Source organism: Orcinus orca, chromosome 17, assembly GCF_937001465.1.
Source record: "Orcinus orca chromosome 17, mOrcOrc1.1, whole genome shotgun sequence".
Taxonomy (NCBI): domain Eukaryota; kingdom Metazoa; phylum Chordata; class Mammalia; order Artiodactyla; family Delphinidae; genus Orcinus; species Orcinus orca.
This window is the reverse complement of record NC_064575.1, coordinates 38,479,418-38,623,596: the sequence shown is the minus strand read 5'-3', so window position 1 is coordinate 38,623,596 and position 144,179 is coordinate 38,479,418. Positions and strand designations below refer to the sequence as shown.

General features: G+C 40.1%; 1 long non-coding RNA gene across 4 annotated transcripts; it reads right to left on the bottom strand.

The window, feature by feature from the left end:
* Nucleotides 1-41,817: 41,817 nt before the first annotated feature.
* Nucleotides 41,818-131,259, bottom strand: LOC125961835 (uncharacterized). Of its 4 annotated transcripts, XR_007472905.1 has the most exons (7): nt 130,991-131,259; nt 82,760-82,886; nt 72,644-72,697; nt 69,746-69,851; nt 59,627-60,099; nt 55,090-55,190; nt 41,818-43,123 (listed from the first exon to the last, which is right to left on the bottom strand). It is a non-coding gene; the product is annotated as an uncharacterized LOC125961835 (long non-coding RNA). The 4 variants fall into 4 exon arrangements; XR_007472902.1 differs by lacking the exon at nt 55,090-55,190 and having other exon boundaries at nt 41,818-43,207; nt 130,991-131,247; XR_007472904.1 differs by lacking the exon at nt 55,090-55,190 and having other exon boundaries at nt 130,991-131,247.
* Between the last annotated feature and the right edge of the window lie 12,920 nt (nt 131,260-144,179).

Sequence of the window (144,179 nt, the reverse complement as noted above, 5' to 3'; positions counted from 1 at the left end):
GGAAGTTACCCAGAGCAGAGGCCACTGCCTCACGGAAACTGCTGCACGTCTCCGCTTCTGCACGGCAGGTCAGGGCCTTACTTCCAGGCATCTGTTCATGCTGGGTGTGCCGTTAGCGACACCGCATGGTGAGATGCTGACTTTCTCCTCAGGCAGAGTGACTTCGGGTACGGGGTCCTCGAAGTATTCAAAGCACACTCTTTTCTCATGGCAGCTCACACAAGGGCCATGACAAAGTCGGACTCACCGGAAATGTTGTCCTGAGGCTGTTCCAGGACTCTGGATATGTAGCTCTCCTCAAGGAACGTACAGTGTGTTGCCCATCTCTCGACCGGCACAGAGGGCCTCCGAGGCATCAGCCAACGGGTCTCGAAGTGGCTCAGCCGGCCCACGGGGGCTGGAGGTACTCAGTGAACTTGGAGGGAAAGTGATGCATACCCGAGAGGCCTAGGAGTCCTCCAAAGTGTACTTGCTTTCTCATCAATCATATAAGCGACTAAGAACTCATGGAAACAGCTGCCCGCTTCCCTTTCTGCACGGCTACGAGGGGCCTAACCTGGAGGCCAGTTTTCACGTTGAGATTCCCTATAGCGCTAGAGCTTGTCAGGCGGACCGCAACCGCGGCCGCAGAAGCACCTGGTTTAGACAGAACAGACTCATAATTTTCCCCGAAGCATTCTTACAGGGTTTTCAGGCCTGTCAAGAACAGGGAATGTCAGGTAGCTTCAAGGCAGCATGAATGCAGCCTTCAAAATGGGAAAGCAAGGCTAGTTCTAGCAGGCCCCCGTTTCCATGGGCACCCTCAGCATACAACCCTGTGGTTTCTACCAAGTCTAAAGACACACAGGTTACCCTGTGTTTCCTCCCCTGAATCAACTTCTCGAAGTAGGGTGTTCTGCATCAAGCGAACTGCCTCAACCAAGGAACGCCGCAGCTGCTCCTCTGGGCCTGTGGCTATCCAAAAGCCTGCAGTGTCACAGGAAGAGCAGGACTTACTTAAATGGCAGTAAGAACGCACGCACACTATCTCTGGGAGGCATGGTGATTTCAGGCAGGAGCCCCTAGATGGAATGCGAAGCCGAGAGTTACTCTGAGTTCAGCTCAGACACGGGCAATGCGTCAGACTTCGACGCCATGAGGGACGTGCCACAATGGTGTTCGAGAACGTTTGCGAGTGCTGAGGAAATTAAGCTGCTCCCAAATGGAGTGCAGTGCGTTTCCCTACGCTCGGCATACACAGAGGGGCTCTAAAGGGCTACGGGCCTGGATGTTGCTTAGCAGACTCAGGTGGGCCTGGGGGTATTCAGGGTTCCTGCCGGGAGCAGGGTGCCCACGCTAGCCTCCTAGGTGTCCAGGAAACAGAGCTGCCGTGGAAGTTACCCAGAGCAGAGGCCACCGCCTCACGGAAACTGCTGCACGTCTCCGCTTCTGCACGGCAGGTCAGGGCCTTACTTCCAGGCATCTGTTCATGCTGGGTGTGCCGTTAGCGACACCGCATGGTGAGATGCTGACTTTCTCCTCAGGCAGAGTGACTTCGGGTACGGGGTCCTCGAAGTATTCAAAGCACACTCTTTTCTCATGGCAGCTCACACAAGGGCCATGACAAAGTCGGACTCACCGGAAATGTTGTCCTGAGGCTGTTCCAGGACTCTGGATATGTAGCTCTCCTCAAGGAACGTACAGTGTGTTGCCCATCTCTCGACCGGCACAGAGGGCCTCCGAGGCATCAGCCAACGGGTCTCGAAGTGGCTCAGCCGGCCCACGGGGGCTGGAGGTACTCAGTGAACTTGGAGGGAAAGTGATGCATACCCGAGAGGCCTAGGAGTCCTCCAAAGTGTACTTGCTTTCTCATCAAGCATATAAGCGACTAAGAACTCATGGAAACAGCTGCCCGCTTCCCTTTCTGCACGGCTACGAGGGGCCTAACCTGGAGGCCAGTTTCCACGTTGAGATTCCTTTTAGCTCTAGAGCTTGTCAGGCGGACCACAACTGCAGCCACGGAAGCATCTGGTTCAGACAGAACAGACTCATACTTTTCCGTTCAACATTCTTACAGGGTTGACAGGCCTGTCAAGAGCAGGGAATGTCAGGTAGCTTCAAGGCAGCATGAATGCAGCCTTCAAAATGGGAAAGCAAGGCTAGTTCCAGCAGGCCCCTGTTTCCATGGGCACACGCAGCATACACCCCTGTGGTTTCTACCAAGTCTAAAGACACACAGGTTACCCTATGTTTCCTCCCCTGAATCAACTTCTCGAAGTAGGGTGTTCTGCATCAAGCGAACTGCCTCAACCAAGGAACGCCGCAGCTGCTCCTCTGGGCCTGTGGCTATTCCAAAGCCTGCAGTGTCACAGGAAGAGCTGGACTTACTTAAATGGCAGTAAGAACGCACGCACACTATCTCTGGGAGGAACGGTGATTTCAGGCAGGAGCTGCTAGATGGAATGCGAAGCCGAGAGTTACTCTGAGTTCAGCTCAGACTCGGGCAATGCGTCAGACTTCGACGCCATGAGGGACGTGCCACAATGGTGTTCGAGAACGTTTGCGAGTGCTGAGGAAATTAAGCTGCTCCCAAATGGAGTGCAGTGCGTTTCCCTACGCTCGGCATACACAGAGGGGCTCTAAAGGGCTACGGGCCTGGATGTTGCTTAGCAGACTCAGGTGGGCCTGGGGGTATTCAGGGTTCCTGCCGGGAGCAGGGTGCCCACGCTAGCCTCCTAGGTGTCCAGGAAACAGAGCTGCCGTGGAAGTTACCCAGAGCAGAGGCCACCGCCTCACGGAAACTGCTGCACGTCTCCGCTTCTGCACGGCAGGTCAGGGCCTTACTTCCAGGCATCTGTTCATGCTGGGTGTGCCGTTAGCGACACCGCATGGTGAGATGCTGACTTTCTCCTCAGGCAGAGTGACTTCGGGTACGGGGTCCTCGAAGTATTCAAAGCACACTCTTTTCTCATGGCAGCTCACACAAGGGCCATGACAAAGTCGGACTCACCGGAAATGTTGTCCTGAGGCTGTTCCAGGACTCTGGATATGTAGCTCTCCTCAAGGAACGTACAGTGTGTTGCCCATCTCTCGACCGGCACAGAGGGCCTCCGAGGCATCAGCCAACGGGTCTCGAAGTGGCTCAGCCGGCCCACGGGGGCTGGAGGTACTCAGTGAACTTGGAGGGAAAGTGATGCATACCCGAGAGGCCTAGGAGTCCTCCAAAGTGTACTTGCTTTCACATCAAGCATATAAGCGACTAAGAACTCATGGAAACAGCTGCCCGCTTCCCTTTCTGCACGGCTACGAGGGGCCTAACCTGGAGGCCAGTTTCCACGTTGAGATTCCCTTTAGCTCTAGAGCTTGTCAGGCGGACCACAACTGCAGCCACGGAAGCATCTGGTTCAGACAGAACAGACTCATACTTTTCCGTTCAACATTCTTACAGGGTTGACAGGCCTGTCAAGAGCAGGGAATGTCAGGTAGCTTCAAGGCAGCATGAATGCAGCCTTCAAAATGGGAAAGCAAGGCTAGTTCCAGCAGGCCCCTGTTTCCATGGGCACACGCAGCATACACCCCTGTGGTTTCTACCAAGTCTAAAGACACACAGGTTACCCTATGTTTCCTCCCCTGAATCAACTTCTCGAAGTAGGGTGTTCTGCATCAAGCGAACTGCCTCAACCAAGGAACGCCGCAGCTGCTCCTCTGGGCCTGTGGCTATTCCAAAGCCTGCAGTGTCACAGGAAGAGCTGGACTCACTTAAATGGCAGTAAGAACGCACGCACACTATCTCTGGGAGGAACGGTGATTTCAGGCAGGAGCTGCTAGATGGAATGCGAAGCCGAGAGTTACTCTGAGTTCAGCTCAGACTCGGGCAATGCGTCAGACTTCGACGCCATGAGGGACGTGCCACAATGGTGTTCGTGAACGTGTGCGAGTGCTGAGGAAATTAAGCTGCTCCCAAATGGAGTGCAGTGCGTTTCTCTACGCTCGGCATACACAGAGGGGCTCTAAAGGTCTACTGGCCGGATGTTGCTTAGCAGACCAGGTGGGCCTGGGGGTACTCAGGGTTCCTGCCGGGAGCAGGGTGCCCACGCTAGCCTCCTAGGTGTCCAGGAAACTGTGCTGCCGTGGAAGTTACCCAGAGCAGAGGCCACCGCCTTATGGAAACTGCTGCACGCCTCCGCTTCTGCACGGCAGGTCAGGGCCTTACTTCCAGGCATCTGTTCATGCTGGGTGTGCCGTTAGCGACACCGCATGGTGAGATGCTGACTTTCTCCTCAGGCAGAGTGACTTCGGGTACGAGGTCCTCGAAGTATTCAAAGCACACTCTTTTCTCATGGCAGCTCACACAGGGCCATGACAAAGTCGGACTCACCGGAAATGTTGTCCTGAGGCTGTTCCAGGACTCTGGACATGTAGCTCTCCTCAAGGAACGTACAGTGTGTTGCCCATCATTCGGCCGGCACAGAGGGACTCCGAGGCATCAGCCAACGGGTCTCGAAGTGGCTCAGCCGACCCACGGGGGTCTGGAGGTACTCAGTGAACTTGGAGGGAAAGTGATGCATACCCGAGAGGCCTAGGAGTCCTCCAAAGTGTACTTGCTTTCACATCAAGCATATAAGCGACTAAGAACTCATGGAAACAGCTGCCCGCTTCCCTTTCTGCACGGCTACGAGGGGCCTAACCTGGAGGCCAGTTTTCACGTTGAGATTCCCTATAGCGCTAGAGCTTGTCAGGCGGACCGCAACCGCGGCCGCAGAAGCACCTGGTTTAGACAGAACAGACTCATAATTTTCCCCGAAGCATTCTTACAGGGTTTTCAGGCCTGTCAAGAACAGGGAATGTCAGGTAGCTTCAAGGCAGCATGAATGCAGCCTTCAAAATGGGAAAGCAAGGCTAGTTCTAGCAGGCCCCCGTTTCCATGGGCACACTCAGCATACAACCCTGTGGTTTCTACCAAGTCTAAAGACACACAGGTTACCCTGTGTTTCCTCCCCTGAATCAACTTCTCGAAGTAGGGTGTTCTGCATCAAGCGAACTGCCTCAACCAAGGAACGCCGCAGCTGCTCCTCTGGGCCTGTGGCTATCCAAAAGCCTGCAGTGTCACAGGAAGAGCAGGACTTACTTAAATGGCAGTAAGAACGCACGCACACTATCTCTGGGAGGCACGGTGATTTCAGGCAGGAGCCCCTAGATGGAATGCGAAGCCGAGAGTTACTCTGAGTTCAGCTCAGACACGGGCAATGCGTCAGACTTCGACGCCATGAGGGACGTGCCACAATGGTGTTCGAGAACGTTTGCGAGTGCTGAGGAAATTAAGCTGCTCCCAAATGGAGTGCAGTGCGTTTCCCTACGCTCGGCATACACAGAGGGGCTCTAAAGGGCTACGGGCCTGGATGTTGCTTAGCAGACTCAGGTGGGCCTGGGGGTATTCAGGGTTCCTGCCGGGAGCAGGGTGCCCACGCTAGCCTCCTAGGTGTCCAGGAAACAGAGCTGCCGTGGAAGTTACCCAGAGCAGAGGCCACCGCCTCACGGAAACTGCTGCACGTCTCCGCTTCTGCACGGCAGGTCAGGGCCTTACTTCCAGGCATCTGTTCATGCTGGGTGTGCCGTTAGCGACACCGCATGGTGAGATGCTGACTTTCTCCTCAGGCAGAGTGACTTCGGGTACGGGGTCCTCGAAGTATTCAAAGCACACTCTTTTCTCATGGCAGCTCACACAAGGGCCATGACAAAGTCGGACTCACCGGAAATGTTGTCCTGAGGCTGTTCCAGGACTCTGGATATGTAGCTCTCCTCAAGGAACGTACAGTGTGTTGCCCATCTCTCGACCGGCACAGAGGGCCTCCGAGGCATCAGCCAACGGGTCTCGAAGTGGCTCAGCCGGCCCACGGGGGCTGGAGGTACTCAGTGAACTTGGAGGGAAAGTGATGCATACCCGAGAGGCCTAGGAGTCCTCCAAAGTGTACTTGCTTTCACATCAAGCATATAAGCGACTAAGAACTCATGGAAACAGCTGCCCGCTTCCCTTTCTGCACGGCTACGAGGGGCCTAACCTGGAGGCCAGTTTCCACGTTGAGATTCCCTTTAGCTCTAGAGCTTGTCAGGCGGACCACAACTGCAGCCACGGAAGCATCTGGTTCAGACAGAACAGACTCATACTTTTCCGTTCAACATTCTTACAGGGTTGACAGGCCTGTCAAGAGCAGGGAATGTCAGGTAGCTTCAAGGCAGCATGAATGCAGCCTTCAAAATGGGAAAGCAAGGCTAGTTCCAGCAGGCCCCTGTTTCCATGGGCACACGCAGCATACACCCCTGTGGTTTCTACCAAGTCTAAAGACACACAGGTTACCCTATGTTTCCTCCCCTGAATCAACTTCTCGAAGTAGGGTGTTCTGCATCAAGCGAACTGCCTCAACCAAGGAACGCCGCAGCTGCTCCTCTGGGCCTGTGGCTATTCCAAAGCCTGCAGTGTCACAGGAAGAGCTGGACTCACTTAAATGGCAGTAAGAACGCACGCACACTATCTCTGGGAGGAACGGTGATTTCAGGCAGGAGCTGCTAGATGGAATGCGAAGCCGAGAGTTACTCTGAGTTCAGCTCAGACTCGGGCAATGCGTCAGACTTCGACGCCATGAGGGACGTGCCACAATGGTGTTCGTGAACGTGTGCGAGTGCTGAGGAAATTAAGCTGCTCCCAAATGGAGTGCAGTGCGTTTCTCTACGCTCGGCATACACAGAGGGGCTCTAAAGGTCTACTGGCCGGATGTTGCTTAGCAGACCAGGTGGGCCTGGGGGTACTCAGGGTTCCTGCCGGGAGCAGGGTGCCCACGCTAGCCTCCTAGGTGTCCAGGAAACTGTGCTGCCGTGGAAGTTACCCAGAGCAGAGGCCACCGCCTTATGGAAACTGCTGCACGCCTCCGCTTCTGCACGGCAGGTCAGGGCCTTACTTCCAGGCATCTGTTCATGCTGGGTGTGCCGTTAGCGACACCGCATGGTGAGATGCTGACTTTCTCCTCAGGCAGAGTGACTTCGGGTACGAGGTCCTCGAAGTATTCAAAGCACACTCTTTTCTCATGGCAGCTCACACAGGGCCATGACAAAGTCGGACTCACCGGAAATGTTGTCCTGAGGCTGTTCCAGGACTCTGGACATGTAGCTCTCCTCAAGGAACGTACAGTGTGTTGCCCATCATTCGGCCGGCACAGAGGGACTCCGAGGGATCAAACAACGGGTCTCGAAGTGGCTCAGCCGACCCACGGGGGTCTGGAGGTACTCAGTGAACTTGGAGGGAAAGTGATGCATACCCGAGAGGCCTAGGAGTCCTCCAAAGTGTACTTGCTTTCACATCAAGCATATAAGCGACTAAGAACTCATGGAAACAGCTGCCCGCTTCCCTTTCTGCACGGCTACGAGGGGCCTAACCTGGAGGCCAGTTTTCACGTTGAGATTCCCTATAGCGCTAGAGCTTGTCAGGCGGACCGCAACCGCGGCCGCAGAAGCACCTGGTTTAGACAGAACAGACTCATAATTTTCCCCGAAGCATTCTTACAGGGTTTTCAGGCCTGTCAAGAACAGGGAATGTCAGGTAGCTTCAAGGCAGCATGAATGCAGCCTTCAAAATGGGAAAGCAAGGCTAGTTCTAGCAGGCCCCCGTTTCCATGGGCACACTCAGCATACAACCCTGTGGTTTCTACCAAGTCTAAAGACACACAGGTTACCCTGTGTTTCCTCCCCTGAATCAACTTCTCGAAGTAGGGTGTTCTGCATCAAGCGAACTGCCTCAACCAAGGAACGCCGCAGCTGCTCCTCTGGGCCTGTGGCTATCCAAAAGCCTGCAGTGTCACAGGAAGAGCAGGACTTACTTAAATGGCAGTAAGAACGCACGCACACTATCTCTGGGAGGCACGGTGATTTCAGGCAGGAGCCCCTAGATGGAATGCGAAGCCGAGAGTTACTCTGAGTTCAGCTCAGACACGGGCAATGCGTCAGACTTCGACGCCATGAGGGACGTGCCACAATGGTGTTCGAGAACGTTTGCGAGTGCTGAGGAAATTAAGCTGCTCCCAAATGGAGTGCAGTGCGTTTCCCTACGCTCGGCATACACAGAGGGGCTCTAAAGGGCTACGGGCCTGGATGTTGCTTAGCAGACTCAGGTGGGCCTGGGGGTATTCAGGGTTCCTGCCGGGAGCAGGGTGCCCACGCTAGCCTCCTAGGTGTCCAGGAAACAGAGCTGCCGTGGAAGTTACCCAGAGCAGAGGCCACCGCCTCACGGAAACTGCTGCACGTCTCCGCTTCTGCACGGCAGGTCAGGGCCTTACTTCCAGGCATCTGTTCATGCTGGGTGTGCCGTTAGCGACACCGCATGGTGAGATGCTGACTTTCTCCTCAGGCAGAGTGACTTCGGGTACGGGGTCCTCGAAGTATTCAAAGCACACTCTTTTCTCATGGCAGCTCACACAAGGGCCATGACAAAGTCGGACTCACCGGAAATGTTGTCCTGAGGCTGTTCCAGGACTCTGGATATGTAGCTCTCCTCAAGGAACGTACAGTGTGTTGCCCATCTCTCGACCGGCACAGAGGGCCTCCGAGGCATCAGCCAACGGGTCTCGAAGTGGCTCAGCCGGCCCACGGGGGCTGGAGGTACTCAGTGAACTTGGAGGGAAAGTGATGCATACCCGAGAGGCCTAGGAGTCCTCCAAAGTGTACTTGCTTTCACATCAAGCATATAAGCGACTAAGAACTCATGGAAACAGCTGCCCGCTTCCCTTTCTGCACGGCTACGAGGGGCCTAACCTGGAGGCCAGTTTCCACGTTGAGATTCCCTTTAGCTCTAGAGCTTGTCAGGCGGACCACAACTGCAGCCACGGAAGCATCTGGTTCAGACAGAACAGACTCATACTTTTCCGTTCAACATTCTTACAGGGTTGACAGGCCTGTCAAGAGCAGGGAATGTCAGGTAGCTTCAAGGCAGCATGAATGCAGCCTTCAAAATGGGAAAGCAAGGCTAGTTCCAGCAGGCCCCTGTTTCCATGGGCACACGCAGCATACACCCCTGTGGTTTCTACCAAGTCTAAAGACACACAGGTTACCCTATGTTTCCTCCCCTGAATCAACTTCTCGAAGTAGGGTGTTCTGCATCAAGCGAACTGCCTCAACCAAGGAACGCCGCAGCTGCTCCTCTGGGCCTGTGGCTATTCCAAAGCCTGCAGTGTCACAGGAAGAGCTGGACTCACTTAAATGGCAGTAAGAACGCACGCACACTATCTCTGGGAGGAACGGTGATTTCAGGCAGGAGCTGCTAGATGGAATGCGAAGCCGAGAGTTACTCTGAGTTCAGCTCAGACTCGGGCAATGCGTCAGACTTCGACGCCATGAGGGACGTGCCACAATGGTGTTCGTGAACGTGTGCGAGTGCTGAGGAAATTAAGCTGCTCCCAAATGGAGTGCAGTGCGTTTCTCTACGCTCGGCATACACAGAGGGGCTCTAAAGGTCTACTGGCCGGATGTTGCTTAGCAGACCAGGTGGGCCTGGGGGTACTCAGGGTTCCTGCCGGGAGCAGGGTGCCCACGCTAGCCTCCTAGGTGTCCAGGAAACTGTGCTGCCGTGGAAGTTACCCAGAGCAGAGGCCACCGCCTTATGGAAACTGCTGCACGCCTCCGCTTCTGCACGGCAGGTCAGGGCCTTACTTCCAGGCATCTGTTCATGCTGGGTGTGCCGTTAGCGACACCGCATGGTGAGATGCTGACTTTCTCCTCAGGCAGAGTGACTTCGGGTACGAGGTCCTCGAAGTATTCAAAGCACACTCTTTTCTCATGGCAGCTCACGCAGGGCCATGACAAAGTCGGACTCACCGGAAATGTTGTCCTGAGGCTGTTCCAGGACTCTGGACATGTAGCTCTCCTCAAGGAACGTACAGTGTGTTGCCCATCATTCGGCCGGCACAGAGGGACTCCGAGGGATCAAACAACGGGTCTCGAAGTGGCTCAGCCGACCCACGGGGGTCTGGAGGTACTCAGTGAACTTGGAGGGAAAGTGATGCATACCCGAGAGGCCTAGGAGTCCTCCAAAGTGTACTTGCTTTCACATCAAGCATATAAGCGACTAAGAACTCATGGAAACAGCTGCCCGCTTCCCTTTCTGCACGGCTACGAGGGGCCTAACCTGGAGGCCAGTTTTCACGTTGAGATTCCCTATAGCGCTAGAGCTTGTCAGGCGGACCGCAACCGCGGCCGCAGAAGCACCTGGTTTAGACAGAACAGACTCATAATTTTCCCCGAAGCATTCTTACAGGGTTTTCAGGCCTGTCAAGAACAGGGAATGTCAGGTAGCTTCAAGGCAGCATGAATGCAGCCTTCAAAATGGGAAAGCAAGGCTAGTTCTAGCAGGCCCCCGTTTCCATGGGCACACTCAGCATACAACCCTGTGGTTTCTACCAAGTCTAAAGACACACAGGTTACCCTGTGTTTCCTCCCCTGAATCAACTTCTCGAAGTAGGGTGTTCTGCATCAAGCGAACTGCCTCAACCAAGGAACGCCGCAGCTGCTCCTCTGGGCCTGTGGCTATCCAAAAGCCTGCAGTGTCACAGGAAGAGCAGGACTTACTTAAATGGCAGTAAGAACGCACGCACACTATCTCTGGGAGGCACGGTGATTTCAGGCAGGAGCCCCTAGATGGAATGCGAAGCCGAGAGTTACTCTGAGTTCAGCTCAGACACGGGCAATGCGTCAGACTTCGACGCCATGAGGGACGTGCCACAATGGTGTTCGAGAACGTTTGCGAGTGCTGAGGAAATTAAGCTGCTCCCAAATGGAGTGCAGTGCGTTTCCCTACGCTCGGCATACACAGAGGGGCTCTAAAGGGCTACGGGCCTGGATGTTGCTTAGCAGACTCAGGTGGGCCTGGGGGTATTCAGGGTTCCTGCCGGGAGCAGGGTGCCCACGCTAGCCTCCTAGGTGTCCAGGAAACAGAGCTGCCGTGGAAGTTACCCAGAGCAGAGGCCACCGCCTCACGGAAACTGCTGCACGTCTCCGCTTCTGCACGGCAGGTCAGGGCCTTACTTCCAGGCATCTGTTCATGCTGGGTGTGCCGTTAGCGACACCGCATGGTGAGATGCTGACTTTCTCCTCAGGCAGAGTGACTTCGGGTACGGGGTCCTCGAAGTATTCAAAGCACACTCTTTTCTCATGGCAGCTCACACAAGGGCCATGACAAAGTCGGACTCACCGGAAATGTTGTCCTGAGGCTGTTCCAGGACTCTGGATATGTAGCTCTCCTCAAGGAACGTACAGTGTGTTGCCCATCTCTCGACCGGCACAGAGGGCCTCCGAGGCATCAGCCAACGGGTCTCGAAGTGGCTCAGCCGGCCCACGGGGGCTGGAGGTACTCAGTGAACTTGGAGGGAAAGTGATGCATACCCGAGAGGCCTAGGAGTCCTCCAAAGTGTACTTGCTTTCACATCAAGCATATAAGCGACTAAGAACTCATGGAAACAGCTGCCCGCTTCCCTTTCTGCACGGCTACGAGGGGCCTAACCTGGAGGCCAGTTTCCACGTTGAGATTCCCTTTAGCTCTAGAGCTTGTCAGGCGGACCACAACTGCAGCCACGGAAGCATCTGGTTCAGACAGAACAGACTCATACTTTTCCGTTCAACATTCTTACAGGGTTGACAGGCCTGTCAAGAGCAGGGAATGTCAGGTAGCTTCAAGGCAGCATGAATGCAGCCTTCAAAATGGGAAAGCAAGGCTAGTTCCAGCAGGCCCCTGTTTCCATGGGCACACGCAGCATACACCCCTGTGGTTTCTACCAAGTCTAAAGACACACAGGTTACCCTATGTTTCCTCCCCTGAATCAACTTCTCGAAGTAGGGTGTTCTGCATCAAGCGAACTGCCTCAACCAAGGAACGCCGCAGCTGCTCCTCTGGGCCTGTGGCTATTCCAAAGCCTGCAGTGTCACAGGAAGAGCTGGACTCACTTAAATGGCAGTAAGAACGCACGCACACTATCTCTGGGAGGAACGGTGATTTCAGGCAGGAGCTGCTAGATGGAATGCGAAGCCGAGAGTTACTCTGAGTTCAGCTCAGACTCGGGCAATGCGTCAGACTTCGACGCCATGAGGGACGTGCCACAATGGTGTTCGTGAACGTGTGCGAGTGCTGAGGAAATTAAGCTGCTCCCAAATGGAGTGCAGTGCGTTTCTCTACGCTCGGCATACACAGAGGGGCTCTAAAGGTCTACTGGCCGGATGTTGCTTAGCAGACCAGGTGGGCCTGGGGGTACTCAGGGTTCCTGCCGGGAGCAGGGTGCCCACGCTAGCCTCCTAGGTGTCCAGGAAACTGTGCTGCCGTGGAAGTTACCCAGAGCAGAGGCCACCGCCTTATGGAAACTGCTGCACGCCTCCGCTTCTGCACGGCAGGTCAGGGCCTTACTTCCAGGCATCTGTTCATGCTGGGTGTGCCGTTAGCGACACCGCATGGTGAGATGCTGACTTTCTCCTCAGGCAGAGTGACTTCGGGTACGAGGTCCTCGAAGTATTCAAAGCACACTCTTTTCTCATGGCAGCTCACACAGGGCCATGACAAAGTCGGACTCACCGGAAATGTTGTCCTGAGGCTGTTCCAGGACTCTGGACATGTAGCTCTCCTCAAGGAACGTACAGTGTGTTGCCCATCATTCGGCCGGCACAGAGGGACTCCGAGGGATCAAACAACGGGTCTCGAAGTGGCTCAGCCGACCCACGGGGGTCTGGAGGTACTCAGTGAACTTGGAGGGAAAGTGATGCATACCCGAGAGGCCTAGGAGTCCTCCAAAGTGTACTTGCTTTCACATCAAGCATATAAGCGACTAAGAACTCATGGAAACAGCTGCCCGCTTCCCTTTCTGCACGGCTACGAGGGGCCTAACCTGGAGGCCAGTTTTCACGTTGAGATTCCCTATAGCGCTAGAGCTTGTCAGGCGGACCGCAACCGCGGCCGCAGAAGCACCTGGTTTAGACAGAACAGACTCATAATTTTCCCCGAAGCATTCTTACAGGGTTTTCAGGCCTGTCAAGAACAGGGAATGTCAGGTAGCTTCAAGGCAGCATGAATGCAGCCTTCAAAATGGGAAAGCAAGGCTAGTTCTAGCAGGCCCCCGTTTCCATGGGCACACTCAGCATACAACCCTGTGGTTTCTACCAAGTCTAAAGACACACAGGTTACCCTGTGTTTCCTCCCCTGAATCAACTTCTCGAAGTAGGGTGTTCTGCATCAAGCGAACTGCCTCAACCAAGGAACGCCGCAGCTGCTCCTCTGGGCCTGTGGCTATCCAAAAGCCTGCAGTGTCACAGGAAGAGCAGGACTTACTTAAATGGCAGTAAGAACGCACGCACACTATCTCTGGGAGGCACGGTGATTTCAGGCAGGAGCCCCTAGATGGAATGCGAAGCCGAGAGTTACTCTGAGTTCAGCTCAGACACGGGCAATGCGTCAGACTTCGACGCCATGAGGGACGTGCCACAATGGTGTTCGAGAACGTTTGCGAGTGCTGAGGAAATTAAGCTGCTCCCAAATGGAGTGCAGTGCGTTTCCCTACGCTCGGCATACACAGAGGGGCTCTAAAGGGCTACGGGCCTGGATGTTGCTTAGCAGACTCAGGTGGGCCTGGGGGTATTCAGGGTTCCTGCCGGGAGCAGGGTGCCCACGCTAGCCTCCTAGGTGTCCAGGAAACAGAGCTGCCGTGGAAGTTACCCAGAGCAGAGGCCACCGCCTCACGGAAACTGCTGCACGTCTCCGCTTCTGCACGGCAGGTCAGGGCCTTACTTCCAGGCATCTGTTCATGCTGGGTGTGCCGTTAGCGACACCGCATGGTGAGATGCTGACTTTCTCCTCAGGCAGAGTGACTTCGGGTACGGGGTCCTCGAAGTATTCAAAGCACACTCTTTTCTCATGGCAGCTCACACAAGGGCCATGACAAAGTCGGACTCACCGGAAATGTTGTCCTGAGGCTGTTCCAGGACTCTGGATATGTAGCTCTCCTCAAGGAACGTACAGTGTGTTGCCCATCTCTCGACCGGCACAGAGGGCCTCCGAGGCATCAGCCAACGGGTCTCGAAGTGGCTCAGCCGGCCCACGGGGGCTGGAGGTACTCAGTGAACTTGGAGGGAAAGTGATGCATACCCGAGAGGCCTAGGAGTCCTCCAAAGTGTACTTGCTTTCTCATCAAGCATATAAGCGACTAAGAACTCATGGAAACAGCTGCCCGCTTCCCTTTCTGCACGGCTACGAGGGGCCTAACCTGGAGGCCAGTTTCCACGTTGAGATTCCCTTTAGCTCTAGAGCTTGTCAGGCGGACCACAACTGCAGCCACGGAAGCATCTGGTTCAGACAGAACAGACTCATACTTTTCCGTTCAACATTCTTACAGGGTTGACAGGCCTGTCAAGAGCAGGGAATGTCAGGTAGCTTCAAGGCAGCATGAATGCAGCCTTCAAAATGGGAAAGCAAGGCTAGTTCCAGCAGGCCCCTGTTTCCATGGGCACACGCAGCATACACCCCTGTGGTTTCTACCAAGTCTAAAGACACACAGGTTACCCTATGTTTCCTCCCCTGAATCAACTTCTCGAAGTAGGGTGTTCTGCATCAAGCGAACTGCCTCAACCAAGGAACGCCGCAGCTGCTCCTCTGGGCCTGTGGCTATTCCAAAGCCTGCAGTGTCACAGGAAGAGCTGGACTCACTTAAATGGCAGTAAGAACGCACGCACACTATCTCTGGGAGGAACGGTGATTTCAGGCAGGAGCTGCTAGATGGAATGCGAAGCCGAGAGTTACTCTGAGTTCAGCTCAGACTCGGGCAATGCGTCAGACTTCGACGCCATGAGGGACGTGCCACAATGGTGTTCGTGAACGTGTGCGAGTGCTGAGGAAATTAAGCTGCTCCCAAATGGAGTGCAGTGCGTTTCTCTACGCTCGGCATACACAGAGGGGCTCTAAAGGTCTACTGGCCGGATGTTGCTTAGCAGACCAGGTGGGCCTGGGGGTACTCAGGGTTCCTGCCGGGAGCAGGGTGCCCACGCTAGCCTCCTAGGTGTCCAGGAAACTGTGCTGCCGTGGAAGTTACCCAGAGCAGAGGCCACCGCCTTATGGAAACTGCTGCACGCCTCCACTTCTGCACGGCAGGTCAGGGCCTTACTTCCAGGCATCTGTTCATGCTGGGTGTGCCGTTAGCGACACCGCATGGTGAGATGCTGACTTTCTCCTCAGGCAGAGTGACTTCGGGTACGAGGTCCTCGAAGTATTCAAAGCACACTCTTTTCTCATGGCAGCTCACACAGGGCCATGACAAAGTCGGACTCACCGGAAATGTTGTCCTGAGGCTGTTCCAGGACTCTGGACATGTAGCTCTCCTCAAGGAACGTACAGTGTGTTGCCCATCATTCGGCCGGCACAGAGGGACTCCGAGGGATCAAACAACGGGTCTCGAAGTGGCTCAGCCGACCCACGGGGGTCTGGAGGTACTCAGTGAACTTGGAGGGAAAGTGATGCATACCCGAGAGGCCTAGGAGTCCTCCAAAGTGTACTTGCTTTCACATCAAGCATATAAGCGACTAAGAACTCATGGAAACAGCTGCCCGCTTCCCTTTCTGCACGGCTACGAGGGGCCTAACCTGGAGGCCAGTTTTCACGTTGAGATTCCCTATAGCGCTAGAGCTTGTCAGGCAGACCGCAACCGCGGCCGCAGAAGCACCTGGTTTAGACAGAACAGACTCATAATTTTCCCCGAAGCATTCTTACAGGGTTTTCAGGCCTGTCAAGAACAGGGAATGTCAGGTAGCTTCAAGGCAGCATGAATGCAGCCTTCAAAATGGGAAAGCAAGGCTAGTTCTAGCAGGCCCCCGTTTCCATGGGCACACTCAGCATACAACCCTGTGGTTTCTACCAAGTCTAAAGACACACAGGTTACCCTGTGTTTCCTCCCCTGAATCAACTTCTCGAAGTAGGGTGTTCTGCATCAAGCGAACTGCCTCAACCAAGGAACGCCGCAGCTGCTCCTCTGGGCCTGTGGCTATCCAAAAGCCTGCAGTGTCACAGGAAGAGCAGGACTTACTTAAATGGCAGTAAGAACGCACGCACACTATCTCTGGGAGGCACGGTGATTTCAGGCAGGAGCCCCTAGATGGAATGCGAAGCCGAGAGTTACTCTGAGTTCAGCTCAGACACGGGCAATGCGTCAGACTTCGACGCCATGAGGGACGTGCCACAATGGTGTTCGAGAACGTTTGCGAGTGCTGAGGAAATTAAGCTGCTCCCAAATGGAGTGCAGTGCGTTTCCCTACGCTCGGCATACACAGAGGGGCTCTAAAGGGCTACGGGCCTGGATGTTGCTTAGCAGACTCAGGTGGGCCTGGGGGTATTCAGGGTTCCTGCCGGGAGCAGGGTGCCCACGCTAGCCTCCTAGGTGTCCAGGAAACAGAGCTGCCGTGGAAGTTACCCAGAGCAGAGGCCACCGCCTCACGGAAACTGCTGCACGTCTCCGCTTCTGCACGGCAGGTCAGGGCCTTACTTCCAGGCATCTGTTCATGCTGGGTGTGCCGTTAGCGACACCGCATGGTGAGATGCTGACTTTCTCCTCAGGCAGAGTGACTTCGGGTACGAGGTCCTCGAAGTTTTCAAAGCACACTCTTTTCTCATGGCAGCTCACACAGGGCCATGACAAAGTCGGACACACCAGAAATGTTGTCCTGAGGCTGTTCGAGGTCTCTGGAAATGTAGCTCTCCTCAAGGAACGTACAGTGTGTTGCCCATCACTCGGCACGCACAGGGCCTCCAAGGGATCAACCAACGGGTCTCGAAGTGGCTCAGACGGCCCACGGGTGTCTGGAGGTACTCAGTGAACTTGGAGGGAAAATGATGCATACCCGAGAGGCCTAGGAGTCCTCTAAAGTGTACTTGCTTTCTCATCAAGCATATAAGAGACTAAGAACTCATGGAAACAGCTGCCCGCTTCCCTTTCTGCACGGCTACGAGGGGCCTAACCTGGAGGCATGTTTTCAGGTTGAGATTCCCTTTAGCTCTAGAGCTTATCAGGCGGACCACAACCGCGGCCACGGAAGCACCTGGTTTAGACAGAACAGACTCATAATTTTCCCCGAAGCATTCTTACAGGGTTTTCAGGCCTGTCAAGAACAGGGAATGTCAGGTAGCTTCAAGGCAGCATGAATGCATCCTTCAAAATAGGAAAGCAAGGCTAGTTCTAGCAGGCCCCCGTTTCCATGGGCACACTCAGCATACACCCCTGTGGTTTCTAACAAGTCTATAGACACACAGGTTACCCTGTGTTTCCTCCCCTGAATCAACTTCTCGAAGTAGGGTGTTCTGCATCAAGCGAACTGCCTCAACCAAGGAACGCCGCAGCTGCTCCTCTGGGCCTGTGGCTATCCAAAGCCTGCAGTGTCACAGGAAGAGCAGGACTTACTTAAATGGCAGTAAGAACGCACGCACACTATCTCTGGGAGGCACGGTGATTTCAGGCAGGAGCTCCTAGATGGAATGCGAAGCCGAGAGTTACTCTGAGTTCAGCTCAGACACGGCAATGCGTCAGACTTCGACGCCATGAGGGACGTGCCACAATGGTGTTCGTGAACGTGTGCGAGTGCTGAGGAAATTAAGCTGCTCCCAAATGGAGTGCAGTGCGTTTCCCTACGCTCGGAATACACAGAGGGGCTCTAAAGGGCTACTGGCCGGATGTTGCTTAGCAGAACAGGTGGGCCTGGGGGTACTCAGTGTTCCTGCCGTGAGCAGGGTGCCCACGCTAGCCTCCTAGGTGTCAGGAAAAGTATGCTGCCGTGGAAGTTACCCAGAGCAGAGACCACCGCCTCATGGAAACTGCTGCACGCCTCCGCTTCTGCACGGCAAATCAGGTCCTTACTTCCAGGCATCTGTTCACGCTGGGTGTGCCGTTAGCGACACCGCATGGTGAGATGCTGACTTTCTCCTCAGGCAGAGTCACTTCGGGTATGAGGTCCTCGAAGTATTCAAAGCACACTGTTTTCTCACGGAAGCTCACACAAGGGCCATGACAAAGTCGGACTCACCAGAAATGTTGTCCTGAGGCTGTTCGAGGACTCTGGAAATGTAGCTCTCCTCAAGGAACGTACAGGGTGTTGCCCAGCCCTCGGCACGCACAGAGGGCCTCCGAGGGATCAACCAACGTGTCTCGAAGTGGCTCAGCCGGCCCACGGATGTCTGGTGGTACTCAGTGAACTTGGAGGGAAAGTGATGCATACCCGAGAGGCCTAGGAGTCCTCCAAAGTGTACTTGCTTTCACATAAAGCATATAAGCGACTAAGAACTCATGGAAACAGCTGCCTGCCTCCCTTTCTGCACGGCTACTAGGGTCCTAACCTGGAGGCAAGTTTTCACGTTGAGATTCCCTTTAGCTCTAGAGCTTGTCAGGCGGACCACAACTGCAGCCACGGAAGCATCTGGTTCAGACAGAACAGACATACTTTTCCATGAAGCATTCTTACAAGGTTGACATGCCTGTCAAGAGCAGGGAATGTCAGGTAGCTTCAAGGCAGCATGAATGCAGCCTTCAAAATGGGAAAGCAAGGCTAGTTCCAGCAGGCCCCCGTTTCCATGGGCACACTCAGCATACAACCCTGTGGTTTCTACCAAGTCTAAAGACACACAGGTTACCCTATGTTTCCTCCCCTGAATCAACTTCTCGAAGTAGGGTGTTCTGCATCAAGCGAACTGCCTCAACCAAGGAACGCCGCAGCTGCTCCTCTGGGCCTGTGGCTATCCAAAGCCTGCAGTGTCACAGGAAGAGCAGGACTTACTTAAATGGCAGTAAGAACGCACGCACACTATCTCTGGGAGGCACGGTGATTTCAGGCAGGAGCTCCTAGATGGAATGCGAAGCCGAGAGTTACTCTGAGTTCAGCTCAGACACGGCAATGCGTCAGACTTCGACGCCATGAGGGACGTGCCACAATGGTGTTCGTGAACGTGTGCGAGTGCTGAGGAAATTAAGCTGCTCCCAAATGGAGTGCAGTGCGTTTCCCTACGCTCGGAATACACAGAGGGGCTCTAAAGGGCTACTGGCCGGATGTTGCTTAGCAGAACAGGTGGGCCTGGGGGTACTCAGTGTTCCTGCCGGGAGCAGGGTGCCCACGCTAGCCTCCTAGGTGTCAGGAAAAGTATGCTGCCGTGGAAGTTACCCAGAGCAGAGACCACCGCCTCATGGAAACTGCTGCACGCCTCCGCTTCTGCACGGCAAATCAGGTCCTTACTTCCAGGCATCTGTTCACGCTGGGTGTGCCGTTAGCGACACCGCATGGTGAGATGCTGACTTTCTCCTCAGGCAGAGTCACTTCGGGTATGAGGTCCTCGAAGTATTCAAAGCACACTGTTTTCTCACGGAAGCTCACACAAGGGCCATGACAAAGTCGGACTCACCAGAAATGTTGTCCTGAGGCTGTTCGAGGACTCTGGAAATGTAGCTCTCCTCAAGGAACGTACAGGGTGTTGCCCAGCCCTCGGCACGCACAGAGGGCCTCCGAGGGATCAACCAACGTGTCTCGAAGTGGCTCAGCCGGCCCACGGATGTCTGGTGGTACTCAGTGAACTTGGAGGGAAAGTGATGCATACCCGAGAGGCCTAGGAGTCCTCCAAAGTGTACTTGCTTTCACATAAAGCATATAAGCGACTAAGAACTCATGGAAACAGCTGCCTGCCTCCCTTTCTGCACGGCTACTAGGGTCCTAACCTGGAGGCAAGTTTTCACGTTGAGATTCCCTTTAGCTCTAGAGCTTGTCAGGCGGACCACAACTGCAGCCACGGAAGCATCTGGTTCAGACAGAACAGACATACTTTTCCATGAAGCATTCTTACAAGGTTGACATGCCTGTCAAGAGCAGGGAATGTCAGGTAGCTTCAAGGCAGCATGAATGCAGCCTTCAAAATGGGAAAGCAAGGCTAGTTCCAGCAGGCCCCCGTTTCCATGGGCACACTCAGCATACAACCCTGTGGTTTCTACCAAGTCTAAAGACACACAGGTTACCCTATGTTTCCTCCCCTGAATCAACTTCTCGAAGTAGGGTGTTCTGCATCAAGCGAACTGCCTCAACCAAGGAACGCCGCAGCTGCTCCTCTGGGCCTGTGGCTATCCAAAAGCCTGCAGTGTCACAGGAAGAGCAGGACTTACTTAAATGGCAGTAAGAACGCACGCACACTATCTCTGGGAGGCACGGTGATTTCAGGCAGGAGCTCCTAGATGGAATGCGAAGCCGAGAATTACTCTGAGTTCAGCTCAGACTCGGGCAATGCGTCAGACTTCGACGCCATGAGGGACGTGCCACAATGGTGTTCGTGAACGTTTGCGAGTGCTGAGGAAATTAAGCTGCTCCCAAATGGAGTGCAGTGCGTTTCCCTACGCTCGGCATACACAGAGGGGCTCTAAAGGTCTACGGGCCTGGATGTTGCTTAGCAGACTCAGGTGGGCCTGGGGGTATTCAGTGTTCCTGCCGGAAGCAGGGTGCCCACGCTAGCCTCCTAGGTGTCCAGGAAACAGTGCTGCCGTGGAAGTTACCAAGAGCAGAGGCCACCGCCTCACGGAAACTGCTGCACGTCTCCGCTTCTGCACGGCAGGTCAGGGCCTTACTTCCAGGCATCTGTTCATGCTGGGTGTGCCGTTAGCGACACCGCACGGTAAGATGCTGACTTTCTCCTCGAGCAGAGGGACTTCGGGTACGAGGTCCTCGAAGTATTCAAAGCACACTGTTTTCTCATGGCAGCTCACACAAGGGCCATGACAAAGTCGGACTCAACAGAAATGTTGTCCTGAGGCTGTTCGAGGACTCTGGAAATGTAGCTCTCCTCAAGGAACGTACAGCGTGTTGCCCAGCACTCGTAACGCACAGAGGGCCTCCGAGGGATCAACCAAAGTGTCTCGAAGTGGCTCAGCCGGCCCACGGATGTCTGGTGGTACTCAGTGAACTTGGAGGGAAAGTGATGCATACCCGAGAGGCCTAGGAGTCCTCCAAAGTGTACTTGCTTTCACATCAAGCATATAAGCGACTAAGAACTCATGGAAACAGCTGCCCACTTCCCTTTCTGCACGGCTACGAGGGGCCTAACCTGGAGGCCAGTTTTCACGTTGAGATTCCATTTAGCTCTAGAGCTTATCAGGCGGACCACAACCGCGGCCACGGAAGCACCTGGTTTAGACAGAACAGACTCATAATTTTCCCCGAAGCATTCTTATAGGGTTGACAGACCTGTCAAGAGCAGGGAATGTCAGGTAGCTTCAAGGCAGCATGAAAGAAAGCATCCTTCAAATGGGAAAGCAAGGCTAGTTCCAGCAGGCCCCCGTTTCCATGGGCACACTCAGCATAAACCCCTGTGGTTTCTACCAAGTCTAAAGACACACAGGTTACCCTGTGTTTCCTCCCCTGAATCAACTTCTCGAAGTAGGGTGTTCTGCATCAAGTGAACTGCCTCAACCAAGGAACGCCGCAGCTGCTCCTCTGGGCCTGTGGCTATCCAAAAGCCTGCAGTGTCACAGGAAGAGCAGGACTTACTTAAATGGCAGTAAGAACGCATGCCGACTATCTCTGGGAGGAACGGTGATTTCAGGCAGGAGCTCCTAGATGGAATGCGAAGCCGAGAGTTACTCTGAGTTCAGCTCAGACTCGGGCAATGCGTCAGACTTCGAAGCCATGAGGGACGTGCCACAATGGTGTTCGTGAACGTTTGCGAGTGCTGAGGAAATTAAGCTGTTCCCAAATGGAGTGCAGTGCGTTTCCCTACGCTCGGCATACACAGAGGGGCTCTAAAGGGCTACGGGCCTGGATGTTGCTTAGCAGACTCAGGTTGGCCTGGGGGTACTCAGGGTTCCTGCCGGGAGCAGGGTGCCCACGCTAGCCTCCTAGGTGTCCAGGAAACAGTGCTGCCGTGGAAGTTACCAAGAGCAGAGGCCACCGCCTCACGGAAACTGCTGCACGTCTCCGCTTCTGCACGGCAGGTCAGGGCCTTACTTCCAGGCATCTGTTCATGCTGGGTGTGCCGTTAGCGACACCGCATGGTGAGATGCTGACTTTCTCCTCAGGCAGAGTCACTTCGGGTAAGGGGTCCTCTAAGTATTCAAAGCACACTCTTTTCTCTTGGCAGCTCACACAAGGGCCATGACAAAGTCGGACTCACCGGAAATGTTGTCCTGAGGCTGTTCCAGGACTCTGGACATGTAGCTCTCCTCAAGGAACGTACAGTGTGTTGCCCATCTCTCGACCGGCACAGAGGGCCTCCGAGGCATCAGCCAACGGGTCTCGAAGTGGCTCAGCCGGCCCACGGGTGTCTGGAGGTACTCAGTGAACTTGGAGGGAAAGTGATGCATACCCGAGAGGCCTAGGAGTCCTCAAAAGTGTACTTGCTTTCACATCAAGCATATAAGCGACTAACAACTCACGGAAACAGCTGCCCACTTCCCTTTCTGCATGGCTACGAGGGGCCTAACCTGGAGGCAAGTTTTCACGTTGAGATTCCCTTTAGCTCTAGAGCTTGTCAGGCGGACCGCAACCGCGGCCACGGAAGCACCTGGTTTAGACAGAACAGACTCATAATTTTCCCCGAAGCATTCTTACAGGGTTGACAGACCTGTCAAGAGCAGGGAATGTCAGGTAGCTTCAACGCAGCATGAAAGCATCCTTCAAATAGGAAAGAAAGGCTAGTTCCAGCAGGCCCCCGTTTCCATGGGGACACTCAGCATACACCCCTGTGGATTCTACCAAGTCTAAAGACACACAGGTTACCCTGTGTTTCCTCCCCTGAATCAACTTCTCAAAGTAGGGTGTTCTGCATCAAGCGAACTGCCTCAACCAAGGAGGGCCGCAGCTGTTCCTCTGGGCCTGTGGCTATTCCAAATCCTGCAGTGTCACATGAAGAGCAGGACTTACTTAAATGGCAGTAAGAACGCACGCACACTATCTCTGGGAGGCACGGTGATTTCAGGCAGGAGCTCCTAGATGGAATGCGAAGCCGAGAATTACTCTGAGTTCAGGTCAGACTCGGGCAATGCGTCAGACTTCGACGCCATGAGGGACGTGCCACAATGGTGTTCGTGAACGTGTGCGAGTGCTGAGGAAATTAAGCTGCTCCCAAATGGAGTGCAGTGCGTTTCCCTACGCTCGGCATACGCAGAGGGGCTCTAAAGGGCTACGGGCCCGGATGTTGCTTAGCAGACTCAGGTGGGCCTGGGGGTACTCAGAGTTCCTGCCGGGAGCAGGGTGCCCACGCTAGCCTCCTAGGTGTCCAGGAAACAGTGCTGCCGTGGAAGTTACCCAGAGCAGAGACCACCGCCTCACGGAAACTGCTGCACGTCTCCGCTTCTGCACGGCAAATCAGGGCCTTACTTCCAGGCATCTGTTCATGCTGGGTGTGCCGTTAGCGACACCGCATGGTGAGATGCTGACTTTCTCCTCGAGCAGAGTGACTTCGGGTACGAGGTCCTCGAAGTATTCAAAGCACACTCTTTTCTCATGGCAGCTCACACAAGGGCCATGACAAAGTCGGACTCACCGGAAATGTTGTCCTGAGGCTGTTCGAGGACTCTGGAAATGTAGCTCTCCTCAAGGAAGGTACAGTGTGTTGCCCATCTCTCGACCGGCACAGAGGGCCTCCGAGGCATCAGCCATTGGGTCTCGAAGTGGCTCAGCCGGCCCACGGGTGTCTGGAGGTACTCAGTGAACTTGGAGGGAAAGTGATGTATACCCGAGAGGCCTAGGAGTCCTCAAAAGTGTACTTGCTTTCACAGCAAGCATATACGCGACTAAGAACTCACGGAAACAGCTGCCCGCTTCCCTTTCTGCACGGCTACTAGGGGCCTAACCTGGAGGCAAGTTTTCACGTTGAGATTCCCTTTAGCTCTAGAGCTTGTCAGGTGGACTACAACCGCGGCCACGGAAGCACCTGGTTTAGACAGAACAGACTCATAATTTTCCACGAAGCATTCTTATAGGGTTGACAGACCTGTCAAGAGCAGGGAATGTCAGGTAGCTTCAAGGCAGCATGAATGCATCCTTCAAATTGGAAAGCAAGGCTAGTTCCAGCAGGCCCCTGTTTCCATGGGCACACTCAGCATACACCCATGTGGTTTCTACCATGTCTAAAGACACACAGGTTACCCTGTGTTTCCTCCCCTGAATCAACTTCTCGAAGTAGGGTGTTCTGCATCAAGCGAACTGCCTCAACCAAGGAAGGCCGCAGCTGCTCCTCTGGGCCTGTGGCTATCCAAAAGCCTGCAGTGTCACAGGAAGAGCAGGACTTACTTAAATGGCAGTAAGAACGCACGCCCACTATCTCTGGGAGGAACGGTGATTTTAGGCAGGAGCTCCTAGATGGAATGCGAAGCCGAGAGTTACTCTGATTCAGCTCAGACTCGGGCAATGCGTCAGACTTCGACGCCATGAGGGACGTGCCACAATGGTGTTCGTGAACGTGTGCGAGTGCTGAGGAAATTAAGCTGCTCCCAAATGGAGTGCAGTGCGTTTCTCTACGCTCGGCATACACAGAGGGGCTCTAAAGGGCTACTGGCCGGATGTTGCTTAGCAGACCAGGTGGTCCTGGGGGTACTCAGTGTTCCTGCCAGGAGCAGGGTGCCCACGCTAGCCTCCTAGGTGTCCAGAAAACTGTGTTGCCGTGGAAGTTACCCAGAGCAGAGACCACCGCCTCACGGAAACTGCTGCACGTCTCCGCTTCTGCACGGCAAATCAGGGCCTTACTTCCAGGCATCTATTCATGCTGGGTGTGCCGTTAGCGACACCGCATGGTGAGATGCTGACTTTCTCCTCGAGCAGAGTGACTTCGGGTACGAGGTCCTCGAAGTATTCAAAGCACACTCTTTTCTCATGGCAGCTCACACAAGGGCCATGACAAAGTCGGACTCACCGGAAATGTTGTCCTGAGGCTGTTCGAGGACTCTGGAAATGTAGCTCTCCTCAAGGAAGGTACAGTGTGTTGCCCATCTCTCGACCGGCACAGAGGGCCTCCGAGGCATCAGCCAACGGGTCTCGAAGTGGCTCAGCCGGCCCACGGGTGTCTGGAGGTACTCAGTGAACTTGGAGGGAAAGTGATGCATACCCGAGAGGCCTAGGAGGCCTCAAAAGTGTACTTGCTTTCACATCAAGCATATAAGCGACTAACAACTCACGGAAACAGCTGCCCGCTTCCCTTTCTGCACGGCTACGAGGGGCCTAACCTGGAGGCAAGTTTTCACGTTGAGATTCCCTTTATCTCTAGAGCTTGTCAGGTGGACTACAACCGCGGCCACGGAAGCACCTGGTTTAGACAGAACAGACTCATAATTTTCCCCAAAGCATTCTTACAGGGTTGACAGGCCTGTCAAGAGCAGGGAATGTCAGGTAGCTTCAAGGCAGCATGAATGCAGCCTTCAAAATGGGAAAGCAAGGCTAGTTCCAGCAGGCCCCTGTTTCAATGAGCACACGCAGCATACACCCTGTGGTTTCTAACAAGTCTAAAGACACACAGGTTACCCTGTGTTTCCTCCCCTGAATCAACTTCTCGAAGTAGGGTGTTCTGCATCAAGCGAACTGCCTCAACCAAGGAACGGCGCAGCTGCTCCTCTGGGCCTGTGGCTATCCAAAAGCCTGCAGTGTCACAGGAAGAGCAGGACTTACTTAAATGGCAGTAAGAACGCACGCACACTATCTCTGGGAGGAACGGTGATTTTAGGCAGGAGCTCCTAGATGGAATGCGAAGCCGAGAGTTACTCTGGGTTCAGCTCAGACTCGGGCAATGCGTTAGACTTCGACGCCATGAGGGACGTGCCACAATGGTGTTCGTGAACGTGTGCGAGTGCTGAGGAAATTAAGCTGCTCCCAAATGGAGTGCAGTGCGTTTCTCTACGCTCGGCATACACAGAGGGGCTCTAAAGGGCTACTGGCCGGATGTTGCTTAGCAGACCAGGTGGGCCTGGGGGTACTCAGTGTTCCTGCCAGGAGCAGGGTGCCCACGCTAGCCTCCTAGGTGTCCAGAAAACTGTGTTGCCGTGGAAGTTACCCAGAGCAGAGACCACCGCCTCACGGAAACTGCTGCACGTCTCCGCTTCTGCACGGCAAATCAGGGCCTTACTTCCAGGCATCTATTCATGCTGGGTGTGCCGTTAGCGACACCGCATGGTGAGATGCTGACTTTCTCCTCGAGCAGAGTGACTTCGGGTACGAGGTCCTCGAAGTATTCAAAGCACAATCTTTTCTCATGGCAGCTCACACAAGGGCCATGACAAAGTCGGACTAACCGGAAATGTTGTCCTGAGGCTGTTCGAGGACTCTGGAAATGTAGCTCTCCTCAAGGAAGGTACAGTGTGTTGCCCATCTCTCGACCGGCACAGAGGGCCTCCGAGGCATCAGCCAACGGGTCTCGAAGTGGCTCAGCCGGCCCACGGGTGTCTGGAGGTACTCAGTGAACTTGGAGGGAAAGTGATGCATACCCGAGAGGCCTAGGAGTCCTCAAAAGTGTACTTGCTTTCACATCAAGCATATAAGCGACTAACAACTCACGGAAACAGCTGCCCACTTCCCTTTCTGCATGGCTACGAGGGGCCTATCCTGGAGGCAAGTTTTCACGTTGAGATTCCCTTTAGCTCTAGAGCTTGTCAGGCGGACCACAACCGCGGCCACGGAAGCACCTGGTTTAGACAGAACAGACTCATAATTTTCCCCAAAGCATTCTTACAGGGTTTTCAGGCCTGTCAAGAACAGGGAATGTCAGGTAGCTTCAAGGCAGCATGAAAGAAAGCATCCTTCAAAATGGGAAAGCAAGGCTAGTTCTAGCAGGCCCCTGTATCCATGGGCACACTCAGCATACACCCCTGTGGTATCTAACAAGTCTAAAGACACACAGGTTACCCTGTGTTTCCTCCCCTGAATCAACTTCTCGAAGTAGGGTGTTCTGCATCAAGCGAACTGCCTCAACCAAGGAACGCCGCAGCTGCTCCTCTGGGCCTGTGGCTATCCAAAAGCCTGCAGTGTCACAGGAAGAGCAGGACTTACTTAAATGGCAGTAAGAACGCACGCACACTATCTCTGGGAGGCACGGTGATTTCAGGCAGGAGCTCCTAGATGGAATGCGAAGCCGAGAGTTACTCTGAGTTCAGCTCAGACTCGGGCAATGCGTCAGACTTCGACGCCATGAGGGACGTGCCACAATGATGTTCGTGAACGTTTGCGAGTGCTGAGGATATTAAGCTGCTCCCAAATGGAGTGCAGTGCGTTTCCCTACGCTCGGCATACACAGAGGGGCTCTAAAGGGCTACGGGCCTGGATGTTGCTTAGCAGACTCAGGTAGGCCTGGGGGTATTCAGTGTTCCTGCCGGGAGCAGGGTGCCCACGCTAGCCTCCTAGGTGTCCAGGAAACAGTGCTGCCGTGGAAGTTACCCAGAGCAGAGGCCACCGCCTCACGGAAACTGCTGCACGTCTCCGCTTCTGCACGGCAGGTCAGGGCCTTACTTCCAGGCATCTGTTCATGCTGGGTGTGCCGTTAGCGACACCGCACGGTAAGATGCTGACTTTCTCCTCGAGCAGAGGGACTTCGGGTACGAGGTCCTCGAAGTATTCAAAGCACAGTTTTCTCATGGCAGCTCACACAGGGCCATGACAAAGTCGGACTCACCGGAAATGTTGTCCTGAGGCTGTTGCAGGACTCTGGACATGTAGCTCTCCTCAAGGAACGTACAGTGTGTTGCCCATCACTCGGCCGGCACAGAGGGACTCCGAGGGATCAAGCAACGGGTCTCGAAGTGGCTCAGCCGGCCCACGGGGGTCTGGAGGTACTCAGTGAACTTGGAGGGAAAGTGATGCATACCCGAGAGGCCTAGGTGTCCTCAAAAGTGTACTTGCTTTCACATCAAGCATATAAGCGACTAAGAACTCACGGAAACAGTTGCCCGCTTCCCTTTCTGCACGGCTACAAGGGGCCTAAACTGGAGTTAAGTTTTCACGTTGAGATTCCCTTTAGCTCTAGAGCTTGTCAGGCGGACCACAACCGCGGCCAGGGAAGCACCTGGTTTAGACAGAACAGACTCATAATTTTCCCCGTAGCATTCTTACAGGGTTGACAGACCTGTCAAGAGCAGGGAATGTCAGGTAGCTTCAAGGCAGCATGAAAGAAAGCATCCTTCAAATGGGAAAGCAAGACTAGTTCCAGCAGGCCCCCGTTTCCATGGGCACACTCAGCATACAACCCTGTGGTTTCTACCAAGTCTAAAGACACACAGGTTACCCTGTCTTTCCTCCCCTGAATCAACTTCTCAAAGTAGGGTGTTCTGCATCAAGCGAACTGCCTCAACCAAGGAAGGCCGCAGCTGCTCCTCTGGGCCTGTGCTATTCCAAAGCCTGCAGTGTCACAGGAAGAGCAGGACTGTCTTAAATGGCAGGAAGGACGCACGCCGACTATCTCTGGGAGGCACGGTGACTTCAGGCAGGAGCTCCTAGATGGAATGCGAAGTCGAGGGTTACTCTGAGTTCAGCTCAGACCAGGGCAATGCGTCTGACTTCAACACCATGAGGGACGTGCCACAGCGGTGTTCGTGAACGTGTGCGAGTGCTGAGGAAATTAAGCTGCTCCCAAAGAGAGTGCAGTGCGTTACCCTACGCTCGGCATACACAGAGGGCCTCTAAAGGGCTACGGGCCCGGATGTTGCTTAGCAGACCCAGGTGGGCCTGGGGGTACTCAGGGTTCCTGCCGGGAGCAGGGTGCCCACGCTAGCCTCCTAGGTGTCCAGGAAACTGTGCTGTCGTGGAAGTTACCCAGAGCAGAGGCCACCGCCTCATGGAAAATGCTGCACGCCTCCGCTTCTGCACGGCAGGTCAGGGCTTTACTTCCAGGCATCTGTTCATGCTGGGTGTGCCGTTAGCAACACCGCACGGTAAGATGCTGACTTTCTCCTCGAGCAGAGGGACTTCGGGTACGAGGTCCTCGAAGTATTCAAAGCACAGTTTTCTCATGGCAGCTCACACAGGGCCATGACAAAGTCGGACTCACCGGAAATGTTGTCCTGAGGCTGTTGCAGGACTCTGGACATGTAGCTCTCCTCAAGGAACGTACAGTGTGTTGCCCATCACTCGGCCGGCACAGAGGGCCTCCGAGGGATAAGCAACGGGTCTCGAAGTGGCTCAGCCGGCCCACGGGTGTCTGGAGGTACTCAGTGAACTTGGAGGGAAAGTGTTGCATACCCGAGAGGCCTAGGAGTCCTCAAAAGTGTACTTGCTTTCACATCAAGCATATAAGCGACTAAGAACTCATGGAAACAGCTGCCCGCTTCCCTTTCTGCACGGCTACTAGGGGCCTAACCTGGAGGCAAGTTTTCACGTTGAGATTCCCTTTAGCTCTAGAGCTTGTCAGGCGGACCACAACCGCGGCCACGGAAGCACCTGGTTTAGACAGAACAGACTCATAATTTTCCCCGAAGCATTCTTACAGGGTTGACAGGCCTGTCAAGAGCAGGGAATGTCAGGTAGCTTCAAGGCAGCATGAATGCAGCCTTCAAAATGGGAAAGCAAGGCTAGTTCTAGCAGGCCCCCTTTTCCATGGGCACACTCAGGATACACCCCTGTGGTTTCTAACAAGTCTAAAGACACTCAGGTTACCCTGTGTTTGCTCCCCTGAATCAACTTCTCGAAGTAGGGTGTTCTGCATCAAGCGAACTGCCTCAACCAAGGAAGGCCGCAGCTGCTCCTGTGGGCCTGTGGCTATCCAAAGCCTGCAGTGTCACAGGAAGAGCAGGACTTACTTAAATGGCAGTAAGAACGCACGCCGACTATCTCTGGGAGGCACGGTGACTTCAGGCAGGAGCTCCTAGATGGAATTCGAAGCCGATGGTTACTCTGAGTTCAGGTCAGACTCGGGCAATGGGTAACACTTCGACGCCATGAGGGAGGTGCCACAACGGTGTTCGTGAACGTGTGCGAGTGCTGAGGAAATTAACCTGCTCCCAAATGGAGTGCAGTGCTTTTCCCTACGCTCGACATACACAGAGGGGCTCTAAAGGGCTACGGGCCCGGATGTTGCTTAGCAGACCCAGGTGGGCCTGGGGGTACTCAAGGTTCCTGCCGGGAACAGGGTGCCCACTCTAGCCTCCTAGGTGTCCAGAAAACTGTGCTGCCGTGGAGTTACCCAGAGCAGAGGCCACCGCCTCATGGAAACTGCTGCACGCCTCCGCTTCTGCACGGCAGGTCAGGGCCTTACTTCCAGGCATCTGTTCATGCTGGGTGTGCCGATAGCGACACCGCACGGTAAGATGCTGACTTTCTCCTCGAGCAGAGGGACTTCGGGTACGAGGTCCTCGAAGTATTCAAAGCACACTGTTTCTCATGGAAGCTCACACAAGGGAGATGACAAAGTCGGACTCACCGGAAATGTTGTCTTGAGGCTGTTCGAGGACTCTGGAAATGTAGCTCTCCTCAAGGAACGTACAGTGTGCTGCCCATCACTCGGCACGCACAGAGGGCCTCCGAGGGTTCAACCAATGGGTCTCGAAGTGTCTCAGCCGGCCCACGGGGTCTGGAGGTACTCAGTGAACTTGCAGGGAAAGTGATGCATACCCGAGAGTCCTAGGAGTCCTCCAAAATGTACTTCCGTTCAAATCAAGCACATAAGCGACTAAGAACTCATGGAAACAGCTGCCCACTTCCCTTTCTGCACGGCTACTAGGGGCCTAACCTGGAGCCAAGTTTTCACGTTGAGATTCCCTTTAGCTCTAGAGCTTGTCAGGCAGACCACAACCGCGGCCACGGAAGCACCTGGTAAGAAAAAGAATTTCATTATTTTACATGTACCTGTCCAGTTTTCCCAGCAGCACATATTGAAGAGGCTGTCTTATCTCCATTGTATATTCTCACCTCCTTTATCAAAAATAAGTTGACCATATGTATGTGCGTTTATCTCTGGGCTTTCTATGCTGTTCCATTGATCTATATTTCTGTTTTTGTGCCAGTACCACACTCTCTTGATTATGGTAGCTTTGTAGTATGATCTGAAGTCCGGGAGCCTGATTCCTCCATCTTCATTTTTCTTTATCAAGATTGCTTTGGCTCTTCGGGGTCTTTTGTGTTTCTGTACATACTGTGAATTTTTTTGTTCTAGTTCAGTGGAAAATGCCATTGACAGTTTCATAGGGATTGCATTGAATTGTATATTGCTTTGGGCAGTATCGTCATTTTCACAATGTTCATTCTTCCACTCCAAGAACGTGGTATATCTCTCCATCACTCAGCTTTAATTTCTTTCACCAGTGTCTTATAGTTTTCTGCATACAGGTCTTTTGTCTCCTTAGGTAAGTTTATTCCTAGGTATTTTATTCTTTTTGTTGCAATGGTAAATGGGAGTGTTTCCTTAATTTCTCTTTCAGATTTTTCATCATTAGAGGCTAGGAATGCAAGAGATTTCTGTGCATTAAGTTTGTAACCTGCTAATTTACCAAATTCATTGATTAGCTCTAGTAGTTTTCTGGTAGCATCTTTAGGATTCTCTATGTATAATATCATGTCATCTGCAAACAGTGCAAGCTTTACTTCTTCTTTTCCTATTTGGATTCCTTTCATTTATTTTTCCTCTCTGATTGCTGTGGCTAAAACTTCCAAAAGTATGTTGAATAATAGTGGTAATAGTGGACAATCTTGTCTTGTGTCTGATCTTAGTGGAAATGGTTTCACTTTTTCACCATTGAGAATGATGTTGGCTGTGGGTTTGTCATATGTGGCCTTTATTATGTTCAGGTAAGGTCCCTCTATGCCTACTTTCTGGAGGGTTTTTATCATAAATAGGTTTTGAATTTTTTCAAAAGTTTTTTTTGCATCTATTAAGATGATCATATGGCTTTTCTCCTTCAATTTGTTAACGTGGTTTATCACTGGTTGATTTGTATATATTGAAGAATCCTTGCATTCCTGGGATAAACCCTACTTGATCATAGTGTATGATCCTTTTGATGGGCTGTTGGATTCTGTTTGCTAATATTTTGTTATGTTTTTTGCATCTATGTTCATCAGTGATATTGGCCTTTAGTTTTCTTTGTGACATCTTTATCTGGTTTTCATATCAGTGTGATGGTGACATTCTAGAATGGGTTTGGGAGTGTTCCTCCCTCTGCTATATTTTGGAAGAGTTTGAGAAGGATAGGTGTTAGCTCTTCTCTAAATGTTTGATAGTATTTGCCTAGGAAGCCATCTGGCCCTGGGCTTTTGTTTGTTGGAAGATTTTTAATCACAGTCTCCAATTCAGTGCTTGTGATTGGTCTGTTTATATTTCCTATTTCTTTGTGGTTCAGTCTCGGAAGGTGGTGCTTTTCCAAGAATTTCGAAGTCCATTTCTTCCAGGTTGTCTAATTTATTGTCATATAGTTGCTTGTAGCAATCTCTCATGATCCTTTGTATTTCTGCAGTGTCAGTTGTTACTTCTTCATTTTCATTTCTAATTCTATTGATTTGAGTCTTCTTTTTTTTCTTGTTGAGTCTGGCTAATGGTTTATCAATTTTGTTTATCTTCTCAAAGAAGCAACTTTTAGTTTTATTGATCTTTGCTACTGTTTCCTTCATTTCTTTAACATTTATTTCTGATCTGATCTTTATGATTTCTTTCTTCCTGCTAACTTTGGGACTTTTTTGTTCCTCTTTCTCTAATTGCTTTAGGTGTAAGGTTAGGTTGTTTATTTGAGATGTTTCTTGTTCTTTGAGATAGCACTGTATTGCTATAAACTTCCCTCTTAAAACTGCTCTTGCGGCATCCCATAGGTTTTGGGTCTTCATGTTTTCATTGTCATTTGTTTCTAGGTATTTTTTTATTTCCTGTTTGGTTTCTTCAGTGATCTCTTGGTTATTAAGTAGTGTACTGTTTAGCCTCCATGTTTTTGCATTTTTTACAAATTTTTTCCTGAAATTGATATCTAGTCTCATAGTGTTGTGGTCGGAAAAGATACTTGATACGATTTCAATTTTCTTAAATTTATCAAGGCTTGATTTGTGACCCAAGATATGATCTGTCCTGGAGAATGTTCCATGAGGCTTGAGAAAAATATGTATTCTGTTGTTTTTGGATGGAATGTCCTATAAATATCAATTAAGTCCATCTTGTTTAATGTATCATTTAAAGCTTGTGTTTCCTTACTTATTTTCATTTTGGAATATCTGTCCATTGGTGAAAGTGGGGTGTTAAATTCCCCTACTCTGATTGTGTTACTGTTGATTTCCCCTTTTATGACTGTTAGTGTTTGCCTTATGTATTGAGGTGCTCCTATGTTGGGTGCAAAAATATTTACAGTTGTTATATTTTCTTTTTGGATTGATCCCTTGATCATTATGTAATGTCCTTCTTTATCTCTTGTAATTGTCTTTATTTTAAAGTCTATTTTGTCTGATACAAGAATTGCTACTCCTGCTTTCTTTTGATTTCCATTTGCATGGAATATCTTTTTCCATGCCCTCACTTTCAGTCTTTATGTGTCCCTAGGCCTGAAGTGGGTCTCTTGTAGACAGCATATATATGGGTCTTGTTTTTGTATCCATTCAGCCAGTCCATGTCTTTTGGTTGGAGCATTTAATCTATTTACATTTAAGGTAATTATAGATATGTATATTCGTATTCCCATTTTCTAAATTGTTTTGGGTTTGTCATTGTAGGTCTTTCCTTCTCTTGTGTTTCCTACATAGAGAAGTTCCTTTAGCATTCATTGCAAAGCTGGTTTTGTGGTGCTGTGTTCTCTTAGCTTTTACTTGTCTGTAAAGATTTTAGTTTCTCCATTGAATCTGAATGAGATCCGTGCTGGGTAGACTAAACTTGGTTGTAGTTTTTTCCATTTCATCACTTTAAGTATGTCCTGCCACTCCATTCTGGCTTGTAGAGTTTCTGCTGAAAGATCAGCTGTTAACCTTATGGGGATTCCCTTGTATGTTATTTGTTGTTTTTCCCTTGATGCTTTTTTTTTTTTAACATCTTTATTGGGGTATAATTGCTTTACAATGGTGTGTTACTTTCTGCTTTATAAAAAAGTGAATCAGTTATACATATACATATGTTCCCATATCTCTTCCCTCTTGCATCTCCCTCCCTCCCACCCTCCCTATCACACCCCTCCAGGCAGTCACAAAGCACCGAGCCGATATCCCTGTGCCATGCGGCTGCTTCCCACTAGCTATCTACCTTACGTTTGTTAGTGTGTATATGTCCATGACTCTCTTTCGCCCTGTCACAGCTCACCCTTCCCCTCCCCATATCCTCAAGTTCGTTCTCCAGTAGGTCTGTGTCTTTATTCCTGTCTTACCCCTGGGTTCTTCATGACATTTTTTTTTCTTCTTAAATTCCATATATATATGTGTTAGCATACAGTATTTGTCTTTCTCTTTCTGACTTACTTCACTCTGTATGACAGACTCTAGGTCTATCCACCTCATTACAAATAGCTCAATTTCGTTTCTTTTTATGGCTGAGTAATATTCCATTGTATATATGTGCCACATCTTCTTTATCCATTCATCCAATGATGGGCACTTAGGTTGTTTCCATCTCTGGGCTATTGTAAATAGAGCTGCAATGAACATTTTGGTACATGACTCTTTTTGAATTTTGGTTTTCTCAGGGTATATGCCCAGTAGTGGGATTGCTGAGTCATATGGTAGTTCTATTTGTAGTTTTTTAAGGAACCTCCATACTGTTCTCCATAGTGGCTGTACCAATTCACATTCCCACCAGCAGTGCAAGAGTGTTCCCTTTTCTCCACACCCTCTCCAGCATTTATTGTTTCTAGATTTTTTGATGATGGCCATTCTGACTGGTGTGAGATGATATCTCATTGCAGTTTTGATTTGCATTTCTCTAATGATTAATGATGTTGAGCATTCTTTCATGTGTTTATTGGCAGTTTTCCCTTGATGCTTTTAATATTTTCTCTTTGCATTTAATTTTTGATAGTTTGAATCATATGTGTCTTGTATTTCTCCTTGGATTTATCTTGTATGGGACTCTCTGCACTTCCTGGACTTGATTAACTATTTCCTTTCCCATATTAGGGAAATTTTCAGCTATAATCTCTTCAAATATTTTCTCAGTCCCTTTCTTTTTCTCTACTTCTTCTGGAACCCCTATAATTCGAATGTTGGTGCCTTTAATGTTGTCCCAGAGGTCTCTGAGACTGTCCTCAGTTCTTTTCATTCTTTTTTCTTTATTCTTCTCTGCGGTTGTTATTTCCACTATTTTATCTCCCAGGTCACTTATCCATTCTTCTGCCTCATTTATTTCACTATTGATTCCTTCTAGAGCATTTTTAATTTCATTTATTGTGTTGTTCATCATTGTTTGTTCTTCTTTAGTTCTTCTAGGTCCTTGTTGAACATTTTTTGAATTTTCTCCATTGTATTTCCAAGATTTTGGATCATCTTTACTATCATTACTCTGAATTCTTTTTCAAGTAGACTGCCTATTTCCTCTTCATTTGTTTGGTCTGATGGGTTTTTACCTTGCTCCTTCATCTGCTGTGTGTTTCTCTGTCTTCTCAGTTTGCTTAACTTATTGTGTTCGGGGTCTCTTTTTTGCAGGCTGCAGGTTTGGAGTTCCCATGGGTTTTGGTGTCTGCCCCCAGTGACCAAGGTTGGTTTAGTGAGTTTTGTAGGCTTCCTGGTGGAGGGGACTGGTGCCTGTGTTCTGTTGGATGAGGCTGGATCTTGTCTTTCTGGTGGGTAGGTCTGTGCCTGGTGGTGTGTTTTGGGGTGTCTGTAACATTATTATAATTTTAGGCTGCCTTTCTCTAATGGGTGGGGTTGTGTTCCTCTATTGCTAGTTGTTTGCATAGGGTGTCCAGCACTGTAGCTTGCTGGTCGTTGAGTGGAGCTGGGTCATAGCATTGAGATGGAGATGTCTGGGAAAGCTTTCGCCATTTGTTATTATGTGGAGCTGGGAGGTCTCTGGTGGCCCAATGTCCTGAAATTGGCTCCCCTACCTCAGAGGCACAGGCCTGACACGCTGCCAGAGCATGATGACCCTGTCAGCCACACAGCTCAGAAGGGAGAAAAAAGGAAGAAGGAAAGAAAGAAAGAAAAATAGAAAAACAAGAAAGAAAGAGAGAAAGATAAAATAAAAAATAAAATAAAATAAAATAATTAAAAAGTAATAAGAAAAAGAATGAAAGAAGAGAGCAACCAAACCAGCAATGATAACAAGTGCTAAAAATTAAATTAAAAGAAAAAAAACAAGAAATGGTCAGACAGAACCCTAGGACAAATCATAAAAGCAAAGCTATACAGACAAAATCACAGAAAGAAGCATACACATACAAACTCACAGACAAAACACACAAAGCAGCATACACATATACACTCAGAAAAACAGATACAGAAATACACACACACACATACAGACACACACACACACACACACACACACACACACACACACACACACATATATATATATAATAAAGGCAGAGAGCAGCCTAATCAATAATCAAATCTACATACTATAATAAATTTTAAATACTAAACTAAGATGAACATAATACCAGAAACAAATTAGATGCAGAAAATAAACCCCAATTCTACAGTGGCTCTCCAAGTCCACCTCCTCAATTTGGAATTGTTTGTTTATTCATGTATTCCACAGATGCAGGGTACATCAAGTTGATTGTGGAGATTTAATCCACTGCTCCTGAGGCTGCTGGGAGAGATTTCCCTTTCTCTTCTTTGTTCACACAGCTCCTTGTGTTCAGCTTTGGATTTGGCCCCGCCTCTGTGTGTAGGTCGCCTGAGGGTGTCTTTCGGGAAGTCTGAGGTCTTATGCCAGCATTCAGTAGGTGTTCTGTAGGAGCTGTTCCACATGTAGATGTATTTCTGATGTATTTGTAGGGAGGAAGGTGATCTCCACGTCTTACTCCTCCACCATCTTGGAAGTCCTCTTCTATCTTATTTTTTTGTCTAGTTGAATGGTTGCAAGTAAAAAAAGTATTAATTTCTGACAAAAGGGTTATTTATATAAATCTGTCTTTTTTTCTAATTGACTCTTTATGTAAAACATGGAGTCATTACTATTATGCATTTATTAGTACCTACAACTTTTTATTATGAAGTTATTCACTTAATTTTATCTAATAAATTGTGCTTTGTATTTTTACATTTTAGACAACATTTTTGTCACTCATTCCTAATTTTGTAGTTGTTCCTTTTATCTTTCTCAAGAAAAATTCCTGAATTTCTCTCAAACAAAAGATGTATACTAGTCAGTGTTCTCCAGAGAAACAGGACCAATATATGTCACTTCTCTCTATATTAATCTAAAGGTGGAAGACGGAAAAAAACCTTTACAGATACACCCATAAATAGTATTTAATTAGCTATGTGTGCATCCCTTGGCCCAGACAAGTTGACACAAAATTAACCATCATAGACATACTGTGAGCATATATGTGCATTGAAATCCAAAATGGAAATCCTTTACAGCAGAGGTTCACAGGGGTTTTCTGTAAAACTACAAAAAAAAAAAAAACCCAAAACAAACCACTTTTTTTTCTGTTCAGTATTTAAGGTTTTGCAGAAAGAATTCAAAATTGAAGATGATATTTATGTATTTATGTAAGAGAGAAAATAAATTTCCTCAAAATTTAATAAAAGTTGAATAAAATTGTGTAATACAAGTTTACTAATGAGAAGAGTTCTTTTCTGAGGGGATAGCATTCCTTGAATTTGGACTCAGAGTTAACGATCCCTATCATCAAAATCATTTGCAAACTGCAAAATTTAATGATGATCTTTTATAAGATTTTACACCTTTCATCTTCGAATATATGTGTCCTGTCACACATCATGCCTAAAAACACTAAGTTTTAACTGCACCTCATCAATTTGCAGTGCACCAAGCATCAGTGCAAAGCGATGCAATCAACACACACACACACAAACACACACAAAGTCTCTGAGGCAAATATTCAACCAATGTAGCATAGAAACAACCATAGACAATCCATAAACAAATGGGTATGCCTATGTTCTAATAACTTCATTTATGGACACTGAAATTGGAATTTTATATATTTTAATTATGACTAAATATTATTATTTTGATTTTTAAATTATTAAAACTGCAAAAAAATTACTTATTTGTGAGTAGTACAAAAAAAGGGGGATGGCTGTATGTGGCCAGTGGGCTGTAGGTTACTGACCCCTGCTTTAGAAATAGAGGAATTTCTAATGAATGCCTAATTTTTAAAATCTCTTGTGGGTCATTTGCTATTTTTCTCATATCTCTGCTTCTCTCTGATTTTCATTTCCTGATTCTGTCTACTTATCCAACTCCTCATCCCCTCCTCAAAATATCTTTTCCCTTTCCCTCCACTTCCTTCTTAATTTCCTGATTTCCTGTCCTTCATGTTACCTATGCAGTGTACGTTTCATTATGACCTTGCCCCTACTCTTCTTCATAGAACCTTTTTAGCTTTATTGCCCCATTAACTCATTTTTTTCTAGGTCAATATACCAAGAGAGAGAATTTGATTGATCTCATTCATGATTTCATCATACCCATGTCATTCATAAGCCACACATTTGCCTGAGAACTGATTGCCCTTGGATCTAGAATACATCCTCAATTCAACCAGACATGCGGAAATGGTGATGGGGGTCCTGCACCCCTAAATATGTCCATTTCTTGAACATGGACATGTGCTGGACATGTCTGCTTAGAAGGAACCTCATAGTGAGACACACATTTTGAAGCTTGATTTGTCCTAAGAGCCTTTTTGTTTCTTTATACTTGCATGTTAAATCTGAGTATGTACTTTCATTTTAAATGATCTACATCACTTTGATTTTAAGTGGGATTTTTCAAATATTTGATGGCTTAATTCAATCTTAGTATCTTTGTCTTTTAATGGATTTTCTGACTTGAGTCTTAGGTCTATTATTTACTCTTGCAGACGAATTTTATAATCATTTTGTTAACTCTCATGAAATTTCATACTGTGATTTTAATTGTAATTGTTTTTAATGTTTTTAGAGTAATTTAGAGAGAAGTGAAATTTCTTACGAAATTTTATCTTCTCATCCGGAAACATAATAGAACTTTTTATTAAAGGCTTTTAAAATACATTTCACCAAAACTTTGTATTTTTTTATATTGGGTACGATTCTGTGGTTTATTTTGATTGTTATTTCTATTTTAAACATGAGGTTTTAACTATAATTTTCAAAATTATTTACAAATTATATATATGAATTGCCATATACATATATGTATGGATTTATATTTTTTCTAGTCATAATAGTCTAAGACCTCCAGAGTAACATGTAATAATAGTAGTGTAACATGCCTCTTATATTTTTTTCACTTTAATAGGAATGCTTTTTATGTTCATTCATTTTTTTTATTATTATTCAACAAAAACTTTTGATGTTTGCTATATACTAGAAAATGTCCAAGATTCTTGGGATATATCAGTGAACAATACAGACAAACAGTTTTGAGCTTTTTTTTTTTTTTTTTTTTTTGCTGTACGCGGGCCTCTCACTGTTGTGGCCTCTCCCGTTGCAGAGCACAGGCTCTGGACGTGCAGGCTCAGCGGCCATGGCTCACGGGCCCAGCCGCTCCATGGCACGTGGGATCCTCTCGGACAGGAGCACGAACCCACGTCTCCCGCATCAGCAGGTGGACTCTCAACCACTGTGCCACCAGGGAAGCCCTAGCTTTGAGCTTTTGATACTACACTCTAGTGAGGGAGACAGTCAACAACAAGCATAATAAATAGGTAAGCAGTATAGTATCTTAGACATTGATAAATACTGCTGAAGAGAATTAAAAGTAGGGCAAGGTCTAGGGGTTTGAGAAAGAGGAAATGAGTAGAGGGGCTACAGTTTTAAATAGTGGTCACAGTAGATCTGGTGGAGAAGGAGAGATTTTAGTAGAGGCATAAAGTACAATTTCTAACATATTTTCTATAGTCATTGGTCTATTCTGGTTTCTCAATTTGACCTAATTTGATTTCAGCATTTATGTGTGTCTGAAATTTTTTTCATATAATATTATCTTTCAAATTTATTCACAGCAGATTATAATTAGTAGCCGCATGGTTTCTCAGTCTCTTTCAAATCGCAAAACTAATAGCCTTTATAAAAACCTGGTTTACATAGAATGTATCTTTGGTCCCTTTAAAGCACTGGATTTAGTTTTCTTATATTGTTTCTTATATATATCATTCTCAATTATAAATATTTTATATTTGGTTAATTGTTATCTTTATTATTAATTACTTTAAACAATTTTCATGCCTGTCATTTTTTTCCAGCTACTTGAATGGTTTACGTAGTTTACTTTTTCTAAAATATTTATTTAAATATAGAGTAGAAGCTCTTAATAATCAATATGAGAACAAAACTAATATGATAGCATTGGATTTTACCCTTTAGAATAAAATATATATCCATGAGTCCATACTGATATAAATTATCAAATAAGAAATTCACACATATTTTCCAAGAAGTATCATTTGGCCACATCTCTCAGGTTTACATATAAAAATATCTCTTATTGTTCTTTAGTTTTGTTTTTCTTTTTTTTTGAAACTGAAACTCTGAAAATATTGCTAGATTTATTTGGCTAAAATGTTTTTCTGTAGCTATTTTCATTTTAGTTTAACTGAAAGTTTGTCTTCTTAGAGTTCTCTTCCCTTATAACCAGGCTTTATTTTCAGGCTCTATAAGTCTTTGGGAAAAGTCCAGATCTTTTCTGACCACTTTATGCAAGGCATATTACCGAATTCATAATCATTTTTTTATGGTCCCAATCCCCTGCTGCAACCAGTGACATAAGTTTAAACTGATATTTCTCTCACATCACTGAAGAACAGAATTGGCTCTAAATGCTGACATATCCTGTATAAGAAAAAAAGAAGTAAGCAAGTAGAATCCCAGAAGGAAGAAATAATTAAAACCCATAGACCTACATAGTAAGTTACTTCAGTCACAACAACAATTTACTGTGTTTCTTTCCGTTTTTTTGTTCACATGTTCGCGTGTGAACAGAGTAGAAGGCCACCCATTTCTGCTGCACCACATTTACTCACAGCTTAACTGAAGACAAGGTTAATTCTGTAGCAAGGTGGTGATATCACCATTAACAGAAGGTACAAAAATTCTTTAAACACTATAACAAAAATATCAATAAATACTAGTGTCTGAGGCATGTAGGACTGAATAGATTTGTCAAAAAAACAGAAAAAAATGATAAATAATTTTTCTCAATTTTTACAGACTATTTTCATCAACAACTATGAGGCCAAAGTGGCCAGAAAATTCACTAAAATAAACTGAAAATTAACTGGGAATCAAATGTGTTGTTAGAATACGTGTAAACAATAGAAAGATTAGTTAAATAACTCTGTGAGACATTTTGTAAACGTGTGAGACAGTTTGTAAATTTAGTCTTAATATTCACAGGGGTCTTCAATAAACATTTTTTGTTGTTATTAAATTAGGGCAAATAACCAAGTCATCAAGAAAGTAGAGAAGGCATTATACTAAGTGAAATAAATCAGAGAAAGACAAACAGTGTATGGCCTCAATTAAATGGAATCTGAAAAGAAAAAACTCATAAAAAGGCATCAAATCAGTGGTTGCCACATGTGGGAGCTGGGGTGTAGGGGAAATAGTTGAAGGTGGTCAAAGGGCACAAACTTTTAATTATAAAATAAAAAGTCTTAGGGATGTAATGCACAGCATAATGATTAAAGTTAACAATACTGTTTTGTATATTTGAAAATTGCTAAGAGAGTAAATCTTAAAAGTTCTCTTCACAAAAAAAATGTTGCAACTATGTGAGGTGACAGATGTTAACTAAATTTATTGTGGTAATCATTTCACATTATATGCATGTATCAAATCATTATGTTGTACTCTTTAAACTTATACGATGTTATAGTCAACCACAACTCAGTAAAATTGGGGAGGGAGGGAGTAAAGAAAATACAGAAGCTATCACACTATACCCCCCCAAGAATCAGTGATACAATTAAAAAAGGATTGAGACATTCATTCCCTCTATTCTCTTTTTGGGTGGCTTTTTTTTCCTTTAAATTATATGCAGGAAATGTAAGAAAACATAAGATATCCACTTAACAGAGTTGTATATGAAACAGAAAAAAGATGATCCTTCTCCCATGAATGCATGTTAAATGTGCTTGAGACAAATGCAGATTTTTAGGTCCAAAAATTATCTTATGATCAATTTTCCTTAAGAAATAGTGATATCTAATTTGTCAGAGTTTTACATTGTTAGGGATAGTAATGATTCTGCATTTGTACAAGCTGGGGGTTAATCCATGCATTTTAATTGTTAGGACAAATAAAAATTTGTATTTATTACACTCATTTCAGAAAACAAATTAACAGTTGAAACAAAATGAAATATTTTAAGCAAAGGATTTACTTACATCAACTAGAGAAACGCAATTATATTTAAACAATAATAGAATTAATGTGAAAATAGTGCTAAAGAAGTATCTTTGCAACTAATCTAGGTAGGTTTGAGTACTGTAATCACTGCAACTGTGTGTCCTTGTGTCTTTGGAGCCCTTCTAGAATGTAGACTTCCACCAGTGCGGGCTTGGCTTCATTCTGACTGGCCCACACGCTTGAGATCTTTCTGTATACACAGGATAGATTCAAAAGAAGTTGTACCAAGAGGAAAACACACTGTGGAAAACCTCTACTTGCAATTGTTAATGTACTAAAGTGACAGAAGTACAAAGGAGAAACAGTTCATAGATTGACACGTAATTCGGTAGGAATGGAGAACATGATGTGAAAAGAAGTAAGCATCTAATATATGCAAATGGAGCCCTTGAAATGTTTCAAGGAGAATGTAGAATACAATGGCACATTTTGAGATGAAAAACAATCTCCGCGTATACCTCCCTCTTTTCAACCCCACTTCTTTGCTCTCTGCTTCATGATCCTCTGTCGGATGCCTTCTCTGCACCATCAGGTCTCTTTCAGGGGTTCATCCGCATTCCTATGATTCTCCCAGGAGCACCCTGAGATCCCAGAGCTGGCAGGTGGCAGGGGACTGAAGCCAGAACTGTTCCACATGCAGCTAGCTGGAAAAGGGGTTAGCATTCATCTCCTGTGTTAAGGGAAACAGAAGGCCAACAGCTAAATACGGTCTGGGTTTGCCTAAGCCTGTGATCACCTGTGGCAAGGAAACAGTCTGAAAAGGCAAAAAACAGTGAGGTTCATCACTACTTGGCCTAACAATGTACATATTCATAATAAAATCAATTTAAAATTCAATGCTCCTTGATAAAGTTTCACGCATACTAAAATTTAACCAGTGCTGGATAGCACTTTACAGTTTTACAAACACATTCACTTATTTTATGGGTCATCATTATTAACCTACTTAAAGATGTAAGTGAAGTTCAGCCCCAGGCAGTAAACCACAATGTACTTGAGAAGCAGTCATTCAGCTTCCTTGTCACCTCACTTCTCGTGTGATTTGTTACCTGCTTACCATGTAATGGTCCTCTGCCACATGCAAGGAATTCAGGGACAGATAAAACACAGCCCCTTTTCCTTGAAGAGTTTACAGTGCCCCAGGGAAAAGAAGAGACGTTGACAGTACTTTAGAATACTGTGTAATATGAAGCTGGCCCAGACAGAGGGAAAGGAAGCTCAGGCACTATCAGAGGACAGATGTTACTCATAGCAGAGTGCATGTGTCTCCAGGGGCAAGGCTTCAATGAAGAAGTGTTACTTGACCTGAATCTTAAAAGGCGATTAAAAATTAATAGGTGTGGGCTTCCCTGGTGGTGCAGTGTTTGAGAGTCCGTCTGCCGATGCAGGGGACACGGGTTCGTGCGCCGGTCTGGGAAGATCCCACATGCCACGGAGTGGCTAGGCCTGTGATCCATGGCCGCTGAGCCTGTGCGTCCGGAGCCTGTGCTCCGCAACGGGAGAGACCACAACAGTGAGAGGCCCACGTACCGCAAAAAAAAAAAAAAAAAAGAATTAATAGGTGAATGAGAAGGATTGACAGGACAGGGAGATGATGAACCTATAAACATATGCACTGGTGTGTGCTGTAAGACACCCAATTCCTGGTCACAAGAGCACAATAGCAATTGTAGGTTTGGGATGAAGTTGGAAGGAAGGAACAGGTAAGATCAAAGAGGGTCCTATCACAGCTAGCAAGGATTTCAGGTTCGAATCAATATGAACAGACTACTTCTCATTTTAGAAAGACACCTTATATTTTATTTATTTATTTTTTTAGTACTCAGTACTTAATTTTTTTATTTTTCAAAATTTTTATTGAAGCTGATTTGCCATGTTGTGTTAGTTCCAGGTATACAGTAAAGTGATTCAGTGATAAATATTTATACATATATTCTTTTCCATTATAGGTTATTACAAGATATTGAGGATGGTTCCCTGTGCTATACAGTAGGTCCTTGTTGTTTATATATTTTATATACAGTAATGTGTATCTGTTAATCCCAAACTCCTAATTTATTCCAACTCTCTCATTTTCCTTTGGTAACCATAAATTGGTTTTATGTCTGTGAGTCTATTCCTGTTTTGTAAATGAGTTCATTTGTAGCATTTTTTTAGATTCCACATATAAGCTATATCATATAATATTTCTCTTTGTCTGACTTGCTTCACTTAGTATGATAATATCTAGGTCCATCTGTGTTGCTGCAAATGACATTATTTCACTCTGTTTTTACGGCTGAGTAATATTCCACTGTATATATGTACCACATCTCCTTATAATTTAAAAGAAGGATGGCTTTTAGTGAGATAAGACTCCTCATAGTCTTACAATGAAAGTTAGCATTAAAAGGACTACAGGGGTTAAAAGAAGACATATCCTTTGGTCCCAAGCAATTTACATTTGATTTAAAAAGCAATTTATGTATTTGTACATGCAAGCACACAATCTAGAACAAGAGCAAAAGTAGTATTAAATCTATTAAGTGCTATTAAACTTGTCTGAAATCATTAAAGAAAGCTTCAGAGAGGAGTTCAGCTATAAATATTGCTAGGATTGTCACTGAAGAGACGAGAGAAAGAATATTTCAGAGGGCAGTATAGACTATAAAAAGCATAGAGTGGAAAATAGAAATTAGATACTTGTAACAAAAGCCCAGGACCAGATGGCTTCACAGGAGAATTCTATCAAACATTTAGAGAAGAGCTAACACCTATCCTTCTCAAACTCTTCCAAAATAGAGCAGAGGGCGGACCATTCCCAAACTCATTCTATGAGTCCACCATCACCCTGATACCAAAATCAGACAAAGATATCACAAAAAAAGAAAACTACAGGCCAATATCACTGATGAATATAGGTGCAAAACTCATCAACAAAATACTAGCAATCAGAATCCAACAGCACATTAAAAGGATCATACAACATGATCAAGTAGGGTTTATCCCAGGAATGCAAGGATTCTTCAATATATGCAAATCAATCAATGTGATAAACCATATTAACAAATTGAAGGAGAAAAACCATATGTTCATCTGGATAGATGCAGAAAAAGCTTTTGACAAAATTCAACACCGATTTATGATAAAAACCCTCCAGGAATCCAAATCGGAAAAGAAGTAAAGCTGTCACTGTTTGCAGAGGACATGATACTATACATAGAGAATTCTAAAGATGCTACCAGAAAACTACTAGAGCTAATCAATGAATTTGGTAAAGTTGCAGGATACAAAATTAATGCACAGAAATCTCTGGCATTCCTATACACTAATGATGAAACATCTGAAAGTGAAATCAAGAAAACACTCCCATTGACCATTGCAACAAAAAGAATAAAATATCTAGGAATAATCCTACCTAAGGAGACAAAAGACCTGTATGCAGAAAATTATAAGACACTGATGAAAGAAATTAAAGACGATACAAATAGATGGAGAGATATACCATGTTCTTGGATTGGAAGAATCAACATTGTGAAAATGACTCTACTATCTAAAGCAATCTACAGATTCAATGCAATCCCTATCAAACTACCACTGGCATTTTTCACAGAACTAGAACTAAAAATTTCACAATTTGTATGGAAACACAAAAGACCCCGAATACCCAAAGCAATCTTGAGAACGAAAAACGGAGCTGGAGGAATCAGGCTCCCTGACTTCAGACTATACTACAAAGCTACAGTAATCAAGACAGTATGGTACTGGCACAAAAACAGAAAGATAGATCAATGGAACAGGATAGAAAACCCAGAAACAAACCCATTTCCATAGGGTCACCTTATCTTTGATAAAGGAGGCAGGAATGTACAGTGGAGAAAGGACAGCCTCTTCAATAAGTGGTGCCGGGAAAACTGGACAGGTACATGTCAAAGTATGAGACTAGATCACTCCCTAACACCATGCACAAAAATAAGCTCAAAATGGATTAAAGACCTAAATGTAAGGCCAGAAACTATCAAACTCTTGAGGAAAACATAGGAAGAACACTCTATGACATAAATCACAGCAAGATCCTTTTTGACCTACCTCCTAGAGAAATGGAAATAAAAACAAAAATAAACAAATGGGACCTAATGAAACTTCAAAGCTTTTGCACAGCAAAGGAAACCATAAACAAGACCAAAAGACAACCGTCAGAATGGGAGAAAATATTTGCAAATGAAGCAACTGACAAAGAATTAACCTCCAAAATTTACAAGCAGCTCATGCAGCTCAATAACAAAAAAACAAAACAACCCAATCTGAAAATGGTCAGAAGACCTAAATAGACATTTCTCCAAAGAAGATATACAGAGTGCCAACAAAAACATGAAAGAATGCTCAACATCATTAATCATTAGAGAAATGCAAATCAAAACTACAATGAGATATCATCTCACACCAGTCAGAATGGCCATCATCAAAAAATCTGCAAACAATAAATGCTGGAGAGGGTGTGGAGAAAAGGGAACACTCTTGCACTGCTGGTGGGAATGTGAATTGGTTCAGCCACTATGGAGAACAGTATGGAGGTTCCTTAAAAAACTACAAATAAAACTACCATATGACCCAGCAATCCCACTACTGGGCATATACCCTGAGAAAACCATAATTCAGAAAGAGTCATGTACCAAAATGTTCATTGCAGCTCTATTTACAGTAGCCAGGAGATGGAAACAACCTAAGTGTCCATCATAGGATGAATGGATAAAGAAGATGTGGCACATATATACAATGGAATATTAGCCATAAAAAGAAATGAAATTGAGTTATTTGTAGTGAGGTGGATGGACCTAGAGTCTGTCATGGAGAGTGTCATAGAGAGAGTGAAGTCAGAAAGACAAAGACAAATACCGTATACTAACACATATATATGGAATCTAAGAAAAAAAAATGTCATGAGGAACCTAAGGGTAAGACGGGAATAAAGTCACAGACCTACTAGAGAATGGACTTGAGGATATGGGGAGGGGGAAGGGTAAGCTGTGACAAAGTGAGAGAGTGGCATGGATATATATACACTACCAAATGTAAAATAGATAGCTAGTGGGAAGCAGCCGCATAGCACATGTAGATCAGCTTGGTGCTTTGGGAGCACCTGGATGGGTGGGATAGGGAGGGTGGGAGGGAGGGAAATGCAAGAGGGAGGAGATATGGGCACATATGTATATGTATAACTGATTCACTTTGTCATAAAGCAGAAACTAACACACCATTGTAAAGCAATTATACTCCAATAAAGATGTAAAAAATAAAAAACAAAAAAACCCTCCAGGAAGTAGGCATAGAGGGAAATTACCTCAACATAATAAAGACCATGTATGACAAACCCATATGCAACATCGTTCTCAACGGTGAAAAATTGAAACCATTTCCATTAAGATCAGACACAAGACAAAATTGCCCACTCTCACCACTATTATTCAACGTAGTTTTGGAATTTTAGCCACAGCAATCAGAGAAGAAAAAGAAATCAAAGGAAACCAAATCAGAAAAGAAGAAGTAAAACTGTCACTGTTTGCAGATGACATGATACTATACAAAGAGATTCCTAAGGATGCTACCAAAAAACTACTAGAGCTAATCAATGAATTTGGTAAATTAGCAGGATACAAAATTAACACACAGAAATCTCTTGCATTCCTATACCATAATGATGAAAAATCTGAAAGAGAAATTAAGGAAACACTCCCATTTACCATTGCAACAAAAAGAGTAAAATACCTAGGAATAAACCTACCTAGGGATACAAAAGACCTGTATGCAGAAAACTAGAAGACACTGCTGAAAGAAATTAAAGATGATACATGAAGATGGAGAGATATACTATGTTCTTGGATTGGAAGAATCAACATTGTGAAAATGACTCTACTACCTCAAGCAATCTACAGATTCAATGAAATCCCCATCAAACTACCAATGGCATTTTTCACAGAATTAGAACAAAAAAATTCACAATTTGTATAGAAACCCAAAAGACCCCGAATAGCCAAAGCAATTTTTCAGAAAGGAAAACAAAGCTGGAGGAATCAGGCTGGCTGACTTCAGACTATGCTACAAAGCTAGAGTAATCAAGACAGTATGGTACTGGCACAAAAACGGAAATATAGATCAATGGGACAGCATAGAAAGCTCAGACATAAACCCACGTACATATGGTCACCTTATCTTTGATAAAGGAGGTGAGAATATACAATGGAGAAGAGATAGCCTCTTCAATAAGTGGTGCTGGGAAAACTGGACAGCTACATGTAAAAGAATGAAATTAGAACAATACCTAATGCCATACAACATAATAAACTCAAAATGGATTAAAGACTTAATAACTGTAAGGCCAGATACTATACAACTCTTATAGGAAAACATAGGCAGAACACTCTATGACATAAATCACAGCAAGATCCTTTTTGACCCACCTCCTAGAGAAATGGAAATAAAAACAAAAATAAACAAATGGGACCTAATGAAACTTTAAAGCTTAGGCACAGCAAAGGAAACCATAAACAAGACGAAAAGCCAATGCTCAGGATGGGAGAAAATATTTGAAAACGAAGCAACCGACAAAGGATTAATCTCCAAAATTTACAAGCAGCTCATGCAGCTCAGTATCAAAAAAACAAACAACCCAATCAAAAAATGGGCAGAAGACCTAAAGAGACACTTATCCAAAGAAGATATACAGATTGCCAACAAATAAATGAAAAGATACTCAACATCACTAATCATTAGAGAAATGCAAATCAAAACTACAATGAGGTATCATCTCACACCAGTCAGAATGGCCATCATGAAAAAATCTAGAAACAATAAATGCTGGAGAGGGTGTGGAGAAAAGGGAACACTCTTGCACTGCTGGTGGGAGTGTAAATTGATACAGCCACTATGGAGAACAGTATGGAGGGTCCTTCAAAAAACTAAAAATAGTACTACCATATGACCCAGCAATCCCACTACTGGGCATATACCCTGAGAAAACCATAATTCAAAAAGAGTCATGTACCACAATGTTCATTGCAGCTCTATTTACAGTAGCCAGGACATGGAAGCAAACTAAGTGTCCATTGACAGATGAATGGATAAAGAAGATGTGGCACATGTATACAATGGAATATTACTGGGCCATAAAAAGAAATGAAATTGAGTTATTTGTAGTGAGGTAGATGGACCTAGAGTCTGTCATACAGAGTGAAGCAAGTCAGAAGGAGAATAACAAATAGCGTATGCTAACACATATATATGGAATCTAAAAAAAAAAAATGGTTTTGACGAACTTAGGGGCAGGACAGGAATAAAGTCGCAGATGTAGAGAATGGACTTGAGGACACGGGGAGGGGGAAGAGTAAGCTGGGATGAAGTGAGAGAGTGGCATGGACATATATACACTACCAAATGTAAAATAGATAACTAGTGGGAAACAGCCACATAGCACAGGGAGATAGTTCAGTTCGGTGCTTTTTGTCTACCTACAGGGTGGGATAGGGAGTGTGGGAGGGAGATGCAAGAGGGAGGAGATATGCGGATATATGTATATGTATAGCTGCTTCACTTTGTTGTAAAGCAGAAATTAACACACCATTGTAAAACAATTGTACTCCAATAAAGATGTTTAAAAAAATACATTGTTGTGCTTGCAACCATGAGAAAATCATTGCAGCTGGAAAGATAAGCGACAGATAGGTGCAAACCCTGCTTGGTTGTCATAATAGGACCCCAAATTTCTCACCAACAGGAACTGCAATGTTAGCCTGTCTGTGAGAAAGACATGTATTTCTTCAATATTTCATGAAAATATTATCGATATTTTTAGGCATGATCATTACAGTCAAAATTAAATTCAAAAAAAAGAGAGAAAGATAAGGATAAAGATTAAAAAAATTACGAACGCTTTTTATTTTAGAGTGGACGTGACGTACAAAGCAGGTACTATAGCAGTTAACTGATACTTATAACTCTAAGACCATTCAGGATATATGAGGAATGATGGGAAATAGGCATAGGCAAATGTTTGGCAAAGATGTTTCCTCAAATTCTCTGCCTCCAAACTGATGATTCCTCCCCTGTGAAGACATTGTTTACATGCAAAGCCAGAGGTCATAACAAAGGTCAACCGTGTGCCGTGCAGTTATTCAGATTTTATATTCTTTCTCGCTCAGTAGCAATACCACTGGCTGGATATAGGGATAGAAATGTGCCTGAGGTTTTGATTGACAGGTTTGGAGCTTGGTTTCCCTTGAGGAATTCTCTTCCTATAAGTCTTTGTTTTCCTGGCATTTTACACATTATACCATAATGCTCATCAGAAAATTCATATCAGATCTAACTACTGGCACTTGACTGTAAAGTTTTATATTTAAAAGATGCTGTTTGGCTGTTTACAATATACAAATGCCAGTTTATTTCTCTGGGAAGGGTCACAGAGAAAAAAACAGCAATTTTCTTTCACTGACATCAGGGGAAACTGCTTCCTGCTAGATCAATGCATAAAAATTCAGTTTTAATGACTTTGTAGTACCTTAGCCTTGACATCTGTATATTTAGAAATGAGTGTGCAAAACCTTCAGCATTTTATAAATGAAAAGAAAAAAGTGATTTAATTATGAGTAGTGTATACAATATTATGATTATTATTGCTAGAGATAATAACACCAAGAGATGGTCCAAAGACAAATGAATACATATTTTTCCAATTTTTATGTTAATAAGGTAATTTAAGTAAATTCAAACCTGGTATTCTCTGCAGAGCAGTACATTATTCTCTATACACACAAATAATTATGAAAGGATTAGTCAGTTGTAGGAATTTACTACGTATAGTATTCTGCCTTGATTTATCATTCAATGAAGTATTAAAAGGCAGCTTATGGAGAAAGGAATATTTCAAATTATGGACTTATAAATACTCTGCAAACCATTGCTTTTGATGAACTGATTTCCTGATCAGAGCAATCTTGTATAAATTTTGATCATTTTATATTTTTTCCATCTGTATTTCTTTCAAGTTCAAGTCTGGATAGCTTGAGTTTGTTGCTTGTCCCCCATTAAATTGCCTGAACTCTATCTCAAAGCCCGAACCATGCTTATGTTACATAACACCCAAGGGGAAATGTGTTTCCTGTGGGGACTCAGTTAAAAAGATGCCTTTTCCACATAAAGATCTTTAATATTTCTGAAATCACATTTTCCCTGAATGTGAAAATCTGCTTTCCATTACACTCTAATGGTAAAAGTTTTTGCATGGGCATCTGTGGTCCAAAGGTTGCCTCAGCAGGGTCACATACAGTCTCTCAAAGTAAACCTGAGGAGCCGCTCACGAGGCCGGCCCACCAAGCCACCCTCCGCAGAGGCAGTAGCAAGCTGGGCTGATCAACCACCGGCACAGATCAAACCACCAGCATAGGAGTTCTCACTGCGCTGCAGCACTTCTTAGCAAATGGTTTGTAAGTAAGTCCACATTCCCAAAGACAACACATTGAAAAATGTATATGTTTAGGAGTGAAAGGTGAAGAAAAGAAAGCCAGTACATGAGGTACCTAGAGCTGTCAAATGCATAGAGCAGAAGGAAGGAGAGTGGTTTGCAGAGGTTGGAATCAGGAGGGAAGAAGGGAGAAATATTGTTGACCGGGTACAAGACGGGACGCTGAAAAGAAATCTGGAGATGGATAGTGGTGACATGCACAACCATGTGCAAACTTTATGTTATATACATCTCGCCACAATTTTTTTTAAAGACTTGTTAAAAACAACAAAAAAGAAAGCAAATAAGAGATAGTCATAATGATTGCACTCGATCAACTGCTTAATTTGTATCTTACCCAAATCTAAAATGTTATTCTTTTGTTTTTCATAATTGTCCAAGTTGGTTCCCCTTCTGAGGTGAGAAAAATAGTGAATTTGTTAATGATTTCTCTCATAGGCATCTATATCTTCTGCATTTTTGAGAACATTTTACAAGTCCCTAAGTTGCTCGCACAACCCTCAGACACTGTGATGCTTCAGGCCCTAGAGAAGGATGCTAAGTGTCTACCATGTTTGCGGTCTCAAGGTACCATTCCTTATAAAAGCTCAGGAAATAGCTAGGTGGCTTGCAGAACTAACCACCATGACGGTTCTCTCTGGTTGAGGGGTTGGCACTTTAATTTCCTATGGTGACAGTTTCCTTTGCTGAGAGCTGCAAGGTGTCAGGACCTATGGTTTCTAAAACCTGGAGGACTGGGCTATGGCATATGCAGTGGAAATGCTGCTCCACAATCCAGATAAGTAGACCCACTTCTTCCTGAGTGACGTTAGCTGTCTACACCACAAATGGAGCCATTGAAAAAGTTAGATATTATCTGAACTCATTAATATTGTGCTATGAAGTTTGTTACTAGGCAATTATGATTAAAACAGACAAATCTTCAGTCTCTTGAAAACTATGCTTAATGACACTTGCAAGTAGAAATTTGTTTCTTCTATTTATGGACAAATATTAAAACCAGACCTTCTGATTTTCAAAGAAAATCAGCCATAATGCAATCACACATATGTAAATATTAAACATATACATAAACCAGAAAGACAATTCATGTTTGATTGTGGCAGGAATGGATTATGATTCTTTTGTAATCTTTCCTTGGAAAAAATGATTATCCAAAGAATAAATTCACAAGTTCTAATTTTAGTTCCTCTTCATCATCAAGAGAAAAGGTGATTAACTATTTAGCATTCAGAGCTCCCTATGGCGTAGTTATCATGCCCATTACTAAATGAGGAAAAATCACTCAGAAGGATTAAATAAAATTGCCTAAGCACAGCTAGACAGGAGCACAAACAGGATTCACGCTTGTGTCCGACTTAAAACATATTCTCTTTTACTTCCTTATGTTTCCTCTCAATCAATAATTATTAAGATTGTATTATATGAAGGATACTGTAAAGGGCCTTCATAGGCTAGAAACAAACATAAGCTCCTGTCTTTCTGTGGATTAACTGATAGAGCAAATGTACTGATATAGTGATGCAGTCTTTATATATGTAGAAGAGGCCTGATCATTAAGACTAGAATGTTCCAGGGAAGTCTTCAAGTGAAACTAGGAAAGGAGCAGGTGAATAACTCCTGACTGGAGAGAGCATGTTCATAGCTGAGCAGGTCAGAGAGCTGCTGCCTTGCATCCTTCAGAATCATCACAGACACAAGAAACACAATCTTACATGGAGTGGATAATAAGTAGATAGTTATTGAATTAATGGACAAGAGGACTAATTAATAAAGTCATTTGGCTGGAGTAAAAGCTTTATGTAGAAAAATAAAAGCAAAGATAAAATTAGGAGGATAAAGAAAGGGAGCATGTAGAATGGTTTCACGGCAAGAATATGGGCTTTGAACTCTATCCTCTAGAAAATGGGAGAGGTCACATAAATGGGATGATAAAAGACAGAGTGGATATGTTGTCTAGAAAGAATTGGAAGGGGAGAGATTGGTGAGAAATAGACAATAGCCCAGGTGTGAGATAATGAGAACCTGGGCTGGGGGGATGGGCAGTGGGGAATGGACAGGATTATCTTTACTTGTGAATAATGGAAACCTATTTCAAGAATAAGTATGGCAAATATATTCCAACAAAATGGATAAATCACTGTTAACAAATTTCTCTTACAATTGAAGATAAAAAAAAATACTGGTGTGAATAAATTTATTTAAATTTTAAGATGTATATTTTAAAGCAGTTTCATTATTTGACTGATATTTACCATTCAAATAATTAGTTGTCCATATCATTTTGCCTATACAATAACTCATACCCAATCTGCTGACAAAAGCTTATGGAGTCTACACTGAAAAACTGCATCAGCCTTTTCAATTAATTTAATAAGGCACTTGCTCTTCACATTTTAAAGAAAAAAATATAACAAAACCCTAGCCCAAGAAAATAATCTTTTGCTTGGGCATTTGTAAAATAAAAATTAAAAAAAAATAATGAACATCTTTTGGCTTTCTCTAACTCTTTTTTACTTTGAAAGAGAACAATAAGAAAAGTCCAGAATTGTAAGTTCATCCATTATTTGGACTGAATATAATTTCATCCTTAAGTGAGTATTGTTATTAATCCTGGCCTCCTACTATAATCAAAATAAAGCATATTGGTTACCTGCTAGGAGTCAAGTCTGACGCCACAGTACAAGTGCACTGGATTGTTCTTTGGGGCACCCAGGGTAAACTAACACCCAAAAGTCATCCCAAGTTGCCCTTCAAAATCACTTGCAGCTATTCGTTATTTAATCCCCACAGCAATGCTTTGGGACAAAGGTCAGGATCTCTTTGTAGGCAACCAGGTGGCTGAGGCAAGTGACACAAATGTCAGAGTTTTAGGGCTTCATCCAGCAGCTCAATTTTCATCTCTCTGTTTATTAGACCAAAGTAATAAGGCTTAACCCAACTATGTATTCAAAATGCATCATCTTAAAAGATAGATGTCTTGACTGCAATAAATTTTTTTAAAACCAAAAAATAAATAAAGTGATGTTTCATACAGCTGGGGAGTTTGAGTTTATAGAAAAGTATTTGTTAACACAATAGCGATCTTAGCATTAAGAGCTTATATTTCTTAAAAGCTCTTCAGAGCTTAGAATACTCACCAATACACTGGGACGGATCGCGTATAAACGAGCCTACTTCCTACTTTGTTCATCTTTTGTTTTAAATGTTAATCCACAAAAGAAGCAGAGTGAAGTGTTTTCTATGAGAAAAGTATAAAAGCTGAGTTTATGAATATAAAAAATAAAGACTAGTATAACAACCAGCCCTGAAATAATGGGAAATGGACTGCTGTCAAAAGAACAAGAAAAAAATTAGGAGAAAAGACTGGATTTTTCTACTTTTGATGTCAAAAGGAAAGGGCTGCTTATTTTCATCTGTTTACCCCTGGACTCACCTCTCCCCAGATACGTCGATTCTGAGTTTGAATATTAAATGTCTATCAATGTAGTAGAAATAATGAGATCTATTTGTCTATCTATTTATCTGTCTGTACATATACATTTATATTCAAAACATACTATCATTTGATACAATCATTTTTTGAAATGTCAGTGTTTCATTTTATATAAAAAGAGATACAAAAAATTAAGTGAGTAAATTAAAGAAGGGTCAGAAATAATGTGACACAATAATAGTGACACAAAGGACCCCTGGGAGCCATAAAGAACCTTTATCTGTTTCTAAGAAGCCTGCGGCTTGGTTATTTAAGATAAATACTTGTCTCTGCTCTCTTGATCTGCACGTTCACAAAGCAATAGACTGGGAAGCAACACGCCAACTATCAAGTTCTTTCTTTGCTGCTTAGTAACAGTATACCTTTTGCACAGCCATTGAAATTTTCTGTACCTCAGTTTAGTCATAGGGAAAATCATGCTATAAACTTTCATTTGTCTTCTATCTTTAAGAGTAAGGGAGAATAAACTAAAATTAAAGAGATTTTTCTTTTCTTAAGTTGAATTCAGGAATTTTTCTCATAGCTAATAAATATATTTTCAAGCACAAAGGCCAAACTCCAATGGCAAACACATTATCTAACCTTGTATGCATTGTCAGATATTTCCAAGGAGAAATGCAAGCATGTGTGTCTACTGTGTGTGTGTGTGTGTGAGCGTGCATCTGTGGTATTTGTCCACACCGACATATACCTGTGAATACAAACTAATATTACAGCATATTGAATACTACAGGAGTAAAAAAATCTATACCTCTCATATAAATATTAAGTGTCTTAATTCTATGGGATATTCTATTGGGCTTATAAAATGTATAAGATGTAAATCACAGAATTTCTCGAAATGCAATAGTTCTAATTTGAAAGTGGTTAAAGTCAAAACTTTACAAATGGGCCTGGTCTTACTCTACAACAAATGGATTATGCAAAGACATTTAAGCTCATAGGCTAAGGGTATAATCATCCTATTGAGAATAATATCTTTTTAAAGTTGACTGTCCATGACTTGATCTATTTAGCATTGGGAGGAGAGATAAATTAGGAGTTTGGGATTAATATATACACACTACTATATGTAAAATAGATTACCAAAAAGGATCTACTGTATAACACAGGAAACTCTACTCAATATTTTGTAATAACCTATAAGGGAAAAGAATCTAAAATATATATATATAGATAGATATAGATATAGATATAGATATATGTATAACTGAATCACTTTGCTGTACACCTGAAACTAACACAACATTGTAAATCAAATGTACTTCAATAAGAAAAAAAGATATAGAGGTGTCTGTCCCATCACATATTGTGAGTTTTACTGCGTTACAGAATCCTGGGTGGTGCCAGGGCCTAGCGGGCAGAGTCACAATAATTTCCGAATTACTTAGATTTGAAAGTCCAGAAATTCTATTAAGTCAAATTCTATTAAGTCATTGAAACTAAGCCTGCTTGCCTTAGTTTCAATGCCAACTCTGACACTTTCTGACCAAGTGCCTTGGACAAGTTATTTAATATTTCTGTACCTTGGAAGTCCTTGGTCACTATTGAAAAGGAGATGACGGTAGTCTTTACCTCATAAAGTTTGAATCTTCTATGTGTTCAGGAAAAAAAATCACTAGCACAGAGGAAGCGTGTGAAGAATGTCTGATGTCTGTTTTTCCACTGAGTGTCCTTCAACAGCCTCTGGACAGTCCTGAGAACAAATAGCTAAAGCTCTTCTCTTTGATGTTGTGTTGTATGGACACTACTTTCTACCTCTTTAGTCTGTAGTTTTCTGTGACAAGCTGAGACTTGATAAGATTTCCAGGGCTTTATTTTTCTCCACTTGTGATGAGGGAATTAACTCATTTGATAAAAGTTTACTGAATAAATACTATGTGCCTGAAACTATGGTAGGTACTGTGGATGTATGAATGCTGTATCAGGTGAAGTTACATGCTACAAAGAAAAACTGCAAAAGTTAGGGAGTGTCAGTTTTCCAATGAGTTAACATTTGAGAAGAGACCTACAGGAAGAGAGTGAATAATCCATGGGCGTATTTGAGCCCTGAGTGTTTGAAGGAAAAATAACAGTAAGTGCAAATACCCTGTAGCAAAGTCATGCTTGGTGTGTAGGGCATTGCAGAAGCCAGTATGTCTAGAGCAAAATGAGGAAAGAAGAATGATTGTGAAGCTCCAAGACATGGGATCATGCAGGCTTTTGTAAGAAATGTGGCTTTTACTCTCAGCACATTGAGAGCATTGAAGAACTGGAGTAGAGAAATATCATCAAACATGGTTTACAAAAAGTGTCTTTGATGTGTTGCAAATAGATTGAAAGAGGGCAAGAGCCAATGCAATTAGAAGGCTGTTGCAATAATCCAGGCAAGAAATGATAATATCTTGGATGAGGATAGCAATGATTAAGATGGTAAAAGAATTTGTATTCTGAGTATACAGTCCTTAGGGACAGAAACAAGGGTGTTTGTTCATAGACTGGATATGGGTTTGAGAGAAACAAGGAGGTTATGGACAACTGCAGTGTTTTTGGTATGAGTATAAGGGAGGATGGAGTTGACTTTAATGAGCTGGCAAAATTGTGGGATGGGTGGGGTTTGGGGAATCAGAGAGAATCAGAAATCTCACTGTGAATTTGTTTAAATGTGAGATGACTATTAGATACTTAGTGGGAGTATCAAGGAAGCAGTGAGGTACACTGTCAAGATTTGGTTACTCTGGGAATAAGATCCAAGGGGTAGACTCATCATTGTCATGATGTTTTGGATGTGCCCATGACTTTCATACATTGACAACATACTGCTGGTCATTTGTCTCGTACAAGTTAGCATGATGATAAATAACAGAAATACCTTTATGTCCACCCCATCCAACAAGGCATCAATAGAGTTATAAGAGATCATCTCTGAAAGTATGATGGGCAGCTGCATGGTGTGAAGCAAAGGGACAGCCTTACCAATTCTTGGTACCACTTTCCACCACCTCTCCACATTTAGACATTGTTTGCCTTACATTGTATCTCTGAATCCACAGCTCATTGAATTTCAATCTCAAACACAATAAGATGTATGGAGTGATTACTGACTCCAAGCAGAAGGAAAAAAATGACAAGTTTTGACTATTCAGTTTAGTTAGAATAGTAAGTGAAGTATGAATGAAGTATTTTAAACTACATACTACAAGATGAAGTATTTTAAACTACATACATTTTGTCCGTCTAAATGTGTTTCTTCCATTACCAGTTCTTACTTTTTTCCTCTGACCTACCTTTGCTTTTAATGTTTTTCTAGTATGTTTTAAGTACATTTAACTATATGGGAATGGAACTGTGTTTCCTCCTGAGAATTCTGATGCCTCATTAGCTGGGTTGATTTCATGCACTGCATTAATGTGCTTGTTATTACAAACTATAAGATAAAAGCATGTTTTCGTTTTTATTTAAAAGTTCTTTCTAAATATATACACACATTCATATGCAGCACCTGCAAGCATTAGAATTGCTACACTTTGTATTTCATACATTTTCCTTTTTTCTGGTGTACCTGTTCTTTGTCTCATTTCATTCTATACCATTTATTTTTAATTAAGGATTCCTCTTTCTACTCTAGATGGCTGACTCTAAATTCTTCAACTTTTCAAAACCCACTGAACATTTACTAGTACACTGGGATCCATTCTTTGGAATGTTTCTAAAACAAGGCATGTTCTATGCACCAAATCAAAATACGCATGCCACTGTCCCTGTACCTCCAAACCTGTTTCTGATTACTGATCAAAATTCCCCTGTTCTTCATTAAAGGCTGAGATTCTTTTTAAATGCTTATTTATGGCTGCCTGGTCCACAGGGGCAGACTATGGATTTAATTGCCTACAGCACCAAATCTCTTTTAACATTTGGCCAACTGAGCATTAGGTACCTTGTTGGCTGGGGGGCAACAGGTTCCTACTTAGTGTTTGGAGAAGGTAGCCTCAATCCAATATTCTTCATTTATTTCCAAGAACTATTAACGCTAATGAGCATTACATCCACACATCAAGAAAAGATACAAAATAGAGTCACTGCTTCTCAGACTTCATTAAGCTCGGTATTGCTTTATTCAAGGGGCAGGTGTCTAATTTTACAATGTTCCGTAAAGACAGATGAAAACAAATACACTGTAATTATTAAAAAGTATTGCTTACCTCTTTAGTTGGTAGCCCCTATTCAGATACAGCTGTGAGTTTGAAAAGATACTTCTTGGGGTTACAGGAAGAGATAATTAAGTGTGCTACAACAGAAAGCAATTCATTAAATGACAATTAATTTTATTTTCTCCTGATACAAGTAAAACAAGCAGGTGTCCACATTAATTTTGTATCTTCTTTTGTGACTGCAACATACCACACAAGGTTTTCACTTAAATTTAACTTTTGTTACATGATTCATATTATATTGCTTGCTGTATGTGTTTAAATGCTTTAAGCTCTGCATCTACAATATAAAACTTAAAAAAAGCTTTTCCTCTTGGAAATGTCAGAGTTTTTTTTCCCCCCTAAATCCAGAGTATGTTTTCAAGGTCTCTTCTAAAATGATAACCTTCATATGAGTCACAGGAAGCTAAGAACATCTCTAGATTAGTCTGGCTTCAGTGAGGTTAAACGCAGCAACAGTATGCCTACGAAGAGATACGATAAGCAGTTATAATGGGTATCACTGAATACAGCACCAAATATAAATCAAAACTAACAAATGCCCTCCCCCACAAACGCTCTCAAGTTCAGTTCCTTGAATTTAATTATTATAGCAAATGGTAATATAACAAGAGTGTCTACTGTCAGGAAAAAAAAATGTTTAAAACAGATGTGAACCATACAAAGCATATGTAAAACACATGTGATCCACAGCGAGGTCACAGGACCCACTGACAGAACACATGTGGAGTATGTGAACCACATATGGACACATGTTGCAAAATCACGTTTCTGTTCAATGCCGAGACTCATATCGTATTCTAAAGAAATCAGGGGCTCTTAAATAAACTTTGTACTTCTTAAGGTAAATGGATACATTTTTGTTTAAAATCCCTTAGTGTAGGCAGACAAGGGTCCTCAAATCGAATACTGGGCTTGAAAGTACTCAAATCCTTGTTTCACTCCTGTTTTCCTATCCCAGGGTGATTCAGTTGATTATTCTCAGGGAATGAAGATTTCTTCCTTGCGCCCAGCTAATTCTTTGAGGATGCCATAGCTTATAATGAAACCTAAGCAAACAGAGCCTAAGTGTGTGAACTAGGAGGAACTGTGGTTTGAATGGGCTTTTTCTTTCCTAAAACACTCAAACTAGCAAGGCATTGCTGCCTTATCTTATGTATCTGGAATAGAATTAAAATCTTCTATACTTACAAAAAATCATCAGCATAAAAATTCCAGAATAACATTTATTTTATATTATAATTTGGGGGAATAAAATATTAACCATATAATTTAAAGTGAATATGAAAAGTCTCATATATACATGGAAATAAGCACAAGTATATCATTTTCTAATGTGAAAACAGTAACAGTGCCTTATGCATAGGCATTAATTTAATTAGACTCAATATATTATTTCATTTGGTCCTCCTCACAGCCCTGAAGAAATGTAGTGCAACTAGAATTCAGTAAGGCAACTACATGGTATTTAAAAAGAACCTAAGAGAGTGGCATGAACATATATACACCACCAAATGTAAAATAGATAGCTAGTGGGAAGCAGCCGCATAGCACAGGAAGATCAGCTCGGTGCTTTGTGACCACCTAGAGGGTGGGATAGGGAGGGTGGGAGGGAGAGGCAAGATCCCCCATATATGGGGATATATGTATATGTATAGCTGATCCACTTTGTTATACAGCAGAAACTAACACACCATTGTAAAGCAATTATACTCCAATAAAGATGTTAAAAAAAAAAGAACCTAAGATATAAGAACAAATGAGAGAAGTAAAAATTCTTCTCCCTGAGCTGTTAAACTGTGGCTTCCAACAAGTGATACACTTTTTTTGAGGTTCAGTTTTTAATACAGAAACATGGGGATTATACAATTGCTAACTTAATATGCTTGTTGTAAATTACCCAACTATTATATGCAAAATCATATTGTAAATGCAAAGATATTACATGTATAGGTGTTAGCTATTTCCGCTGACAATTTACATATGAGAAACACTGAGATTCAGAAAGGTAAGCTGATTGTCACATGACTAGTAATTAGTAGGCCTAAGATAAGAAAATAGATAGTTTTGCTTAAGAGTCCCCCATTCTCTTCCAAAAGGCAAAGCTAAGCAGAATATATTTCTCATTAACAGGACATTCATTCTACTTCTACCTCAATAGACAAGCATTGATATCACAGATAATCATTATTATAATAATGCCACATTCACATTTATAGCATTTTACATTTTCAATGTAAAGCATGATCCAGTGAGCATTTGTCTCTTCCATTTCAGGGAAATTACCTCCTTTCTAAACATTACTAAATTAAGGTTCTAAGAACACAGTAAATAGGTTGCTTGAATTTGTATGCTTGTTAAGAAACAACATTAAGAATCTAATTCAAGAGATGAAATTCGAAGTCCAGTAATTATTTTCCATTAAACTAAAATTTTAAATATATAATTGGCAGGCTCTCAATATTGTGTTTTTATATAATTATATCCAAAACAGTGTTTCTATTGATGCTGCTATTAAAAATGAGTGTATGATGGAAGAAAATCATGGCATTAAGGAGGAGAAATTTTACCACTGAATGAAATGAAAGATTTTACTTTCTTATTGATTTTGGCAAAATGCAGTAGACTATCCAGCATGGCCTGAAAAGACAGAGCTCCAAGTTGCTTACTGATTTCAGATGTATCCGTTACCTACTGTTTATCGTTGTTTTTGAAAGTGTCATTCTATTATACCTTAAGATTTTAAAAATATGTTTCTTAGTTACATTTTTTAGCTGTAATTTCTTTGTTAGCATGACTTTCCCCTTTAAACCTGGCTCACTGCCATCCACACTTCAAGACAGAATTCTGATATCACTTCTGTGAACCCTTCCTGGAGGATCCTAGACAGAATTGTTTCCATCTTTCCATTGTACTTGCTGCATTGTGTTACAGTCTATTGTTTGCATGTCTATGTTTTATCTCTGCTAGTCTGAAAATTCCTCAAGAGTGGAGTCATTATTTTTATTAACTTTGTATCCACAGTGCTTTGTAAAGCTATTTAAAATGGCAATTCTGAGGAAGTAGAAAATAAGTGAATGAATGAATGAATAATATATTGCTGCTTTTCCTTTTTGGAATTAGTTGACTTAGAGGCTTACACACTCAGTTCAGGTGCAATGTCTTGGCCAGCCACATACCGTACTAAACTATTTCCACCCTAAAAGAAAATATTATAATTCAAATAGCCACTGGAGTTTTGTTCATTCCTATTAAATTGTCTATTTATGAAACATCCCTTCAAATAATCAGCGAAGTAGTGTGCCTCTTCTTTTAGATGATTCTATATTACACGTATTATAATTTTTCATGAGACACTCCCCCTGACACTAGAAAGAATCTTTATGTCAGACTAACATAGAGAATTGTAGACAATATCACTAAACTGGGTCTGGAATTATTTTTCTGGATTTTGACACTAGATTATACACACACTTTTATCATACGCTGCATCTCCATTGGAAATACAAAAAAAAGGGGTAATCTTTTGTCATTCCAATTTGCCACCAGCCATTGACATTTCTCTATTAGAGATGTGGAGCTGAAAATGTGAGTCTCACCCCTTTTTGTCTTATCTTAATGAACCACAAGGAATGAGAATCACTCAATATTTTGGCTGTACACTCTCTACCATGTGCAAGGCAGACACAGTGTCAGCCAGCCCTCCAAAGGGTATGCAGATCTCGCATGCTTTCACATTTGATCAATACAAATCTGACAGTCTGCTACTTAGTTTCTTTCAAGGCTGAGTCTCACACATGAAAACAGGAGTAAGGTTCTCAACTCAATCAAAACTGATTGTTCTATTCCTCTCTTCCCATCTAATCCTCTACCCATCTACGCACATCCACGAGACACAAATATGACAAATATGTTTTAAAACCCTTTCTTGTATGTAAGGTGAGGTCCAAACTACTTTTGTACACAGACATGGTTTGTTCAATCTAGACTCTTACCTATCTCATCATGGTTACCTTTAACCACTTTTTTTCTGCCCCTTGTTATTCACCTTTATTCTCCAGCCACATGAAGTTCTTACAGCTTTTGAAACGTGATATCTACGTGATTTGCCTGACTTGTCCTATCTCTACCTCTGCTTGTAAAAATTCTTACTGATCCTTCAAAAATCAACTGAAATATCATAGAATATCTTCCTTTTCATGCTTTCAGAGGACCTTTTACTACTCCTCTGGAAGAAATTGTCACTTTGTAATAAAATTATTTGCTTATGCACCCTATTTTGCACAAGATTGGTGAATTTATGAAGGTAATATCATATGCATATTTCCTATACCTCTACATTCACCCACTGGTTAAAATAGTATATGGTAAGAGCTTGAAAGATTAAAAGAAGCAATGGAGGGGAGGGAGTAGATGATCTTATTTCAAAAGGAGCCATTAATGCACACATCTCAAAACAGGCTTCGAAATCAAATATAGAATTTGTCCTTCTTAATCTTTAGGGATTCTTTTTTAGATAAGGATGCACCTGAAGACAAGGAATATACTGTGGATTCTGAATGTCTGTTTCCATCTTATAAAGCAGCTGCTTATAGAGCATCTTATAGAGCAGTTTCCCCTTATAGAGGGGTTTTAGGTATCCCGGTTACTGCAACAGTTAATGATTCTTAACTTCTATTTTTATTATGACATGATCAGCTCCCAATATTAGACCAACTACTAAAGCCAATAATACTTGTATTTATCATTTTTCTTTGTGTTCTTTATTATCAAAGCTGATTTATCACTGAATTTTGGTTTCCTTATGCAATCAGGAGGGTGGACCCCATGAACACATCTTGGGATGATATCAGCCAAATGTAGCATAACATGCAGTCACATCACGTATCTAATAAAAAAAGAAAAATCAGGGGCTTCCCTGGTGGCGCAGTGGTTGAGAGTCTGCCTGTCTATGCAGGGGACACGGGTTTGTGCCCCGGTCCGTGAAGACCCCACATGCTGCGGAGCGGCTGGGCCCGTGAGCCATGGCCGCTGAGCCTGCGCGTCCAGAGCCTGTGCTCCGCAACGGGAGACGCCACAACAGTGAGAGGCCCGTGTACCACAAAAAAAAAAAAAAAAAGAAAAATCAATACTGAGCACGTGAAATATACAAGTTGCCCTGGAAAAGAGTAACTGTCGGAACAACTGTGAGATCTTAATTAGTATAAGGAAATCTTGAAGAACACTTACGAATAGTTAAAGATTTATTTGTGTTATGGTTTTCTAATGATGTGGATGCAAAATATAGTGTGAATGTGAAACAGTTTTGATCTCTGAGGACCTCGCAAAGATAGGACTATCCTCCTAAAGAGACAGAATAGTGTGTAATCTCCATACTGCGTGTTACATCTCAAGAGAACTTTCCAATGTGCCCAAAATAACACATGCATACATACATACACACATACACACACACACAAACACACACACACACACATATACACACTCACTTGGACACTCCCTTTATTTCTGAAAGTCACTTTGAGGTTTTAGTTTAAGCCAAATAGGCTAAGTGCATTTCTTAAAATCTCAAAAGCCCAGAGGAGAAGTGACCTTTAGTCCCTGGAAGGATGAATGAATTTATGTTTCAGAGACAATTCTGCTTAGGGAGCAGGGCTGAGAAAGGGCATAACAGGGATGGAGGAAGAACAGGTGAGTGGCAACTCCGTGTACCTCTATGTAGACCAGGTGGCACGTCACCTTTGTCACAGTTTTGTCGTTGGTAGAAGGAGCACTCTCCTCTATTTAGAATTATCAACCCTGAGAATAACAGGAGAATAGAAAATATCACAGTCAAAAAGTCTTTTCTCCAAATCTTCCCAGCAAGAAGCTGGGGGATAATGATTTTCATACAAGTCCTATAGGTGTTACAGAATTAAATCTTCTTTCAATGTGTCATTCTTTCTCTTATGGTGACTAACTGCCCTCTTTCTTGACTGAAAACAAATATTTATGGCCCTTCCATTACTAACAGAAATATTTTTAAATTACAAATACAGCTCTACTAATGGTCTGTTGAAGGCCATACCACATGCCAGTATAATAAAATTTCCATTTTAAGTCAAATAAGACTTGTTAGAATGTGAGAAAGTTGTATTTCTCATGATGGCATACAAAACAATTTATTATTAATCATCAGTTGCTACAGAACGAAGATCACAGAAGAAAATGATTTATTATAGGGGTAATATATTTGGTTTTATTTTTTTCTTCTTGTTAGTTTTTCTGATGGCGCCCCTTACCAAGGGGCATCTAAAAATGTCTTTTCACTACTGAGAGTGGTACTATTCTTATTTACTTATTAACAATTTTACAAAGTTAAGTGAACATGGGAAAGTATTGTTTTAAAGCAATTTGTGACAGAAACTTTTGTCCTTACACTATTCAATGAGCTTAATCCATTTGGTTTATCTCTCTCAAAAGAAAATGCATGTCTTTGGGTATTTGGAAACTGTGTCTAGAAATTGCCTTGTGTTTAATTTTTTTTATTTTCTTTTAAAACTATCTATAAAACTTATCATGTGATTTAATTTCACTGGAATTTATTTGTGAAGAAATACCAGACTTCTTAAAACAAACCTGAGCTCCCTTTTCTCCAACACACACACACACAGAAACACACACATTTGATAATATAAACTTTTTGATTTTGAAATCTACTCTGTTATAAATCAAAGTACACTGAATAGTGCACAGAGTGAAGTAGGTCAGAAAGAGAAAAACAAATACCGTATGCTAACATATATATGGAATCTAAAAAAAAAAAAAAGGTTCTGAAAAACCTAGGGGCAGGACAGGAAGAAGACACAGACGTAGAGAATGGACTTGAGGACGCGGGGAGGGGGAAGGGTAAGCTGGGATGAAGTGAGAGAGTGGCATTTACATACATGCACTACCAAATGTAAAATAGATAGCTAGTGGGAAGCAGCCGCATAGCACAGGGAGATCAGCTAGGCGCTTTGTGACCACCTAGAGGGGTGGGATAGGGAGTGTGGGAGGGAGAAGCAAGAAGGAGGGGATATGGGGATATAAATATACACATCGCTGATCCACTTTGTTATGCAGCAGAAACTAATACCACAATGTAAAGCAATTATACTCCAATAAAGATGTTAAAAAAAAAAACTACATGTGCATTTAATTGTGCCTCAAATGTGAGACTTGTCCCCCACACACACACCTAAGTCTGCTGCCCTATATTGTGAAATACATAAACAAAAGATTTAAATCACTTAGACTATATCTGGCCTTGTATCTACATTGTTGCACAACACATTCCTAAAACCAGGAAACACTAGTTTGTGAAAACACCGCTTGTTGTAGTATTGTTGCCTTTTAATAACCTCGGCAGTCTTCAAAGGATGTTCATTGGGTCTAAAATTAAAATTGATTCACTTGGCTAAAGTCTGTTCTCTTGGAACACACTGGAGTGTTCCTGATGCCTGTGTGTATATCTAAACCTATTTATAATGTAAGAGGATGAGCACGCAGCAACAGAAGTTTTATCTTGATATCATTTGATGCTACCATGGTTTGTTCAAAAGTATTCTCATAAAAGAAGTTGCAAGAATTATTTTCAGGACCGTGCATGGAAATGAGGCACATAATTCTGACTACAGTAGTGGGAGTGGTGTGTTTAATTCCACCCACACACCCTTATTAACTGAAAGCATTATTTCCAAGCTGCAAGACTTCAAAATCCTGGTTCCAGCAGCTATGCTGTCTGCCAGTATCCCAAAAAACTTTATTTCCCTAAGGTTTCCACAGTATGACATATTTGGATCATGTTCAGTTCTTACCTTCCCCTGTGTACATTTGTTTCGTGTATTTTAATTGTTCTCTTATCTGCACATAGATATTAATTCCAGAATGTACAAATAGGCACCATTGTGATTTCCCCACCACACTTTATATGATAACATCACTTATGAATGCTATTTACAAGTTTCCAGGCAGACGTGGGGTTGATCTAAACTTGTGGGACAACAGCATGCAGATATCTGCTTTCAGTTTGTGTGCATGTTTCCCCCTGTTATTTTCCCTTTTTTATGACTGTATTAATTGTTAGCAGAAGTCTCTATGCAATGACTGAGCAATCCAGCAATGGAATGTAGCAGGTGAGAAATTATTGTTTTGCTTCATCTGAGAAACCTGTCGATACAGCCTAATTCTTATGTCTTGGGACATTTGTGTAGTGATTCGCCACTTAATTCTCAGCATGTGGGCACTAGCTGACCACCGGGACATGAACTGTCCTAACATTGATGTTTTATCGACCCATTTGACACGATACTTGCAGAAATGATGAATCAAAAACTAACCCATCACTAAGGGAAACGGGACATGTGGGAATTGGTATGTTGCACCTCACTGAGTCTTAAGGCATTAAGGCTAAGGATTAATCCAAAGAGGCCGTGAAGGGCATCAAAGCCATACCCTAGCCTCATGCCTCAGTGAGTTAGCAGCAGAATGGGCCCTGCGGTCTAATCCAGAGCATTGACTTACTATTTGGTCAGGTTTATTTCCATAAATTTCTTTTGACACACAATGCGATACTTCTTTCATTGAAAAAGAGAAGTTTAAAAAAGTATAAATAAAATTACTAACCACTTAAGAATATGGTTTCAAAGGATATGAATAAAAGCCATAATTTTTAAAGCCTGTAACCATGAGTAATCTAGGCTGAAAGACCCTGACAGAGTTACAGTGAGACCAACACTGAGGCTTTGAATGTAGTCAATTAAAGGAGATGGCATGGGTCTTTAGACTGAGATAAAGTGTAACGTGAACTAGTCGATGAAGAAATAACATGACAAGGAAATGCCTCTGAACCCTTCCTAGTGCAACATAATTGCTACTGTCACCTCTGCAAACAGTTCAGATGAATATACAACTTTCCACTGATCTAGAAAATGGATGGAATATTCAGTTTCTCTCTCTCTCTCTCTTTCTCTCTCTCTCCCTCTCTCTCTCTCTCTCTTTTACATGTTACCAATTGTTTTAATCCTAATTGCATTTTAGAAACATCCAAGAAAGTTTTAAAAATACTAATGCCTAGACTCATCCAGAGAAATTGAGGCAGAGTCTCTAGAGGTGTGGTTGAGGCATGGGTATTTTTAAAACTCCCCATGTGACACCAATGAGTATCCAAACTTGAGAGAATTTTGGAGGTTCTAATCAATAGCTTACTCAGTGTAAACAGCAGCGTGAGATACATGAGTATGTTATGTATCTATGAACAAATTCCCAGAGTAGATTACAAGCTCCCCCCAAATAATTTGTTCCGTAGTAATATTAAACAGTCACTGCAAACTGCTTAGTAACTGTTTGGGGTTTTTATTTTGCCTTCTTTCGTTTTCCTTTTCTTCTCAACCAAATCAGAGGGAAAATCCCTTATGCTTTCTAAAAACAAGAAAAAACCAGATTGATTGACAATACTACACTTATGTGTACATTTATTTATAGGGAAATGTTTCTGCATTATGCTACTAAGTGACAAATGATTGTCCACACGGGTCAATCTTCTTTCCTTTATAGAATACAACTCTCAGCATCCATCTATAGAGTCAACTGCTATCTTCACTCACTGTTAAAATAAAGAGTCCTTCTTTTTCTTGCCTCTGTCCATACAGGCTGGCTACATTTACTTAGTACAAAAGATGAAAATATAGTAATGTAGCAAGAGCAATAAATGATGGCTGCTAATCTTTGGCCTCATGCACACTCCCACAAATGTTCACTCAGAAAGTGTTTAAGAAATGTTTCCTGAGTGCCATCAGGTGCATAAGAGAAGATCATGTTGGATTCCCTGGAGCTGCTCCATAAATTTATACTCTGAGTAATTTTGCATTTGTGGAAAGCAGATGGTAAGAAGGGATCAGACTTGCAAGAGATCTGTTAACACCTAGGAGCTTGAGAAAGAAAGGAGAACCTTCAAAACATGATGTAGATCTGATATCCATGGAAGGACAGAGGAAAGGAAGGTAGAATGAATAAGAAGAGTCTCAGACTACATTGCAGTTCCAAGAAAGGTTTGGCAAAGCCAATGGGGCATCCTAGAGCCAAACTCACCTGTTGGGGCAGTCTTGTATTCACAGGAATGGCCCGCTTTCTTGGCCACACCAGGCTCTGTCCTGTGCTGGTAACAGTAACTGGAGCCATCAGTCAATCATGATCCCTGTAATAGGAGATCTGAGTGTCATGTTTCTAAGGTTACCCCAGTCCATCCCTGTGCTACATATATCCATTTCTCCATGATGCTTGGTGGCTCAGCTCCACCATGGTTCCTATGGGCTTATCTTCCCAAAGAGAACCTTAAAAGCGGAAGGTTAGTGAGATGAATAACAGTCCTTCTCTTTGCAAGTGGTCTCAGGGCTACAACTGGTACTCATCCTTGCCCTTTCTCCAGTACCAGTTCTAAATACAACTGACCTGATAAAATGGACCAGAGATCATCTGAATGTGCAGAAGTTGCACTACAGGAAAGGAACTTTGAAAGGATGAGACTTGGAGCTTATGTAGGGTGGCTGGCACTTCTGATGTTCCTCCTCTCTGAGAGGTGGAGCAACTGAGAGAGAGAGAGAAAGAGATGAGAGACTTGGACTGTACAGCATAAACAAGTCCCCTTTATGCTGCTTCTAACTGTAATCAAATGGCTCTGCTCTGGGGGAGATAAAAAAGTGGAGTCCAGATTTATTACATTAGAATGCAAGCAAATGGCACTTGAGCAATGCATAATCTGTAATTCCCAAAGCCTGTTTACCATCCAATTATCCTTCCAGTGATCCCCAGCCTTTTTGGCACTAGGGACCGGTTTCGTGGAGGGCCATTTTTCCACGCATGGGGGGGGGGGTCAGGCAGTAATGCGAGCGATGGGGAGATGGGGAGATGGGAAGAGCAGATGAAGCTTCGCTCCTGCTGTGAGGCCTGGTTCCTAACAGCTGCGGACCAATACCAGTCCATGGCCCGGGGGTTGGAGACCCCTGCTTTACACAGATTTCTAGTAATCTTTGCTTGGAAAGCTGTGACACTGCAGAAAAATGGAACTATTCACAAAGCCTTGTTTCGCACCATCACTTCATCTTGACAAGGTGACTCAAACTTTCATTTCTGAGGTTCTGAGCTCTTGTCAATTAGACAGCTCTTAGGCCAAGTCTTCAGAGTATGTTTGGACACTATTACCATGGGTCCAGGGAGTATCAAGGGGTGTTCAAGTATGTCACCTGTGTTCCATATGGTTTCCTCCTTGACTGCATATTGTAAAAACAGCCCTAATCCCTCTTACTGATCAAGATTGATTACTCCTACCATTATGGTGACTTTTCTGTACAGCTACTGATCGTCCCAATTTTCCTGGAACTACTGGGGACATGGTGCCATATAAAGCATGTGCTCTGATTTAGTGCAAACACTACATCTGGAAGGACAGCATTCTGTCCATTCAGAGTTTGCCTCCAAGGTGGTGATTTATCCATGTCTTTAGAAAGCCATTCTAAAGCCAGAAATTGTGTTTCCAAGTCAATGGGTCATGACTTAGCCAGTCTTAAACTCCAGACTCCTTGATCAACACCATTAAAATCCAATTCCAGGGTTGCTTCCTTGACTCCTTCTTGTACTCACTAGCTATTTTTGCAATTTCTCCAATATGTAATCTCTTTTCTCTTTTATCAGACCTTGTACATCCTTAGCCAAGTTATGCTGAGATTTAAACTAGTCCTCAGCTTGTGGGCCAGCAAAAGTGGTATTGGAAGCTACTGAAAGGTCACAAGTCCCTTATGGTAGACAAGCTTTTGCAACGTCTTCCAAAAGGAGAAGTGCTAGCTTTGGATGAAAAAATGTGGGACATCTCTTTAAACTCATAGTGTTCAGGAGTCTGCAGAGTCATATTCTCAGACATTCCTCCAGAAGTTCCATCCCTACTTTCAGGTTCAAAGGTGTTAAGATCTGCCTTGTCAGGGTATTCAAATATCTCTTGATCTCCACTCTGACAGATTTTTGGTATACTGCTCAGCCTTTACTGTTGGAGGTAAGGGCTGTTTTGTAAGTTACTAAAGAGGTCTCTAACTGCTTGCTAATTGCCCTTTGTTTCTCATTATCCCTCCACAAAGAGTCAATACAGATTAGCAGTAACAAACAACTCTGCTCTATTTATAGTCATAGTTCCCACCATATCTTACAAACGCCAGAATCACTTACAACTTCAAGGATATTTCCCTCCACAAGTTTATTTCCCTGCATCTTAAACAGGGAAATATTTAGTTAGTGGGTAATCATCTTGTGTTTGGAACTGTCTATGCCCCAAAACTAGTCAGAATGATGTACTTTTCACCAGCACAGTAGATAGTGAATCAATCTCAAATCCTCACTTTACCACCAGTTTTCTTGAACTATTCTATTTTCCATTTACATTAGTGTGGGTTCTCCAAGATGCTGAAGTCAATATGGGATTAGAGATGAAAGTGGGATGGAGGGGCAGCAGAAGAAAGGGGAAAGAATCTTCAGCTTATGATATAAATATCAATCTCGTGTAAGAAAATGGTGATTGGAATGAAGGTTATTGTAGGACATGTCGCAGATTACAGTACAATTTGAAGAATGCTGGGGTTGGGTAGCTGAGTGCTCTCAAGACAAAGTTGTGTCTTGGAAGAGCCCTGCTTTTCACTGAAATGGGTCCACCTTAGGACTTCCTCTGTGCTCGGTCATTGGCTAGGAACAGGACATAGAATATATGGTCTCAGTGTTAGTGCAGTGGTGAATCCACAGGGGCAGCAACTAGTATCATTGGACAGTTATGTTCCTCAGAGCATGAGATCTGACTGGTCTATTTTCATAAACACCTCTACATGTAAGTCTAAGTAAATTGTATTCAGGTAGGTTCCTGTTACCAAAACCAAAGAAGGAAATTCAAAAGGTGCCAAGTAGACCCTAATATTGATTTATACAGGAGAACTCCATGGGAAATCAACTTACCTCTTGCACTGAGAAGAATCAACACCATCTCTTGGTGAGACTTCTGGGATCACACTTAAAAAAGAGAGAGAAAGAGAAGAATTTCACTTGACACATATTGGGTTCAAGGTACTGGTGGGAATCTGAAAAATATTGAAAATGTCCAAAAGAGTTGGGAAAGTAGAATGCAAGCTGGATAGACAATTTAGGAAAAGTAATTTCAATTTTTATCCTCTAGGTGCTTTAGTGGAATGCATAGTAGATATAAAGACACAGAAGAATGATGTAAATATAGTGTGTGTGTGTGTGTGTGTGTGTGTGTGTGTGTGTTTAAGGCATGATTTAGCATCACTAATTTAATCTCATGAATGCCAATAAATTAAAAGTTGAGATGCAGAAAGTGGCTTGAGAATACAAAAATAACACTATAGTTTATTTTTTAGTTCCATGAATTGCTTATATGTGGAATCCTAAAATAAACTGTGTTTTCAAGATGCCCTCAGGCTACATCCCTCAATGAACATATTTTCAAAGAGAACAGATACAGAAGTATCACTTTTAAATTCTGATCTTGACAAAACATTGTGAGTAAACATAGGTAAAACATACCCAGTATTTCTGTTTTAAGACAGCAAATTCTCTTTATAAGACATGGACACACATATATGCAGATATAGATTTATCTAGATCTCTCTCTCTCTATATAAGAAATTATTAAATAAAATTATACATTTGAAATAAGAGCATTAATTCATGAAAATCATGCCAAATACATGAATACAAAGCTTTTCAAAACTTTTTCAGTCTTAGAGCAAATGTAAACTTCAAAAGTTTCAGGTATATAAATGAAAACAGCCAAGCTAAAAGGAAAAAAAAAGAAGCCGGTTAAAAGTATCTTCTCAAACATTCTAGGGTGCCCCAGGATGAACCATTTAGAAAGCCAAGATCAGAGCAGATCTCTGAATGTAGATCAAGTTTTATCAAAGCCAACTACTTGGTCTGCAAGTGGAACAAAAGACATAGTTTAACAAATGCAGAAATAATGAGGGTTTCAGATTTCTAACCGAGGCTCCAAAAGATATACTCCAGTCTAAAATATCAAAGCATGGGAGGTCACAACTGAAACTACTATTGCCACATAGAATTTCTGCATACCATAGGCAGAATTTATAAAAGCAAAAATTTCAGTCACTTCCTCTTTGTATTTCTCGAATGAGAAGAAAATATATGCTAGATCTAGCCTACAAGAAATTTGCAAATTTCAGTATTTATGTTGGTTGACCAAAGAAATCTGTTGATTCTATGGAAAATTAAAGTCATTACTCTCCCACAGATTCTCAAGATGCTAAATTTCAAAATATTGGCACCAGTCACCAAAAGACCATATTTCAAGGTTGCAAATTTGAAGTTGTGTCTTGGGTGATGGTAATACGTTACAATGAAATATAAAAATGCATATAAATAATAAGGATAACTTAATTAATTATGCAAAACTTTTTTTTGAGATCTCAAAATAACTTCAATCACTTTCTTGTCCATCTGGTTCCAAGCATATGAAATAGAATCAGATCTATATCATCATGAATTCATGTGCTTGATCTTCTATTTGTTATCTAGGTGAGTTAATTCATATAAATCTCAATTTCCACATATTAACATTGAGAATACTATTATTACTCACCTTGTAGTTAAGATGCAATAATAAAACTAAACAACAGTGGCTTATTGGATGCCTTAAAAATGTAGTCAGTACTATATTGTTATTAATACCTTCACATTAAGTATGTAACAATTTGAATGTTCAAATAATTATATAATTACTTCTTTATTAAATAAATATGCATTTTCAATGTATTTCCATTATGTTGTCTTTTGATTGCTGAATTTTTCTTTTTTAACAATTAAAGCAATAGTTGCCCAGATTGGTTCCAGATGGTGGAGTAGAAGGACATGCACTCACTCCCTCTTGCAAGAGCACCAAAATCACAACTAAATGCTGAACAGTCATCAACAGGAAGACACTGGAACTCACCAAAAAAGACACCCCACATCCAAAGACAAAGGAGAAGCTGCAGTGAGACGGTAGGATGGGCACAATGACAATAAAATCAAATCCCATAACTGCTGGGTGAGTGACTCACAAACTGGAGAACAATTATACCACAGAAGTCAACCCACTGGAATGAGGGTTCTGAGCCCCATGTGAGGCTTCCCAAACTGGGGGTCTGGCAATGGGAGGAGGAGTTCCCAAAATATCAGACTTTGAAGTCTAGAGGGATTTGATTGCAGACTTCAACAGGACTGAGAGAAACAGTGGCTCCACTCTTGGAGGGCACACACAAAGTAGTGTGTGCATCAGGACCCAGGGGGAAGGAGTAGTGACCCTATAGGAGACTGAACCAGACCTACTTGCTAGTGTTGGAGGGTTTCCTGCAGAGGCAGGGGTGGCTGTGGCTCACCACGGGGACAAGGACACTGGCAGCAGAAGTTCTGGGAAGTATTCCTTGGCATGAGCCCTCCCGGAGTCCACCATTAGCCCAACCAAAGAACGTGTAGCCTCCAGCACTAGGTCACCTGAAGCCAGAAACCCAACAGGGAGGGAACTCAGCCCGATCCAACAGCAGACAAGCAGATTAAAGTTTTACTGAGCCCTGCCCATCAGAGGAACAACCAGCTATACCCACCACCAGTCTCTCACAACAGGAAGCTTCCACAAGCCTCTTAGATAGCCTTATCCACCAGAGGGCAGACACCAGAAGCAAGAAGAACTACAATCTTTCAGCCTGTGGAACGAAAACCACACTCACAGAAAGACAGACAAAATGAAAAGGCAGAGAACTAAGTACCAGATGAAGGAACAAAATGAAACCCGAGAAAAACAACTAAATGAAGTGGAGCTAGGCAACTTCCAGAAAAAGATTTCAGAATAACGATAGTGAAGATGATCCAGGACCTCAAAAAGAATGGAGGCAAAGATCAAGAAGATGCAAGAATTGTTGAAAAAAGACCTAGAAGAATTAAAGTACAAACACCTAGAATAATTAAAGAACAAAAAAACAGATGGACAATACAATAACTGAAATGAAAAATACACTAGAAGGAATCAATAGCAGAATAACTGAGTCAGAGGCATGGATAAGTGACCTGGAACACAGAATGGTGGAATTCACAGCAATGGAACAGAATAAAGAAAAAACAATGAAAAGAAATTAAGACAGCCTAAGAGACCACTGGGACAACATTAAACGTACCAACATTCTCATTATAGGGGTCCCAGAAGGAGAAGAGAGAGAAAGGACCCGAGAAAATATTTGAAGAGATTATAGTCAAAAAATACCCTAACATGGGAAAGGAAATAACTATCCAAATACAGGAAGTGAAGAGAGTCCCAGGCAGGATAAACCCAAGGAGAAACATGCTGAGACACACAGTAATCAAACTGACAAAAATTAAAGACAAAGGAAAGTTATTAAAAGTAACAAGAGAAAAACAACAAATAACATACAAGGGAACTTCCATAAGGTTAACAGCTGATTTCTCAGCAGAGACTCTAGAATCTAGAAGGGAATGGCATGATATATTTAAAGTGATGAAAGGGAAGAACCTACAACCAAGATTACTCTACCAGCAAGGATCTCATTCAGATTCGATGGAGAAATCAAAAACTTTACACACAAGCAAAAGCTAAGAAAATTCAGCACCACCAAACCAGCCCTACAACAAATGCTAAAGGAACTTCTCTAAGTGGGAAACACACAGAAAAAAAGGACCTACAAAAGCAAACCAAAAACAATTAAGAAAATTGTAATAGGAACATACGTATCAATAATTACCTTAAATGTGAATGGATTAAATGCTCCAACCAAAAGACACAGTCTCGCTGAATGGATACAAAAACAAGACCCATATATATGCTGTCTACAAGAGACCCATTTAAGACCTAAGGACACATACAGACTGAAAGTGAGGGGATGGAGAAAGATATTTCATGCAAATGGAAATCAAAAGAAACCTGGAGTAGCAATACTCATATCAGACAAAACAGACTTTAAAATAAAGAATGTTACAAGAGATAAGGAAGGACACTATGTAATGATCAAGGGATCAATCCAAGAAGAAGATATTACAATTATAAATATATATGCACCTAACATAGAAGCAGGTCAATACATAAGGCAAATGCTAACAGCCATAAAAGAGGAAATCGACAGTAACACAATAATAGTGGGTGACTTTAACACTTCACTTACAGGAATGGACAGATCTTCCAGACAGAAAATTAATAAAGAAACACAAGCTTTAAATGACACAATAGATCAGAAAGATTTAATTGATATTTATAGGACATTCCATCCCAAAACAGCAGATTAAATTCTTCTCAAGTGTACATGGAACATTCTCCGGGATAGATTACATCTTGGGTCACAAATCAAGCCTCAGTAAATTTAAGAAAATTGCAATCATATCAAGCATCTTTTCTGATCAAAACACTATGAGATTAGAAATAAATAACAGGGGAAAAAAGTAAAAAAACACAAACACTTGGAGGCTAAACAATATGTTACTAAATAACCAAGAAATAACTGAAAAAATCAAAGAGGAAATCAAAAAATACCTAGAGACAAATCACAACAAAAACATGATGATCTAAAACCTAGAGGATGCAGCAAAAACAGTTCTAAGAGGGAAGTTTGTAGCAATACAATCCTACCTCAAGGAACAAGAAAAATCTCAAATAAAAAACCTAAACTTACATCAAAAGGAACTGAAGAAATAAATGTAATAGAAACAGAGAAAACAATAGCAAAGATAATAAAACAAAAAACTGGTTCTTTGAGAGGACAAACAAAATTGATAAACCTTTAGCCAGATGCATCAAGAAAAAGAGGGAGAGGACCCAAATCAATGAAATTAGAAATGAAAAAGGAAAAGTTACAATGGACACTGCAGAAATACAAAACATCATAAGAGACTACTACAAGCAATTTTATGCCAAGGACAACCTGGAAGAAATAGACAAATTCTTAGAAAGGTATAACCTTCCAAGACTGAACCAGGAAGAAATAGAAAACATGAACAGACCAAACACAAGTGCTGAAATTGAAAATGTGACTACAAATCTTCCAACAAACCAAAGTCCACGACCAGATGGCTTCACAGGTGAATTCTACCCAACATTTAGAGAAGAGCTAACACCTATATTTCTCAAACTCTTCCAAAAACTTGCAGAGGAAGAAGCACTCCCAAACTCATTCTACGAGGCCACCATCAACCTGATACCAAAACCAGACAAACATACTACAGAAAAAGAAAATTACAGACCAATATCACTGATGAACATAGATGCAAAAATCTTCAACAATATACTAGCAAACAGAATCAAACAACACATTAAAAGGATCATACACCATGATCAAGTGGGAGTGGGATTTATCCAAGGGATACAAGAATTATTCAAAATATGCAAATCAACCAATGTGATATACCATGTTAACAAGTTGAAGAATAAAAACCATATGATCATCTCAATAGATGCAGAAAAAGCTTTTGACAAAATTCAACACCAATTTATGATGAAAAACTCTCTGGAAAGTGGGCATAGAGGGAACCTACCTCAACATAATAAAGGCCATATATAACAAACCCACAGCAAACATCATTCTCAACGGTGAAAAACTGAAAACATTTCCTCTAAGATCAGGAACAAGACAAGGATGACCACTCTTGCCACTATTATTCAACATAGTTTTGGAAGTCCTAGCCAGAGCCATCAGAGAAGAAAAACAAATAAAAGGAATACAAATTTGGCAAGAAGTAAAAGTGTCACTGTTTGCAGGTGACATGATACTATACATAGATAATCCTAAAGATGCCACCAGAAAACTAATAGAGCTAATCAATGAATTTGGTAAAGTAGCAGGATACAAAATTAATGCACAGAAATCTCTTGTATTCCTGCACACTAACAATGAAAGAACAAAAAGAGAAATTAAGGAGCAATTCCATTCACTATTGCAACAAAAAGAATAAAATACCTAGGAATAAACCTACCTAAGAAGGTAAAAGACCTGTGCTCAGAAAACTATAAGACACTGATGAAAGAAATCAACGATGACACAAACAGATGGAGAGATATACCGTGTTCTCAGATTGGAAGAATCAATATTGTGAAAATGACTATACTACCCAAAGCAATCTACAGATTCAATGCAATCCCTATCAAATTACCAACGGCAGTTTTCAAAGAACTAGAACAATAAATCTTAAAATTTGTATGGAGACACAAAAGACCCCGAATAGCCAAAGCAATCTTGAGGGAAAAAACGGAGCTGGAGGAATCAGGCTGGCTGACTTCAGACTATACTACAAAGCTAGAGTAATCAAGACAGTATGGTACTGGCACAAAAACATAAATATAGATCAGTGGAACAGGATAGAAAGCCAAGAGATAAACCCACACACGTGTGGTCAACTAATCTATGACAAAGGAGGCAAGGATATACAATGGAGAAAAGACAGTCTCTTCAATAAGTGGTGCTGGGATAACTGAACAGCAGCTACATGTAAAAGGATGAAATTAGAACACTCCCTAACACCGTACACAAAAATAAACTGAAAATGGTTAAAAGACCTAAATGTAAGACTGGATACTATAAAACTCTTAGAAGAAAACATAGGCAGAGCACTCTTTGACATAAATCACAGCAAGATCTTTTTTGTCCTACCTCGTAGAGTAATGGAAATTAAAACAAAAAATAAACAAATGGGACCTAATGAAACTTAAAAGCTTTTGCACAGTAAAGGAAACTGTAAAGAAGACAAAAAGACAACCCACAGAATGGGAGAAATATCTGCAAATGAATCAATGGACAAAGGATTATTCTCCAAAATATATAAACAACTCATGCAGCTCAATATTAAAAAAAAGAAACAATCCAATCCCAAAATGGGCAGAAGACCTAAATAGACATTTCTGCAAAGAAGACATACTGATGGCCAAGAGGCACATGAAAAGCTGCTCAACATCACTAATTATTAGAGAAATGCAGATCAAGACTACAATGAGCAATCACCGCACACCAGTCAGAATGGCCATCATAAAAAAATCTACAAACAATAAATGCTGGAGAGCGTGTGGAGAAAAGGGAACCCTTGTACACTGTTAATGGGAATGTAAGTTGATACAGCCACTATGGAAAACAGTATGGAGGTTCCTTAAAAAACTAAAAATAGATCTATCATATGACCCAGCAATCCCACTACTGGGCGTTTACCTAGAGAAAACTATAATTCAAAAAGACACATGCACCCCAATGTTCCTGGCAGCACGGTTTACAATAGCCAGGTCATGGAAGCAATGTAAATGCCCATCAACAGATGAATGGATAAAGAAGATGTGGTACAATGGAATATTACTAGTCATAAAAAGCAATGAAATTGGGTCATTTGTAGGGATGTGGATGGACCTAGAGACTGTCAGACAGGGTGAAGTAAGCCAGAAAGAGAAAAACAAATATTGAATATTAACACATATATGTGGAATCTAGAAAATAGTACAGATGAACCAGTTTGCAAGGCAGAAGTAGAGCCATATATGTAGAGAATAAAATGTAAGGACACCAAGGAGGGTGGGTGGGATGAACTGGGAGACTGGGATTGACATATATACACTAATATGTATAAAATAGATAAATAATTAAAAGCTGCTGTATAAAAAAATAAAATTCAAATTAAAAAAAGATGAAGAAATCCTTTAAAATAAATAAATAAAGCAATAGTTGCCCAATATTAATGTGAGTAAGAGCTTGTAAAAACATGGATTTTGCATCTGTGAACCTGCATTTTAATGAAGCACCACAGATAATTTTATATAGGTTCATTTTGGACAATACTGACATAATGATTTCTAGGAATAATTTACATGTAGTGCTATAAGTGGTGTTCAATTTCAAATGAAAAGCTTTTTGGATTTTGCAATAAAATAAATCTGTTAAGGAAAGAATGTTTGTATCCCCCCCGAATTCATATGTTGAAGCACTAACCTCCAACACGATGGTATTAAATGGTAGGGTCTTTGGAAGGTAATTAGCTCTATATGAAGTCATAAGGATGGAGCCCCCATGATAGGATTAATGCTCTTCTAGAAATTGGACAGGCACAGAGCTTCCACAGTGTGAGGACACACTGTGAGAATTTGGTTATCTGTAAGCCAGGAAGATGGTCATCACCAGAACCCAACCATACTGGCACCATGATCTCAGACTTTCAGCCTCAAGAAGTGTGAGAAATTAAATTCATGTTTTTTAAGTCTCCTAGGATGTAGTATTTTGTTATGACAACAAACTGAATAATACAAACCCAAATCATCCCAAGCATTTATTTGACTTAAAACATGCCCTCACAATGAGATATTACTTCACACTTGTCCCAACAGCTAATCATCAAAAAGTCTACAAACAACAAATGTTGGTGAGGATGTGGAGAAAAGGGAACCCTCTTACACTGTTGGTGGGAATGTAAACTGGTGCAGCCACTATGGAAAACAGTATGGAGGTCCACAAAAAACTAAAAATGGAAGTACCATATGATCCAGCAATTCAACTGCTGGATATATATCTGAAGAAAAAAAAAATACTAATTCAAAAAGATACATGCATCCCAAAGTTCATGACAGCATTATTTACAATAGTTAAGATATGAAAGCAAAATAAGTGTCCATCAACTGATGAGTGGATAAAGAAGATGTGGTGTATGTATAAAATGGAATACTACTCAGTCATGAAAACAGAATGTAATTCTGCCATTTGCAACAATGTTAATGGACCTAGAGGGTATTATGCTTAGTAAAATAAATCAGACAGAGAGAGACAAATACTGTATGTTGACACTTATATGTGGACTCTAAAAAATAAAACAAATGAATATGTATAAAAGAAAATAGAAACGTATTCACAGATATAGATAAACTAGTAGATACCAGTGGGGAGAAGGAAGGAGGGAGGGGAAAGATAAAGGTATGGATTTAAGAGCTACAAACTACTACATATAAAGTAAATGTGCATCAAGGATATATTGTACAGCACAGGAAAATATAGCTATTATTTTGTAATAACTTTAAATGGAGTATAATCTATAAAATATTGAATCTCTATGTTGTACACCTGAAATTAATGTAATCATCTATACTTAAATAAAAAATAATAAAAAAGGATGTGACAATATATAAAACATGAAATACTTATGACAGAATAATATAAAATGTATACTCACCATATTAATTTGGTTTATCTGTCTCCATATCTTTACTGCATGTTTTTTTTTCATTTTTTTTTTGCGTTACGCGGGCCTCTCACTTCTGTGGTCTCTCCCATTGTGGAGCACAGGCTCTGGACGCACAGGCCCAGCGGCCACAGCTCACGGGCCTAGCCGCTGCACGGCATGTGGGATCTTCCTGGACCGTGGCAGTAACCCATGTCCCCTGCATCGGCAGGCAGACTCTCAACCACTGCGCCACCAGGGAAGCCCTACCCTAAGATTTTATCACAAATTGCTAATGAAAATAAAGCTGTTAGTGGAGTTTCAACATGCATAGGTAAATGAGAACACAGAACTCCCCTTTCGCATGCCCCATTCTCCTCCTTCTAACTCCCTATGTGAACTCACTTTGTGCCAAGACCAAGAAGCTGTGCCCCAATAAGAACCAAGCTGATTTCCTCACACTGACTGGGGCTATTGCTCACTTAGAAGACTTGATGCTTAATTTTGATAAGCAACTAGAAGACCATGGAGACAACGTATAAAAATGATTTGTCTTGGGAGAAAATACTAAAGAGGGTTAATGTGCTGTTCCACATGTCTAACCTCCTGGGATTAAACCACAGACACCAAGATCACCAAGTGTACTTGGCAACAATGCGCTAAAAATGAAAAAAAAGAAGCATCATACTGTTATTGTATTCATTTTCCCCCAAGGCACTCTCTGAGAAACACCACACCCTCTAAGGGAATTGAGAACAGCTTCCTTGTGGGGTAGGTTATATAATATATATGCATCTTTTTCCAAGCAGTTAAACCATATCCAGCTATCAGCACACCTTACTTAAGATGATTGTAATGTATGAGATTAAATGTTCCTACCTGATTGGAAACCTTCTTGTCCTCAATTCATTGGCTATACTGGAGTTTTTTTCTTGGGTCAGACCTTCAGACTTCTACCAGAAATCATTCCTTTGGGGAAACCAGGCCTTCCCAGAAACTCAGGAAACTGAAATGGTGACAAGCAAGAGAGAAGGAAATTATTTGGACACATAGACCTCAATTGTTTGGTTTTAAGTAAATGTCCAAGCAAACATCTTCTAAATGGTATAATAACTTTAGGGAAATTCACGGTTTATAAGTTTGTGTGCTCATAAACTGAACATATTATGATAAGAGTACAGGTTGCATTTTGTGTCTTCAACTCAAGCAAAGACTTCAAAAAAGGCCCAGTTATCCTTTGTTCATTAAGACACAAAGAGAGGGCAAAAAGGGCAAGTTTCTAAGTCTTTTTCTTTACAATTTACTTCCTTTCTTCAGTCTTCATCAAGATCTTCAGGAAATTAACTTTACTAAAGTTAATTATTCATAAAATAAACATAGGAACCTGCAGAAGACTATTTCACAGAGACCTGTAATGTACAATATCCATTGCATACATGCACCATGAGCTTGTCTTTTCTAGCACTGGCATACACAAAACTCTGTGTGTGTGTGTGTGTGTGTGCGTGCGCGCACATGTGTGTCTTTTTTTGTGATGGAGCCATAGGGAGAAAATAAATCTATTGGCTGCAATTCAGTGATGTAGAAAGATTTAAGGGTAAAGGAAAAGGCTACATCAAGTGAAACAATAAAGTCATGAGGTTGTGGTTCCATAATAATAACAATAGCAGTCTTCTGTAACCAAGGGAGCAGGCTCCTCAAATTATAGTCACACCTGTTAGACCATCTGCCCATAAATTACACACTATCATTAATGGAAAGCAAATGGCACTGTCTCTCCTTCCCTTTATCCATTGGCCATCCTCATATAAACTCTTTTTCTCTTCAAGGTCATGCTCTTTCCTATCTGTTTAAAAATATTAGGATTTAGGAGGAGTGATACGTAATGTGCCGTGCCTTGGTACTTGTACCAGTGACGGCTCTGTAAGGAGCACTGGGTCGTTAGGAGGCTATCAATTGAATTCCCCTAGAAGCAGAACCTGAGGAAATAATTTGAATGCAAACTGTTCATCTGGGAGGTGCTTCCAGAAAACTCAGAAGTGGAGTGGGAACTGAATATGGAGGCATGGAAGGAAGCCAACAGAGGTGCATTACTGAATAAATTACTCCTGCAGGGAACTGCTGCCAGTACTTCAGGGGAGTTCTGTGAAACTCTACAGAACATGTCTCAGAGTTATCCCAAGAATCGGTGAGAAACTTGAAGTACTTATCTTCCAGTCCCCTCTGTCCTTGGTTGAAAGCTACACCCAGATACATTAACTCCTGCACACTTCTGGCCTGCCCTAAGGTGGATAATTGCAGGTGGCAGCATGATCCTATCAGCATATACTGGAATGATGAGTGCTGGGGAGATATGAGTGGAGCATTGAAACCATCTAATACAGTCAGGGCAGGAGATATTAATTATTGGCTTGAAAGTCCAAATGGATAACCTTAAATTCCTGGGTTTATGGTTTTACTTTGAGGTATTTAAGCATGATGTATGAGTAAAAATTTCCTCTATTAAATCAAGTTTAAGATCCTAAGTCCCTAATCTTCTGGAAAACTGTGGGTATCTTGTAACGGATTTTTGAAAAGTAACATGATTAAGAGTTCAAATTGACCATTCATTCATTCAAACATTCATTCATTCAACAAACATTTATTGAACACCTGAAGTATGTTATGGGTTAAACTAGGCACCAGTGTTACTGTTACTAAAATCATTATCGTGCCACCTAGAATTCAATGTATTGTGACACTCAAATAAGAAAATCCATGGTTACTGTAAAAATTATTACAGAGTGCTATAGGAAGACACGGTAAGACCTTAATTCATGCTGTGGACAGTAGTATATGGGCGATATCAGTAGGGCTTCCTGTAGAAGGCAATTGAAATGGATATGTAATATGAATGAAGGGTGAATTTTTGAGGAAAAGAGAAGATAAATTCATGGTTGCCAGAAAATGAATGGTTAAGGATCAGTGCAGAAAGGAGTTCCATTCATAATCAGTATAAGAAATGCTCACTGGGGCTTACCTGGTGGCCCAGTGGTTGAGAGTAAACCTGCCGATGCAGGGGACACGGGTTCGTGCCCTGGTCCGGGAAGATCCCACATGCCGCGGAGCAGCTAGGCCCCGTGAGCCATGGCTGCTGAGCCTGCGCGTCCGGAGCCTGTGCTCCGCAACGGGAGAGGCCACAACAGTGAGAGGCCCGCGTACCACAAAAAAAAAAAGAAAAAAAAAAGGAAATGCTCACTGGATTGTAAGAAAAGAAGACAATGGAGAGGGTGGTAGAAGCCAGATCATGCATGGTCCATGTATGTATAGTGAGTGCTATGGTCTAGTCTTTGTGTTCCCCTCCAAATTCATACGTTGAAATCTTAATTTCCGTAGCTGATAGTATTAGTAGGTGGGGCCTTTTGGAAATGATTTTGGTATTAGTGCTCTTATTAAAGAGACCCCACAGAGCTCCCTAAGCTCTTCTGCCATGTGAGGATACAATGAGAAGTCTGTGATTCAGAAGAGGGCCCTCATCTGACCATACTGGCACCCTATTCTTGAACTTGCAACCTCCGGAACCGTGAGAAAAAAAATTCCTGTTGTTTATGAGCCACCCAACCTGCAGGATAATCTTACAGCAGCCCAAAAGGACAAAGAGAGTTTGGATGGGAGATTTTACTCCAAGAAAGATGGGAATCCATTGAAGGATTTTACCTGGTAACTTAGAAGAGAGAAAAGTTTCATAACACAATCAGGTATTTTTATAAGAAAAATTTGTTTCTTTTTCAGAAAGATCACTCTGGAAATACAGTGACTCGATTTTTGGAGAAGTGTGATGGCAGGCCCGGATATAGAAAGATGAGTTAGTAGTCCATTAATATAAGTCAAACAAGAAAGTGGATATAAAAAGTGTGAATTTGTGGCTGAGAGTTCTTTTCTTTTAGTACTTGAAAAATGTTATGTCAATGCTTCTGACTCCATAGTTTTAGACAAGAAATATGCTGTCATTGGAATTGGTTTCTCAATAAGTGATGCATTGTTTCTGCCTGTGCACTTTCGAGATTTTTTTTGTCTCTACTTTTCAGAAGTTTAATTATGACGCGTCTTGACAAGGATACCTTTGTGTTATTCCTCTTTGGGTTTGCTCAGATTCTTGAATTTGTGCTTATGTCTTCTAAAATATTGGGAACTTTTTAGTCATTATTTCTTTGAATACTTTGTCAGTCCTACTTGCTCTCTTCTTTCATTCTGGAACTTTGATGATATGAATGTTAGTGCTTTTGTTACTGTTTACAGGTTCTTGAGATCCTGTTTTTTCTCCCATCTCTACCTCTCAGTCTATTTTTCTCTGTACATTTGGGACATTTTATTGATCTCTTCTAAGTTCATGATTCTATGCTTTGTAATCTCCACTCTACTCTTGAGCAAAGTTTTTTGATTGTTGTATTTTTCAGTTCTACTGTTCTCATTTGTTTTTATTCTTATAACTTCTAGTTCTTTGTTTACATTTTCTATTTTTCCCATTTCTGTCAAGGAACACATAATTGCTAATTGAAGCATTTATGTGACAGCTTATTTAAAATCCTTGTCTGATAATTTCAATAGATGTTTTATCTCAGTGCTGGTGTAGGTTTATTGTCTTTTCTCATTTATTCTGTGACTTCCTGGTTCTTGGTGCCATGAGTATATTTCAATTGTATTCTAAACATTGTGAGTTATTATATGACTCTGTATCCCATTTAATTTATTATTACTTTTTAGAAGGAAGTCATCCTACTGGAGGTGTAGTATGAGGACTGAGGGGTTACATACAGATTTCCATTGGGCCCTACTGTCAATACCCCAGCAAAAGTGGGCACTTACATTGCCTCACTGAAGACAGATCAAGTAGAAGTTCAGCTATCCTATTGGCCCTTCTGACACCTTCCCCCCAAAAGTGGGAACATTAATATCATTGTGTTGCCTTTTAGTAGGAGTGGAAGTTCATCTCCCCAGTACATTTCTTGACACCAGGGGAGGGGAGAAGTGAAGTGTTTGCTGTCCTTCCTCCCACTTCATTCCTTCTTGTTGATGCCGGATGTGGGTAGAGGGTCAGCTACCTGCTGGCCCCACTGACACCAGGGTAAGAGGAAGAGAACTGCCAACTAGCCCTGCTTGTGCCATCTCATTCTGTCTTACTGCCTCAGGACGGTTATGGGGATTCAGCACCCCATTGGGTCTCACTGACACCATGTGTTGGGGGTTAGTGGGGTGCCTACTCCCTCCAACCTGTAACATCCTATTCTTATTGATGTCGGGGAGAGACAGAGGCTAAGTCCCACCATTGGACCCCACGACTGTGTGAGGGCAGCCCAGTGTTAACTAGCCTGTCAGGCACCACCTCTGAAAGTCTCTTTGCTAAGGCAAAGGGGTGGAGGCTCAGCTCACCATTGCACCACACTGAAACAGCCCTGGTGGCGAATCAGAGCGCTGCCTCTTCTGGAGGGCAGGAGTGGGGTAGTGTGGAAGATCAAATCCTAGCTTGGCCCAACTGAAACCACAGGACATAGGGGACGGGTGCAATATTCCACTGGCACTTGGCTCGAGTAGTGTGTATATTATTGCCCAAATGGTTTTCTGTCTTTGGCAACCCCTTTCCTCATACCTTGGCTAGGGGGAACGGGGGTTTTGTGTTTTCTTTTTTGAAGCTTTCTTGTCTGTTGTTCTGTTGGTGGTTATTGATTGGGGGTTCCTGTAATACCCTCTCCAGGATGTATGGGAAGCAACAGGAAACACAGGGGACTCATCACCATGTTATTCCTCAAGTCCCAAAGTCCCTAGTTAAGTCTGCCTTCTCATTTCCACCTTTCAGTGTCTTCCTATGTTTGTTTGTTGTTATGTTCAGGGTTTTAGTTTTAAGTGGAAGAACCTGGGAGAAATGGGCTACTTCATCTTCTTGGAAGCAGAGGTCTGGAGGCCTACTGATGTTACAAAGCACTGCTGACTGTAAATTAAAATTTGATGATATACACCTTGCCCTTTAAGAATTATTCTGCTAGATGATGTGGCTTCCCAAAGTAGCTACAATTTGATTTTCATACTTCTAAAAGTCAAGTGTTTTGCTGGAGTTGAAAGTTAAAGATAAGCAAGAGATGAGGCTAAGATGATCTATGTGGTAACAGATTAAAGTTGGAAACATCAATATACATTCATGTTTAGCTTAATATTGCTTCATATTACCTTAATACACATGGTTATGTAGAGAGATACTTATAGATATGTGCATATACATGGGTAATGTACACACATACTATCTCTTTGCTCTGTCAGCTGAGAAGACCTAGAAGCAATGACATCCGGGCAGCAATTAGCACACCCCACACCCAGATCCTGCTGTCTAATACTGTTCTCCACTGAAAAGACCTAGTTATCCTTGAAGAAATAGCTGATTCTAGGACTGGGGCAGTAAATATACAAGATTTATATACAAGACCATCTTATAGTGTCAGAAAATTAGGAAGTTCCAAAAAAATATATAGGATGGGGATACCTCAGAGTGGCACACGAGCCACTGAACTGAAAAGAGTTCACAAGGGTCAGGACTAGAGCAATTTGAGGAACAAAGTAACTAATGTAGAATTAGATTATAACCCAAAGTATGAAATAAAAATCCATGAGTTCTTCTGATATAAATAAATAATTGGATACATAAATAAATGCGGGAGAATAGATAAATCTCCAGTGCAAAAGAATTCCAAATAGTTTATGTAGTACTCCATCTTAAGCATAACTCTCTATTCCTTAGTTGTGGGCTGAGCATATTGACTTCCTTCCAAAAAGTACAATATGGAGAAGGGAAAACAGTCATTTTACAATGGAGAAACCTGAAAAACACTACCTCAGCCTGGTGATCAAGGTCGACCTCAGCATTCATAATGCATATTGATACTTTGTACACTTGATGTGATCTGACAAAATAACCCTTCTACTCTTGTGGTCTTCCTCCCCAAAACACATAATCCCAATATTATCATGAAAAAGGCATCAAACAAATTCTAGTAGTGGGCATCCTACACAAACCTAACTATTCAAAATTGCCAAGGTCATGCAAGGAAAATCTGAGAAGCTATCAAACCCAAGAGGAGCCTAAGAAAACATGGCAACTAAATGCAATATGATGTTTTGGATGAAATCCTGGAATAGAAAAAGGACATTAGGTGAAAACTAAGGAACTGGACTAATGTATGGACTATAGTAAACAATAATGTATCAATATTTGTTCATTGATTGTAACAATGTAACATACTAATATAAGTTGATCATCATAGAGGGAAATGGGTATAGGGTATATAGAAACACTTTATACTATCTTCTCAATTTTTCTGTAAAATTAAAACACTTCTAAAAAATAAAGTCTACAAAAATGTTGTATTTTCTTGTTTTATGATTATGTGCCTGTATTTCCTAATAAATATGTAAATTTGCTTTGCCTTCCTTGATACTGATATTAAAGAAAATACTAAGTAACTCTGAAAGAATTTGTAACTCCAATTTAACAAGCAATAATTCTTGGTATTAACTTTTTAGGAGAACCCACTGAATAAATCAAAGCAAATTGTCTTTAAAGGCTGAATTTCTTTTCAGTGTTTAATCTTTTATATGATTAATGCATACCACAAGCATGGTTCTGTTTCAAAGGGCAGAAAACATTGATTGTAGACAATGTCTAAAATACAGTGAAATATTAATGTATGATGCTATAACAACTTTAATGTATTTTATGTTTTCAAAATGATGAATTGTTATTTCAGTCAATAAAGTATTCACTTTTATACATTTCCTACCCACCTTTTCCCAGAACACCCACAAGGAAATGATACTATCATCTGATATTAGGTTCATCAATTTAAATTGGAGTTTTTGGTAGCTGTGGTTGCCAATGGTACTGGAACGTGTGATATTTTTACAAATCCTCTCCATGGCAAAATCTGATCTTCACAAGGTAAATCACAGTAGATGCCTAAAGCCAAATGACATATAGCTTTGTAGCTAGATTACCATGCACTTTACTTAGAGGCACAAGAGAATGTAGAAAAGGCCATTTCTCCTTCTGTCTTTTTCTGCTCAAAGGTCACTCACCATCTTACTTTTTTTCAGCCATCTCAGAAGTTTTCCATAAATTTAGACTATATAATGTCACTTAATGTGAATGTAGCTCAACATTCTGTTTTAGTACAGCTAATCTCACATTATTTTATTGGTCCTAAATATGTAAATCATCAGCAAATTTTTGTAGTTAACTTTTTTTTTTTGATGTGGACCACTTTTTAAAGTCTTTATTGAATTTGTTACAATACTGCTTCTGTTTTATGTTTTGGTTTTTTGGCTGTGAGGCATGTGGGACCATAGCTCCCCGACTGGGGATTGAACCCACACCTCCTGCATTGGAAGGCGAAGTCTTAACCACTGGACCGCCAGGGAAGTCCCTGTACTTAACTTTTAAAAATAATTAAAATAAGCTATTCAACACATTTTTCCTTAAAAAAAAAAAAATTCTTCTTAGGCTGGCCCTGGGCACATACATGACTTTGACATTTTTTCCATGGACTATTTTCTTATCTGTTCTACTGTGTCACATTTGTTCTACCTTCTCAAAAAGAAGCATTTAAAAATTCATCTACGTGCTCATGCATCGATACATTTATTAAATAAATCTATTGAACACCTACATACGGCACAGAAGAAAAGGCAGAAAACTAATCTGGGTTGCACAGAAAGTAATGAACTCAGTTAAACTTTTTTGTGAAAACAGGTGTTACTCAATCTACTGGAAATTACATTTCATTATGGGGACTCACAGACTCAAGGAAAACCAAGACCTAAATAAAAATAAAGTAATAAAAGCACTAGCCATTTACTTAGTGCCTGCTTGTACCTGACTCTGAAACTCTAAAATCATTACGGATGTTTTGAGGATTGTCTGATATAATTGTAATCTCTATTTTACAGATGAAAATAACAAGGTTCAGAGACATTAGGTTACTTGCCTAAAGTGAGGTGGCCCAGACACTACAGAATTGGAAATTGAACCTTAGACTTCATGATGCCAAAGTCTGTGCTTTTAATCACAATGTGTGTGTGTGTGTGTGTGTGTGTGTGAGAGAGAGAGAGAGAGAGAGAGAGAGAGAGAGAGAGAGAGAGAGAGAGAGAGAGAGAGAGAAAGAGAGAGAATGTGTTTAATAGAGAACTTCTGAGAAATGGCAAGAAAACTGCCAGGTATCCATAAAACAATAATTTAGGAGCTTCTTACTATACAAATAATTGTTAATCATATGGCTGAACTAAGGATCTCTCTCACTTTTGAACTAAGAAATCAAAAGCTTCCAGAAGTTGAGTCTAAATTTTACACTTACATAAGATACTTCATACAGAATGCTAAAGTATAATAACAAAAGAGCTCTGAAAATACTGGAAGCATTCATATTAGTATGATTTCATAATGTGGATAATAGAGGATTTAAGAAATTGGCAGATACAACTGCAGACTCATTTGTTATCATTCCTGTGAAGGGCAAGATAAATGAATAAAATGAGAAAAATGAAAAAAGAATGGCTAGCAATTTTAGGTAGTTTGCTTAATCTCCATACTAGGAAAGACTAAGCAAAAAAAAAAAAATCTCGAAATTTTATTTTGAAAGCACCTACAAGTGTATATGGTCTTTTTATACCAAATAACTTGGAATTATGAACTGTCAAATAAGTCTAATATTCTCTGATGATAAAATTGCTGAGTTTATTTGAAACTATGAAATGAAAAATGAGGTAATAATCAGAAATTCTTAAGAAAAGGAGTAGACAAAACAAAATTATAAGAGTTATGTTAAAAAATATTTTGAAACAAACATTACATCCCCATTACTGGTACAGAGCTTTTAAAACCTTATTTTGGTTTTAAGTTTTAATAAATATTGATATGTTTACATAATTACTGTCATAAGGAAGACACAATTTTAGGTCAGCTTTCTTCATCCTTTCTTTATTAAGCATTATTCTATTTTGCTCCATCATCTTGTAATTATAATATAGTAACTGTGTAATTTTCTACTAAGTGGATATAATTTCCTAAACTGTTTTCCTACTGTTAACAATTAAAGGTGTTTCCAATTTTTTGTTATTACAAATGACATGACAATGAGCATTTTTATATAATAATTTTCTGGATTATAAATTATTTATCGGCATAAGCTTCCAGAATTAGAATTAATGTGTAAAAAGCTATTAACATTTTTATCTTGCTAGACATTGCCAAATTACTTGTCAAAAGATGGAACCAAATTATATTGCAAAAATCTTTGCCAACAGAAGACATTATATATATAATTTTTGATTTTGCTAAATTAATAAGTTGGAAACTTATGTTCCATTTCTTTGAGTTCTTTGATAACAGAGTGCTGCTGGAGGCTGGGAGGGCAGCCATGTCCATGAAGGCTCCCCAGAGTTGGAGCGGGGAAGTGGAAAAAGGTAAAAAAAATACTAATTGTATTTCCTCGATTGTTATCTCTCACTCTTTCCTGCCTCTGTGTAACTTATACCCAGGTAGCTGGAGAAAAATCATGTGGCAGGGCAAATTGGTATTCCAATAAATTAATAATCACCAACTTCAAATGGATTTTCAAGACTGGAAATATTGCTCTGACTTACAGTAAGTTCTTTCTAATTCTCCTTAAGGACTATTTTCTTAGAAGCTTTACCTACCCTCCTCAAATTTTCCTCCATCCTCTCTACTTCCTTCACTCTGAGCTGGTGAGGTGCTTCATAACTCATTAAGAACACAGAAGTCAGTAAATAGTCCACTGCCAAATCCGTTAATTCATTAGCATTTGCATTGATCTTTGTATTCCCTTTCACTACAGGAGTTAAAGTTAAAAGGCCACGTGCACTACAGATAGCATTTCATTTTCTCTCATCTTCTCAAGTACTTCACAGCACTGCATTTTCTACAACCCATCTACTCCTTATGAATGATTCTTGCCAAAATTCAACCTCATTCTAGACTAGTAACTCCAACTTAAAATGTTAAAAACTATACGTGTAACATGAAAGCCTCCCTCCTCCCCTAATCCCTGCATATCTTCTTTAGCCAATTCATGTCTGAACTTTTCAAAATTGTTATCTTCATATATTGTTTCCATTTCCTCACGTCCCATTTACTCTCTAATTTACCTCCACCTGACTTCTCTCACCATAATCTCTCTGCCCACTGTCCTGAAATTTTACTTATGAAGGTCACCAGCGATCTCCATGTCAGCATAGCCAATGAATAGTTTTTGTCCTATTTCTAGGCTCTTTCCTTCTTTAAAAAAGAAAAACAAAAACAAAAACCCTTTTTTTTCTTCTATGCTTTTACACTCGCATCAACTTCTGTCCTGGTATATTTTACTGGCTTTCTGTGTTTAATCTGATTTCTAACATTCTATGAGTTTCCTTTATCTTCAGTGGAATAAACCACTATATGAAGGATTATTCTCAACAGTTAGTTCTCATAATAACAGTACTAGTAGCAGCAGTCAATACTTCTATAATGCTTATCATGTGCCAGACACTATTCTAAGACACTGTTTAAATACATATATATAGACACACACACACACACACACACACGCACACACACACATACATATATAGTTTTCCTCCTCATAGGTGTATGAAATAAGCCTATTATTATACCATGTTACAAATGAGAAAACTGAGGCAATGAGAGGCCAAGGTCACATGATCAGTACTTGGTGAAGCCCCGCCTGAGTTAATGCTGGAACTTTAGAGTAGACAAGTTAAATAATGTCTCACAGATTGGCCTTAAAACTGAGCAACATTTAGTTAATGACTTGTGAAGTATCAGAAAAAAAATGGAACATTTTAAATTGAATGGGAACTACTAAGTTATATATCAGTAACTAAGAATGACTCTTATTAAATGAAATTATTTTTCATTATTCTTTTGAAAGAAGAATATTCTTGTGTTAGTGTTTTACAGTTTTTTTCATTCACATATTTATTCATTTATTAGATACAGACTTCCTACACACCTTCTATGTGCCAGTGTCTGCTGCAAGCCTTGGAAGTTTCAGTGGTGAGCAAAAAATTACAAAGTCCTTGCTCTTAAGCAAATGTCCACTGGTGGAGGAAAACAGAGTAAACATGTACATAAATTTTGTACAGTGACAGAAATACGACTGGACAATGGGATGGAGAGGCACTGAGGAGGCAGGTCTCTTTGGTCAAGATACTAGTGGTGGCGTTTGAACCGAGACCTTAATGAACAGAGGGAAATTGGTCTGGGTAGAAGGATTAGCCAATCTAAAGCTGGGAGAGCAAGAAATAGAGATTGTTGCATCTGAGGGACTGAAAAAGACAACTGTGCCTCGAACCCCATGAAGGTCAGGGAAAGATGTAGCAAGTGACCAGAGCACATGGCCCCTGTGAGCCTGGCTAAGTAGTTGAAAACTTAATCTCTTTACAATAGATAGCCTTTAGAGGTTAGAAGCAGTGCAATAGTAGCATCGGATTTGTGCTTTTTAAAAGACTACTTTGACTGTTGAGTGTCCTACAAAAGCAAAATACTTGTGTCTCTGTGAAGTGCAGATAGTAAATTTTCAAAAGCCCAATGAGCTCATAAGCAGTTGGTTTACTAACTGTAATCATTTATCTTAACTAGACTTCATTAATATAAGCTTGGTGACCTTGAGGTACTGGGACATATTAGATTAGGGCAACCCAACTATTTTCAAATAGTGTGATTTGAAAAATTCTTGAAATTGTTGGGGTTCAGGAAGATTATTTTATTGCTGGGGCTGGATGGGAAGTTTAGAATAAGAAAAGAAAGTATGATGGCTGGCTTCCATCTATTCTCCCTTTCTGTGGGAGAAATGATGGTGGGGTGACTACTTTGCTGTTGACCCAATGCTTAAATTTCAGAGCTAGTTCAATCCAGTAAATATTTGCTGAACAACTATTATATGTTAGGCACCTAGCTGGAACTGGGAATATAAAGAGAATAATTAATAATAAAAGCAGGTATTACTAACAAGACACAGGCACTGTGCTAATGCTTAACATGCACCATCTCAAGTTACATTAAGTTACACACTAACCATATGGGGTAGGTGCATTTATTATACCATTTTCTGGGTGAGAAATCTAATCCCTTTAAGGGGCTTAAGTTATTCTCCAAGGTTACACAGCTAGTTAGGGGCATAGGCAGTACTTGGACTCAGGTCTGGTATCAGCACCAATTCTCTTAGCCATTATGCTCTCTAAGGACCTTACTTGAGAAGTTCAGGATTATACATATACGGGTACAACCAACCCTAAGACCATCTGGCAAAACTGGCTGCTTGAGAAGTCCTGGATTTATGTAAGATGCTCTTGGAATGGAGAAGATCGTGAAGGAGGGTCCCCAAAATACACTCTCTATACTAAGGGGCAACAGAAGAGAGAAAGAATTAGCCTACAGCAGTATGATATTGAGGACCAAGAAACAGTGTTTCTCTCTTTTGTGAATAGTTATTAAATTATTTCTACTTCAAAATATCAGAAAGAAATCACAGGACTATGGACAGTTTGCGAGCCACCCTATCTTAGAGTGAATCCTGGCAGGTGTAGAGCTCATAGTATGACCCTGGCACCTAAGTGTAGTTAAGTAAGCTTTTATTTTTCTTCAACCTTAAAGCAAAGTAGCTTTCTGATGGGTATAATTTAGGAAAGTCTTCAAAGAAAATATTTAAAGTCCACTATCTCAGAGAAAAGCAATTTTGCAAAAGCTCTATCAGCAAAAGCAAGGCCAAACACAGCAATTATTTAGTGAGACTTGTATTGTTATGTCATTGCTCATGTTGTTTCTTTATGCATTTACCTGGAAGAAGGCTTTTAATGTTCAACAATTGTCAAAGAGATAAAGACCCACACTGATGTGTCAGAAAGAGCTTTGCCCTGGAATTAGATCAGTTTAGGTTTGGCTACTTACTAGAATTAGGTAACATTCTTAATCTTTCTGAGCCTGTTTCCTATCTGCAAATAGGGATAACACTATCTATTACAGAGGGATGTGGTTAAATTAAATGACACATGTAAGTGAAATATATCCTTCCAGACTGAGAACATACCTAGTAAATGTTAAGTGATCTGCAAATATTCTGCTTTCTTGAAATGGATGAAACCTGTTATCATGATTTTAACCAATGGTCTAAATATCAACACAATATTTAGTTAAAAGTTATATTTGTTCTTTCACTGTCCATCTGCATTTTAACATATTCTAACATATTCTCTTTGATAAATTGTGTCAATATTAGTAACATTTGTCATTTAAGCTATTACTGTTCGTATGTTTAAAATATTTCAATGTGATATAAGTCATTACTCAAAGGGATGCCTAGCTGGCTTTGCCAAAGATTTATTTTAAGTAAAAAGAAAAGACACATTTTTCATTTTCACCAAGTTTTATTGAACAGTGTATTCATTAGCTGTATGAACTTTCTGGCCAACCCAATACAGTAGCCAAGACATGGAAACAACCTCAGTGTTTTTTTGTGGATGAATGGATGAAGAAAATGGGGTGCATACAACCTACTATTATTCAGCCATGATAAAGAAGGAAATCTAGCTATTTGTGACGACATGGGTGGATCTGGGGGGCATTATGCTAAATGAAATGTCAGACAGAGAAAGATAAATACTTTATGATCTCATATGTGAAATCTAAAATACTGAACTCATGATAGAAAGAATGGAATGATGGTTGCCAGAGCTGGGCGTTGGAGGTGAGGAAAATGAGGGAAGACGATCGAAAGGTAAGAACTTCTAGTTGTAAGACAAGTGAGTAATGGTGATGTAATGTACAGCTTGGTCACTACAGTTAACAATACCGTATTTTATGTTCGAAAGTTGCTAAGAGAGTAGATCTTCAAAGTTCTCATCACAAAGATAACATTTGTAATTATGTAAATTAAGGTTAACTAAACTTATTGTGGTAATCATTTCACACACTATATATATAACAATCATCACATTGTACACCTTGGACAGATACAATATTATATATCAATTAAATCTCAATAAAACTGGAAAAATTTCATTTATATTTTAGCATAAATATATCAAATTGGGTTTCTTGACAAGATGAGTAATAACTATAGATAAAAGGAAATAAGATATTGTTGTTGCTGTTGTTTGCTTTTCCAGAGTGCAAAACACTAAAAACGGGGGAGGTGAGTATGGGCTTGCAAATGCTGCTCCATGGGCCCTAATGCTGTGATACAGACATTTAGTCCAGATCTGAAAGAAAACTTGAGTCATTTCAAAAAATCTGCAGAACAGTCATGTTCAAACATGAAGAGATGAATAGATATCAGTAAATTCTTTTCCACACTGCAAGCAATCTGCCTTCAGCTTTCAGCAAAACCTCAGTTTTCGGGTTATGAGGGTAACAGTTCTGAAGCAACCAGTATGATGCTTAAACACCAGTGTTTTCTCCCCACGATGAATAAGTTTTCAGTCTCCCCACCAGTGCCCATCCCTTCTCCCCTTAATGTCTTGGCCAACATTCAACCATCAGCCCAGAAAACCCTTTCCCAGTTTCATTGCCTGTACATGACCACGTTATTTCAATCACCTTGGCACATTTATACTCCCTACTTCCTAAGGTAGGTATTATATATATGAGATTTTAAATAAAAGAATGCCTGTAAAGTACTTAATGCTCAACTCCTAGCACAATATGAATATTCCGTAACTGCTGACTAGCATTATTATTATATCATTTACATTAAAACTAATCTGTACTTTCTTTCACACACCCATGTTCTTTGTCTCCAACTGGGGTAAAGGAAATAAATGAACACTTATTATCTACAGTGAGAGCATAGAATGAATGCAGTGTAGGCTATAGAATTAGTGGTGTTCAAGCCTGAAACTGACCTGGATTTGAATTCCAGACCTCTCACTTACTTAGACTTTACTACGCCTCAGTTCCCTTACTGATAATTAGCGATAATAGACATTTCAGGGACCACGGTAAGGATTGAAAATATTATAATGTTTGGATGCAGAAAGGTCATTCATTACCTCATTTAATGGAAACTGTTAGATAATCTGATTGAGTTTTGAGAATCTGATAACGGCTCTGCATCCTTTTGCTAAAAATAGATAGGTAGATAACTATTCATAGCATTTTGCATATAATTCCAGGGCTTTGCTAATATGAAAATCAAAGGCTTTAGTTGGCACAAAGAACTCAGAGAAATTGTTATGGGGCAAGAATTATAATTCTTCTTGAAATATAGACTATCATCCTGGAGAAGAAAGAACAACATTTTAATGTGGTCAAATTTGGGTCAAAACTATGCACTTCCATAATGGTGTTTCTACCAGGTCTTGATTTGACTGGGATTGAAATTTCTGATGTTACTGTCCCCATCACAGACTTGAAGACCTGGCAGACAATCAAGTGCAACCTATAGTTAAAGGTCGCTCATCTAAAAAAATGGGTATGTTACTACCATTCTGACAAGAGCATTATGAAGATTAAGAAAAATCACAAATAAACTCTCCTAACACTTGACAGCCAAGTAATACATCTTTCAGCTCTTTCAATTCTTTTTCCTTCTTACCTTATTTCCTTCCCTGCTCTGAGTTCTCACTGTGTTTCATGTCCCACAATGCTGAAGTCATTGTAATGCTTTTACTCAGAAATCTCATTTAACATTTAGCATAGTAAATAAGAAAGCCTAAGAAGTGATTCAGGTAAACTGCCATTATTACATCATTCTGGTAACCTGATTTGTCCAGAAATGTAACTATGTGATTCTCCTTTACTTCTAGTTGCTCACCATTCATGGGCACAAATTGAGTGTATATCAGATATATTAAATTCCTGGAAAATTATCTGTGGTGTGATTTGGGGTTCTATTTGTGTACTATAGCTTTCCTAAAACTAAACTATTATCATTTCTACCCCTCTTCTGTCTGAAAATCCTCAAAACATAATTTCTAATTAATAGCTATACTAATTGGCATTATAGTCATTCTTTTCTGCTTTTTCTCTGATTATAAGTATCTTCTGACTCTTAAGTCAATCAAATGGGTTCTCTACATATGAGGAAGTTCAAAGAGGAAAATAGGAGGAGTAGGGTAAGAAGACATTCACACATAGAATCAGTGGAAGCCTTAGCAGTAACAGAACTAGTGAACTTAGAGCTAATTAATTAGCAGTCAGGAAAATTTTGTCATGTGTTGTCATTAATTGGTCAACTAGGGTAATTAGGTTTACAAACAATAGAAAGCAGAGTGGAAAATCTATTGGTTCTGCCAGCTTCTCCTGCTTGTTATCAGCGCAATTTTCTCCTAGTTTATGAAACGATAACAGTTCGCTATTAGAATTTAAATGCCATCAATATAAGATATGGAGATATGTGAAGCCTACTACACTTTCTTCGTAAACTAGTACTATAACATCATAAATTCCACAGTACAATGATTTAGTTGAAAGATAAAATTCATGCAGAGTACACTATTTGTTTAAACTTCAAAAAAATCAAAAAGGATTGCTATATCTTGGCACACTCTTCTTTGTAGAATACGTTAGAGCCGGCCTTTTTTGATTAAGAGCTACTGTTCTGTAGAGAACACTTTTTTCATATTCATAATCATCAGGCAAATCAAGGATCTGACTTCCTTAGAATCAGTGTTTTTTTCCTCACTTCTTAACAAAGAACAGAACAGCTGATAAGAAAACTAAAATCTCTTTTTTATTGATGTATAGATGATTTACGATATTATATTAGTTTCAGGTGTACAACATAGTGATTCAATATTTTTATAGATTATACTACATTTAAGTATCATAAAATGATGGCTATATTTCCCTGTGCTGAACAATAAAATCCATCTTTTGTTAAAAAAATAGCAAATGATGGAATGTTAGAAAATTAATTTATTTCCCATGAATAATGATCAATAACTATGGGACACTGGCCCATGGAAGTTAAGAGGCTTCTTTTTCCATGTGATTCTGAATACAAAATGTATCCATATTCAGGAATCGTTTTCAAAGTGAATTTTTTTGGTACCTTAATAATCATAATGGGTAGTAAGAGCAATTTGTTTTAACACTTATGTAGATAAGTGTTAAATATAAAATGATAAAACATAGGGTCTTTTCATTTTTTAATTTTAACTCTGTATATGAGACAAAGAAAACTAACTGCTTTCTATCATACTGTAGTTTTTGCTCAACTACTACTACCAAAATTCTTGAAAGATAGTATTACCTGTTTGTGTCCTTTCAGAACAACCCCCTTGCATACCAGTGCCATAAAAAAATCAATAACCTTGAGAGACCTTTCAAGGAAATCATTGTTATTGATTCATCCCTCAAATATGACCTAATTTAGCAACAAAAGTATGCTGAAGTTTATCGTTTCTTCTCAGTGAATTAATAACTCTGGAAGATTTAAATGTCTTTTCCTAGATGACAGAGGTGGCTTCTATACACATACACAATGGACACATACACACAAATAACATCCTGATATCCATTTTACATCTGTAATTCCACTCTGAATTCTCCCTGCCGTTAACCAACTCAAATGCCACATTACTCAACTCCTTTCCCTTGCTGGATGGATTGGGTTCAGGAAACAGGAAGCAATTTTAATGTCCTCTTTAGTAAACCTACACCCTATTTATGAACTAAGAAGAAATAGCTTTGGTTTCTATTTTCTGGTATCTTGAGCCTTTCATATGATTGCATGTCTCCAACTATATAGCTTGCAGAATTAGTATTATGATTAGAGATGCAGAAAAGTTTTGATGCCTAAAAATGTCTTCTCATCTACTAACTCATGGTTGGCACTCAACTCTCATCCCTTTATCTCTGAATCTCATCCCTTTACCTTAGATCTTTTTTTCCCATTAAAATTCAAATACTGGTTGTGCTTTAAGATCATAGTCATTTTTACCTCAGCCTGAATGATCCAAAAGCAAGTTTTGATGATGTGTAAGAGGGAAGAGAACTTGAGGGCATAAGTGTTGTGCAGAGGGTATTAGGGAATAGAGAAGACAGAGCAATAAACAGACTCACAGGGGAAACTCAGAAAGTGGAGCTTGATGAAACAAGCAAACATCACGGCTTTGCTAAGGTCTATTCTAATTAGTTATTATTCGTGTGTAAAAGTCTGCCTAAAAAGCATAACCTATGAGTGATCTGTGCCCCTGCATATTACGGATGTATAATATAATTCAAACAGTGCAAGGAACACACTGATTACCACATGGCCTCAGCCATGCTCCATTTTGTAGTCTGCCCACTTTGAGCATCAGAAAATGGATTGTAGAAATCTGGTTCATCTTATTTTAAACTTCTCATTCCCCAAATTTGAAATAGTATTTATTTAAAAACTAGGCTCTTTAAAAAGATCGCAAAAACACTATAAAGTACTCATTGAAAAGAACCTAACATTTACAACTGTAGTACATTATGTACAATTTATTGACTATTTCTCCTGAATACACATTTATGTATTTCATAATCTAACATTTATATTAAGTATAACTATAATATGATTCTGGTGTCAACCTTGACAAAGCTGGTGAAATCCTTTGCTACAAAAATATGTCTCTGCCTTATATTTTTGTTTCAGTATTAGTTTCCACATTTGCCAGCAAGATAGTTTTCATCCTACTAAACTAATAGGCCACTTACTTGAATACTGGATAAAATACAAATTGCAGAGAATTCTCCATTTCTGTCTATAATTTTAAAAAACTTCAACTAAAAGTGCAAAGATTTTATCAATTTCTGTAACTTGCTCTCTTCCTAAACCTACTTGCTTCTTACATCAATATTTCAGTTTCTGGTTTTAAATAACTGTGACTCTCCTTCAATGTGTTCTCTGTTAAAGGCTTTCTCTCCCTTTAGAATTGTTAGTAGGAGAAGTGGTTGTTTTTTTGTTTTGTTTTGTTTTTTGCGGTACACGGGCCTCTCACTGTTGTGGCCTCTCCCGTTGCAGGGCACAGGGTCCAGACGCGCAGGCTCAGCGACCGTGGCTCACGGGCCTAGCCGCTCCGCGGCATGTGGGATCTTCCCGGACCGGGGCACGAACCCGTGTCCCCTGCATTGGCAGGCGGACTCTCGACCACTGCGCCACCAGGGAAGCCCAGAAGTGGTATTTCTGTGGGAAGAAAACAGCATCTTCTCTACTACTCAGCTGTCAGGACTACAGAGCTACATCCTCAGTTGTATAATCAAAAACCTGGCCTGGCATCAACCAGTGGGATTGAAAACCACTTTTTCAATTCCTTGCAATTAAAATATTTACATCAACTTCTCTTTGTTTTAACAATAGCATATAGAACCCAGTGTGGGTGTGGCTCATGATTCTGCTTCTCTCACTCACGATCTTAGACTTCTTGCTTCCAACTTCTTCATGAATGTGCCTTTAGCAATTGCTGTGGGCCAGGTTTGTTTACTGCTACTGGTTTCCAACAGTTCAATGCCCTGAGGCATCTCTTGAAAGTATTTCTTTGCTACAAAGTATTTCTCTCCCCTGCCCTCACCCCACTCTCGGATTCTGTTGCTTATTTAAGGTTTGCATCTGTAAATAGTCCTTTGGGTTTGTTTCCTTGGTGGGCTGGCTGTCTTCCAAGATTTTGTTGTTAATCTTGTCTGACATTTTAAAGATGACCTTTTGGTGTTGTTATAAAACTTCTCAAGAAAAGGAAAACAGAAGCGCTCATCTAACCCTCTTCTAAAGACTATGCAAAAAAGCCAGTTGTTTTAAAACATTATGCCTGGTGATATAAATGGCTGCAGCATATTATATCTGCACCTGCATGTTTTTAACTTCCAGAAACTAAAAATCAGCTCTGCAACATGGAATCAGACATGAAGAAAAAGCAAAGAAAAAGCCAGTATTGAAAATTTGCTGCCTGATACGTGAATGTATTGGCGAACAAGCCTGCTACTTCTCATATTTACATAAAGACAGTAGTCAAATGCCCAATGCAGTAAAAGAAACAATTCTTCTATGAGAAAAAAGAGTGATGCTACTTAGAGTTATGAACATGAACTTTAGGAAGTTTAGAGCTGAAAATAATCTTGGAGGCCTCCTTTTATAGATGAGGAATATGAGGTCTATTGTGGTTAAGTGAATTGTCCAAGCCAGAGATGGGACTAGGGTCAAAGTTGAGGTCTTCTGCCAGGGTGTTCAGCTTACTCTTTGAACCTGCTGGGTGTTTACATATTGCATCAAGAGAGCCCATACGTACTGGATTTTCTTCCATTTACTAATAGAAGCAAGTTAGTGCCTTTACAGGTATTGTAGTATCAAATCAGCCCATTTAGTCAAACTAGTAAAAATTACTCAATCTAGGAGTCCCAAAGCGACAATGCTTTGTAGGCTTTTTCTTTTCTTTTTTTTCCACTGGAAATGGGAATTAGATAGATAATGCATGTTTGTGTGTATGTATGTATACATATATATATATATACTTATATCTTGTTCAAATTTAAAAGAATACAATTTTTTATAGTCTAATTATGTATGACATAAAAATAGAACATGTCGTTAATCAAATATATTTGTAGTATTTATTTTTGTAAGTAACTTCCTTTATATATCTATACAGTTTTAAAGATAATGGGACGACACAGAAATATTATTCATTTTCAAGCTAACACTGATAATGTTTTGTAAGTGCCCTAAATTATGTAAAGACTAAAAGTTCCATTGTTCTATCTATTCTATGGAAAGTGGTTGATGTTTAGCTATGAAATAATGTATCAATCTCAGGAAACAATTCTTAGGTTAAAAAACTCATTTTCCCCATGATGTCTTTTCACAAAGATTTAATTCAAAGAATTTGCCTTTGTAAGATCTCAATCACTTTTCACCATTGTTCCCATGCATGTTCCTGTTAAGGGTGCCTGATTCTGCTGCGAAGCAACCTTGCAGTCTGGTTGGGGCATGATGATGAACTAATAATTATTTTCAATATGTCTGTTTGGATAGGGTCTTTGTAAGAATATCGTGATACTTTTGTCTAAGAGGCTGTGTAAGAGGGTTCTTCATTTCAGCTTACAGTTCTACAGGAATATAAGTGATAGAATGATGTTTTCCAGAAGAGTTGGAAGAATGTCAGGAGTACACTAGAAAAGCACTAGGTCTTACTTCCTCCCGGTATGTTTTTCTAGAAAAGGGTAAAAATCAGTCAGATGACAAGTCAAGAAATTTACCAAAGGATTTCAAAGAAATATGAGGAACATCAGTATTCCTTTTATTGACTAGATTAAATTACTGATTTTTCCTTCTCATCCCAAATTCTTAAGAAAAATCGTCAAGCCATATTATGTTGAAAAATAAGTCCCATGTAAGCGAGACACGGGTATTTGAATTTTATCAGCCTTCCAGATAAAACTAAATTGTTGATTAAATCCTCTCCATCCTGCTTGCTCTTGTCCCAGACATCCCTCTCCAGTTCAGGAATATCCTCCTTTAAATAGCTTATTTAACCATATGTGGCTGATGCCAGAAGCCTTAATATTTTCTGTACGGTATACTGGGATATATAAGGGGACTACCATCATATCTCTAGCATGTAGTGAGAGTTAGTAAATAGCATTCCCAGTGTGTATCTGGAAAAACAGAAAGGTTGTTCCTTTAAACAATCTTTTTTGGTGATAAAGCAAAGAATCAAAGGTATTTCATTACTAAAGAATCAGAGAATGTCTTAACTCTAAGAGAAGAGCACTTCTAATGTCATCTCAATATCCATCCAATCCAGAAGCAGAGCTGATGGCGCTACCAAGAGACAGAGCCTCCTTGTGGTGACACCACCTTCAAAAGTTTTGGAAGTTACCCCCAAACATCACCAGTTTTCTTTACAACCTTGCTTGTCTCTAGTATTTAAAGATACATCTGATACTTATTGATTCTATTTATATTTTGAGGGTGATCCCTTCTTAGGGATATCATCTCATATGCAAAGTTAAAAGTATTGATCATTGTTCTCTCCTAAACTTAAACTATTATAATTTATGTTCAAGGCAGCCAAGTTTAATAGCTTTATGACTTGGGGCCATAAAGGTGAGTGTTTAAATCTTGGTTCACTGTTTGGTAGGTGGTATATGGCCACTCCAGCTATGTTTTCTTACTTATAAAATAGGGTTTGCAGTGCTTTCTTCACACATAAAGGATTAAATTTGATATGCTAACATAGTGTCTACCATATGGTGTACATTAAATGTGAGCCCTCTTTCCTTTCTCCACTGGGTGTGGCCAACTTCTAGTTTTCTAGGATTTACTAGAAAATTTCATACCTTCTAGGAATATATGGCTTCTGATCATATTCCCTTACCATCTTCATTTTACTAAACTAAAGACTCTTCATTTTTTTGTAATTCCCACATTCTTATTTCCTATCTCAGCTACTTTTCTGTTAATTTTTTAGAATTCAGTTTATTTTAGCAGGCATTAATTGAAGTAAGGGGAATTACAGTAGGTCCTGTGGTTACAAATGTAAACAGGACCCCTGTTCTCAGGTACCTTATAGTCTAGTGTCAAGAGTAGTAAACAGACAAAAAATTGCAATTTGACCTGATAAATTCTGTGATATTGGTAAGCCTGTGACAACACAAGTGAAATATCTAAATCAGATTAGGGAGGATGGGAGATTAAAGGTAAAGGAGCTTGCCGTACTTGTAGGCCTTTCTCTAGAGTTGGCAAACATCTGTAGCTGTGTTCAAGGTTTAGATTGACCAAGACAGCCTTAACATTCCTTTCAGCTTAATAAAACTTTAGACAGGTTTCTTCCTGACTTATAGGCCCTTGACCTCCCCTTATTTAGAACATTTACTCTAAAAAACATACAAATTCTTTTTTCACCCCTTTGACACATAAATCTTCTTCTAGTAATCTTGCCAGATTTACAACCCAGGAATGTCTTTCTCAAGGACATGGGAGCCATTTTTCAAAATGTAATCATCAAGAAAGATAGCACCGCATCCTCTGTGGGAGGGCAAGAGTCTAACTTCAATAAGTGCTGATTAGCAAACACAGGTGGCCTAATCACATTAACCAGTCTCCTCCTAATGTCCTCCAGTACCAGTCCACTAGCTCACTCCAGAACTGATAAACTCTCCCACCTTTTGTTTCAGCAGAGTTTAGTCTAATCTCTCTCTCCAATTGCAATAGTTTTGAATAAACTTTCCCTTGCCTGTTTAAGTCTGTCCTTGGACAGGATGCATCCAGGTTTTGTACAAGGGGAAAAAACTGATTTTTGCCCAATAATCTACTCACTGATGCCTGGCACTTGGTCAACTTTTGTAATTGCTGATTAAAATAAGTCCATCATGTCAAGGTCTAGGGGGAAATGTTTTCAATGGCTCTAAACACTTTGAGCAGTGATAAATGAAATCTCTGAGTTCACCATCTTCTAACTGGAACTAGAATTATTTTTCCAAAAATATATTTCTTTACACTTATGCACAAAATGAGCCTCTGCCTCAAAGAGACTGTGAGTAGGCTCAAGTATCCATTCGTCCTAAAAGCTTTATACTCATTCTTTTGGTATTTCAATTATCTCAAGTGTTCAGAATCATGAATAAAGTTGGGAGCAATTCATGAGGATGTTAATCAACTATAAATTACTCAACAAGGGCTCCCCTTATTATACTCTCCATGAAGCTCTCTAGAGGATCAGCTCAGGTACTGGCCTCATGCGCAGTCTAGATTGAGAGAGGATTTCAAATAATTGATGGTTTTAGCCAAAATTTTGAATTCTAAAAATGGATGGAAATTTGGAAATTCTAAATCAATCATAACAAATTACAAATTATCATCAAGAAAGACTGCATAATAAAAATTTCTAAAGGTTACTGTAGAAATGAAGCTTAAATTCAAATTTAATTCTAAGGTAAATAAAAATATGTATTCCATTTTCATTTTTTTCATTATAAAATGTATAAAACCAGAATTTTCCTTCTAATGTGCACATTTGGTGTACTTGCTTTTTCTTTCCAAAAAAAGGTTTCACTAACTTAAGGTCATATACAACATATGGCACCTTAGAATTAAGGAAATATGGGAGAATGATTCTGATTACCTCCTCATGCTACATGAAAATTCATTACTTCAAACTTTCTTGGACAGTTTTTAAAAAGATGCCAGTTATCTAACTCATACAAACACCCATATACATATGTACATCTTTCTTGTTGGGGAACAGACTTATATTAGTGTAAATAAGTGGTAATTAAAGTTAATGTGTTCATTTCATATACTTATAATTTAAGATATAGTAGAAATTGGTTTGAACATGATATATACCTTTTTAAAATATATTGGAGACTTATATAACCACCTCACAGTGCCTATATTTGTCCATTATGAGGTTTAGAATATACTTTACTACTTAAATGAGTTGAGTATGATATTTTGTAATTATACCTTTGCTTTTATCATATATTGTGGATGTAGAGTCTTTGGTCAGAAACATACCGTCTATATTATAAAAAAAATTTCTATAGTTTCATTATAGAAAAATGCAGTATTCTTTTAATATATAATTTAACATGAAACTAGGACAGATTTTCAGCAAAAGAAGGGAGCTGCATATATTTGGCTTTTACTGGCAGGCCTGTTTCTGCCCAGTAATTACCCAGTCTTTACATACATGTTACAGTTCAGGGCTTTTAAGGAAATCCAGCTTTCTTTGCTCTCTGATCTTTTCTTCTCACAAAATACTTAGCAAACACATAGCTATTAGCTCCATATGAAGTGGTTGTATACATCAGGTATTTTTCACAAGCCCACTTAACCAAGGTGCCAAGTAATTTGACTAGAATCCAAACCAAATCAGTTGAAGAGCTAAGTGTGCAAAAATTCGTGTAACACACTAGATTCCAATGAGCCAGTTTTATTAACACTGCATCACTTAGCAAACTCAGATGGGGTCTTTGGGTCTTTATGTTGAGTTTCTTTAATTGGCAAATGCTTAAGAGCACACTTTATTTATTTATTTATTTATTAAAGAATCATCTTTTTTTAAAATTTATTTATTTTTGGCTGCGTTGGGTCTTCATTGCTGCAAGCGGACTTTCCCTAGTTGCGGGGAGCGGGGGCTACTCTTCGTTGCGGTGTGCGGGCTTCTCATTGTGGTGCCTTCTCTTGTTGCAGAGCACCGGCTCTAGGTGCGTGGGATTCAGTAGTTGTGGCACACGGGCTCAGTAGTTGTGGCTCGTGGGCTCTAGAGAGCGCAGGCTCAATAATTGTGGCGCACGGGCTTAGCTACTCCGCGGCATGTGGGATCCTCCCAGACCAGGGCTCGAGCCCGTGTCCCCTGCATTGGCAGGCGGATTCTTAACCACTCGCCACCAGGGAAGTCCCTAAGAGCACACTCTAAATGCAGTTACACAATGAGATCATGATAAGAAATGCTATAAGAATATAGGCATAGAAAAAAGAAATAAATCATCACTCACATATGCCCTGAGCATTTTCTGCTGAAGAGAGAATCTGAACTCCATAATGAGGGTACTAATATATTACATGCTTCTGATAGTAAGTTCTTATCACTTGAGAAATATCATTAAACATTATATCTGTGCAGCTTAATCCTTCTTAACTTGAAATACCTTTAGAAATAATACTTTAACAGTTTGAGAAAATTCAGCTATTACATAGCTATTTATCTAAATATTTATGTGAGATAATTATGAAAGCATTCTATTAATAATTTTATGAAGACATTGTAATAACAATTTAGTCTTAGAATTTTAGGGAAAAAAAAGACGAATAATGGTACTTCTAGTTCAAATTGTACAAATGAAAATTCTGAAGCTAAGTAAATTGGGCAAAGTATGTTGCTCTTTCATAAGTTAATTAAAGTAAATTTATTTATTAAATTTTTAGTTTTTTATATTTTCATGGGTTTATAACACATAAGTTTCATGTGTATAATATTATATTTTGACATTTATGTACACTATGGTGTGCTCACCACCAAAAGGTTAGTTGTCATCTGTCACCATATTGTTGACCCCTTTACTCATCTTGCCCTCCCTCCACCCCCTTCTCCTCTGGTAACCACTACTCTGTTCTCTGTATCTATTTGTTTCAGTTTGGTTTGTTCATTCATTTTGTTTTGCTTGTTTTTATATGCCACATATGAGTTAAATCATATGGTATTGGTCTTTCTCTATCTGATTTATTTCACTTAACATAATACCCACAAGGTCCATCCATGTTGTCCCAAATGCCAAGATTTCATCTTTTTATGGCTATTATTCCATTGTAAGTGTGTGTGTATCTTCTTTATCCATTCATCCATTAGTGGACACTTAGGCTGTCTCCATATCTTGTCTATTCTAAATAATGCTGTGATGAACACAGGGGTGCATATATCTTTTCAGATTAGTGTTTTTGTATTCCTTGGATAAGTACCCACAAGGGGAATAGCTAGATCATATGATGGTTCTATTCTTAATTTTTTGAGGTATCTCCATCTCATTTACCATAGTGGCTGCACTAATTTACATTCCCACCAAAAGTGCACAAGGGTTCCACTTTCTTCACTTCCTCTCCAGCACTTGTTATTTCTTGTCTTTTTGATAATAGCTATTCTAATGGGTGTGAAGTGATATCGCCCTGTGTTTTTAATTTACATTTCCCTGATAATTAGTGATGTTGAACATTTTTCACATGCTTGTTGGACATCTATATACCTTCTTTGGAAAAATATCTATTCAGTTTGTCTGCTCATTTTTTTATTGGATTGTTAGCTTTTCTGTTGTTGAGTTGCATGAATTCTTTATATATTTTGGATATTAAATACATGATTTGCAAATATCTTCTCCCATTTGGTAGGTTTTCATTTTGTTGATGTTTCCTTTGTTGTACAGAAGTTTTTTAGCTTGATAATAGTCCCATTTGTTTAGCTATGCTTTTGTCTCCTTGCCTGAGGAGACATATGCAGAAAGATATTGCTAAAACCAAAGTCAAAGTGAATACTGCCTATGTTTTCTTCTAGGAGTTTTATTGTTTCAGGTCTTACATTGGAGTCTCTAATCCATTTTGAGTTGATATCTATGTATGGTATAAGATAGTGGTCTAGTCTCATTCTTTTGCATGTGGCTATCCACAGAAACTAAATTTAGATGCTCTCCATCCTTTCATCACATTTTAAACTCATTCAGATTAATCTGCAAAACTTCATCAAGAGGTTTGAAGGTAGACAACTTTTTACTGTCTAGCTGATTTTTAAGAGTGATTAGGGCAGAGTTATAAATCAAATTACTGCAAAAAACGTCCTGGCTAGTCCATGTCAGTCACTTTCCTAAATTTCAAGGTTATTGACTGATCAACTTACCTTATGACTTTAAATTTGAAAGCCTCAAATTAGCAACAAGTTTTCATATGGTTCAAAGCAGTAGGGGTTTTACAGAATGATTCTGTTAAATTAACATTTTCCTCATTTGAAACACAGATGATTAAGATACATATTAATTTATTCAGAAAAGTCATACATTTTTTCAATGGAAAAAGTCTTCCCTTTTGTGCTCCCTAGGGCTATTTGTGTGCAAAATTTAACAAATATTGGTTCAAATCTTTTTTTTTTTCTGATTCAAAACTTCAGCATGAATGATGATTAGTTGGATGGCTACCCAGACAGTAATCTCCTCAAACATTTTTTAACCCACTTGTATGTTCTACATGAAGCAGCAGCTCAGTAAATGTTGAATGAACGAGTGGACAGATTCCACTTACACAGAAGACTGAATTCCTCTTTTAAGAATCTGAGGTTTAATTTTGTGGTCAAATGTTCAGAAATGTAAATAGAACTCAAAGTTCCATTTGACTTATAACATGACTTCTGTCCTCATCAGATGGTTAAAAAGGTTAGTTCTACCAGTGGCTTCAAAAAACATCAAAAGGTGTTAGCAGAAACATGATATTTATGGTATATATTTGATTGTTTCAAGAACTGAGTGAACAGGTATTACTTGTAAGGGCAATGAGGTGCCAGTTTCAATGATAAGGCCTGAACTGCAGGGGTTTCACACTCAGCTCTGCTACTTGTTAATTCTGGCTTAACTCATTATGCTTCCTGATGCTGCCACACAGCTCCTTATTTTGAGGTAACAGGTGATTTGACTACGCTTTTTTGTTTGTTTGTTTTTCTAATGTTACACAGAAAGCTAGAGTCAAAAATTTGTGTGTAGTCTGAGAATGATACTTTGGATATATTGTTATTTTTGATAAGCCCAGATTTACATGTTTACCTCGAACTGGAAAAAAATTGCTAACTAGAATTTCCCCCATAAAAGTAATTACTGACAATGTCTTCCTCCTTAACCACATGGACCTATATCAAGGCTGCTTATTTGTGCAAGATACCAAAGTTGTTACCACAGGACTATGCTATCAGAAGTAGATTTTCTGCCAGTGGGCTGGGCCAGCTTTTGCAAACTACAGGAAACCTGGGTTCATAAAATAACCTAAGGGACACTCCTGATCTAAACTCAAACAGAATGGGGTTAATACATAAATCCTTGCAGGAAGTTTGGACACTGAAAAGATCTGTCACTTAGGATGGTGATTCAGCTTAACAAATGAGGCAATGAGACTGATGGAATACGCCCTTTCCAAGGAAAGAGTTACAATGATTTCTATTGATACTATCAGTATTTCCACAGTCCTCTGTTTCCAGGAGGTTATATATAGTATCACAGAAGAACCCTGAGAACAGATAATCAAGCCTTTATAAAGAATCAGAGAAATATATTAAATGTCTCTTAACAAGGAGAATTGAACTTTTTTACTTATAATAACCATTATTATCATTATAGAATATTATATTGTTCTTAATATTTTATTATTAAATAAATAATTATTATCTGCAGGGAAGGCAGATTGGCATCACATAAGTGTTACGTCACTGAAAACTAATCAATACACACACACAAAAAAATGTGTTAAGGCTACACTAGGGAGTCTCACTTCTGATCTCAAGGTTATGCCAGTTTATCCCAATTTCTCAACAAAACTCTTTATCAAACTTATTGTATCTTATCCCTCACTGTATCAGAACTGTTTCAAAAGGGATCTTGTTAGTCATTTTCCTTAAAAAAAAAAACAACAGAGAAATCCAAGTCATGCCTTTTCTATGAAATCTTTGGAGGTTGCTATGACAAGGTTATTTGTAGCTCAGCCCACAATTCATATTCTTCAGCTTTTACCCAAAGTAACCTGGTTCTGCTTGCTAGGTATCATCTTCTAAGACTCCAAGAGATATTGCCAAAGTTTTCTCCAGAGACTGGGATTGGAAAAATGATGGCATTAGTAAATGCTGAACTTTAAAAAAATCATTTCTATTCTGAGCACCCTAACATAGTTATCTTCATTTTGCATAATACTTTTTTTTAAACAAGGATGTACATTTTTACATGGTTGCAATTATAGGAAACACAGGGTTTTGTGTTATTCCTTCACTATTTCCAATAACGAAAGCATTATTCATGTATTACGATTGGGGGATTATTTTCATGTTAAAGAATACATGATATTTAATGGATACAATCTACATTTAATTTAGTCGGATCCCTATTACTAGCTATTTGTCTTCATTTTTTTCCTTATGACAGACAGATTCACAAAAAACATTATTACGAATATTTTTTTTCCTCTACAGAATTGTTCCTTTAGAATGAGACAGGGGTTATGGTTTGTTTGGTTTGTGTCGACAGTATTTATAAAAGTGTAAATCTGAATGTGTTTAGGTGAGGCAAGTACAGTAACCTGTATTCCCCATTGCCTTCCCCCAGGCCAACATTGCACATTTAGATTACTTGCTTGACCCTCAAAGCATTTGAATTTTTGACTCCTGGATTACTGGGTCAAAGGTGTAAGTATCTTTATGACTTTCAATAACAATTATCATTTAACTCTTCTAAACCAGTTATACATGTATTTCAATGTCACCAACTTTCATTTATTGGAGTACTTTCCAAACGTTAGGTGCTGTATAGGCATTGGGGACACAATGATGAAGTAAGACAATGCACAGGGAGTTACAATGCAGTGTGAATTAATAGAGCTTAGAATAGGGTACTAAGGGAACCCATAAGAGGGGCAGAAACAAGTCTTCTCCAAATCGGGTCATTACATGGGGAAGTGGTGGCAAGTAGAAGAACGGAGGAAGGAGAGAACTCCAGGCAAAGAGAGTACCACATGCAATGGCCTGGAAAACATAATGCAAGCATATTTTAAGTATTATGAGGATGTAGAGGGTAAGGTTAGTGTTGAAAGACATAAATATATATTAAAAAGCATATACATATGTGATTTTATGACATAGTCATCATTAGGTATCATTTAATAATTTTTTGTCAAATTTATTAACTATATAAGCATGTTATACATGTAAACTAGATTTAATATGCATTGCATCTAAAAAAATCCAATTCCTGACGTAATCAGCAGAATGAAAAGTGACACAGAGATTAGAAAACTCCCCAGCACTTGAGAGAAGAGAGGTTTGTGCAGTTTGATGGCAGCACAGGCCCATGCGTAGGATAAGGGGAGGTGATGGAGCCACAGTGATAGGTTAGAACAGTTAAAGTGCCTGGAGGGCCAGGCCAAGGAGTTCACTTTGTATTAATTCAATGGTCAATGAAATTACATAACAATTTTAGAGGAAACAAAATTATAATTAAAACTGTAGAGGAAACACTAATTCCTTTCACTAAAGCAAAATTCAGAACATCCTGGTGTCAGCACTGGAAAACAATCTCCAGGTAATTGAAGCAGGAAAACCACATCCATTTAGGGGTTCTCTCATTTTCATTATGACTGCTACCACCATAACAGCCTCTAGGCTTCCATTCTAACACTTTTGTCCAGGTATGGAGCAATCAGAAACATCTTGCTTTGTTTCGCTTTAGTACAAATGATATAGAAAAGACATCAAAAGAATTTATTAAGTGATAAGAGAGAATAACTGGGAAACAGAGTGTGTATGAAATATATAAACAGTCTAGTCTACAAAGAACTACTTTATTCTTTATAGAACATTATTAGCCCATAGTCCATGTTATTCTACATTGGACACCAAGTATCTGTTAACCCTGTGAAATAATATGTAAGACATTATGTGCATTTATATAGTCTTTGTATAAAGGATGTGATGGAAGAGGACCTCTACGAATAGATAGAAAAGAAATTCTTGTAATTGTCTCTTATGCAAGCCAAAAGCGGATGGGGTAATTTGCCAGAAATAATACTATAAGGAATATAAGTAATTTGGTCCAAGTACACAGCTCTCTGGGTTGCAATATTCAAGAGTAAATTTTAGAATGTCTGGAAGCAGAGGTCTTACCCAGTGTTCAAGACATATGAGGTGTCTGAGAATTTCTCTGAAATCACACTGCACATCTTGTGTACATGCATGTGTGTGTGTATATTTCCTGGAGAGTCTTTAAAAGGCTCATAAGCTCTTTTATGGCACTTCTTCATTTCACTTCTGTGCTGGGCCTCCCCATTTATGAAAGCAGAAGTTTCAGCCTCTGAGACTTTGGGCACAAGTCAGCAGGTGGTGACAGTTTTCTCTTCCAACACTGCATCTTTTAAGCATTCTTAAGAAAGCAAGCAGCCATCAGTAATGAACATCATTCAGGTGACGTTCCGTATGTATGAACTGTATTTGAGACTAAAAGATGGGGAAGAGATGGGAAGTGAGTAGACATGAGACTGTTATAGGGCTGAGGAGAAAAGTGGCAGAATCTAATTATGATGGGATGAGTGGGAATACACAAATGAGGATGGGCAGAGGATGCATATCTTGGTATTTGGTATATACCACAGGGTTTTTTTCACCAAGTTGTCATTCTGTGTTTGGAAAACAAAATGGGGGGAAAAATGAAATCAAAGAGTAAGTCAGTGTTTGGCATATAATAGGAATGTAATAAATTTTGGAAAGATTCACACTACCATGGTGAAACTTTTCGTATTAAACATATATTTAGTATTAAACATATATTCATTTGCAGAACAGACAATAGTTGGACTTTTATATTACTAATGCTTACAATATTTCAACTTCTGGTCATCTTATACAAGTTCATTAGACCACTGATCGTTGTTGCAATAGAGTTCTGAAAGTTTAATTTTGAGATGTGAATGAGAAATGAGGTCATGGCACAGATGAAGACAGGCAATGAAACTATAAAATTGGTAAGCTTGGTCTATGAGAACCTATATGAGCAAAGAATCTGAAAAAGAATAGATATATGTATATGTATAACTGAATCACTCTGCTGTACACGTAAAACTAACACACTGTAAATCAACTATACTTCAATAAAATTAATTATTTTAAAATTAATTAATTAAAATTAAAAAATGGTAAGCTTGGTGAACTGTAGTTGACCTCGTTCAGCAAAGTATAAGTGGGCACTGGTTCTGGAGGATACAGGAGTGGTTTGAATAGAGAGAGGGCCAACTTTACTTCCTAACAGTAAGTTAAAATTAGGGGAATACAGAGATTATAGAATAATAATCAGAAAGTGGCATAAATGTAAGAAGCAGGTTGGCTCTTCTTACACTAGAGAAAGAGAAAGCTAAATTTGTGGTGGAGATGGTAAGGGAATCATTTGAAACAATCGAGATTTCAGTTGAAGTGAAGAGGTCAGAAAATATTAAGGATAAATAAAGCTTAGTTTATTCATTAGGAACATGGAAGTTAGAGTTAGTAAAAACCAGTCTCAAAATGGTAATTCTCTAATTTGATAATTCTGAACTAATCAGAAAAAAATATGAACTATAGTGCACATTAAGTCAATGTTGAGGAATAATGATGTATTTATTTGAGTACAATTCAGTTGTTATTTTACAATGCTTTAACAAAAGTACACATTAAATACATAGAATTTTATATGTACTATACTATATCTATAAGTATACTTTTTAGCATAGACTATTACAAAATTATCTAATCACTTAAAAGAAAATAGTATTTTCCTTCTCACAAAGTTCTGAAATTAAAGAAAAATATTATGAAAATATAAACTATTCACTGAAGTTTCTGAAATAATCAGAAAGCTTGAATCAAAGAGAGATTACATTTAAGAAGGATGTGTTATTGTTTAATTCAATGGTTAAAGAAATAGAAAAATTAAATGGGAACACTTTTCTGTTAAACTTTCCCCTCTGGCGGCTGGTATAAATAAGGGAGCTGGTATCGGACCCTCCATTTCCCTTGAACAGGTGTTAACTTCTTCCCAGAGTTTAACTTCACGGTTAAGAGCATGGCCTCTGGGCTCAAATCTTTTGTGCCTGAATCCTAGACATGTCACTTGTTAAGTGTGCAACTTTTGGCAAGTTTCTTACTTTCTCTAAGTCTCAATATTTACCTGTGTAATGTGGATAATATGTGTGAGGGTTAAATGCCACTGACAAACGGTAATTGGTGTACACTTAAGCGCTCAATAAATTTGGCTATCAGGAGGAGTTTGGACATAGAGGGAGATGGTAGATAGATTAGGAAGGGAAATGTGAGAATTCGTTTAGAATGAACAGTTTCGAGGAAGATAACAACTGAAGGGGGGGGTCTTCCTTCCCATTCAGCTGCTAGAAAAAGAGGTGTGTTTAACAGGACAGAGAAAACAGGTTGAAAACTGGTGGCCCTGTGGCCATTGGAGTAGGGGAAGCATGTTAGAAGTGTTTCACTCACAGACCGAAGAAGCTAAATACTACACATCCAACAGAGCTGTGGATATCTATTTAAGTATGTCTGTGGGTCTATCTGTACAAAGTTTCTCTTGAAAAGTCAGCAAGCGCTGTGAAGCTAGAGCTCCAATCCTCTCTGACAGTTGTTTAGGGGAGGGGCAGCAGCAGAGAAATCTCAGAGTGTAAGACAATCTACAAATACCTGCAGGGACATACATTACTACTTTCCACTTTCCTCCTGGTATCAGAGCTCTCAAAGTAGTTTATACCCTTTCATTGCCTTATTCATTCCCTTCATGCATCTTCCACAATCAGGCTTCTGTTTCACATTTTTTACTTCATTTTCCTCTGTAATGTTGTAATTGCAAAAATGAAGTGAACTTGCCTCAATCCTCTTCCTTCTTGTCCTCAATGAACTATAAACTGGTAAATATATATCTTTCTCTTATCTAGAAATCCACCCTTTAGGGTGTGAAATCCTACAATGTGTAAGACAAAATTGTTCTCTTATAATTAACTGTGTATATATAAACCTTCGCATTCAGTATATACATTTATTATATTCAGTTGTTATTCATAATATATTTATTCATATATATAATATATATTATATATATTCATATAATATATTCATAATATATTTATTCATATATATATAATGAATGTGAATATCAACTTTGTCCCCTTAAATTTAAGCCCTCCAGGTAATAAATATTTTTGTCTTTATGACCTACATAGGTCTCGAACACATATTCTTCTTTTTTTTCTTTTTCTTTTCTTACAACCTTTTCAAAATGCAGTAACCATTCTTAGCCCAAGAATAGATTTGACCTGTAGGCCATAGTTTGCTTACTGATGCTTTAAAATAAATAACTCTGAATTTGAGAAAAATACAACAAAACTCAATATTATCAGTTATTGATGTTGGATATGGTACACTCTAATGCAAGTGAGTGACAACAAGTACTATGGTGAGAATATGCTTATCAGTTCCCAACAAATCTGAGGAGTGAAGGTAAGTTGTGTGAAAGGAAAACAGAAATGGAGTCATTATTGGTAGGGAGCGCTCTCTCAAATGGGGCCTCTGAGGAAGCCACTGCGGAAGTGACTTAGGCACATCTCAGCCGAGATGGAATCTGAACTTTGACTACCTATTGCTTTGACACAGGCATCCAGAGCATCTGCCCACGTTCCAGAAACTCAAGATACTTATCGGACCCTTACCCTAAAATAACTTGTGACAGAGAATCCCTTAAGGACAAATATTTCCTTTCCTGCATCAGAGTCAATCATAATGCCTGCCAGACAGCTTTAACAACCTTGTACCTTTCATCTTTATAAGTCCCTGACTCTTTCTCTTCCATAAAACATCTTTGGGTTTTACCTGAATCTGTGTGTCCAGGATTGCAATTATTAAGACCCCAAATACAACTTTGTTCTCTGCAGCCTCGATACTGATTATTGTTCGACAGTTGGGCCCCATAGTTTACGAATAAGGGAGACAAGTTCTTATCTCTTTGTTCATGCCTCTGATCTCCTCTTTTTTGTTCAAATTAAATGTTATTTCCTAAGAATGACTGCCTCCTTATATGGAGATAAAGTTCTAATTTTCACCTTAGACCTAGTCATGTGACCAAGGAATTACTTTATTCCTTGGTCACATGACAAAGGAATGAGAAAATATACTCATTTTCTCAATCTCTTATGGACTGCTTTCACTTTGATCTGGCAAAAATGTTACTGTTGAGAAAATTGTTTCTTTTGCCTGTTAATTTGATCCCCTCAACCTTTTCTTGTACATTTTCTATGCTACATTTAATCAATTTAAATTACTCACAGTTGATTTCCAGGCCTACCAATATACACTTCTGCCTTTCAATACTCACTCACCTTGTTTCTTTGCATTTCTCTTTTCTGTCATTTTTGCTCCAAATTGCTCATATTTAAAAAGTCCTCTTGCAATATCATGCATAATTCACATATGTGAGGAGGAACAGCTGTAAAATCTTTCTGCCAAGGCATACACTCATTCACAATGCCCAGTGGTTTCTCAGTTGTGTGTAGGATTTTTCTGCTGGGATGGGTCTTTTATCATCTTCAAACATTCATGACTCAGCCACACATACTAGCTTCACAGAGTCTTCCCAGCTATAAAGTTTAGAACAAGCTTCGAGTCCCAAGTATCTGCTATGGTCTGAATGTTTTATACATTGAATTCCTATGTTGAAATTCCTATGTTGAAACCCTAATGCCCAATGTGATAGTATTAGTAGGTGGACCTTTGGGAAGTGCTTGAGTCGTAACAGTGGAACCATCATGAATGAAATTAATGCCTTATAAAAGAGGCTCCAGAGAGATCCCCTGCCCTTTCTACCATGTGAGGACACAGGGAGTTGGTGTCAGCTTATGAACCAGGAAGAAGGTCCTCACCAGAAGGCAAACATGCTAGCACCTCAGTCTTGGACTTCCCAGCCTCCAGAACTGTGAGCAATAATTGCTGTTCTTATAATCTACCCAGTTGGTGGTATTTTGTTATAGCAACACGATTGGAGTAACATAGCATCTTTCTACCCTAGAGGAATAATTCCTAGACTAATTACCTAGTAAAATTTCTGCATTACCTCAACATACACCAAGTGATGCTGGATGAGGTGAAATCCAGAAACAAGGTTGCTGAAGAGTTTTGTCCTGATCTACTATCACATACTATCACATACCTCAGAGATACTACATATTTACTCGTGTTAGGAGCTTCACATGGCAGTGGTTTTCTTCATGGCAGTGTGAACACCAGCATCACTGCTACTTGCTACTCCTAAAGAAGCTTGAATGCCTCACTCCTCTTCCTTGTTTGAGAGCTATTCCAGTTTTCACTTGGCTGATCTTCAAGCTATGTATCATAAGTGCCCATTCTCTTGATTTTCAGGAACACTCATTACTATTATATCCCTCAGGGCAATTTTAGAAGTTTAAAGCAATGAAGGGTAGCTTCTTATGATAAGAAAAAAGAATAAGGTGGATTGTTGTTCATTTATTGATCATTTATGAGTAGCTGTCATATGCCAGGCATTGGGGCATTGTGCTTTTGATGTCAGAAGCAGTCCCTGCTTTCAAGTGGTCTCTGGTAAAGCTGGGAGGGGTTTCAACTGGACAGAATAGTATAACATAATGAGTAGATATGTGCCAGGATAGGGTGCCAGGGTGGGAAGGAGGACACAGAGAAAGAACGAGTTTATCATGAAATATTTTTGAAGAACAGGACACCTGATTTGTGTTTTGAAGGAAATGTAGAAGTGTGAAAGACAACAAAAAGGTTTCAGAAATGAACATTCTAGGCAGAGGCTACAGCAAGATTTAAAAAGTAAGAGGGCACAAACCACAGAGCTGATCTCCCTGTGCTATGTGGCTGCTTCCCACTAGCTATCTATTTCACATTTGGTAGTGAGTGTATATATGTCCTGTGACCACCTAGAGGGGTGGGATAGGGAGGGTGGGAGGGAGACGCAAGAGGGAAGAGATATGGGGATATATGCATATGTATAGCTGATTCACTTTGTTATAAAGCAGAAGCTAACACACCATTGTAAACCAATTATACTCCAATAAAGATGTTAAAAAAATAAAATTAAATTTTAAAAAAGACAAGAGGGCATAAAGAGCAATGGTGGTTCTAAAGAACTGCCAATAGGTAAGTATGACTGGAGTATAAGATCATTTGAGCAAGTAATGCAAAAGATACCAAAATTTGCACTGGATAATCTAACGTAAGGATATATCACCTTTCTCTTTTTCACTCTAGAAATATTTACTGAGCGACTCTTATGTGTCAATGATGGTTGTAGGTTCTGCAGGGAAAAAACCATGACTCTACCTGCACGGAATTTGCATTCTACCTAGGGAAGAGACAGAAAATAAACCAATACCAAAATACTGATGTATTGTTTGGCAGATGGGAACAAACATATGGAGAAAAATATATCAGAGATGGAATAGAGCATGTGTAGGTTAATGTGTGCACCTGCATGGGGATGCACAACAGTTGTTTTTTATAGGATGATCAAGGTCTCACTGATGTGGTGACATTTGACCAGAAACTGGAAGGTAGTCATATCCTATCTATTCTCATAACCTCTAGTATCATATTCTATTTATATGTGTATGGACTACTTTTCTAGAACATTTCCAGAAGATGAAATCGTAAATGCAAGGGCCTTTGGATGGGAGAACATTGAGTGTTGAAAGTACAAGGTAAGAGGCTGGTGTTGCTGGTGTGGAAAGAGTGAGAAGAGCAGTGGATAAACTGGAGAGCTGGTGGTGGTGAAGGGGGTGCAGAATAGATAGGGCTTTTTAGAGTCTCTTTAAGTACTTGTTCCCTTGTGGCTCCCCACCTCTTAGACAGAATCAAGGAAATGTCTAGCCCCAGGCAGTGGAGAATAGGCATTTGGGAGTTTTCACTAAAGAGTTAAGCTTAAAAGCCTAAAATCTTTATGGACAGAGAGAAATTTTGCTAAATTTCTTCTTTACTACATCAGAGAAATAGATGGATAAATCCAAAGAATTTTCCACAAAGGGAAATCACCATCAGGATTTGCATTTTTGTTTTGTCTTGTTTTTTAACAAGAGGGAAGGGAAATTACTGTTACTATTTTGAATCTGAGAAAGACTGGGGTAAAGAGAGGTTAAATGGCTCATTCACTGCAAAGCTGGGCTTAAGAGTAGGACAGTCAAGAGTGTTCTACGTGATGCCCTCGGCCAATCACTTACTCAGAGGAGGGCCAATTACTTTTTTTCTTAATTAAATTAAATGAATTTATTTATTTATACAGCAAGTTCTTATTAGTTATCTATTTTATACATATTACTGTATACATGTCAATCCCAATCTCCCAATTCATCCCACCACCACCACCCTTGCCCTGCTTTCCCCCGGTGGTGTCCATACGTTTCTTCTCTACATCTATGTCTCTATTTCTGCCTTGAAAACCGGTTCATCTGTAACATTTTTCTAGATTCTACATATATGTGTTAATATACGATATTTGTTTTTCTCTTTCTGACTTACTTCACTCTGTATGACAGTCTCTAGGTCCATCCACGTCTCTACAAATGACCCAAGTTCATTCCATTTTATGTATGTACTACGTCTTTTTTATCCATTCGTCTGTCAATGGGCATTTACGTTGCTTCCGTGACCTGGCTATTGTAAATAGTGCTGCAATGAACATTGGGGTGCATGTGTCTTTTTGAATTATGGTTTTCTCTGGGTATGTGCCAGTAGTGGGATTGCTGGGTCATATGTTAATTCTACTTTAGTTTTTTAAGGAACCTCCATACTGTTCTCCATAGTGGTTGTATCAATTTACATTCCCACCAACAGTGCAAGAGGGTTCCCTTTTCTCCACACCCTCTCCAACATTTGTTGCTTGTAGATTTTCTGATGATGCCCATTCTAATTGGTGTGACTTTCAATACGCTTCCCTGGGGCACTAGTGATGATCTTCCCAATAGCTTGGGCAGCTTGGTGAAGAAGATCAGAGGCTGACTTCATTCAGCTTTTCATAGCTCTCCATCTTTCTACTTCCTAAATTCCCATTCCTTTTACTTGAGCAGTGGTTCATCAAATAAGTAACAGCAGCAGAAGTTTCTCCTAGAAACTTGTTGGAAATGCAAATTCCCAGCTGAGGCTCCGGAAATCATTGTTTTGACAAGCCTTCTGATTCTCGCTAAAGCTTCAGACCCATTGCTCTCCTGATCTGAGACAGAGGGAGAGGGGGAAAGATAGAGAAAGCCCAGGAAAGAATGCTGGAAAGTAAATTCAGATAGCTTTTTACATGGGGTTTTTACTGTGGTAACTTACAAATGGTTGAAAAACACCCACAAATTGAAACATGTAGCTACTTTAAGGACTCTAGCAGAAATCAATCTTATTCCCCATCTATTACTTAATAGGTCATTTCCTCATAGGGATGACTAACAACAATTCAACAGAAAATGCTTTTTATATTTAAATAACACTTTCTGTTCCAAGATGTCAAAATGTTTGACAAGTGGTCAAAATGCAGCTCACTAATATTCTCAACCCCATGGTAGTAAATAACCCACCTCTACCATCACTGCTGTTTACTGGTGATTTCTTGTCTGGGGAAGTTGAAGCGCCTTCGCTATCTCTGTAGAAAGTCAATGACTAAAGGAGGAAACGTCCTTCATCCTGGTTCCCATAGGAAACCAAATTGATAAATTACTCAGTGACTTCTATTATTGCATCTCAAGGATAGTTAACAATGCTCATCAAGGAAAAATCCCAAAGAACATTCTTGCCCTATCTCTGATTAAGCCTGATTTTGGAAAGTCATCTGGCTCTATCTACATTTAATTACAATATGAATGCTACTTAATTCCCTATTACTTCTGATTACACAGGATCAATGCCACTTGAAGAGTAAGAAGCAAAGATTCACTACATTGGGGTCTCCTTGACAGCCAAGCCTGTGTCTTAGTCATTTTGACTCCCTAGTGACCAGCCTGGTATCTGGAATAGTATATGCGATCAGTAATTATTTCTTGAATGTATGATGTATGAATGAGTCAAGATATTTTTAGAGTTGGAGTCATGGATCAAGAGGAGACAACGTGGTTTAAAAAAAAAACTACTGGGGTGGGATAGGGAGGGTGGGAGGGAGGGAGACGCAACAGGGAAGACATATGGGAACATATGTTTATGTATGACTGATTCACTTTGTTATAAAGCAGAAACTAACACACCATTGTAAAGAAATTATACCCCAATAAAGATGTTAAAAAAAAAAAAAAAACTACTACATTCTCAGAAGCCGGTGCTGCAATGAATGCTAATAACCACCTGACAATATCCTCTGTCATTGCAAATAATGTGATACCAACATCTACTAATCAATGAAAAAAAGACTTTCAGAATTCAAATTTGGATAGGATTTTGAGCTGGGGATTCCTCTCACCCACCTTTTCCTATGATAAAACTTGGAACTGTAGTGTCAACAGATAATATGCCAGTTTTTCATTTAAAATTGGAAAATATAATTTCGGAAGCATGAAATAAAACTGATGGGCAATTATCAGAATTTCCATCAATGTAAAAGCTTAATTTCTAAAATGCTGAAGGTTAGTTTATCAAAATACTGAAATTGCCTCATATCATAAGTCAAAGCACCCTCTCTTTACTAAAATAAGGAGCTATAAAGTTGCACAATTACTGTCAATAATTTTTTTACTTGGTTTGAAAAAAGTTGCTTGTTTTAAATAAAACAAAGTTCAACTGAAGTGACTATATATCATCAGTCTTGTAAAACTCCTTGTGTTAGACTTCTTCTGTCCCCAAGATGCCAACCATGCATATTAAACTGACTCTTGTTTTTTGCGTATGATTTCTGTACATCTTTCGTCTTTGAATTTTAATGTTAAGTACCCTTTCTTAGAGTGTGGATTGTAACCACTCTGTTTAAAACTCTATCACCAGTACCTAGAACAGTGCCTGCCACATAAGAAACACTTAATAAAGTTTCTAAATTATCTTGATTAAAATCCGTACTCATCCTAGCTTTAAGCACATGAAGACAGAAATAGGTTCCAACTGCATAAGAACACGTGAATAATCGAGAGTAAATGTTAACTAAAAGTACAAATTATCTGTTGATTAAAATACAGAACATGTCTGAGATTTGGAATTACTTCCTAATAACCCTGAGTCAGAGCTGTGGTAAAGGCTTACTGGGGGCATGTTACCATTTTCTGAGTACATACTCAGAAAAGGAAGAAGTTGATGAGAGAGCATGCAAGATTTTCCAGGCTCAAAATGGAACTTGACTCATCTGCATGGAAACATCCAGCGAAACACAGAAGAGCTCACTCTTCTGCTGGATTAAGCTCACCCTGGTGAATGGAATGGAACAGAAACAAGAGACTGAGGTCTAGGTTTTGAGGATCTTCACTCCACTTACCTGCTTTCACAGAACCAGGCAACGGACAAGAAGAAATGTGGAACTGTTGCTGTGTACCTCTAAACAAATACAGTCACCCTATGTAATAGAATGTGTCATAAATCTGACCAATCAGAATAATTCCTCCTTTCTTGGTGGTGTAGCTCTAATAGAAATGGACAGAGCTGGGCTCTCAGGGTGGGAAGGGGGGGGGTTTCCTTCTGTTACAGGCTCTAAACTTTCTTCAATTTTCCTATGATTTAAGCCTAACTAAAATTTATGGACTTTTGAAAAAGAGTAGGTACTAAAATTAAATAAGCCGAGAGTGTTGAGGATGAAAAAAATGATAACAAATTTAAGAAAATGTAGAATTATTACTATGAGAATTACCAGAACTGTGTTTGTTCCAAATATGAGCCTGATATAGCATTTTAATTGTGAATAGAATTAAACAGAAATTCACTTGCTGTCTCCATCTGATAATATTACCAGAGACTTCCCTTAAGGAAATTTAAAATTATTTATTCCAGGTAAATCTCTACAAGTCCTTAATTTCAACCTTATTATAAGAAATAACACACAGTATCAACAAACTGGCAGAATTTTGACAATTCTCCTGCCTCCCTCCATTCCACCTTCTTTTCCTCTTTCCTTCCCTCCCTTTCCCTCCTCTTCCCTCACTCCCTTTCTTTCCACAAAGCAAGTAAATGGGTATATAGCAAATAGTAGGGATCACACGCTTTCATTACAGGGGTTGGGAATGTGGACTCTCACAAAAACAGACTTGATTTTAAATATTGTATTTGTGCCTTACTAGCTGTGTGACCATGAATAATTTAATCATTCTGTGCCTCAGTTTGTCCGGCTGTAAAATAGGTGCAAAGAGTACCTACATCTTAGGATTGTTGTGAGGGGGGATTCCAATTGGTTTTAAAACAGTATTTAGCACAGAGGAAGCATAATAATTATTATTTTTCACTTCTCTGAATATATAAAACATTTAGTATTGGGATTCATAGTCTCAAAATCTAACACTCACTGATGTGAATATCTGATTAGCTAAATGAAGAAAAAATTGTTATAGTAATTATTTCTTTAGTTTCTCGTTTTGTTTTTTTAACTGAAAACCAGAATCACAATTTCTTGGTATTATCTGTTATCAATGAACAGTAATAAGACTATAATATTATTTTTGATAAGGCACTGAATATTTGAAATGAAGAAAACTAAGAAATAGTAGTAAATAAACCTTTTCTTTTACTAATCCCAAGTGAAAGATGAAATTAATGATGATATATATGTGAAAACTCTGGAGAAGTCATACAGAAAGAACCTCCACTACTTGAGACACACTTGAAATTCAAATGACACTAAATGACTAATTCGTAAATCAAGAACCCTTCACTAAAATTAAAAACACAAATGCTTTCTTTTTCTTGATTTCTTGTAGGAAGTGAAAGAGTACTCGGTAGGTGTCAGACTATTTTAAAAAGCAGGTTATAGAAATGATATTTCAGAAGTGTAAAAATACTAAGGCAGATCTCATAAATGATTGGTATATTATTTAATTCAGGTTAGCATCAGAATTGTCAATGTTTGTTTATTAAGCAATGCAACCCTTTAGGTAGGAAGCATGGTTCTTTGGAGTAGTTGATAGACACAAAATACACAAACTGGAACATGGTGAAAAAACAGACAGTATAGATATTTTAAAATTAAACCTAGGAATTATTTAACATGGCCATTTCTTTGGGTTGAAGAAAGAAATTCATATAGATTTTCCTGGTTCAGGCTCCAGTGAGGACTATAGGCAAATTTGTAACTAAAGCAAGATTCAGACCTATTTCCATTTTTGTGCTTACCTCTTAAATATGTCCAGTTCCTACAGCATAGAGGAAAGCACTAGATTGGCCATGGCATGAAACAGGTTAGAATTCTGGCCCTGCCACTTAATAACTGTGCACGGCTTAAATGGGCAATTTGCTAAACTTCATGAATTTCAATTCCCACCCTCAAACTCCCCACCCTGGGCAAAATGAGTATAATCCTTTTTCTACCAACTCTAGAGAGTTAGGATGGTCTGAGGAGAAAATGTATACAAAAATGCTTTGAAAATTATTTAATGCTTTAAAAATATTATTTATCATTATTATTTCAAGATGGGAAAACTCCCCCTCCTCTAATATATTCAGTTTTTTATGGCCAGCTAGATCTTCCAGAAAGCTACATAAAACCTGAATATTTTAACAACACTCGGCAATGTTTAGATGTTAAAAAAAAAATTATCCAAACTGGCACATTTCTTCTTAAACAGTTCTAAAAGTAGTACATACATATTGCAATGAATTTGGGAATACAGAATAAGAACAGGAGAAAGTAAAGGTCACCCTGATCTGACTCTCTTATTTCTTGAGTTAACCATTGATAAGTAATTTTTAAATTTTCTTTGGGTCTTTTTTCTCTATGTGTGTGATATTCAAAACCAAGTTGTGAATATGCTGTATTTATTATTTAACGTTCTTCTCTTCTCACTTGACATTTTACAAAAAACAATTTTAATTTGTTAGTTTCTGTATTGTTTCCGATTCTAAGCATCATAAAATACTTAATAGTGAAGGTTACCTATGAGCTGTTATGTAAAAAGTAGTTCAGCATATATAACCTAAATAAATATATTAGAAATTCATATGCTTGAAAGCAGTGATCCCCAACAGTTCTGGAGCTAGGGGCCGGTTTCGTGGAAGACAATTTTTCCACCAACAGGGTGAGCGGGGGAGGATAGTTGGTTCAGGCTGTAATGCCAGCGATGGCGAACCATGGGGAGCAGCAAATGAAACTTTGCTAGCTCGCCCGCTGCCCACCTCCTGCTGGTCGGCCGGGTTCCTAACACAGCCAGGGGGTTGTGGACCCCTGCTTTAAAGGATATCCCTATGTTTTTATGTGATTGACCATTTCAAAAGTTTCATAGACAATTCCAATATTTATATTTAATTAAAGACCATGAAACTTTTTTTAATATTTTTAAATATTTTTAGTATTTTTAAATTTTAAATAAATTTTTTTTAGTATTTTTAAATAGTATTTTAAATTTTAAAATAAAAATATTTTAGTATTTTTAAATAAATAGTTAAAGATTACTTCATTTAAAAGCTGATAACAAACCTCTAGAACACTTCCTTCTGCTTAAGTGAGGTGTTAGATAAAAAATGCACTATAGAAATATAGATTATACTTGAGTTTAAATAAAAATCTGAATAAATACTATAGAATTGTTATCTCCCCTTTATTCTGTTAATAATTGGTAATAGGAATATTATGGAGAATGATTGAAGCTTGATAGTCATATGTCAATTACCAAGATCACATTTGTGTGGTGCAATGAATTTGCAAAGGTAGACTATCAAATATATTTTATTGTCAAAGGTGGTCTGCCAACTGGCAAGTCATTTCATAAGTTATGCTCTAAAATATATCATTTACTGATACCCAAGAGACATCTCAGTATGTCATTAATAGTGCAGAAAGCCAGGGATAGTTTTGTCTTTATAATTAATTTGAGACAGCAGCTAATAAAAACCAGAATAATAACACTAATAACCTTCAAATTCATTTTGACCCTAAGCTATAGCAATCTCAACAGAAGTTAGTATGTTTACATGCCAAATTAAAATTCCTAAACTAGTATTACAATTGATGCAGTGTTTTTTATGAAATACTACCTGTATAATATTTCATTAAAATAATAAACTGAGAACAATATAGAAATGTCATAAATATTTGTGTCCTACAAAGGATTTAGAGGGAATTTCTGGTAGTATAAATTAATACATGATTAATCATATTACTTTTATTTATATAGCATCCAAACATACACATCCGTAATCTTATATGCCTTTACCATCAAAAGAAATATATTCCAGAATTAATTTTAAAAACACTGCTTTTACTGTGCTTATGTTTTCTAGTTGAGAAGTCTGGACTTTAAGCATTTTTAAATTATAGAACTAATCAGAAAGCAGGAGGAAACCAACAATACAACTGATGGCATTTGTTAATATAAGCCTTTGTGTAAAATTGTTATGAAACTAAGAATGGAAAAAGAATAGAATCATTAATCAACAAATGGCTATTTTAAAAAATCTAGTTAATAGTATACTACCTGGGTTATTCTCTTACTTGAAAAAATTACAGTATATTAGGTTGTCCTCATTTGGAACTATGTAGCTGCCACACTCATGTTTCTAGTTTTACTAGAAGAGTGCATTTTTTTGGTATAAGCGTAAGAAAACAAAAAAAACTGGAAAGTTCCATAGGGCAGTTTCCTTCCTCCCTCTCTCCAACAGAAAAAATAAGAAATACTGTACCTAACCAACAGATCTGATGATTCCAAAAGGGAAAAGTCTCTATTCTGAGACACAATTCAAGTCAGAACATTCCAAATTAGGATTTTGTAAGACACTGGAAAATTATGGCATGAAAAATAGAAGACTATTTCTAATGCACTATAAAATGTATTCCTCAAAGCAAAAGAGCTAATGGAAGGCCAGAGCACTTAATGGATAAAATATAATCAAATGAAACAGAAGCATGTTCCAAGCTGAAAGGCAACAATATCACTATTCTCACATAATTGGATAGTAGTTATAACCCAGTAAGATCAGGTTTAAAAACATTTAAATATATATAAATACACATATGTATAAATCACATATATAGTGCCTGAAGTAAATACATATTCGTATTCATATATTAAAGAATCACTTTGAAATTTTAAAAATATTTTTTTAACTATTGGAAAATAAACACCTAGTGAAAAACTAAGTTTTCTTTGCAAAAGTTGATTCTGGAAACACAGATTCTTCAAATGCTTCTCCAAGAACTTGTCTGTTTATTTTAAATATAATCAAATAAAAAAATAAAAATAAATAAATATAATCAAATATTTGAAATAGAAGGCAAATGTTCATGAAAACAGACATATATACATGCATATATATGCATATATATATTTACACACATAATTGGCTAAATATAATTAATACATATAATACACATAAAGTACAGATCTTCCTTAACTTACTCTGGCATTGCATCCTGATAAACCCAACATCAATTGAAAATATCATAAATTGTAAATGCTTATACTACACCCAATCTACCAACCGTCATAGTTTAGCCTAGTCTACCTTAAAGGTGCTCAGGACACTCACATTAGCCTAAAGTTGGGCAAAATCATCTAACATAAAGCCTATTTTATAATAATCTGTTGACTATCTCATTTGTTTTATTGAATACTGTACTGAAAGTGAAAACCAGAACGGCTGTTAAGTGTGTCAGTTGTGATCCAGTCGCTAAGTGGGAGGCGTGGCTTGCTGCTGCTGCCCAGCATCACAAGAGAGCATCATGCTGCTTATCAGTAGTCTGGGAAAAGTATAGTTTCTACTCTAAATTCGAAGTATACTTTGAAAAAATTCAAACTATACTTTCTACTAAACGAGTATCACTTTCGCACCATGGTAAAGATGAAAAATCGGTAAGTCGAACCGTTGTAATTCGGGGAATGTCTGTATATAAATTTTTGCATAATATACGTGTATGCACATGTATATTTAAAACAGGAATTTAGACTGTTTGCTACAACTCATCTTAGAAGCAGACTATGCCCAAAATCTATGCCTCAAGCCTTTGGTGAATAGCTAATGAATTCAGTATTCAAACAGGGATTAAAAATATTGATTTGGAAATTAGGACAAACTTACTACTAAAAATGTTTTACACTTTTTACTTAAAAGAACATAGTTAGGTACACATGATTAGACTCTACCAACTGAAATAAATTATTGCCGATTTGGCTAGAGTTGTTGATTACCACAAAATTCTCTCTTGTGGACAACTATGGCTTACATATTAAATGGAAGGCTCTAGGCAGTTTTTGTACTTTTTTCCTTAGACCTAAATGGTCCACATAATGATAAAAAGTCAAATAAGAAAAAAATGTAAAATTATGTGCTTTTAAAGCCCAACAAAATGGTTATCATACTAAAGCTCGTCTGTATACTAACAGTGTAGTTTTTAGAGGCAGGTGTTTCTGGTACTAAAGTTTTCACGTTAATTGAGGCTCTATTTTTGCTTTCAGTTTAAAGGTGTTGCTAGTGATTGAATCTACTCAGTAGTGCACATTTATGAATAAGACTCTGAATATTAATATTCTTACATGTACTCTCTAAATTCATTGAGATTCAGTAAAATAGAAAGATATCATATACCAAGAAGATTCCTTTGTATATGGTGTACAATGGAGTAACAGATTAATTTTCCTTTTTGGACAACTTAATGATATTGATTAACATTAAAAAACTTCAACAGTTACACATGAAAAAAAAAGATTGGGGTACAAGGCAGATAATTAGTAGTATTACCTTCAAAGGCTTTTGTTAGAGGAAGTGAATGTTAACGACTCTTTATAAATTAAAGTTGCCCTCTCCCAGGAACTTCAACACTGTATCAGAAAAAAATAAAATAAAATTGTCAACTATTGCTTTTAAGAAAGGGAACAATTCCCATTTTCTATAACATTACTTCTGAAATCAACACCCTAATTCAACAACCTTCATATCATTTCTGATAATGAGTCAGTGAAAAGAGTGATTAGACAAATGGTACAATTCAGAAAGAAAATAAGACGCAGAAAGAAATTCAGAAAGAAAATAAGATGCCAACTGAGTTTTCCCAGGTCATCAATCAACTCCTTGCAGAGTTAAAAATAGAAGCTAAGACTAATTCCCACAGCTACTGCCAGATCAGAGCCTGACAACTTTGCATTGTGGTAGCTTCAACCTCTCCTGCTACTGGGATTACCTGCATTGAGACATCTTCCTATGAGGTTCAGTCATTTCAAGGTTTGGTTTAAAATGGAGAGGGGTAGGAAAAGGTTCATAATTTTAGGGAAAATCTGTGGTAATGAGATCTCATTGTAAACTGCTCACGAGAATTAGAAAGATAAAAATTGGAAATATTTACTAACCCTTACTATGTCTCAAACACTGCAGTAAGTTCCCTTTTATGTTATCTTCTTTCGTCTTCGCAACAACCCTGTGATTTCCCTGTTTTAAATATCCAGAAACAATTCACAGTGGTTAAGTAACTTACCCTAAGTCATAGAGATAGAAAACAATAGAGGTAGGATTCAAACTAGGTGAGGTTCAAAGTTCAAATTCACTTCCTGAAAAACATGATTAGAACATAAATGGTAGCCAAAACTCCCCAAAATAAATTTAAAAATTAAAAGAAAGAGAGAAAGGAGGTGGGGAGGGCCTAGTGATCTGCATACCTTAAAAATAATGTTTAGAACTTTTTGATTGATCTTAAAAATGACCAAAAGCTAGCTGCCTTGGAGCTCTAAGAATAAAATTATTAACAAACTAAACAAAAAACATTGATTTTTATACTCACTCACTTTGAGATCAACCCAATTGCTTTCCTTTCATAACACTGTACTGCCATTTGATTTCATTTTCTAGTATATTTATTACGGGATAATTTAAAGACAAGTATTTTGCCTAACAGGTTAATGATTTTTTTTTCTTCTAAACGATGACCAAATGCCAATCCTCCTCCCCTTATTCAATGGACTAATTAGTGTCAGATCATTTTAGTGTCATATTTAATTTCTGTGGTGAAATGGTGATTTCACAAACCCTGTGAAGATGTTACACATCCACTCTAATATGCATGCAGGTGGAAAAAATTTTCAACTGATGTAGATTTTGCTTTCTCTATGATTGTATTCTTCACAATCAATGAGATAGAAAAAGACATAGAGATAAGAGAACTGTTGCCTAATATTTTCTTATTAAAATCTGTATCTTGGGCTTCACTGGTGGCGCAGTGGTTAAGAATCCGCCTGCCAATGCAGGAGACACGGGTTCGAACCCTGGTCTGGGAAGATCCCACATGCCACAAAGCAACTAAGCCCATGCGCCGCAACTACTGAGCCTACACTCTAGAGCCCGCGAGCCACAACTACTGAGCCCGTGCACCGAAACTACTGAAGCCGGCATGCCCTAGAGCCTGTGCTCTGCAACAAGAGAAGACACCGCAATGAGAAGCCTGCGCGCCACAACGAAGAGTAGCCCCCGCTCCCCGCAACTAGACAAAGCCCATGCACAGCAACGAAGAAACAACGCCGCCAGAAATAAATAAATAAATAAATAAATAACTTAAAAAAAATAAAATCTGTATCTTGCATTTTCAATTTTCTAAAAGTTCAAATCCATTGTGGTTGAAAAAATAAGAGTAATATCATATGTTTTCTTGTCCTGGGTAAATGGACTGTGCTTGGTTGAGTGTCTTTTTTTTTTTTTTTTTTTAGTGCCAAAATTTCTTTTTTATTATTTTTATATCTACTAGTACTTATTTGAATTCTACTCACTGTTGTTGTTGTTTTTCATCTTTATTGGAATACAATTGCTTTACAATGGTGTGTTAGTTTCTGCTTTATAACAAAGTGGATCAGTTATACATATACATATGTTCCCATATCTCTTCCCTCGTGTCTCCCTCCCTCCCACCCTCCCTCATCCACCCCTCTAGGTGGTCACAAAGCACCGAGCTGATCTCCCAGTGCTATGCGGCTGCTTCCCACTAGCTATCTATTTTGCATTTGGTAGTGTATATATGTCCATGCCACTCTCTCACTTTGTCACAGCTTACCCTTCCCCCTCCCCATATCCTCAAGTCCATTCTCTAGTAGGTCTGTGTCTTTATTCCCGTCTTAACCCTAGGTTCTTCATGACATTTTCTTTTTTTCTTAGATTCCATGTATATGTGTTAGCATACGGTATTTGTCTTTCTCTTTCTGACTTACTGGTTGAGTGTCTTGAACTGCTCAAACTTTAAGGTCCATCACCTCTAATTTCCACCTTACCAAAACCTCAGACAAGAAACAGGAGAAAGGGTAGTGCCATCCATAATTCATTCCCACCACACCTACAAAAATAATCACAAGGAGCTTGTGTAGAATACCAATTCTTTTGTATTAGGAAGGCAGTTTTCAAAATTAAATGGTATTGGTTCATTTGGTTGTTTAATAAATATCTTGCAAATGCCTGTAATAAAGCCAAATACTAAACTGACCATTTAAGTTGCAGAGATTTTTACGTTCTTGATATTTTACTATTTTAAAGTAACAGTTTACATTTGAGTGCTTACCATAATATATGATACCAATAAGCTCCCTAGAAATCTAAACATTTATAAAATACACCAAATGCTACCGTTCCATGTCTTGCTTTGCAATCCTGGATTGCTTTCTAATATGGAGATGATGTAAGAAATATAATCTAGATATCTCTTCTACGGGATCACCAGCCATGTCTCAACTAACTTTTATCAGTGGAGACTCTCAGGACATACATATTTATTTATTATAAAACTCTTCGGTACTGATCATTAGGTAATTCTGGTAAATGTGGGTGCGTAATAATAGTTAAGAATGTCAGCTCCATTTCATTTCAGCTTGATCCACTGCAGGAAAGCACAAATTAGATGAAAGCAATTTCGCCAAGAACAACTCACTTCCTTGAAATGAGAGATAAACTTGGATGAACAATGATTTGTCACAATTTATTTTTGAGGGTAGTGGTTTAAAAAAAGTGCTAATGTAATCTTTTCAGAATGAATCCTTTTAAAAATGCATTAATTCTCCAGTGAATATAGCTTATAATTAAAAATCTATACATATAATTTTACTTTTCTAAATTTTTACATATGACCATATATAACAAATAATGAAATCTTAACATCTTCGTAATCTTTAAAATTTGACGCCTTTAAATCTGAATTTGGATTTGCTGAGTCTGACGGATTATTCTTAGTGACTCTATTGGGTACCACCAATTCAGATTCAACATTATTTCTGCAAGTCTCAGAAGCATTAAGTTTTGTGAATGGATAGAGGGTATTAGCATCCTGGTTGTTTTTCACTACATTGAGATTACCAGAGAACCTGAGTGTCAAAGATCATGGAGAGGAGTGTAAGAAATGGCACTAAAGGTATCACTGACTTCTCTCTATTTACTCAGATTCTGCAGTATACAACAGAAGGAACAAAACAGGTTGTGTTGCCGCTACTGTTGCAATGACCAAGGATCCTCAGTCTCATAGCCATTGCAGTCTATTGTTTAAGATGTGAGCTTGTTGTTGCTTATTCAGGCAAAAGTCAGAATGCTTATTTGTTTTATGTCTGCTTTTTAATTGAGGGTTTGATTAGACAGCAATAAAGACAAAAGAAAATAGGAGAAATGTTTATTAATAGGTCCCTCCATCCCTATCAACCAAAGAAAAGGCATACCTTAAAATATTGTTGTGAAATGTCTAGGGTGTGTCTGTCTGTGTTCTTGCAACCCTTCACCTTTAAGTAGCTTTTCAAAAATATGTTATAAACATGTTGCTTCACCCTTGCCCTTTTAGCCTGTTAATGTCTAATTTAAGTAAAGCAGGATGCAATCCCCAGCAAGTTATCTCTTTCTGCTTTTTGGGACCATGCAAATCAAAACAGTCTTCTTCTAAGGAGGGTAGTGAAAAGTTTTGCCAATTGTGTTCATACTTCAGCTATTCCAACATTCTTTAGTTTAGCTGAAATGAGACATTCTCATCTTTGGGCTCAAATTATTCTGTTTCAAAATAAATTTTAAAAGATACTCTAAAGAGAAACTAAGAAATAAAATAAAATAAAATATTTACCATAATGCAGGTACATAAATATTAACTAAAAATAGTTTTAGATTAAAAATTAATCTTTTTTATTTCAAAAATTAATTGAATTAAAATTTCAGATTAGGCTGGATGGAAATGATCCATTGCTGAAGCTTAAAAAAAAAACTAGCTATAAATGTTACTAGTTTTCTACAGTGTTGTTACAAGATTTGACTGACATCCGTGATTTACTCTGTAACATTTTTGAAATGATGAAATGTGTGATCCAGAGACTTGAAATATTTCAATACTTGTGTATAGGAATTTTCTTCCATGAACTAGAAATGAAAAAAGTGAGAATGTTTCCTTGCTCAAATCACATTAAATGGATTCCCTTATATTACTTGCATTCATTTTTAAGATAGTCATAAATGGTTACATAAAATACAGGAATACTATCTGTTGAAGAAGTTTATGGTTTTTATAGTCAATGTATGTATTCCAATTATAAATGTTTCTGCATAATCTCTGACCCAACAATACCATTCCACACCACTCCAAGAATTCTTCCATCAAAAGTAAAAGCTCCAGCACATAAAGACATGAACCTCTATGTCCATTACCACATTTCTTGAAATCATAAAACTGTTTGGAATTTAATAAATGTTTATCAATGGGTTTTGACTGAATGAAATTATGGCTCACTCATAGTACACATAACTGAGCATCTACTAAAGGTAATATGGTAGTGATATATGCTAGATATCATTAATATAATAGAAACACAATGTACTAAGTGTTTTGCAACTAAAAACCACTACACATTGTGTGGTTTTACAAAGCAATGAAATGCTGATACATGCTATAACATGGATGGACTTTGAAAACATTATGTTAAGTGAAAGAAGCCAGACACAAAAGGACAAATATTGTATGATTCCACTTATATGAGGTAGTCAGAATAGGCAAATTATAAACCCAGAAAATAGAATAGAGTTAACCAGAGGCTAAGGGGAGGGGAGAAATAAGGGGTTATTGTTTAGTGAGTACAGTTTCTGCTTGGGATAATAAGAAAAGTCTTAAAATGGATAATGGTAATGGTTGCTCAACATTGTGAATGTACTTAATACCAATAAATGATACACTTAAAATGGATAAAATGGTAAATTTTATGTTATGGGACATTTTACCAAAATAAAAATATACTATAAAATAAAGTAAAAATTTACCTCTTACTAGGCGTATTATGAAGTTTGCATAAAATTGCACTTATTTTAGGAGCTTATATGGTTATTACCATATTTGGGGACATGTAAAGAAATCAACAGCTTAAGTAGTCCTCTTGAGTTCTTTCTCTCCATCTTTCCAACCCGGTTTTTTCTAGATTAATGGTTTTGTCACGCCTCTCTTTGAATACTAGCATCAGTAGGAATGCTAGCTAGTGCTGGTTTCCTTAAGTATCAGCTAAAAATTTTAATGTATTTTTATGCTGGTAATTGTTTTAGAACCTGGGAGGGATGTCATTGTTTTCTTAACTTGGCAAAAACAAATATATTACTGTAGACAGCATTACTAGAAAGAAATAGTAACTTTGAAGTAGACATATGTCCATCCTAAGAAAACTGAATATATTTCACAATAGACCACACCACTCAACTGCTGGCAATGTTCTTCTACATACTTGGCAGTATAGTACTCTAAGTCTGAGAACTGTTTCTTTTTTGTAAAAATGGTTTTGATTGGAAAACCCTGAATAAATCATTTGGCATGTGTAACGTTTAGAGCTCCTTCTGGGATTCCTTTTCCATGAATCAACGTTCTTTGATTCACTCTTCTCCTTGGCACTTGCTTCCTAGTCATCTCAGCAGCCTTTGTGCCAGTGCTAATGAAGACCTCCCATTTTAGGTCCAAAAGCAGGGAGAACAATAAAAGGAGAACCTCATTTCAAGTACCAGAAATGTCTGGGCTATAAAGGACACACATATTGTCAAAGTAAGCCCTGAGTGGGGTGACATCACCAAGGTCATTCCTGCCTCCGCACCCCCCCCCAAGGAGGAACAACTAACAATTATTTGGAAACAGGACACTATTTGAGAGGATCCTAGAACATGGAGGTGAGGCTGAAGCACCCCCGTGCACTACAGAGACCAAGACAGACTGCATTAGAAGGGTGAGAGAAGGAGCTACACGTTGACCACATTGCCCCTCCCCCAGGCCAGTGGAGCACCATGGGTGAGGTCTCCCCTGAACCTCTGGTTCCTCCAGTAGGAGAAGAGAACTGGGGGACAGCAAGCACCACCACTAGCATTGGGGTTGCTTTGTGGGAGCCACTGCTCTAATCTGCTCCACTGGGATTGCAGGGAAACCTGCAGGGTTTGACCACTAAAAGTTGGACTGTGATGAAGGGGGAAGGGGCATGCAACAGCCTGCACATGGATTGTGACAGATGGAATTCATACCTGCAGTGCCCAAGTAGTGATCACAGCTGGCATCTTTGCTTATCTACAGAGCCAGGTTGGCAGGGCACTACAACCAGGGAACCCAGCAGGGTACAGATCCACCTGATATGCATCTGGCCCTTGAGCCTGGTTTGCCCATACCCAGGGAAAGAGCAGAGTCACAGCCCACCCACTGTGGAGAGTGTCTTCTGGCCATCTGACCGAAAGGGCTGGCAATAAATCCTGGAAGCTATTTGGCCCGGTCGTGGTCCAGCCGCTCCAGCCAAGTGGCAGGCAGCCAGAGCTCATCACTGGCTCTGGTACAAAGCAGAGCCAGTACCAGGTGTGGAGGGATCATGTATCATGCACAGGCAGGGAGATTAATTCATATCCAAGGCTGAGAGTAGCTCCCAGCTCCTCCCAACTGGGGAGCCTGTTTGAGAAATTAAGAGTAGCCTGCAGTGGCCCCTCCTCATCCCACCCAGGCAAAGGAACTGGGACTAGCCCCATCCCATCTGCTGTGGATGTGCTGCGGCCCATCTGACTAGAAGGATTGGTGACAACTCCTAGAAACTGTGCGGCCCAGCAGTGCTCAAGCCTAGAGAAGGGTAGGCAGAGCTGATAGTCTGCAAAGCAAAGCCAGTGGCCTTGTTCAGCCACAGAACGTGGGGTGTGGATCAGCTTGAGTTAAGACAACAAAGAGCTTTACTGGCTTTAGAGCTGCTTCTCCTGCTGCACCCAGGCAGGAAATCTAATTCATAGCCCTACTCATCACTGAATACAGCCTTCAGCATGTCCAACTGGGGAACCTAACCAGAGAGCATGGGAAGCTGTACAGCCCATTAAACAGCCCTAGATACAGTGGCACTTGAACAGACAGCACAGCCTGTGGCCTCCCCCATCTGCAGGGCAAAACCAGTGTCCTCACCTGACCAGGGAATTAAGTGCACACTCTGGCCTGATATGGGTTCCCAAACAATGAACTATACAGGCTCTGGGTCCTGGCCAGAGCCAGGTCCTATACAGGCTCTGATTCTCTGCCACGAAACTAATTCGTAGCCCCATCTACTACTACTACTGAATATAATACCCAGTAAAGTCTGGAGGAAGAGCCCAATTACTCAAATATGCAGATACCAATGTAGAATCAAGGATCACAAAAATTAGGCAAATATGACACCACCAAAGGAAAGTCATAAAACTCCAATACCTGACCTTAAAAAAATGAAGATCTATAAACTATCAAAGAATTCAGAATAATCCTCCTAAGGAAGGTTAGTGAACTACAAGAAAGCGCAGACAACTAAGTGAAATTAGGAAAACAATGCATGAACAAGACAAGAAGTTTGACAAGGAAATAGCAACATCAAAAAAACAGGAACACTAGATTTTAAAAATACAATAACTGAACTGAAAAATTCAATAGAAAGTTTCAAAGGTGGATTCGACCATGCAGAAGAAAGAATCAGCAAACTGGAGGATAGGACATTAGAAACTACCCAGTGAAAGGAACAAAAAGGAAAAGAATAAAAAGAGTGAAGAAAGCCTATGGAAATTATGGCACACAATAAACTAAACAATGTTCATGTTATGGGAATTCCAGAAGAAGAAAAGAGAGAGAGAAAGGGAAAAAAAGTATATTTAAAGCAATAATGGATGAAACCTTCCCAAACCTAGGATGAGAAATGGACATCCAGATCCATGAAGCCCAATCAAGCCCAAATAGGTTGAACTCAAATAGGGCTGCACTGAGACACATTGCAATTAAATCATCAAAAGTCAAAAACAAAGAAAGAATTTTAAGACCAGCAAGAGAAAAGAGAGAAGTTACATACAAGGGAACCCTGGGATGCTTGGATACTCACATGTAAAAGAATGACATTGGACCAATATCTTACACCACTCACAAAACTAACTTGAATTGGATTAAAGACTCAAATGTAAGACCTGAAACTATGCAACTGCCAGAAGAAAACATAGGAATAAAGCTCATTACATGGCTTTGGTAATGACTTTTTGGATATGACATTGAAAACACAAAGGACAAAATAAAAAATAAACAAATGGAACTACATCAAACTAAAAAGCTTCTGCACAGCAAAGAAAAACAAAAACAAAATCAACAAAGTGATTGAAAAGACAACCTATAGAATGGGAAAAAAATATTTGTAAACCATATATCTGATAAGGGTTAATATCCACAATAAATTAAATATTCAAACAAATCAACAGCAAAAAAAAAATACCCAACTAAAAAATGAGCAAAGGACTTGAATAGACATTTCTCCAAAGAAGACACACAAAAAGCCAACAGGTAAATGAAAAGATGCTCATTACCACTAGTCATTAGGGAAATGCACATTGAAACCACACTGAGATATTACCTCACACTTGTTAGAACAGTCATCCTCAAAAAGTCAATAGATAACAAATGCTCGTGAGGATGTGGAGAAAAGGGAACGCTTGTGCTGTTGGTGGGATTGTAAACTGGTAAAGCCAATATGGAAATCAGTATGGAGGATCCTCAAAAATTAATACTAGAACTACATATATCTAGCAACTCCACTTCTGGGAATATATCCAAAGAAAATGAAAACACTAACTCAAAAAATATCTGCACCCCCGTGTTCATAGCAGCATTATTTATAATAGCTAAGACATGGAAACAACCTAAGTGCCCATTGATGGACAAATGGGTAAAGAGGTTGTTTTATATATTTATAGATATATACATATCATATGTACATACACACACACACACTGAAATATTATTCATCTATAAGAAAACAAAGAAATGCTACCATTTGAGACAACAGAAATGGACCTTGAAGGCTTTATGCTAAGTTAAATAAGTCAGAGAAAGAAAGACAAACACTATATGATCTCACTTATATGTGGAACCTAAAAAAAAAAAGAAAACAATCGTAGAAAAAGAGATCAGACCTGTGGTTACAGGAGACAGAGGGTCAGGGGAGGGGAAATTGTAGGAAGATGGTCAAAGGTACAAGCTTCCAATTGTAAGATAAATACATACTATGGACATAATGTACAACACGATGACTATAGCTAACACTGACGTGTGATATATATAGAAAAATCGTTAAGAATAAATTCTAAGCATTCTCTTCACAAAAAAGTATTATTTGATCTCATTTATATAAATTTTTATATTTGTGTGAGACAGAAGAACAGAATACAAAAATGCAAAAAGAAAAGTTGTAAAGTACGAAGCTGCTTAGGTTTATATCTCAATCTATAACAGATAACAATTTGTTTAATTTTAATAGGTACAAAAATAAATATTAAGCATAGAACAAGCAAAAAGAAAAACTGAGCCCAGCGTAGATGTCCTTAAAGCATTTGCAAAGGAGGGCTTTATTAGGTCTGTAAACACCTGCACTTACAGGCAAAATTCTATGTGTGTGTGTTTTGTATGTACTAGGGGAGTGGATGCATAGCCTTTATTGAATTATTCAAGGGGATGTTAAGACCCAAAAGTTTAAAAAGTGCTGGAAAGCCTGATCACAAAACAATTTTAAACTACTCTGATTATGTTTTTATAGTTTTCCTTCACTCGTTAACACTTCAAAGAACAGCATGTTAATGTGGAAAGAATCTCTGCCATTTAGGTAAGATCTCTGAGTCTCAGTGTAAAATTAGCATATAGTAGAAGGATGAAATTATATACCATAGATGAAAGTACCTAGCAGAGTGCTTTAAAACTAGTACTTATTTATGCAAGACATCTTCCCCTGCTTACTTGTTTTCAGCAGAATGAAAGCATACTGAAAGCTGGTACAATGTCTTCTTTAATGTTTTGTTTTGTAATGCTTACTATGCTGTTTGATGCGGATGAGCCAATATCCACTTAAGGGCATGTAAGCTCACAATAACTTTTGTTGAACATAACTGTTTGAATGTACTTTCACTATATTATTATATAGGGATTTAAAACTAAAATGTACTTGCACACATTATTTAGAGCCTAACTTGGATATTAGAGTAGGTGGATATACACCCCCGGAAAATAATAGCTAATTTCTTCACTAAAATCAAATTGCTGAACAACTACTTGGAACATACAGAGCTAGGCACTGTATTATGAGTTGCAGGTAATAAAAAGTTGTTAGTCAAAGACTCTGCTCTCTAGGGTTATTTTAGAACAGCAAATCATGTTCAAACTAAAGGACAGACCAAAAGAGAAAGTGCCATAGGAATTTAGACAAGGGAGAAACACATCTGAAATGAGAAAGAAGGTGGGTATGGGGAAGGGCTCATGGAAGAGGCAGTGTATGATGTGAGCAAGGTTTCAACGTGCAGCAGGGTGACTGAAAGGAACAAATGAAGACATATAGTCGTGATATCATGAGGCACAAACTACAAATAAATATCACTTGTTCTAGGCTGGTCATGAGGTAATTTAAGGGGATTAGTGAGAAACTAGATAAAGAGATATCTCTTTATATATTACTTATTATAATACTTTTGAACACAAGTATTTAATTAAAAAAAAAAGAACAGTATAGGGATAGGAGATTAGGAGGTACAAACTATTATTATAAAATGAGCTATAAGGATATATTGCATAGCACAGAAAATATAGCCAATATTTTATAATAACTATAAATGGAGTATAACCTTTAAAAATTGAGTCACTATATTTTACACCTGTAACTTATATAATATTACACATCAACTATACTTCAATTAAAAATGCTATTTTAGTGAATAAAACACTAAGCAGTAAAATTTTTAAAGCAGAACTTAGAAGAGAACTTAAAAATAAAGACATAAAAAACAGGTTGAGGGCTTCCCTGGTGGCGCAGTGGTTGGGGGTCCGCCTGCCGAGGCAGGGGGCGCGGGTTCGTGCCCCGGTCCGGGGGGATCCCACGTGCCGTGGAGCGGCTGGGCCCGTGAACCGTGGCCGGTGGGCCTGCGCGTCCGGGGCCTGTGCTCCGTGGCGGGAGGGGCCTCAGCAGTGAGAGGCCCACGTGCCGCAAAAAAAACAAACAAACAATAAAAACAGTTTGAAACAGCGCAGAAATCTGGCAATTAAGAGGCCATTGATAACTTTCAAAATAGCACTTTTTCTACCCATTCTCAGTGGAGGCAAAGCCTTATTAATCCTACTATTTCTTTTTCTGTTTTTCAAAATCTCAGGATAAATCTCTTTCAATTGTAGCTAATGGCAGTAATGCAGCACCAGAAAATGCCTTTTGTAAGGAGAGGGCAACTTTGAATCCTAAATCGGTACTCAAGTCTTAAATTACTGATAACACTGACCACCCACCAGACTAAATGTTGTTTTTTACGTGATTGGAAAGCAACAGATTGATTTCAATTCTGTCTTGTGAAATCGACAAAAAAGTTCCTACAGTTCATTTAGCATCTAATAGCGTACATCCTTCTATTTGGTATTACTCCTCCTTAACACGGGGCAATTAATTTTTCCTTTCTCTGGGAAATGTTTTTAAAAAAGGAAATAGAGTCATAAACCAGTTTCGGTTAGGAAATCAACTATTTCTACCTAGGGCTTTGAATTTAGAAACTTTCCTCAGAAATTGTTTAAATATAAGGAAGTCCAAATTCGAAATACCTTAAATTTAATTATCTTAGTTGCACTAAAATAACAAATTATATTTTCTATCTTGTTTTCTTTCTTCCCCAGAAGGTTTCTCCAACCCTAATCCATAACTTAATGCATCCATCTCACCTATAAAATCACTGGCAGGTATGATGCCAGCTTTGGCGGCTCCAGTCCCTTAATCCTGTCCCATTTCTTGCCAAAGAATTCAGTTTCTTCAGAAACCAACTAACAGACATTTCAGTTTCTAACCATCATTAGTATATTTTCATGTACTAATACTCAACATAAAAACACCTTTTAAAATTACAGAAATTTTTACTGTACTTAAGATCAATTGCGCTAACCTGTATTTCATAAACCTTGGGCTACTTTCTTAAAAATGAATTATTTTAATATGTTTTTCACTTATTATTCAGAATAATTATTCATATAATTAAATATTTTACAATTAGGTAAGAAAGGTGGAAAATAGTCTTGCTATTCTTGTTCTTTGTTCTCTCTTCTAGTTGGTGTGCCTGAGTCAAAATTTTAGAATACTGAAAATTCAATATTTCAAACCCAAACCACATTTAAAGATAATAAAAAGAACCAGCCAAAAAAATTTCGGTCCAGAGGTTTGCATGGTCCGGGGAACAGTTCTTTGAGTGGGCCATTTGGAGTGGGATTTGCCCACCCCCCTCCACTCCTTCTGCCTCATGTACTGAAGATAGAGACAAAGAAACCAACTCAAATCTTTCCAAAGTGTATTTATAAATATAGAATTTATAATCAGAAAAACAATAATGATATATAATAGAAGTAACATGATTTTTCAGAACCAGTATCTTGTCCTAAAAGCAATATTTAAAAAAGAAGGTAAGGGGCTTCCCTGGTGGCGCAGTGGTTGAG